Genomic DNA, 128,622 nt, shown 5'->3' with positions numbered 1-128,622 from the left:
AACTAATCAACAAGAAATACCATGAAAAATGTTTTGTAATTAGCACTTTTGAGTACATTTTTCTGCTTGTATTTATGTACTTTTAGAAGATCTAAAAAAAAATGTAAATGTACTTTTTTTAGATTATCTGAAAATTTGGCAAGAAATTAATATGATTTACTGTTTAGTCTTGACAATAATTACAAGGCATGTGTCGACTGATGTCAATACAAATCTGACTTTGAGAGAGTTTATTTTTCTTTCTTAATTTTTTCTTTTCCAGACTGTTGCCACATCCTTCAAAAACTTTCTCTCTCCACCTCTCCCATTTCCATTATGTTGTTTTGTGGGACAATAGTGTCCATCAACATCACATTTGAAAACTGAGCTATTAGTATGTATGCTAAAATTTTGAAATGTGCTTCATTTTTGGCATCTATCCAGAGTAAATGTACAACATACCCCAAACATGGACAAAAATTAGCATATAGCCCGTAATAGGGACACCGGATGCTTTTTTTGTCTGTTTTTGACTGCTTCTTTGTGGCAATGTAAATATAAGAGGCGTCATACACAACACATAAATAATGTTTTGGGCAGCGTATTGAATAAACTTTTCTGAGTTGCCCCAAATGTCCTTGGCTGAGAATACATGAAAAGGTGTCTTTCTTTTTTCTTGTTTTTTCCCCCTTTTGAGAGCATCTTGTGAAAGGAGCATTCAAGAATCACCAGTTTTTTTTCTCAAGTTTTTGGAGATGCCTGTCATGAATGAGCATGGCAGTGTGTTCCGGTGCCAGCTGGCAGAGGAAGCCTAACACGTCCCAGAGATGAGCGAAGGGCCAGCTGGATGCCCGCCGAGAGCTTTAACACACTCCTCACCATTGCTGCAAACTCCATCATCCCGTCCTGTTAACTGACACAACACAACACTAATTGTGCATTAATCAGTGGGTTTAGTTACCCGATCCCATGAGCCTGTGGTGCATTTCAGTAGTTGTGAAACAGAAGTCTGATATTTGTGTTTCACTGTTTCATGGCTCCTTGGAGTGCTGATTTTGACTTCCTGTGTGGCATGTGGGTAGTGGGTCGGTTAAACTTCTAGTGGGTTTTAGTAATTATATTTAAAGGTAAGATTTGGGGTTAGGTGAAATGTTGGCAAGCTTTAAAAGTAAATATTTTATTTATGACCATCAGCATGATGGATGTTATCCATTTATATCTCACTAACATGATTTGTTTAAGGCCATATATCTTTATTGCACAGTGCTCAGCAACTCCTTTTGTCTGCATTTTTTTTTTGTAGTTACTTCAAAAATATTATTGCCTCCCACTATTTATTAAGTGATTACAGGTGAAATTCTAATTCCTTCTGTGCAATGTCACAACTAAATGAGGTGCAAGGATCAGACATAATTCCTGTGACTGTTGAGTGTGTAGGAGAGAAGTTAAAATAAGACAGAAGGTACATGGTCTTTGTTTTTGCTTCAAGGTAAGGGTTTACTAGAATGAGCATAGAAAAAATATATGCAGCAGAAGAGTGGATATGAGGCTGTTGAAAAGACATTTAGCTTTTTTATGATCATTATAAGATCCTCCCGAAATATAGCAGCTAGCAACCCTAAATACCCAGTCATCACTGTGTGATATAGAGTAGGTGCTGTGAGAAAATGTTCATTACACAAACGTTACTGACTAGTTTTGTGCTTTGCTCATTTTTCTGCTTTAGGCGGCAATCAATCATCAAGTCATTTATCTCACACTGATGTTGAGTTCCTTTTATCAACTGCCCGAAGCTCTTTCAGCTGCACAGTATTACTGACTACAGGTTTGTTGGCTCACTTTGTAGAAATTACCACTAGATAAAAAGTCAGGTTCCCATGCTCATCTGCCGTATGTTGTTATTATGAACACGAACAATTTAGTTGTACTGAAAGGAAAATCGGCTAATTGAAATGTAATGTAGTGGTTATTATTTACTGTAAGTGTGATTACAGCCACTTGACAGATTTACTCTGTGGTTAAGACAGTGGTTTGTTACAGTGGCTTTTTAGAGCTTGTAAGTGTCGAATTTCCAAATCATAATGTAGGCCAATGACTCAGGGAAATTGCCAGTTTCTTCTACCAAGGAGAAGTAAATATCAAGAAACAGACAAATCCTGAATTTAATCTTTGGCAGAGATGGTTTTGCCATAAGTCACACTTTGCATTTTTTGCCTCTTGGGATGTTAGCCGTCGCAGATGCAGCATGTCTGGCCTCCCTCTTCTGTGGGTCAAAGCTGGCTGTGTCTGTGGTGGTAAAAGGAGTGTGTCTGTGTGTATGTGTGTGTGTGTGTGTGTGTGTGTGTGTGTTGAAGGAGGAGTTGGAGTGTGGGTGCATGCAGATGGTTCACAAGCCAACCTTTCAATTAGGCCTGGAGTATAAATATCCGTGGCTGATTGGAATGTGGCGGCTACTGGCACAAAAGGCTCAGCTTGGCCCAGCTCCAAGACCCCGTCGCTCACTCACTCTCTCAGTCATGCTGGAAGCCGCCCAAGGTTACTTCGTCAATGGACGCAATGATTTCTAACTCCCTGTGTCCGCCTCGACCACCCTCCCTTTTCCACCCCTGTTTTCATTCCCTCCTGCTCCGTCTCAGCTAACTTTACATTTGAAAGAGGCCTTCAGTTGAACCCAGTTGAAGGTTTGATGTCCCTTCTTTCCCCTCATACATTTTGTGCATCAACTGGATTTTGAAATTCCCATTGCAAAAGGTGTTAACTGTGTTCTCAGCTTAAATATTTCAAACAAATTTCCCCTATGTGATTTTGTATATACTCATATATATATTTCCACCCACAGCGAGTGTCTGGGTTCCAGTCCAGCTCCTAATCTTATTTAGCTAATGCTGCAGGTGAACAGTCCCTGAATTCCGCCGGGGGAGACCCTGTATATCCTTCACAGATTATAGGGATGAGCTCCCAGACAACTTATCCCGCCGTCCCAAAAGCTTGTCACCGTAAGCTGTCTGAGAAATTATCCACACACCCAGACACATGGTGGTGAGGGTATGAAATGACAAAGCAGAAATGTTTTGGTAGAAGGATATGTTATCGCTGTCACAGAACGATTTTGAATGTTGTGTAGTGCACAGCCTACAAATAGGATTGGACTTATTCTTGTTACAAGGTACTCCTAAGCCACTATCATTTTACTTTTGATTTTACTTTTGATTTTTTGACTTTGAGAACTTTTCTGGGTACTGTTTAGCACCTTCTGACTCAACAGTTCATGGAATTTTCAGTAACTTTTGCAAAATTTTTAGATTTCTCACCTTCTCCTCACAGTTTCTCAGGGCAATTGAGTGATGCCACACCAATAATATTATATGCCCTTTGTTAAGAACCCTCTTCTTTATCCAATCACCCATCACCCCACCCCCAGTCCTCCTTCTCTGTAACCCACCTACCCACGCTGTGTCAGGGAAGCCCCCCCAGTCTCTTATGCATCCCTCTGGAATCAGGAGAGATTAAAAATTAGGGGATTATGTTCCCCTCCTAACCCTGTAATCCAACAAAACAATGCTTTCTAACGTTGAGCGAGAGCTCCCGGGGCGTGGGTAAGTCCTCCATGTCAGTTATTCCTTATGGAAGGGTTCTCTCAGAAAAGACGCACACTCGCTTTCTGTCTCCGACCACCTCCTCCATCCCAACCCCCTTTCTTTATGATCCGGGGCTGTAATGAGGCAACATGGGAGATGGGGCCTAATATCTGCTAATAGGGTCAATGGAATACACTGTTTTATAGGGGTCACTGTTGGCACAAGGACGAAGGGGCTGCTAAATGCTTGTCTCCTCTGGTGCCAGTTGTAACTATGATTTTTTTACAACAACAATACAGTGTCAGGCAGTAATAATGATTCCAATAACACTGAGGAGCCCTGGTGATGTAAGACATGGGCAGGCTACTGAATTAAGGCCCTGTTTTAAATATGTCAGTGCTGAAGCTCAGGCTGGAGCTATAGCTGGCCATGGGATGCACTCCTTTAATTTCATCGCTCTGTCAGCTTTTATTAAAACCCATTTGTCACAAAGAGAGAGGGAGAAAATGAGGAGAGAGAAAAAGTAGTGAGGGGGGAAAGACACAGATGGAGGGGGAGAGAGGAGAAAGGAGGAAGGGGGAAGAGAGAGATATAAACAGAGAGAAAGAGATGTACAGACAAAGAGGGGTGACTTTCTGGAGATAGATAACAGAAATTGTTGTTTTCAGAGGGGGCAAGTGTTGCGGCTGGTGTTGATGGTTGCAGCGGGGCGGGAGGGGAGGGTTGCCATCACCTTGGGGAGTGGGTCTTATAGGTGGAAGACAGGGGTGGTAAGGAGGAGTTGGGAGGGTCTGAGGGGCTCAGCAGGAGTGATTAATGATGGATCTGGGGTATAGTGGACCAGTGGGACTCCCCATCCCCGTCTCCATCCTCATCCTGCTCATCCACCTTCCCCCCCACCCCATACCCTATCCCTAGCCCTCGCCACCCCACCTTCATGCCCATTTGTAACTGTCTTGGGATTTTTGTAGGGAAGGATGAGAAATCTGTCCAGAAATGTGTCATTTCCAAATGCAGCTCTTTACATGTCTTTTGGATGGCTACTGTTTATTAATGGCATTGACGCAAGCCATTATGCCGCAGTTCTGACAAGAGGAATTCCTTCAGATCTCTACAGTGTGTTCACACACACTCACACAGTGACTCACATACTATTCACTGTAAAATTAACATGTTTTGATGTTTCCTTATTGAAATCCTAACAGGATTACATACAAACTCCTGTCGTTCATTTTCAAGATTTGTGAAAATCATGGGCCGGGAGAAACTCGTGCAGCGAGTGCATTTATTTGTTTCCATTGGGGACCAGGCTAGGGCTCTGCCAGAGAGTTTATGTGCCTGTCTTAATATGTGTGTGTGTGTGTGTGTGCGCCACAGAGTGTGTGGCAGCCACACTTTCCTCACTCTGTCAAATAGCTTTGACTTGGAGCTGGGTTCTGAAATGGCATCAAAGTGGCCCGCTGCCACATCTCCACCCCATACTGTGGTCCCTTACTCCCTGTCATCTACCTCTAAGCCCACGCACCCCAGTACCTACAATCAAAAGGAAATTAAATGATTCATTATATCTTCCCGCCTTCTTCACAAAGTAAAAACATGAAAAATAAAAGACAAGAAAGGGCTTTCTTTCTTGTACAATGCGTTTTACGTTCCTCTCCCATTCCGCTCGTTTCTCTCTTTCTAACTGAATAGTACATGATGGCACTTGATGGAGAAGAGGAGGAGGAAGACTACGAAAAGGAGAAAGCAGAAGGAGAAAGAGTGAGAGAGAGAGAGAGAGAGAGAGAGAGAGAGGGGGAATAAAATGAAGTGTGACAACATATGAATTTCAAATTTCCGAGGAGACATCAAAGTGCGCCATCCGGGGTGTCTCTCCGACAAGGACACTTTCTGATTTTTAATTCCGTCCCCTGATTGTATCGCTGAGGCCCTAACGAAGAACGGAGGAGCAACGCCAGTGAGTGGCATCAGGCAGCGAGAGATAGAGCAGGAAGGGAGGGAGAGGGTGAAGGGAAAATGGGGGTGGAGGGCGGCGTAGAGGAAAGAGAGAGTAAGTGAGATCAGAGGGGGTTAGAAGAGATAGACAGAGGAGGAGGAGGAAGGAGAGAAGAAAGGAGAGCCTCATCCAAACACAGGCGGCTGGGCCCTTTGTTGTCGAAGCGATCATAGCTCCTCTTTCATCAGACAGAGATGGAGAGGAGAGAAAGGAAGAGAGACAGTGAGAGTGAGAGCGATCCACTCCTTTTTCCGTTGGGGTGACAGGGACATGGATAGAAGGAGGGCAACTTTTTTCACCCTTTGCACATATCAAATCAAGGCCCTTCTTCCAAGGACTTATCATGTTGTGTACACTTTGAGAACAAAATGCTTACAAGTATGACTGGGGGTGCATGTTAACAGTATGCTCACTTTAACCTGAAACAATGTGTTTACGCTCAGTCGATTAGCTAATGTTACCACAGTGTCACCACAAACTGTATATCGCTAATCGCCGGCCCTGTTCACTCTTCATCTGCTTTACAGCTCAGACGGCGGCTCAGTACCGCAGCAGTCTAATTGCCTGGGAGGTTCTCAGCAGGAGGGTGGCAGGCCTCTGGCATTCCCTTTCCTGGCAAAGCTCTGTGCCAGTAATGCTGCAGTGCCAGCCCTGCCCTGCCCAGCATCCACGCCAGGGGTCTTATCACCCAGAAGGATCCCCCATGATGGGCACTCCCTGTAAGACCCCTTTGGAAACGGATGGGAAACACCAGGGAAGCGGTAGAAAGGTTGGAAAGGTCATATTACTGGCATGTACTCACATGTAGTGCGGTCTCTCTTTTTCTCACTCACTCATTTACGCATGCACACACAGACAGACAGACACACACACACACACCCCATCATATAGCAACCATAATTCTATTTCAGGACTTAGTATTACACTTTTGATTAAAAAACATAAAAGAACAACTTTTGAGTTATGTCTTTATCTTTAAATATAATAAAATTAAATATGTCAATATAAAAACCAAGTCATATACTCTAAAACAAGAACACGGGGGGAAGATGATATACTTCCAATTAATGAGCAAGGTCATTAAACCATTTAAAAGTACTTTTCTTCTTTTAAATAAGGAACAAAACCTGTCCAACTGATGTCATTAATCACAATGGTTTATGGGGTTAAAGGCTTAAAACTTAAAGCTTTTTGAACTTTACAAGTATGGATCTAAGGTGCCCTCCGATCCATGCCAGAGTGGACGGAGAGCTGCGGGCAACTACAGCTAAACACCTGGATTTTATAACCATGTGTGCGTCCCCACAAATGTTACCTCAGTGGCTCATGTCACTGCACGGGGACCTGTCCCATTAAACTTACTAGTTGAAAGGAATGCAAAGTAGATGGTTCAGAAACATTTTCAAGCCAAGTGTGAACATGGCACAAATCTGTATAAAAATGGTGAGAATTGACAAGTGTTCATTTTAAAACTGGATTAACTGTGTGATAGCATGTTTAGTAATTTTTTAAAATTAACTATTTGCCGGTCCTCTTCAATATTAAAAAGGAATAGGTCAACAAAGCTGAAAGTTACTTTCAAATAATTACCATAACTTTAAAGGGAGTCTAAAATCTAAATTAACAAATTTTCCCTCAAATTGGACTTAGATCTTGAAAAAAGGGCTGACAGTATGGAACAGCAGGTTTAACAGCGTTTGTTTAGGGTGAAAATTGTTTTATATGATAAGATTTCCTCAGTGAAGTTAAACTTAGAAGTGATTTGGTCTGGCTAGATTTGAAAGATTTTTTTTCAAATTTTTTGATGAAAACTTCTAGACATTTTTCAGAAAAAAAACAAACAAACAAATGCTTAGCTTTGACTAAATGGCAACATCCTGCGATTTGAACAGATCTGAGAATTAAGACAGAAGGTCAAGAGCACCCATGCCATGCACCCGAATGCAGACGTACACACACACACACGCACACTCATAAGGGCCCCTCCTTGGTTGTAGAGAGGGGTGTATGGTGAAGCAGCTGGGAGACGTGGAGCTACAATGGCCCTTTAGGGCGAGACGGCCCTAATCCGTACCCCGTCCAACAGCGCCGGTGAAAGGAGGCCTGTCAATCATAGCATGGCACCCTCGGGTCTCTGAGATGGGCGTGCTCAGATTTAGGATTTACTGTACCCCCTCTTTTCTGTCTTATTAAAACCTCTTTACAGACAGACAGAGATACATGTACACATGTGTGTGGATGCAGACACACACACACCAACAAACACATACTGTGCATATAGTTTGCTTCTTCTTGTTTGTCACAGATGTGTAAGAAGACCCCGTGTGTCTGAGCTTATGTATGCGTTTGTTAGTGAGCGTGTGAGGTGAGAGAAGAAAAAGAGAGCGACAAATAGAAAAATATTTAGATGAAAGATGAATTAATGTGTTTTACCTTCACAGTTACACCAACACATCTTCATATTTCAAGAAACGTTACACCAAACATCTAAAAAACTCACATCATACAGAGATTCATTCACATTTTTTATTTAGATTATTTTGCTTAATCATTACACAGTGGAATTATACTTCACTTGCTTAAACATGATGAGGACATTGTCAATTCAAATGAGCAGTTGTATTTCAAGGAATTACATGCTGTCTATGGTAATGATAAAGACAACCATGTAGAGGCAGGGAATGGATAACAATAATTTTGGATACATTTCTTAGGCATGTTGTCGTGTGGCACACACACACACACACACACACGGTGTGGATGGATGGAGAGGCAACCATACAGACAAATAAGATGCAAAGGCAAATACACATGCACAGATACACACACTAACAGACACACACACAGAGTAAACACTTATTTAGAGGTGTCAGACACTGCATATCCTCTGGCACAGTAGCTGAGTGTGTGTGTGTGTGTGTGTGCCAATGGCTGAGCTTAGCCGTGCACTGTCCGTTGCAGCTGGGTGATGGTGATCAAATCTAACAGACAGTGACGACCGGAGCACGCTTTCTGCCTCAGAGACATGGAGGGAGAGAGAGAGAGAAAGAGAAAGAGAGAGCACTAAGACCGCCTCTGGCCACCATTATCTCTTCAGTGTGTGACTATGTCCATGTGAGTGTGACAGTGTGAAAAATAGAGTGTTTGTTTGTTTACTTACAGTGCGTGTGTGTGTGTGTGTGTGTGTGTGTGGGTGTGTCGGAGTGTTTGCTTGCTCATGTGTGTGCCTGTCAGTAGATCAGAGTGAGCGCATGTTCATATTTGCTGTTCAATATGCTGAAGCCCATATAACTGACTAGGAGATAACTGCTCAGCCAGATGACATGGCGTGAAGCTGCTTCTTCTCAGGCCCTAATTCAACCCCTCAAGCCGGGGTTAAAGCTCCTCAAACTTCTCCCTTTTCCCGTGTCTTGGGCGTCTTGTTCATTTATTATAATTACTAAACTGGGCAACATTCTCTCCAGCTAAACTCATCACCTGTAAAATTAATTTAACCTGCTGCCCTCTGACTGGAGGTTGCAGGTGGTAATTGACTAGAAAAACAAAATGACTCAGGGGTGTTTTGCTGATCTAGTGCCCCTGGTGGTAGGACAAAATGTATGTTTAGGCAAATAAAACTACTTGGTTATGGTCAGGTAAAGACTGTATTCATGGCTAGTTAAAAAACAAACAAACACTGACTGTCAGTAGAAGATAGGATAGTGCTGAAGAAAGACACATTGCAAAAATCCAACCTCACTTCCTTTTAAAGAGTTTTCATTGTGATTTAGAAGAAGGTAACTCTACTTCTTGCTTTTCTAATGAAGCATATTTTTTTTTTTAAACTGCTTAAAAAATACTATGTGCTCCAAACTAGATAGTAATTATTTGATGATTTAATCTCTTGCAAGGAAAACGTAACCTTGGCTTGTTTTTTTCGTTTCAAAAAATAATCAATGATACTCAGGTTTTCTCAGAAACAGTGATTTAGGTTTAACAGTAGTAGTACTCTAAGTAACTGTAATTACAATCAGGATATACTGTAGGTACATAAGATTAATATGTGATGATTGATCAGTGTCATCTATATCTATATATCTATCTAGTGTGTTTATTTTATTGTGTTTTTAGTTACCTTCATCTAAATATATCAAATGTAAACTTTTTTTCCTCACTGGAACAATAAACAAATAAACCTAAGTCGTCAAAGCGGTGAATAGTCCACTCCAGGATGTTACTAACATAAAACAACGCAGAGCTGGGCTGGCCTGGAGACCCACGTCATTTAACAAACTGCCAACACCACCCCGCCTCTGCAGCCCGAGCACCCCACACACTCCATCCAAACATCAGTCACTGCTCGCTCTGTGTGTGTGTGTGCGTGTGTGATCGAGAGAGAGAGAGAGGGTGAGAAAGAGTGTGTCTGTGTGTGCGAGAAAGAGGAACAGAGATGAATGACCGTCTAATCACTCACACAATACAGCTAAGCCCCATAATGAAAACCGTTGATAAGAAAAATTAACATAAAACCTAAATGGTACAGAACGAGACAGTGAATATAAATAAAAAGGTTCAGGCATCATAAATCTAAACCATAAACACAAATATATACAACTCACATACGTAACTCAGAGACTTCCTCATCCTAGGCTGAAAAAAAATGACCCTAAAGCATATGTACACATATCTGCTTCATCCTCAGTTTTGCTTTTTGCCAGTTCCCGCAGAGCCGGGCCCTTCGCTCATAGCACGGTGCAGTAAGTTTTAATGGTAAATCAACAAAGGGCCGACATGAAAGAAAGGCTAGCTTTCCAGTTTGCAGGGTGAAGAATTATTCATCAGTACTGTAGTGTTGCACTGCAGGCGAAAATCCTGCAGCAGCGCTCCATTTTAATTGCCAGAAAATGACTGTAAATGATACAGAGAGAGAAGGAGAAGGGGGCAAAAAAGGAGACAGAGGGAAAGAGAAAGGAAAAAGTGAGTTGGAATCGGAGGTATAAAGAACAAGGAAAAAAAGGACACCCCCACCACCAACAGCTGCCCCCCAAATTGAAGGCCATGGTGATAAAAAGCAATGTGGCAATCAGAGAAGTGGAGTGTCCCCCCAGCAGCCTAAAAGAAAGATAGTGAAGGGAGAAAAGAGGAGAGGAGGGCGAGGGGGAGCGCCATCAAAAAAGGAGTGGTGGGATTAGGTCTGAGAGAGAGTTTACTACGCTCTTTTTGTGCGCCGAACCTGCAGGATTAGAGATAACAAATGTTAGCCGAGGATGGGCACCTGCTGTGAGCCGAGAGGAGGAGGAGGAGGAGGAGGAGGAGGAGAGGAGGAGAAGAGGGGAGGAGAGGAGAGAAGAGCTAACCCGCTAAAACAGCAGAATGGGCTTTTGTGGCCCCGTGCAGAATTAGAGGAAAGAGGGCTGAGGGGGGTGGGGGGGTGGGGGGGGGGGGACAGAGAAGAGAGGATAAAGAGGGAGGGAGTGGAGGGGCAAAGAAGTGGATGGAACGGGTACAAAGTAAATCTGTAATTGTCAAACAGATGAAGGAGCTGAGATTTTGTGGAGGGGTAAACATTGAACTTGCTAATCTGTGGACCTCAAAGCCTGCTCTGCTCACAGCGACTGTAACGATGTCACCAATATGCGTTCCTGTTTGCTTGCTTGAATTGCACAGCCCTTGTAAAGCTTGTGATCAAACTTCATATATATAAAAAAAAAAAGTAGAATGAAGCACAACAAATTTTCAAACTTTCTAAAGTCTCTTAGCTCTTATCTATCCCCCCTTTGCCGTGTCCTAAGTACCTTTCTGCCATCCTCCTCTCCATCACTTTCCGCCCCTCTGTGGCACTTGGGTGTGTGTGGCTGAAATTGCCGCTGGGGCCTGGGGACCTCCCTGCCTGCTCTCGGCAATGACCCCAGCCCAGGAAGCACTCAGACTGGTCAATCAACAATTAAAAGCCTGTCTGTAGCCACTAACTCAATTCAGCCACTCAGCTTAGTGCTCCGTTAGAGCCAAGGCACCCAGACAGAACCGAGACAGACTCTACATTGACCCCTTTGCTCCTCCTCGCATACATGCACACACACAGGTCCGAGCTGGTGCGGTCAACTCCTATGCAGCCTTACCGATGTATGAACCTTAGGGGGGGGGGTGTCTCGAACAAATGCTCACCGAGGTAAACAGCAGCGTGGTGGATGCACCCATGACATGAAGCGGGGGCAATTTACCTTGACGCCTGGCCTGGACAGAAAGGTCATGACCTCTCTCTTGAAAAATGTCTCGGTACCTGCACTTCAACCTGAGGGTTTAACCCTGCTTAGTGTTCAATACTGAGTTTGACCTTTTCTTTGGTCTGACTTAAGGAATTTACTGTAGTGGCCTGTGCATTAAGAGAGAGAGACAGTGTGTGTGTGTGTGTGTGGAGTAATTTCACACATGCGCACATACATTCATGGACACAAGCACAGTTGATTAAACAAGTGCTACAATAAAAATGAAATATAAATAAAGGGGATATGAACACAAACATATGGATACTACTGTAGCATTCTCTCTCACTGTTACACACTCTTTTACACACAAACACACACACTCACATGCTTCACTCACCCCATATGTTTCCTGTTTTTACTGTTTCATCATTCACTCAGTGCTTGGAAAAAAAAAAGACTTGGAAATGTAATATAAAAACAAAAGCCAGAGAATAACTGCAGGGGCTGGTAAACGAAGCATAAAGACCCCAAGTGACCGAGGGGAATTATTTGGCTCCATTAAGCAGGCATTAACATGAATTACTATCTAATTAAAATTAAACAGCTCATTAATAACTTTGCGGTGGGGCCTTAGTGTGGAAGTTCTCTGGAGTGTGTGTGTGTGTGTGTGTGTGTGTGTGTGTGCGTGCGTGTGTGTGTGAGAGAGAGAAGCTGTGTTGTGTCGTGGCCAAGAGAGCAATCAAGTGGGATAAACCTAAGCAGTGCCCCAAAGGAAAGTCAGGGCCTGAGAGGACTTACCTGTGGAACAAAACAGCTACCCTACTCATAATTACCCAAATGCAAAGATGATGTTCTTCACCAAATAAAGTTAACTTTATTCAGAGTTTAATTCTGCAACAGCAGGAATACATAACTGAAATCCATTTTGACTGATGAAAAATTTCTTTAAAAGTCTTTAAACTGCGCAGCACGGTGCTATTTTTATCAGGTCAACCTCCAACATGTCAATTTTTCAGGACTTAAATAGTGTAATTTTTTGCTTGAAGAACATGCATTTTTGAGTTTAGTGAACTTGTTTTTAAAAACGTTAAATGGGAATCATAATCATATCAAACAAGACAATCACTGAAATGTTCTCTCAGCAGCCAGGACAAGTTGTCTACATAAGTGATTGTGCAAATGTGCGCAAATTGTAGTCTCCCTCTCTCTCTCTCTTTCTTTCTCACAAACACACACACACACACAAGCACACGCACACACACACAAAGCCATGCACGTTCATACTCAGCTGTAGTCGAGGAGTGTAAAATGAAAGGGTGAACATGCTGGAATGGAGTCAGGAACAACAGACTTTCCATACCAGGCAACATGTTTGCACACACATTCTGACAATATGTGTGAGACACGACGACTCACTCCTGCTGTGTCCTGTTAGGGTCATAAGCTTTCACGCTGGCAAGCTGCTCAGCCTTGCAGGATCTGTCAAGAGAAGAGAAGGTAGAAAAAGAAAAGGAAAAAAAAGAAAGGGTCAGAAGTGTTACCGGTCTCCTCATCGTCTTAACAAAAGGAAGAGAAGTTACAGTTGTCAAGATTGACAGTAATAACTGAGTCCACGTACACAAAAACAATGCATGCATTTATCCACCTGTAAACTATAACCTGCAACAATTTCACTGTCCTTAAAAATGCAGCATCAGCATTGAGAAACCAAAAACTTCTGAGCCTTAAAAAACAGGTTTGCGAGCACCCTCACACTTTGCGTATTGATAATGGAACCTCGTCGTCCAAATCCACAAGATTGTCCAAAAGCAAAAACTCGACAATATAACAACAAAATAGGGTGAGGGAATAATGATAGATAGTCCTCAGAGAGTGGATGACAGAGAGAGAGGGATATGGAGTTAGGCCTCAAATGTATGCCAGTACATCAACCGCCCCCACCACCCCCACCCTTCCTGTCTCCTTCTCCCTTCTCTTGGCCAGGAGCTGTTTACCTCTCTATCAGCGGTGTTCTCTAAAAGCAGGGACCCCATCCATATTCACTGGCCTCAAATTCCTCTGCTTATCTCCCCCCAACCCTTGAAAAACCTCCCCGTGTTCCCCTCTGCACATACATACATACATAAACACGTATTTATGGAGGCAAGAGGCAAACGCGCTGGGCCAGGAGGGGGTCGGGGATAAGAATCACCTTGAATTCAAAGCAGAGGATTGTAGGTCCTCGGTGGGCGGACAGACAGGCAGCCAGCCACACAGGCTAAGGCTCACACTGGTGTGACACACAAAACCACGAGACAGGTAGAGGGAAGCTTTAGGGGATGGGAGCAGATGTGTGCACCAAGGGCCATTGGCAATTCAGAGGATTTGGAATAGTGAAGTGTGATGCTTATGAAATTGTGTGTTGTTAGATGATATGTGTCATTAGGTGATGTGCGCATGTGTACTTGTGCACATGCAAGTTTCTCCTACAAATGTATATCTTCGATCTCATGGAGTGAATGTTAAATAAGTGGTCGTATCAGTTGTAAAAGTCTTAAAATTCATACTTTAAAATGTTGAAATTTTGAACGACATTAATTTATTTGTTATAAAAGTGACTGGAGAGAACTCTGAAACCTTATCTGACACAGAAATATCTGTTTTGTCCACTTCAGAAGTTATTGAGAAATCTAATTGGATTAGCCATATTCCCAACATGCTGATTTACATGAAGTGGACAAATCACTTATGTTGGGTGGCTGCTTTGAAAAGGGGAGCAGGAGACTGGCTGATAAGAATTGAGAGTAAAAGTGAGGGCTCAAAGAGTGCTTGAGCAGAAGCAGAGACGCATGGAGTAGGGGGGACCGGTACCCCGTTCCTCTGCAAGCAAGCGTTGTTTGGGGATTGAAGTTGGGAACTCTCTCCACTACTAATTGCGCTCCGGTGCCTTTCATGAATATTCATTCTGGCGTGTTCAGACCCCGCCTAATTAGCCGAGAGATAGAGGAAGAAACTCGCACCTTTTACCACAAGAGAAGCGTTTCCCCCCGTCGCATTCTCAGGGGGATGCTGGCAGAATAGCCCAAGTTCATTAGCCAAAAAAGAAAGGGAAAAAAGTTACCTGAAAAGCACGGGACGATTTGGTCTTCAAAATGGATGGGCAAACAGGGTTTTCTTTTTTTTGTGTTTCTTTTTTTTTTTTTTTTTTTTTTTTTTGCTATTGCATATTTAGTGCCTATTACGCATGTCTATCAAAAACTAACGTAGAAACGAAATACAATTATCTGATTGAGTGAGTTGGTGGATATTATTCTACTCGCTGTAGTTTGGAAGTACATCACATGAATTTTAAAATCCAAACATAGCTTGTGGCAGGTCGAAATGTTCCCCCTGGAATTGAGGAAGACTTGTATTTAACATCTAATAAGAGGCCGAGGCCCGTTTAAGAATGCGAGGGTGATATTATAGGTATACCTTTGGAAAATAAAAAGCCAATGACTACATTAAATTTCATTTCCAAATTAAATGTTTGCATATTTATGGCCTTAGAGGGAAGACCAGAATAACCCATTTTAAAAGTTTTACTATTATTGTGTTCTCAAATAGGGACTATACTCTGATGAATGACACAATTTATCTTTTTTTCTTTTCTGTATAATTTTGATGCATCTTATTGGAGAGTACGGAAAATGCTGTGACACAATTTTCATAATTCTCTACACGAATTTGTTATGGGCCATTTTTTTATACATAATTATTTATTCTTTCCTGTGTATCCTCACTGCACTGACACCCGCGCACAGAGAAACAGAGGGAAAGTTGATTAATTGAAGGGTCGATGGGGATCTATTGGTTGAGGTGCGTCGTGACAATAACTGCTGCATATTAAGTAGATTGGAAGGGGGGGGGGAGTGGGGAGGTGGGGGGGAATTAACACGTGCCTGACTGAAAAAAGAAAAGACCCCTCATTCTAATAAATGAACCCTTAAATTTACAATTTATTTAAACATTCTTTCCAAAAAATATATTGGCAGGAAATTAAGTTTGGTCAATAAAAGCATCATGTTTAGTTAGTATCCTGTCCGTGTTAAATTTTGTTTTCAGAATATTAGTTTTAATGTTTCACCATGTTCCCATAATGTCAAGACACCACACGAAACAAACTCGCGAGATACTAAAGAATAAATGAGAGAATTGTGGTTTCAGGGTGATACAAAGAAGAGACTTGTGCACACACTTAATTTCTGGTATAAAAAAAAAGGGTCAACCAAGTTCCACGACACTCATCTCTGCGGTTCATACTCAGTGCGACTCGTAATTTCCTCTCTTTTTTTTCATTCTACTTTTTAAAGCCATCATATCGTGTTCATTTCCAGCCGCTTTTCCTGTACGGCCTGTCATTCACCACCAAGTTCTGTGTGATCCCTTTCATCGAGCGCACCATGGAAACCTAGTGAGTCCTGGCAAAAATGCACCTCAGCGCACACAAGGCCATATTCTTTACAAAAGGGCCAAAGCATCTGGATCTTTCTTTTCCAGCAGCTCCTCGCTGGCATGGCAAAGCACAAGACTGGGTCTGTGTGGCAGAGACCACTGCTTTTTATAGACTGGGAGACAAGAATGACTGAATGGCTTACGCATCTTCATTAACTGAGAGCTGCATGGAGCTCCGGTCCCTTACAGCAGTGACACACATGCAGCCACTGAGGTCTCTCAGGAGTTTAGGGCGCAGAGAAAAGACACTGACAATAAGAAATGTCCTGGCTGGGATTTCCCATTAACGACTACGGTTAGAGGAGCGTTATGCATCATTGTCTTACATGTTATTTTTTTGCATTTTACTCGATTTCCCAGATATATTCTATTACCTTTTAATTACACAAAATATTGTTTAAATCAGTAAATATGTGTATTGGTATTGTAATGTTATTGTAGACAAATCTATTCCACGTTAGAATTAAAATAACGCAAATTATTGTTTCTCGGTAATTAAAGAAAAAAATGTTTGCGAAATCGTTTTTAATCATAAGAGGTGTTTCTTAAAATGACACAAATTAACTGACAGCATTGACAACAATACACGTTGCATCTTATAATATTTCATAATTTGACTGTCACTAATAAATGACCCTCAAATGACGCGCAGATAACTCGCGAAGATTGTCTTCCACTCATCCCAAATAAATATATAAAGGATGGGTGGACAAAAACCACGCCTTTCAAGAGATGATGACGAGCACCTGTGACCCCGACAACATTTTCCACACACACATACACACACACACACACACACGCATACACACACACACACACACACACACATACACACACACACGCACACACACACACTCGCTACATTGTTAAAGCTGGAGACAAGAGTACAGCAAGGACGCGGTCACGGCAGAAAGGAGACAACTTACCTTTTAGTCATGTAGTCCCGGATTAAAATGAATACTTGAGTTGAATCGTCCTGTAAATAGAAAGAGAATAGTCGCATGGGGAAGATGACAACAAACAAACACGCGGCAGAGATAAAAAAGGCAAAACATTGCTTTCAGGTAAATGATTAAAATGGGACTGTTGCGCCTGAAAAACCTTCCAAAAAGCTCCTGATTTAGAAGGAGTGGAACATGTGCCTGATTGCAGAGTTTTAGGCGAATGGAACGGGAGAGATGTAAGATTTGTTTAAAGCCCCGCATTTCCATTTAAGAACGTGATTGTGTTTGCAAAGATCCCTTTCAATCTTCGCATCTCCCCCCCTCTCTCTACCCCTCCGCGTCTCTGAGGCTGCTTTGCAATTCATAGAATTGGTAATTTGCTATTGGGACAAAACGTGAAGGGAAAAATAATCAGATCAACCGGGAGAGGTAGTGAGGAGGGAGCCAGGAGGAAGAAACACAAGGTTTCTCTCTCCAAGTTGCTGCTTAGTAAAATGCTTCAAGAGGTAAATTATAGAAGAATATATTTTCTGGAATCGGTTACATCTAAATTTCCAGGGTTAGAAAGGAATCCAGAGCAACTGCACACCATCCTGGCATCGAGGATAACAGTGTCATATAAAAATTAAATCAGATTGTTTTATGATAAATTAGCTATAAATGATTGTTATCAGGTATGGCACTAAGCCTTGATAACGTCCGATCAGGATTTCAAAGAAGATACTGAATGATGTGAATAAATTGTGTGTAATATCTGTCACCTCTGTCACCTGCAGCACTGTGTGTGTGAGGGGGTGGGTGGGGGGGAGAGAAAGAGAGAGAAACAGAGAGAGAGAGAGAGAGAGAGAGAGAGGGAGAGAGAGAGAGAGAGAGAGAGAGAGAGAGAGAGGGAGCGTATCTTGGCCTATCTTAACTAAGTGGGTGGTGATGATGAGATCATACAACATTGAAAATTACCGAGACAATACAAATAAATGACATACGCGGAGGCTTTGAAATAGAGCAAATGCTTTCAAATTTGTCACACATTTACAGCAGCACTCGCAGACACATCACAGCGCTTTATTTACACGCCTCTAGTTGTGTGGGTGGCTGCAGAGCTGGAGCATCGCGCCTTATAATCTATTTAAAATGAGGAGCGCTATAATCATCACTGACCTATTATAAAGGTGCACGAGTGTGTGTTTGTGTGTGTGTGTGTGTGTGTGTGTGTTTGTGTGTGTGTGTGTGTTGGAGGGGGGGCAACCCTTCAAAAAGATCTCCTTACTCCCCCACGTGGTTATTTGCAAAACAACCGATCCAAACTCAGGGAAACCTAATCAAACCCCGCTGCTGCAGCCCTGTTCACTTTCCATAGAGAGAGAATTGAAGAGGAAAAAAAAGAAAATCTTCTGTCTAATAGACAGAAAATAGGCTATCTGTGCGCGCGCGACCTATCAATGGGGAGCAGGTATGTGGAGTGAAGGTCCTGTTAAAATACTCAAATAGACATTTAATAAATAGAACATATGTTTTTCTATAACATATGTAAGATCGGAGCTCTTCCCATCCTGTGCGAAAAATGCGCTGTAGCATGCTCTGAAACCCTGCGCCTATTGAATATGTCCCTTGTGGGCTTGAATCGGAGAGGAGCCAATACAAGCGGAGGGGAGGCGTGTCTTCGCTCTTCCAGAAGACCTCCCAGAGCAGGTTGTTGCGTTTTGGCTCTAAAGCCTGGAGACCTCCGAAGTGCTCGTCAGTTTTCGAAGTAGGAGCCATGGCGACAACAGCTCAGTATATTCCGAGGAATAACTCCTTACCGTCCAACCCGCTCATGCATCCGGATTCGGATAGGATGCACCAGGGGACGACCTACAGAGAAGTGCAGAAAATGATGCACCACGAGTACTTGCAAGGGCTTGCGGCTACCAACACGGGGCACCCGATGAGCCTGACGCACCATCAGTGGCTGCCCACCTCCAACACCGACTGGTCCAGCGGCACCCACATCGGACAGCAGGAGCACAAAGCCACCGTGCAGGCGACCCGGGAGGACTTGAGCAGCGGCTTCCACCACAGATCTCACCTGGTGCACCAGCAGACGCAGAGTAGCCACCATGGTTCGTGGGCGCCCACCACAACACACCACTTATCCCCGCTGTCCCCAGCATCCAACGGCCACCAGTCACTGGTCTACTCCCAGCCTGGATACACAAATCTCAACGCAATGCTGAGTCCCCAGCCCGGTTCCCTGCACCACGGTATGCGGGACCCACTCCACGACGATTCGGGCAGCCACGACAACCAGATGGAGTCGCCCCAGCAGGCGTTCAGCCACCACCAGGACCACTCGGACGAGGACGCGCCCAGCTCCGACGACCTGGAGCAGTTCGCCAAGCAGTTCAAACAGCGGCGGATCAAACTGGGCTTTACGCAGGCGGACGTGGGCTTGGCCTTGGGCACCCTGTATGGAAACGTCTTTTCTCAGACCACTATCTGCAGGTTTGAGGCGCTGCAGCTCAGCTTCAAGAACATGTGCAAACTTAAGCCGCTCCTAAACAAGTGGCTGGAGGAGACAGACTCAAACACTGGCAGTCCCACCAATTTGGACAAGATTGCTGCGCAGGGCAGGAAACGAAAGAAGAGGACCTCTATTGAAGTAGGGGTGAAAGGGGCGCTGGAAAATCATTTCTTAAAATGCCCAAAGCCATCTGCTCATGAAATCAGCACTTTAGCCGGCACTCTGCAGTTGGAAAAAGAGGTTGTCCGTGTTTGGTTTTGCAACAGAAGACAAAAAGAGAAAAGAATGACACCAGTGGGGGTCCCTCACCCGAATATGGAGGACGTATATTCCCAAGCAGAAACCCCTCCTCTACACCGCACACTACAGAGTCCTGTGCAGTGACTGTTTTCATGAACAATCCGAGAATTTCCGCGGGGGATAGAAAAAGGGAAAGGGACTATGGAGTTTACAGTATTTAAGTTTGGCTTTTGTTTTCCTGAGAGAAAAGAGACATGGAAAAGTTGAACAGATGAGTTTTGCCCTTAGTATTCGGAGATCGTCATGTCCAACAAATAGATGGCAAGAGGGAAAATGTTAAGAAAAAAAAAATGCAGAAAAAAAAAGAAAAAAAATGCTATTACTGATTCCGTGCGCATTTAAAGTGAAACAAAGATCTTTATTTACCAAAATTATATGGAGGAGACATGCATATAAAGTAAATTTGATATCCCATGGCTTTTTCAAATGGGGAGTAATTAAATGTGGCAACTGAGGCCATCTCCTCCTGGTGTACCATGAACTGTTGGCGCTCACCAGAATGAGGTGGTTGCCTGAAAATGATCAACACTGGAGATGAATAGCCTACACTGAATGAACATTTTGCTTTTTCAGGCTTAAACTGATTAACCAGATTTCTGAATATTAGTGTATACTTTCTTTGTTATATTAAGTGTGATGTTTTGGTTGGAAATACTTTAACTTCAGTGTCTCTCTTACTGCAGACTGTCTATGATTTCTTCTTCATTATTTGCTATAGGTACTGTAACTCATCAGAGAAGCCTCTCATTTTTCTCTGTACTCAGTGGGAGTTGATGGTTGGAGGGGTGGGGGGTGGGGGGGGGGGGGGAAGTGATGGAAATTATGGCACCCGAAAAACACTCATAATCAACATTTCAGAAAATGTTCAATGCAACGGGACGTCTAAGTTCTGACTGCATGCCTTAAAAAAAAATATTTAAAGCTTTTCAAATGACCACGTCGAAAATTTGCAAACAGCACCAGACGCTAAAAGGGCAATGTGGATTTTAAACACACATTTTCTTCTTTTCTTTCGGGGGGTTGATTTGTTGTTTTCTTTGCATGGAGCACTTATTCTTTCGTTGATTATTATTATTATTATTATTATTATTGCAATTTGATATTTGTTAATAAAATTGTGAGTGGAGCTGATCTCAATATAGGCTTAAACACAATAAATCCCATGTTTACAGGTTCCTGGTTGTTACCACTGAGCGCTGTCAGCTCACATTGCTTACTGCCTGATATCCTGTTGTATTCCAAAACATTTCAAGAGAGATTGGTCAAAAATACGAAATGAAAAGTAATAATAACTCAGGTAACTTCAGTGCCCCATGTCGGAGTATCACGCCTGTACATGATTTCTGTTCCTCTGTGTTTTCATATGTTTTGATCTGGTTACAACAACACCGTTACCTTTGTCCAATAAATCCACTGTATTATATTAAAACGCTGGACAAAAAGAAAATAACTTCTAAAGGGAAAGCGAGGAAGGGATTTACTTTAGATATATTTATTTTTTTTCTGACCTGAAAGTACATCTGAAAATCTCATGCGTTGTGTGTCATTTCTCAATGTTGGACCAGTCCAAAAGCCTACAGCAGTGCTATTCAATACAGTTGAGGGAAACTTCTTTTTTTTTTTTCAAGAAAAAAAAATAATAATAATAAAAAAAAAAGATTTTAGAGAAAATGTTGCCAGGATTATTTCCGATGTGTAAATATGTCCAATATGTAAACTTGTATTTGTTCTGAGATATTGTTTTGTTTTTGTTTCTTTCCGGGCAGTTTTGTACACTTACTAATTCCAAGAAGATATTTTAATATGATTTCATTTATGAATCTGACCATTTATATATATATATTTATTTCTTAAACGTGTTTGGAGCTTTTTGTTTAGCTCTGTTAATGGTTATGTTGCAGTGGATTTCAGTATGTTTTTCTTTTCGTTTACTACATTGGTTGTATGTTGATTGCTAAATGTAGACTGCAAAGTCACATTTATATTTATGTTATAGTAATATTTTATTACTTACATAAAACATATATACAAGAAATGGTCTGTTGTCTTCATTAAGATCCAAACCACTCGTCCTTTGTTACTGTCTATTGTAGCATCATCAGGCAAACAAGATAAACATGATCATAAAGTTGAATGCTGTTCAGTGTGCTGAGCATCGGGAGGTGGTGAGCACATCATGTGTTCAGTTTAAATAACAGTGATTCGTTATGTAACAGGGGGTCGGTTAAAATCAGAAGCTGTGTATTTGTGCTGTTAAAGGGGATAGACAACAGTATTTTACCTCAGGCATTCCCTGCTAAGTTCACACAGTCTCTGACATTGTTCGCATCTTTGTGTAATCGCAGTATTAAATTGTGCAATATTAATAACGAATTATTGTCTTTTCATTGAGTGGTTATTATTATTATTATTATTATTATTATTATTATTATTATTATTATTATTATTATTATTATTATTATTATCCTCCATGTGACTGACTTATTTATTTAGAATAGCCTAAATAGGCCTTCTTCAATCATATTGAAATTTGAGCAGTTTTCCCTTAAATAAACCATCGATCATCACTTGTAATGTTTTAAGCATCTAAAAGGCGAATTGTGATGAATCTTTGATCTGTGCCTGCAGGCAAAAATCAGCCTCTTTTCCAAAGATAGAGAGAGGGAAAACACATATAGGATAAACAAAAACGGCAGGCCCTAAAGTTTCATGAGTAAATAGAGGCCTACATTCACAGTCAACATCTTTTATGTTATTTTGCACCTAAATAAATATTCCATTTCTCTATATCATCGTAGATTCAATAGTTTTAAAGTTAGGCCGGTGTGTCTTCACGCCACAGCGGTAGTGCGCCTTGTTTCTACGTTTACATCTGTAAATATCAGATCAGGATACACTAAGGTTACGTGGAGAAATTCATTACAGGTGCTGATAAATCTAAATTCTCTAAATCACCTTTACGCCTTCATTTATTAAGGGTGAAAATCTCCGTGAAAAGTTAGAAATGAAAAGACGTAGCGACAGTTAAAATTCAACAATTTTCACAAAGTTGAGGTTTGCTGAAGAAAAGTAAACTTGTCTTCATTTATTGCTGCTTCCCAAATTATGAAAGGCTATTTGAAATAGTTAACAGGTGCATATTTAAGTCTATAGTGGAAGAATTATTGAATTTCTTTCTCTACGAAAGTGGACTTTTATCAAACACGAAGAGGCAATACAAAGTTGGAAGAAGCATTCAGTTTCTAAAGAAAAACTGATGTCAGATTTTGGGAACAGACATGTCATCGTTACTCGGTTGTATAATTTCTATACCATTTACACAAACCAATATCCACGAATATTTTTCCTAACTGTGCGTAATGCGGTTTTATTAAAAGATGAATTTGTGTGCGTCATTCGTGTAGCCGTGTCGTGCGTCTACAAAGACTGTAAAAACAGCGCACAATGTAAGTGTGCTGAAATGTTTTGACGGGCCTTTTGTGCTGCTGTGATGCAAGTGAAAAAAAAAGTGTCTTTGCAGTGTGGCTGAGGTGGTCAAACTGTGGGAAGAGGAGGCCAACATAAGGAGCGAACGAGACCCAGAGAACAGTGAGTCTTAGGCGCCCCCTGCTGGCAAAACCAGGGTACTGTACGACTGAGCTCTACCTCAAAGATTTATAGAAATGAACAACAATAAAAACAACAGCTAATCTAATAATAATCTCATCGTCGTCGTCATCATTTCAACTTTGTGCGTGTTTATGTCCTTAAAACACAAACGGCCAAAACATGCACCATAAGTAGTTTTACATGCTCGGTCAGGTTACACCTACAGAAGTTTAGAACAGAGACTAAGGTGTGTTTTCCTTTTCATGTCAAATATTAGGCTGATAAATAAATTTCAATTGTTTTTGTGAAGTTTAAGTAGCTACACCCCTGTTGAACAATTATGTCTGCCTTGGTACCTCTTCACTCAATGAAATGAAATTTGTAGTCAGAAATCAAACATAAAATCTCCCAGCATCAGAACAGACACTCAAACCACCGAAGGCCTCTACAAGACCTGTAGAAATGGAGTGAAATGCAAGACACAGAAGCACACGATTGGACAAAAGATGGTGAAATTGAGTCCATAGTTGACTATATGAGAAATGACAATTAAGAAATCTTTATCTATAGGTGAGAAAGATTGGGTTGACTGGTACCAAATGTTATGTTTTGATGATATGCAATTTTGATTCTGTACTGTACGGAGGGACACAACCTCCATTATGCCGATTAACCAATAATACATGAGGAGAACTCATCACAAAACAGCGAAACCCAGCTATTTGACCCATAAAACATCACAGTTCAACCCTTTCCCCTTTCCTCCTCTTCCTCCCTCTCAGCAGTCTGCTCTCCTGCACTGAGTGGGCCCTCTGCAGCACTCGCAGAGGAGCTCCAGCCTCAGCAGTGCACAGGCGCTTGTGAGCACCAATGCCTCCTTCATCAGGGAAGTATCGTCACACACAGGAGATGTGGATTAGTGATGATTAGCAGGGATTATGGCTGGTTAATGGTGGGAAAATACATTAGGAACCATCGGCTCTGGGAGGGGGAGGGGATTTCACTCACGCTAGCGGATTTGCATTGATCCACAGCAAATGAATGAGGATTAGCAGCATCAAGCTATCTGCCAACAGATAAATAACATTAAGCGTATTATACGCCAACGCCTGTTATTAATGACATTACAAACACCACTACAATGCTGGCAATTATGGAAATAATGGGAGCGGCTGAATAATGTACTTGTTTGGGATTCTTTGGATTCCGAATCATTCTCATGTACAGAGACGTGGGGTGATGCTGGAGAGCCAAGCTGCAGGTAGGCTGAGAAGAGCATAGTTTTTGGGTACCTCCTTCTAAGAAAGCATACTTGAAGGGGTTTAATTAATGGCTTTATAAATGTTTACTAAATCATGTATTACTGCTTTAGATATCAGGAATAAGCCATTTGTAATAACATTTTTTGAATTGCCAGGCTGTGAAATTTCATCTTCCTCCAGCATAACTTGATGTAATTGATCAAAAACAGGCCTCCAATGAACAGTTTGACTACTTGTCACCTGGACAACAGGTGAAGACCACTTGGACCAAAAGCCATTCATCAACAACCCAGACATATTAGATTATTTTAGTGGAGGAAGCCGCTATTCATGATTTACTCACTTCCTAATGACCCAACAGGTGTGCAGCCTGCAAGTCCATAACCTGGCAACCCCAAATCTGTCATTAATTGGTTATTACTGATCTATATGTATTAATAAATTATTTATTAACCATTAAGAAAGACAAATATGTAAGCTTTGTTAGAGAGTGGTATGTTAACTTTAGCTTGATGCGACAGATGGCAAGTTCAGAAAAAGCACATGAAAAAACGTTGCGTTAAATAACACTCAAAATAAGGTTCACCCTTTTGTATTTTTTGGGCAGGCAATATAAACTTTGTTTGGGTCAATTTTGAAACATGATTGACATCAATCAAGGGCATCTACAGTAAACACTCTCTGTATAGCCACAACATATTACTTTGTAGGAATGTGGAAGAGAAAAATGCACTCATTCCTCCATCTAACATCCTTTTTTAACCTAACAGGTGAAAGAGCCTGTAGCTTTTTTTTCTCTCTATTACTACCTCTTCCTCCAGTCTGAGTTCTCCTCTCCTCTTTTTACCGTTTATGTAATAAATACTCCACTCCCACAGTGAGTGGCAGAGAAAGGGGGGATGGGGACTGGAAAAAGAACAGAATAATGCATTTTTTCATCAAAAATTCCTTCTCTTCCTCTACCTCAAGGTTTCCTCCTCTGAGCCACTTGAAAGATGGGCAACAATGTGGCCACACAGTGAACACCTAGTTACCATATGAAACACTCCAGCAGTGAACTGGAGGAGACGGAGAAGGGAGAGGAGAAGTCTTGTGTTATTTATGATACTGGGCCTTGTAGCTATATGGGTTCCCTCTTCATGTCTACTCCGTGGTATGGCCCCCATATGCGAAGGGGTATAAGTGCAGCTTTAGAAAGTTACTCTCCCCTCCCCTCTGCATCTCTTTGCTCCTCACTCTGAGGTTTTGAAGAAGAGAAGTAGCCCGTCTCCTCTTTCATGGCTTTGAGGGACATTTTATATCGCCTCAGGTGTCTGTCAGTGTGGCTAACAGTTCTGAGAGTGAAGAACTAATATTTCAAGAACTTGCCTCCAGGCAGCTGCACATAGATGTTCTTGTTGGTGGCATACAACGAGAAGAAAAGCATACTTTAGAGGCATTCAACAGCAGCAATTACTACTGATTCAGTGAGCTAGCTGGTATTAAACAATGGCTGTGACAATCTTAGCAAGTGATAAGAACAGAGTGGAAAAGGCGAGATAAATGCAATCATCTGTACTGCACAAGCTGCCTTCAATTAGTAGGATTTCTGTCACAAGGTTGCAAAGAGCCCAGGAAAATGTATAAGGGGTACACTAACCAAACAAAACAGTAATAATAATGGTTTTATTTATTTAAGTCAATGAAGTCATACAGCACAGCTGCTGAGGGGGGCTTTTAGACTACTGCACAAGGTTGCAAAGTTAATTGTTGTGTCTAAAAGGACATGGCAGTCCCATGTTAAAGGTTGTCCCCTCTCTTCACCTTCAAGCCTGGCTTTTGTCAACTGTAGCAAAGGCATTGCAATGCCTCCTTACTTTAATAACAAGGTTCACTGCAGAGAAGAGGAGAGGAACGGAAAAGACGAGGCCTTGCAGCAAAGAGACACATACCGGTAAACAATGGGAAGGTCATCTAACCATAGAGCACGCTGAGATGTTCAGGGCCTTCCTGCCAACAAGGATATTCAAAAAGAAAAAACATGGCTATTCAGAGATCACAAATGTATAGCACAGTAGCAGAAAGACAATCTTTTTGCATACCCTGAGCAGTTCTATTGTTTCTCGGAGACATATGGACAGTCTAGGAAATGCAAAGGATTCTCACACAGAGATCTTGGCAGTACAAAACTAACTGAGAAAGTCCCAACTCTGCTCTACACTGCTTGTGTGCCATCTCTATAATCCAAACCCAAACAATATTCTTTGCGGTTGTCCTTTACCCATGACTGATCCTTCGTGTTATGCATGCTGGAATGGATATTATATTGTGAACCCCTGCAAATTGGAGCCGGACAATAAACAGATCATCAAAGATGATCCCGCTACCCCTGACAGTTGGCTTTGCCCTGCAATGCTGAGTTCAAAGGACATAGATCGGTGGGCAAATGAGTGCTGTTGCTCAGCGCACAGTCAACCGAAACAACAACAAAGATAAGGCTGATGGAAATAAATAAATAAGGATGGAGGAGAGGAGAGGGGGAAAAATAAGGGAAGTAGGGGGGTAGACGCAGCACAGAGATGAAATGGAGACCTGCCACTGTGCTCAAGGACACCGCGTGCCACTATGTAATTAGAAATGTACACAGATGATTTGGATGCAGCGATATGATTAGGCAAAGCAGTCCCCAGTCTTAGGCCTAATCAGCTCACTTCTGAGAGATACTCCAAGACTGCTGGTGTGTATGTGTATGTGTGTGTAATAAAAATAGAGGGTGTGTTACACACTACGCGGCATCTCTCCCCTCACTACAACCTCTCGGAGGGTACACTAGAGAAACTGGCATACAGACACTTATGCACATAAAGTTAGACATACACACAGAGGGGAAAAAACAGAGAGGGAGACAGATAGACATTGAGATTTATTATGAACATGCAAATACATAGGCAAGATCTGTTTATGATGAGAACTGGGGCCACCAATTATAGAAGGAGAAGCTAGAATTGTGTGAACTGCATGTATGATGAACCCTTGGTGCTTAACCAGTGTCAAAGACATGCATTAATGAAAACACAGGGTGCAGTATTCAAGAAACATATTGATATAACAAAGGTAAAGATTAAAAAGGAGTATGAGTAGGAATTTGGCAGAAGCCCTAATCATACAGATTTTCTGAGAATCATGGAGAAGTATGGTTAGTGAGTAATAATATACTTGACTGGAAGTAGAATTCAAGAATATAATGAAAGAAAATTTCATTGCTCTAAGTCAGCTTTTGGGTCAAACTTCAAGCCAGTCTTTTGAAAGCATCACATTTTGAGGTCATCTCAAGAAGAACTGAACAACCACACCTAAAATCTCAACACATATGTGCCCTGGAGCTAGAGGCATGCACAAAAGAGGCGACGGTCTACAAAGACCCAAGTAATGAGCAGAGGCCAATTAAAAAGAGCTGCTCCCTCCTCCTCCTCCTCCTCCTCCTCCTCCTCCTCCTCCTCCTCATCTACCACCTCCCTTTCTCCTCCTCGCTCTATCTGTCCTTCTGTCGCTCCTCCTCCAGTGGCTTGTTATTGATCACCTTTAACCCTGTCTCTCAGTGGTGTCAAAACTACCATTTAGGCTCATCCCTAGGGCTGAGCGTGTGTCGATCGCACCCTGCCCTATAAATCATTACTCGGAGGAGTGGCTGGGGAGGCTCTGGCCTGCCTCGAGCGCAGAGGGAAGGCCTGACTTTCACAGACGCATTTTGGCAGAGCCCAACCTCATGCCCTGAAGGGTCAAGGGTCATCGACGGTCCCATGGATTAGCACCCAGTCACCCCCGCTAACCCTTGTCCTCCATCCAACCCACCTCTATTCCCTCACGGGCCTGGCAGTGACACCCCTTTGATTTTTAAATAAGACAAAAGGTCAATCGGCGTCCTGCCCTGTCTTCTCAGTGTTCTCCCTCCTAGTACGTGACAGTTCTTCTTTATTCATGATAGATCCTAATTTCTGTCCTGTTGCTGCAAACTGAATGAAAGATGAGCAAAGTTATACTGTAGGTAAGATGTAGAGGGAAGTTCACAGAATGATATGGCTGAGAGAGTTTGTCAGTGACTGGTGCTGTGGGTTTTAAGAAGCTATTGTCACTGTCTATCTCTTCGGCTATCTGTGTTGGTCTCATACAAACTCCCCTTTACCTCCTCCTGGGCTGGAGGCGCCTCATCGCCTCAGTACATGGCTGCATATCAGCCAGATGCTCCATCCACCCACAGTCCTCCTCCCCTTCTCTTCACCCCCACTCTCCCCCCAATGGTTTCCTCCCTATGCGGTGCTTGTAGAGAGGCAAATAAGCAATCGTCTCCAATCCTCTCTTTCTCTGTCTGTCTGTCCGCATGCTGCTCTCCCTGCAATAGTCAGACTAGGTTAGGTTACCCTCCTCAGTCACAGTCAAGGTTCCTGGGGATGAAGGGATGATGGGTAGAGGTGACAGGTCCTTTGTTGGGGTAAAGACTCATGACCCTTGGGTAAGCAGACAGAGGATGGGGCACAGGAATCTATAAATCTCCTTAAATCCAGACCCCTCACATCCCACTGGATGATAGCAAGCTGGTCCAAGTACATTTACTCAAATACTACTTAAGTACAATTCTGAGATATTTGTACTGTATTTCCATTTTATGTTCTTATATACATCTTATTCACAATATTTTAGAAGCAAATATTGTTTTTACTCAACTACATTTAGCAACTAAAGTTTCTATTTTTTTTTTAATACAAAATATGTAATGATTGTATAAAGTACTGTTGGGGTACAACCAAACATTATGTAAAATAGTTAAACTTAACTCCATCTTTACCAGTTACAACTGCTGCTTTCATGTTAATGTGTCAGTCATATTAATACAGTATTATAATACAACATACAATACTAAATTAACAGGAGCCATTATCCATAATGCATACTTTAACTTTTGATACTTTAACTACATGGTATTTCTGCACTTTCGCATAAGTAAAATTTTGTATGACTGACACAGACTTCATTTTTACCTTGTGATTAGGGCTGCAACTAATGATTATTTTCATTATCAATTAATCTGTCAATTACTTTCTCGATTAATAGATTAGTTGTTTGGTCTTTACAATGTCAAAGTACAAAGAAGATTGTGAAGATTTGTGAAAAATAATGATCACTGTTTCTCAAAGCATCCTAAAGTTTTCTCTTTTGTCCCCACCCACCATCCTTAACCCAAAGATATTCAGTTTACTATCATAGAGGACGAAAGAAACCAGAAAACATTCACATTGGAGAAGCTGGAACAAGAGAATTTTAATATTTTTTATTAAAAAATGACTCAAAACAATTAATCGATTATCAAAATAGTTAGCAGTTAATTTTCTAATTGACTAATTGTTGCAGCTCTACTTGTGATATTGTTACTTTTACTAAAGTAAAGGATCTGGATACTTCTTCCATATTGTTAGCAAAACATACAAATCCTCATTGGAAAGCTTCCATCTTCACCCAGTTCATAGTTTGATTCATGCAGCTATGTAATGTGTTTTTGTCAGAGTGAATTTGGCATCAAGCTCTCACGCCAATCAGCTTGCGTTGCAAGCTTGCATATGCACATGAAAGGTGATGCATTGATGTTGAGGGGGGATGGTGGTGAAGCAGAGGGTATGGATTTGGTACCCATTGTTGGTAGGGGGCTTCCATTTGCCTCTCCACCCACTCCACCACACCCACCTATCCCCTGTGGGATGGCCCTGCCAGGGGGTGCAGGCATGGGACAGGACACTTTGCCACCAAGGGGATTAACTGGTGTGGCACCTCTTTGGTGCACGTGACCAAAGCAATTAAATAGTGGCCTTAGGCCTTCAGTTTGCCATTACTAAACCATTGACAAAGCAGCAAATTGGGCTTCTCTCTCCATACGTGTGTTTTCTAAGGTGTGAATACAGGGGAAAAAGACTACAGGTATGGCAGCCTCAAAGACATAAGGAAGCTGAGTGATGGGGAGTGAAGTTTTTAACCATAAAATATATGTTATGTGCATGCGTTTGTATATGTGTGTCCATATTTTTCTGCATGGACATTTGTATTTGCTATGTGCAGAGTGTAAGCAGGGTCTCGTGGCTTTCTTATCTCTCCCACTGTCTCTCCCACTCCCTGCAGCCGTCAATTAGTGAGCCCGGGTGTGCGAAGGTCTTGTGCTCTTTCACATGAGCCTTTGTTGCTTCTCTCTCCCTCTCTCCCTCTCTCTATCTCCCCCGTGTTTGAAGATTGAGGAAAGACACAAGGCAGGTTGCTGTAGCTCCTCTCTGGGGTGTTGGTTGCTGTCTGCAACTCTGTAAGCCTGCCTGGGCCTGAAGCAGCAGACCACAGAGTCTTCAAACACAGGAGGGAAAACATAGGCCTGGCCATGGAAAGCCAACCTCTGTCGAGAAAGGATGACCATCACCTCTAACAGTGCAGAGGGCCAAAATGTTCATGAGATTTGTATGTATAGTATATGTATACATATACTGTTAGCCTCGACTAACAAAGAGAAGACGGCCTGCACAGGACAAGGACTATAATGTTTTCTCCTTTTACTTCTGAGACTGTTGGAGATTTACAGAACTCTTTCATAGCCCTTAGAAGACTCTGTCTCCAATGCAGATGGGAGCATTACAGGTCCACATCAGAGCTGATGAGTAATCATAACAGAATGACAAAACCGGATATAGAAACACTACAGGGAAACTAGTTCCAGCGGTACGATAACCTCAAAACATTGTTTTAAATAAGTAGCACAGGATATGGTATTAGTATAATATCATTAATAACTGACAGTAGTGTTAGTTCTTGCTTGCTGTACACTATATACAGTACACAGTATGTGGTGTGTATAGGATGAAGAGGGGAAGAAGGTGGAGGTAGAAGAGGAAGAGGAGGAGGAGAAAAAAGAGAAATCTAAGGACTAAGAGAAAGGTGGGGAGGCAGATGAGGGAGAGGATGGAGACAGGGGAGTGGAAAGAAAAGGATGAAGAGAAAGAGGAGATAGGATGATTAGGTTTAGAAAAAGAGGACAAATATAAGGAAATGGGTAGGTGGGGAAGGAGGAGAAGAAAAAGGAACAAAGGAAAGGAAAGAGAAACAGCAGTGGAGCCTTTTCTCTCTCCCATTTGAAAGGATGGAATTTTGAAGACAAATTATGGGAAGAAAATATAATACAGGGAGAAGGAGGAGTATGGGGTGTGAGAAAAGGAAAGTGAAGAGGGCAATGATAAATTAGACACGGAGAACAAAGAATCTGGATTAAAAGCTCCATCATGTTTTATATTTGCCTACTCTTACCTTCACCAAATTTCATAAGCTGCTCAAGCTAAACAGCCATTTTTCCTAAGCTTATATCAAACAATCTACACTGTAAACAACAAGGGTTCTGGATGGTTCAATAGTGCAATTTGTATCAACTGCAGGAATAATTAACAAAATGACAATTTCAAATGCTATTTTTCCTCCTTTCAATTACCAGTTTTTGTTTTACATACACACAGTATATATAATGCTAAAGATTTAGCAGTTCACAGATTCTAAGTAGAGGTAAAACCAAAATAGAGTCAGAAAAACAGCTAACCATACAAATTTGAAGCTATTTTTAACTGTTAGCTGTCAAGTGCAACTCCAGGTACTGCACTGAATAAATGACAGCTCTATTCAGAAATTCAAGTGGTTTAGCAAATAGCAATTGTTCTATTAAATACAATTTAGCCTAGAAAGAACCACTGAATAAGCTTTAAGAAAAAAAGAAAAAAAAAAGAGCGCAGACAACCTTTGTCTAATGAGGGCCAGACATGTTCACCCCCAACCACCCGGCATTTCAGCCCCTTCAGCCCTCCACCCCAGCCTCGATCTTCAGACACTGGGCTGGAGAGAGGCGTGAAGAAGGGGGCCAGACTGCTAACCATCCATCACATCCGTCTGACCCGCCCCACAGTGCTGAAAAGACCACGGTTATCACTCACCCCTGACACAGTCATCGACGTTTGCCCTTAGAAGCACAAACACACACACACAAACACACACACTCACACATACAGACACCGACGCACACATATAGACAATCTACAACATCTTTGCAGTCACTCCAAAATGTCCCGTCACCTCTTGTCCTTCCCTCCATTGAACTCTCATCACTATCCATCAACCCTCATCATTCACAAAAATGCCAGCCGATCAACAGATGGCTCCAGGACCAATAAGACCGTGACAAATGCCAGGTAACTCCCAACAGGGGCCAGTTGCGTTAATCTGCACTCTGAACTACGGAACGGTTATTTCCAGTCCAGGCCAACAGTTATGCAAAGCTAGAGTCAGCTTCGATCTAGACTGGTGGGGGCCTTTGTGCTGATCTGAGTTGGAGTTGGGTGCTACAATGGTTTGTATTGTCCCACTGCCTCTCAGCTTTATTACATATGTATGTGTTGATTGCTGCAAAACAACAATGCTGGTGCATGGCATTAAGCAGTAACAATAACAATGATGCTTGGAGCTCCTACTCAGCGTTGGATGTTTATCCAACAAACCTCCATGTTGACGCCCAGTGCCCGATGGTGTGAAATACCAGCAGAAGAGCCAGCTTGGGAATATCATGAATGAGAAGTATATCGAGTACCTTGTCTTTACTGAGGTATAATTCAGCAATTCTAACTCTGCATACTTAAAACATAACAGAGAATGGATGAATGATAATGGATTGACTGTATTTATTGTAATACATATTGTAAAATGATGCAGAACTCACGAGTCATCCAAGTAACTACTAGCTTTGACTAAATCTAGAATGCTTTGCACTAAGCTTTGTATAAGGACCCAGTGAGATCCATACTGTGTAGATGTGTGACATTGATACAGAGTCCATGGCACAATGGATACATATGAGAGTGCTCCATAGGATCAAAGGTCACCTGGCCCACCCACGTCACTGTGGTGTAACAAGCCTGCGTGGAATGCCAGGGGGTCGTTCTGGTTGAAAACCTTGGGTTTGTCACCCGCCCAACCCTTCTAGCATCGTGACACACCCGAGCGGGCCAAGCTATGTGCCACCCCCGCCGGGCACCCTGTGGTATCAAAGACTTCCCCACACTTGGGTCCCATTCACACAAAACCACACATGGGCGTACGCAGACAACGGCCATCTCTGATGCCCTTCTGATTCTCCGCGCTGGCATTTAGCTGGAGAAGTTTAGTCTGTGTGTATGCGTGTGTCAGTGTATGTGTGTGTGTGTTTGTTTGAGCGGAGCGGTGTGCAGTAGGGAGGGAGGGGGGAGTGGAGGGTCCAAAGTGACAAGTGTTGTGGTGCAGATGTCCCCACAGCCAGCAGAGCCTCATGAATGGAAACTGTTGTGATGGTGACGGGGAAACGCGTTGGAGGCCTGGCCTACGCACACCAGTCATCTGAATGGCTGGAATTCAACATGGTCGAAAAGACAAGCTCATGCGTGCAGACTGGAAACAATGTGCCCTCTTTACTACTTTTTCTCTAACTCTCTCTGTCACTCTCACTCTTTCTTCTTTGGTTTTTAATCATTCCCCCTCTGTAAATGTAGCTGCAGTTAATTGTGATGCAAATCTTTCATGCTACCTTTAAAATTGTTGTTCAGCATCAAAAATTACTGTACATATACAGTGCAGTATATATGACAAAAATAAAAGCAGACTGATTAATTCTTAATATCCTTAAAGGATAAAGCACAATCTATTGAAACAAAGGAACAAAGATGGATAGGAAGTCACAGCGTAATTGATTTGAAGTGGAAATGTTATGATTGATCTATTGATTAGCTGTCTGGTGCTCATGCCCTTTTTAACAACAGACATACGGCTTCGCTCAAGGGACCATGAAGCTAGAGCCTCAGAGGAACACACACATATACGCACACACACACACGGCATAGGTCCATCCATTTACCATGTGACCATCAAGACGATGAGACAGACAAAAGAGGGACAAGAAGAAGCTGCCTCTTCAATTTCTGTCCTATTAAACATCTGTTCAGCCGATGTAGAAAGTCGATGCTTTGCCAAACACATTTTGTGACTCAACGGCTGTTCACAATGTATTGTCACATGTGAGCATTTTTCAGAGGAAATGATATGACTGATGACAAAAGACAGAGGGGAGAATTGACTGCATGTGTACTAAAAGTACATTTTTCAGAGGAGAGAGATGATCTTTTGCTCACTACAAAGTTAACTGCAGAATTTACTGACAGTTCACTGTAAACAATAGATGTAAATACAAGCACACATTCAAATATTATTCTCTACATTCTTAGAGTTACAGTATTTCAGAGTGTGTGTCTGTCCTCACACTGTGTGGCTGTAGTATAAGCTAAAAGAAAGCAAACAACAAACAAGTTGAACAGCTTTGTGAGATGACACCCAGATTTAGAATATGATCACACACACTACTAAAAGATGTCATGCACATCAGATCATCATCATCACAAATACACTAGTGAAATCATGTGTGAATACCCACACACACCACACACATCCTCTAAATTAATGACCACATAGGTTGTTTGTCTGCACTCCAGAATGACTCACTGAAGTGTAATATGCCACTTTCCAAAACAGGAGCGTAATATGTCAGTTTCCAAAACCGTTACAAATAGGATGGGTTTAGGGAAAGATCATGGTTTGCGTTAAAATGTCCACTTGAAACATGGTTATTACTTCCTTAAAGTTAGGCAATCTTCATCGTAATGGTAACAGTAAACACCACATTACGGTTTTTAAAAAAATGTCCCGACTCATGGTTGTAAGCAGGAAGTGAACAGCGGTCTCCTGCAGCAAAGTCCACTTTTAGCAATCTAACTATCTAGCCATCCACCCAACCCACCTCCTCCAAATAAGAAAGTTACCTTATATAGATGTCATCTGAACAGTGTCACTTCTCTGGGTCATAATTACTGCGACTGCTAGATGGCGTCTGTCACTCAAACGTAACTATAGGTCGTATTTTGGTGACTGAATTTACAACCTATAGGATAGTTTTTCTTGGGAGGACAACGTCACACACACTTATGCATATACACCTTGGTTGCAACAGAGCTCTCATCTCCATGTTATATTAGTGACAGTGAAGTGGACAGTCAGACTACAGTGAAGTCCTTTATCCTGACTAACAAACAGATACATCTCTCAGCTCTGACCCACACACTCACGCACACACGGGAATTACAGACAGTAAAAGCCTGACATGTCCCAAGAGAGACCAAGAAAAGGATTTTTGTTTGAAGCAGGAAGGGGTTATTGTTCACTAGATGCCAGGGCGTGGGCATCCAGGCACAGATTAGCCACAGGGAAACATTATCTCTTTGGGCCAGTTTACAAGACCCAGTCTGGCCTGGTCTAGTTTGGTCATCAAGGTACTTTATGTTCTGAGTGGCTCTTGTCTCCCATATGAACAAAGTGAGGGCTTGTTGGAGAAACCGAGAGGGGTGAGTCCCTGCTTTCTTCCCACCTACTCTCCTCCCTGCTTCCCCTCCTCTCCTCCCCTCTGGCCCCCGGACCAACTGCGAGGCTGCTGGAGTTCAAGCCTGGCCACGTGTTGGCCATTACACTCCCACAATGACCTTGTTGAGCTCAACATTTAGAGTCCCATAAAAACATTATTGTCCGACTCCTGGGATCATTTGTCCACTACCACAAAGGCTCAGAGAAAACCAAAATGTTAACCCCCCAGGGTTTTGCGGAGGCACATTTTTCAAATTCTGCCCCTTCTCCTCTTCTCTACCCATCCGCCCTCCTGGTACCACATCCCGCACCCACACTGACGTACTTACCAGCGGTGCCCACAGGGCACTACTACAAGGCTGCCTAATCAAAACGCTGCACCATAAAACAGACTTTTTGTTTTGTACTCCCAAAGAGCAAAGCCAACAATAATATCCATTCTCTTCTGCATACAGCACCATTTCAGCTTTTTCCTCTCATTTTATTGACTTTTGCGCACAAATGCTCTTGTTTGTTATCTATCCATTTGTGCATCCATCTATGCTTCCCTTTTCAGATGCATAACTATAGACCCATAACAGCTAAAAGTTCCTAATGGTCATTTAGTCTCTAAATATGTCCATTTCACATGGGCTGGTTGAATGTAGCCTACCTGCTGAGTGAATGGGCAAGGTCGTGCCAGCCTATTAGCCATATTAAAAACCAACCCATTATGGTAATTGGGGAGGTCTAATGCATGTACAGGTTGCTTAGCGCCCATGTATTAGCTCTGATAGATGACTCTGTGATTAGCACTGAAAGGTACATTGTAGTACAGCGCTGCTGCTTGCCTCATGCTTGCTGTCCTCTGATCCCGTCTCTCAATGTGCTGACCTCTACTGTGGACACTTAGGTCAGTTATGCACGTCCCTGACCAAATGTTGGCTACTGGGAATCAGAGTGATTGCTATGGACAAGGACATTCGTTATTCCCTGACAATGATAAAGAATTTTTTTTTTTTTAATTCTTGGGGGGCTGAAAAATATATTTAATTTCCATTTGCCCAGCAAGATATGATTTAGAAAGAGGGGAAGGCACATGTTTGATCCTCATTACTGAACCTTACATAAATGTACCTAAGATGTGCATGTAGAAACTGTACACCCTGGACTAATACAACATTATAACGCACTCAACAGAACAGTACAAGTGATTTTTCAAAACCAATAATCACAGCTGTGTAATTATTAAGTAATTAGTACTGATCAACACAACTGTCAGATGTTTGGCCTTTTTTATAGTCTTATTTCATTATTAACAATACAAGTATTTCACAATTCAAAAAAAACATTTATGAAGCGAGTGAAAATGTTGAATGGAGAGTGTGTGAGGGGGGTACAGTAGCAGTCGTTCCAATGACAGTGTTAATACTCCACTACAAGTTTTTAATTTAGAAATCCATAAGGGAAATGCTTTGCCTTGAGTTTCCAAATCACATTTCATTAAATTTTACCATCTGTCCTGTACCACCGGCACCCACCCCTTTCCCCGTCTTACTCCCAATCCAGAGCTCCCATCCCCAGCTCTGTGAGCGGCCCTGACTGGGTCTCTCAGGGAAGGGAGCACATTCTCCTTTCATCCCCTCTTAGAGGACAAACATCAGTCCCATCTCGCCGCCCATCCATATTCATGAGCCGCTTATAAATATCTGATAGCAGCCTCGCTACAGCTGTTTAGCTGCGAGAGCAACGCACAGAGCCTCGCACATACATACACGCGCAAACACTTTTACCGGGGTGTGCATGCATTTGCACGTACATGCATTCTTGAACATACAGTGTATTGTTCTTTATTTCTTTTTCCTCACACATGCGTACACTGGACGGAGGTCAGATCTCAGCCCCTCATCCCCCAGTGGTTCTACCTGCCTGGCCCCCAGATAGCATCGGCTCATTGCAGGGCTATCGCTCTCTCTCGTTCTTTCTCCCTGGCTTTAATTAAAGCGTAAGTGTGACTACAAAATGAGAGAGGAATCCTTAAGTGCAGTATTTACCTTCCCCCTGACAGGGCTCATGCTTATCAGTGAGGCTAGAGAACTAGAGCTAAGAGTTAGCGACTTCTCAAAGGCCTGAGTAATCGCTTAGCCCCTCTTCTTCCCTCAACACACACACACACACACACACACACCCAGACTTCCTCAACCTGAGCATCACCCACCTTATGACACCTCTCTCCTTGTTTGATGCATATGGAATACAAGTGCTTCACATTTGTTCTTTTCAGTTTCAGGAATTTAAATTATCTAATGAAGCAAACAATAAGTACAAAGAGTTTAACTAAATCAACATTTGTAACACCTCATTAAGACAAAACAAAACAACATAACAGTGTGTGAAAGTGGGGAATTTCTTATGTTCAGTCATGTGGCTGTAGTGATTCATGCTAATTATTCTTCTATTAATTCCAAACAAACAAAGTCTTTTTACTGTTGCTTTCACTTCCTGTGTGCCAGAGGATTTTTTTTCCCTGGAAAGATGTAATTGACACACAGGTGTTAAGAACAGTGAGTGTAAAAGCTTATAAAACTCCTATCAGTTTTTGTTTTATTACTGATTTGTGACACAAGAAATGGGAAGAGAAAAGGCAATGCAAAAAAAAAATAATTAATGAAAATGCCCCAAAATATTAAATGGTAAATTTTGCGACTGAAACCGTAACTGTAGGCAGATTGGGGCAAAGTGTCAAGAAATGTTCTCAACCTTGGTAGTTCAGGCCTCAGATCGAATGTAGCAACTAGTGAGCCAGGTGGAAAAGTGGCAAATCCCTCATATGAACACAATGAGAAAATAGGCTGTGATGGAAGAGCAGAAGGCAAAGTTCAAGTAAATTGTGACCTCAAAAGATTGGAAAGTTGCAGCGCAATAACCATTCATACCTGACACTCATCATACTGTAAAAATGTCAATTGTAGGTTATAATTTCACTAAAATATACTTCTGTTTTAAATCAAAACTGTAACAATGTGTACTTTTCAGTGCACTATTTTATTTTTGTTATAATTGTTAAAATATTCCATGTTCACACTATTACCCATCAGTCTCATTTTCATTAAACCTTTCTGTTTAACCTTTCTGTTTGATGAAAAGCCTCTTCAGATTTTTTCATATATGAGGAAGAGCCTTCCAGCCATTTACAATGCAGAATCCTTGGCAGAGGAAAACAGAAGGGGCGTTTTTCCCGGGGCTACAGATTAGAACGGTGATATGAACACCTCCCTATCACTGTCTGCTAGTGGCTTCCTAATCACATCCCTGCAACTGATACTGAGGCAGCACAGAACGTGAAAAGGGAGGGTGAGCAAGAAGAAGAGAAAGGAGAGATAGAGGGAGGCAGCTAAAGGCACAATCTTGGAAATCAAATGCCACTATCCAATGCGTGTTTAGTATGGCACAGATACAGCGACAATATTCAAAGGTGACATTGTAATCAGTGGACAATACTGGCACAAGTTCCTGCACTTCCAGGAAGGTAGAAGACCAAACTCCACTTCTGAGGAACTTTTGCTGGTGTTTCTTTTCTTTTCTTTTGGTTCTTTTTTTATTTACTGATACCTAACCGCTTCCAGTTTCTCCTCTTCTCCTCTAACTCATTAGAAACATTAGAATTGCTGATGCTGGCAAGAAAACACATTTTGCTTCGGTCTGAAGAATATCTTTGTTCTGTTTCCAATACAAATAGAAGGAGATTTAAATATTGCTCCTCTAGAGTGTGCCTGTGTGGCTGTGTGAGAGCAGGAGGCAGAGAGAGTGTTTGAGTGTACTGTGTGCATCTGTGTGTCGAGTCGCAATTGGTTGTGCATACGAAAGGATGAGAAATTGTGTGAGCTTATATGTGTGTGTGACTGTATGAGTGTTCCCAGAGGGTATATCTGTTCCTTGTGGGGAGTACAGTTAAAGTGAACAATAGGCAGTGCTGTACTGCACCCTATGCAGCGCGGTACTACAGAACATCAACAAAAGGAGGAATACAGACTTTGTAAAAGGAGCTGGAAACCTGCTTTACTTTTTGAAATGGTCAAAAATGTTGTGAGCTTTTAGCCACAAAAGGTCTTATATATCAGTGATAAACCTAAATGAGGAAAAGGAGCTTCAACAGATTGGCCAGTGGCTCTGACCTTCTTGGAAAAGACAACAAAGTTAATTTTAACTGTACACAGCAACAGGTGCATTGGTAAATCCTTAACCCAAGTCAGTGTCATCAACACACAAGGGCAAAACAGGGGGAAAATAATGGTAATAACAAATGTAATGCACAGGAAACACAACAGAAGTTGGGAAAACGTAAATAATATAATGATATGAAATAACACCTAAGCAGAGAAGGAAGTAAAGCATTAGGAAGAGGTGAAATATAAAAAGTAGAAAAGAATAAAACAAAACAAAACGGATGTAAATAGAAGGTGGGGAATTGGAAAGAGAAAGGGGAGGGAAGGTTGAAGCTAGCTAGCTTTTCTCATTAGCCATGCAGAGCATCTTGGCTCCTCTCCCACAACTCCCTGCTCATCATCGCCTGGGCCCTGGCTGCCAGCGCACCCCCACCTCCATGAACCATCCCTCTTTGCCTCATCCCTCCATGCCTCCCCTCCTTCCCCTTCCAGCCCCTATAATCACACCCGCAATCACAGCCCCTAATTAGGTTAATTAATTTGTATCAGCCCTTATAGGGACTTGGCTGATGAGGCAGCCATAATAGCGTCAGTGCTTGCCCCCCCCCCTTGCAAAAAAAAAAAAAAAAAGAGAAAGAAGAAGGGGGTAAAAATTAAAGAGAAGGATCTGATGCGAGCCTGTCTGTGACAAGATAGGACTATAAACCATGGGGTCACATTTACCTCCCCACCCCCAACCTTTCTCTCTGCCACGTCTTTTCTAACCCTATAACCCCAACACATCCCTTCCCCCCTGCTTTTGTTGTTCAATGGGGTTGACACTGACACCTAAATAGTGATATACAACCCATCTTGTCACTGTGCTTCATTGTGTCCTCTGGAATGAAAACATCCTGTATAATAATAATTGAGTCTGCATCTTCCCAGTGACACACATACACGATGCATATAGAAGGGTGCTGTTTTGCTTGTTTGTTTACACTTTCACAGCCTGTCGTGGTGTTCCAAAAGTGGAGAAAAAAAAAAGTGTAAGCTATGATAATGATTCTCTTGGCAGTTTGTCTCTGTAGTCGTCAGAGAGACCGATCGAAGAATCACATTACAATCAGCGGCCCTCATCGCCCCTCATCAGGCCACTGACGAACAAACTCTGATTAACACCCCATCTGATTACTGCAATCACCCAGGCTAACCACGCACAAGCACTGTCCCCCACCCGCATGCGCGTGCACACACACACACACACACTCATTCTAACACCTCACTGCTGAGCAGATACGAGGCACACGTGCACGCACAAAGTTGTTCTGATCACGCATCGGCACGTAGTTGCCATAAGAGAGGTAACCATTAGAGAAGCAACGCACTCACAAATTTGAAAGACAAAAAAAGTGCATGCATGGGAGGAGCGGAGAGTGTTTGTGTGAAAGATACAACTAGAAATTAAGACACTGAGTATTATAATGAGAAAGGGAGCATGACAGGAGAGGAAACTAATATAATGAATAGTTTTCAAAAACTCTTACGCCTACAGTATCAAACCCAAGTATAGTGTCCGGTGTGTGTATTGTCAGATTATTGCACAATTTCAAAACACACAAGAACCCCACCATACACATGAACTGGGTGCATTCAATTGTGATGCAAGCAGACACATGCATAAATATACACACACACACGCAATCTCAGACAGACAATGACACGGGGAGGCTGCGAGACAAGGACAGATCCGGTAGTTAAAGCGTAATGAACACGTCCCCGAGGCGCGCGCCTGGCATTCCCCTGAATGATGGACTGACAGTAATACCGGGGCAGATGGGTGCGCTCCACGCCCTGTTCAACACCACACACACACACACACACACACACACACACACGTACATATCCTCCCCCTGCTGCCCCTCTCTCCTGCAGAGATACCCCCTGTAGGTCTGATGTGGAGCTGGGGGGCGGAGGGGGGTACCAGGGGTGCTGTGTGTGTGTGTGTGTGTGTGCACCTAGAGGTGGGGGGCACAAGTATGAGGCCCCCGTCATGATTTAGGCTCCCATGCAAATTTAATCAATTCGAGTACCTCTCGCCAGCCAGGGCTCATTAGCGGCAATTTAAAAAGGGGGCTCTGTGATCCCCACCTCATTGCATGAGCCAGACATTCAACTCAGGCATACACACACACACACAAACATGCTAAGATACACACACATATCCAAATACTCGCATATACACCAAAATGCATGCACGTCAGGGGCACTGTCAAGGCTGTAAAGATTTTCCTTCAGACATCTTCCCCCTGGCATGGAAAGAGACCCTGCCTGCACGCCAACCCACCACCCCACCCCCTCCAAGCCCCCACCCCTCCTCTGTCCCTCCTCACTCCCTCCTCTCTATCCACTACTTCAAAAGCCCCATGACACCCAGCTTCAAGTTAAAGGAGAGAGGGATCCGAAGATAAAGACTACCTCTCATCCCCCACCCCTCAGATTCTGAGACACCCTCCTAACACTCAAACCCCAGGCTACCTCTCTCTTCTCCGCACCTCTCGCTCTCCAGCTCTCCGTAATTGGGGGATCGATTAGTACTGTCCTTAACCATCCTTAACCTCGGCTCTATAAACTGGCTTTGGAGCATGGCAGAGCTGTGTTGGTGAACAAGTGGTGGAGGTGCAGTGCTCTTGCTTTGCAGGGATCAAGTGCTAGGTTAAAACCATGTGGGAAGGTTAAAGTGGTGTGTGACAAATTTCTAAAAGAAAATAATGAAAGAAATAAAGAAAATTGAACTACATTAAAGAGTTGGTTCAAACAAATTACAAAAAACACCTGTTTTGATTTTATTTGCCTATAATTGTAGATATCTGTCTGAACTGCCAGCCCGGTACAATGTTAAGGGACTTTTGATGGTAGATTTTAACCAGCTACACCACTTTCCAGGAAGAGTTTCCCCTTTACTTTGGATAATCCACAGAACACACTGTCAGCATTTTTATAGGATAGATAGAAACTAGTTCCAATAAAAACTGTTCACAGTGAGGTCTGTAGATTATCCAGAAAGCATTGTGTCTGGAAAAAGAAGTTGCTTTTGATTTTCTGAGTATTTTGCCTTTATTCAACAGTAGAGAAATGACAGGACATGAGAGGTGAGAGAAATGGGGAACCATATGCAAAAAAGGTCCCTGGCTGGACAGACTTTACAGTACATGATTAGGATCTTAAACCCTTTAGTCACCAGGACTCCCTTGCTTTTGAATTTTTTGAATTTATTTTTCAGACCCGGCAAAAACCACAATTTTAGTCACCTTTACTGTACTGAGATGTATCTTTCATAACCTGGGCAAAAGAAAAAACCCAAATGGTCTGCATGGCTAAATATCATTTAAGTTTACATTTTGGGGATTTGTTTTTTGTGATTTTGGTGAGCTGACACTATAAACTAAATATTGGTATCTGATACAAAACTTCTACATGTATGCACTGTATCTCAAGATTTGTTAAAAATGTTCTATATGGTATTAAATAGACACTTGGATCAATGAATTCCCTTTTCTGATTACAAAATATGCCTTTTTTCCAAAGGAATAGGTTTTTTTCAGGATACGCCTGATAACTAAACTTAGAGGACAAAGATCTATTGTATTGCACCCCTTTTTAACCAGGCTACACTTTCACTCTCAAACAGTTACTATATATTGGGGTCAATGTCATACCCTGCAGCTGTGTGACTACCACAGAGCACTCCACTTCTAACCCCCCTTTTCTAAAAATGACTATTCGTTAGCAACCCTCTAGGGTCATTAACTTTAGAGATGGGGTTGGGGGGTACAGGATGGCCTGTGCAAGTCGTCAAATGAGTTATGAGGCTTTTGACAATAGAGGAATGCCTGTCTATATCTTTAAAATCAGAAGGTCGCCCACTGCCCACCCTTGAGCCCTGCTGCTGCACCCCGGCGCAAGAGTCCCGTTGCTGGGGGGAATGAAAGGAGAGCTTGAGGACGAACAGTGGCTTGTCTGTGCTTGAGTTTCACAGTCTGATAGGGGTCCCGGAACTGCGCACACAGTGTTTTGACCCCTTGGCTCTCCTCGACGACCTCCACCCCCTCCGCTTATGGACGCTGGGCCCGAGGGTCCCAATGCACGCACGCTCTCTCAGTAGTGTGACGCAATAGCAGAGGGCAGGGAGGGTGAGAGGAAGGCGTAAGGAAGGAAGGAGGGAGAGTTGGCCGAGGATGTCAATCACTCTTTCACTGGGTAGAACGCAATTCTGACAGGAATGGTCAACACTGAAATGCCAGCACAGGACCTTGCCCTGCCTTGTGCTTGTATGGTCCACACATGTAAATACTGTATGTTTATTACACGTGTATCTACTTAGTCATACTTATTTTTATTGTAAAATCTCATACTCATCAGTATCGCTATGCTATTTAGGAAACTGATAGAATGATTTAAATTGCTAGACTTCAGGCTTTTACTACTCTTCACTCCGCATTAAGTTTTAAATGAGAGTAAACAGTCCATGTGGATACCCACCATCACTCTTTCCCTGTTTTGGCCCATTCTGAGCAGTTGGCTCACCTTTGCTCTGGTCAGCAGTGTTTGGGCCAAGGCCTCTAGTCCCTCTCCTCCAGCCTCTTCTCCTCTCTCTGCGCCTGGTGACATTTCCGCCTGGCTCCCTCTCTCCCCTCTTCCCCTCCAGTGGCTCCCAGGAGAGGCTGATGGATGGGCCCTGTTTATGAAGCTGCTGCCACCACAGTGATCAATCAAGCCTGGGTCACTGTGATCTGCTGCTGGGCGCCAGGCCTTCAGTCTATTTCACACCATAGGCTAGAGGAAGTAACCACACATACACATTGTTGGTACTCACTACATGCACATATTTAACACACTGAGGGTGGTAGAGAAAGACAACACTATAAAGAACCAGAAATCTTTAAAGGGATTTTTTTTTGTCCGTGCTTGCTTTACCTCAAAGATGGTGCTTATGGAAATTTCCTAAAAAGCCTAAAAGTCTCGAATCAACCAACTTCATTTGTGAAGACAGAGCTTTGTCAAGGGATGATGATGAGAGCGTAGTTGACACGCACACACACTTTCCTTGGGAGAAATCCAGTGTATGGTGTTTAATTAATTAAACATCATACACCTGTGTGAGCTTAATGTGGGGACAGGTTTTTTTTTTCCTGTCTTATAAACCACAGTCTCTGACTCTGTTGTTACTATGAACATACATTGGACCAAAACTATGTAACAAATTTAAATATCTTAAAAAACTAAAACAAATATCAACATTTGAATTGAACTGCACATCTTCGTAAGAGGTGGAAGATGTCAGAGTTTGAGTATGGGGTACTAATTAGGTGATACAAAAGTGTCCAGAACAACAGAGAACAAAAAATAGAAAAGTGCTTCAGTGCATATCAAACAGCCTAAAAATTCCTGATAACTAGCTCCGATTTTAAGATAAAGGGCAATGATACCTTGAGAAGTACCTAGAGGAAACCACAACTCTAATTAAGAGGGAACAAGAGAACATGATTGTAGCACGCTTAGAAGTGATTCATGTGAAGATACTGATTCAGTTTTAGTTAGAACATGTGCACTTCTGTTTGTAAATTGATGGTATTTCTCAAATCTAAGGGTCAGCCTCATGTGGGTGCCTGCTTCAGCAGGTAGTGAGCAAGCCCTTTTCACAGAAGACATTTTGACGTGTCACAGTAGGAAAAGCACAGGTGTAAATAATAAAATAAATGGTGATTGAATTCCATTTAGCAGCTTTAGTTTCAGGGTCCCGGTGTTGTGCATGCTGGCTCACTGTTGTAGTTTACAGGGACACTTGAATACAATGGAGCCATTGTTAATATTATTAGTAACACCTGTGCTTTTCCTACTGTTACAAGTAAAAAATGTCTGCTATGAAAAAGGTCTATTGCTATATGGTGATGGGTGAGTATGGGTACTGATTTGGTTAATATATAATGGGATACCTGATGACTTGGGACCAATTTTGAGCAGCATCACATCAACCATCAACCTCTTAAAAATGAGACTAAACTGGAAACTGATGTAGCTGTAACGAAAGTAAAATTTGCCTCTCAAGGGAGCCTTGCGACAGAGGTGTCATTGCATAAGCACAGCTGCCGCTAATAAAATTAATAATAGGTAATTTTGATTAAAGTAAGCTAATGAGCAAGCATTGACAATAGTATTATCAATGCTTGCTAACTGACACCTAAATCATACTTAATTTTATTAGCTGCAGCTGTGTCTACCCTGCTGTGACATGTGAAAATGGTTTGTTGGAGGTGTATGCTGCATCCTAAATCAAGGGCTGTATTTGGAGGATGCAGCCTACAAAGGTGTGCCCTTGGAAGGATCTGAAGGCTATGCTGAATCTGTGCCCTCACTCCACAAGATGGCCCAGTCTCAGACACCTACACTGATAGTGTGTTGTGCTCTCAAATCAAAATTTTCAGATTTATCACCAGGAAGTTACCCTCAAATCAGAAATTGAAAATAGCTGCATTACACTGTATTTTTCTATTGACAACAGATCATGGCTGCTAACAGGAACAGTTGGCTTTAATCATTTACACTTTATGTCCCAGTAATTGTTGACCCCATGGATGCAAATGCATGGCAAATCTGGCATGGGCATGTGGTATTTCCTGATTTTATGAACAGACTAGGACAACCTGAATTCAACTTACTTGCTCATATTGAGCTGTGGGACACTCAGGGCCACTTAAGTTGTGTCCTCCACATTATGCCAGAGGAAGAATGCAATTCTCAGTCATTTTTGGAGATGCCTTTGAAAAGGAACATCAGTCTTTTATGACAGGTTTAAAATGTGGATGAAGTGTTCAACTCCTCGGTTGACAATCTACTAAACTAGGCACCAGCTGTGACACACACAAAGAACTCAATGACATTTCCCCAGAATTTGACTCTAAAATCTAAATGTTGGGTCATTCTAGTGACTATCAGAACCCAGCTTTGTCTACTTAATCTATGTATGTTCCAGTGTCTTCTTCAGCCACCAAGACTTTTTTTTCTTCCATAGATAGTGTCATAAAGAACGCTAATGCCACCTACTGGTACATAAAGAAAATACAATCTACTACACACTAATGGCTCAGCTGACCGTATCACATACCACATAAATCCTTGGTTCAAATTCAGCCTGGGGCTTCTTTCACATATCATCCTCTTGTTTCTTTCTTCAATTTCTAAGTCTCTGTAATTGTAAAGTCCACAATCTACTGTCCCAAAACAAGGCCAACCATAAGTTAACTGTAAGTCAAGAAATCACATCAATTCATATTTGTCTGTTATTTATTTGAAAGAAACTAAAAGTCTTAGATAAATATGTACAAAACTGGACGCCTGCAACAATATTTTAAGGGGGAAAAAAAAAAATAGTATCCTGTGTATCTGCCATGAATATACAGAGCAGAAGTCCATTATTTCACCAGTATCACATGGCAAAAGTGGTGATTATTTTCCAGTCTGATGATTACTCCCCTCTCAGCGTTTCCTCTTGGCCTCAAACTTGTAGATAGCTGCAGCATTGGGTGTCTCCTTTTTTACCTTAACTTTCTTGTTCTTATCCTGTAGCACAGAGGAAACAGAAAATATTTATTTGACAGTTACTACTGTAATATACATGAACATTGAAGGCAATGAAGATAATCAAGTGGAATTGAAACCAAAAGCCTTTTTGTGATTAAGAGCATTTCTCCATGTCAGCCCATCTCATCCTCGTCCTCACCTGTATGTCCTTGCGGGTCTGGATCTTCTGGCTGATGACGTACATTTTCTTTTCCCTGTCAATTCTCTGGGAAAGAATTTTATACTGGTGCTTCCTTTGCCTGGCCAGCTTCTACAGGTAGAGTGAGAAAACATCAGTGTGATGAACTGCAGAGCCTTAAAACTCACTACAATATGAATGAATAATCCACTTCTGAAGAGTTCAACTTTGGAGTCAAGAATACAATTTCCAACGCAGAGTTTTCAATACAGTGAAGATTCTATCCAGTGAAGATTACAGAGGTTCAGGATGGTGACTGAATGAACAGTGCTAATCTGCATTCATGACGTACACAGACCTTGATACTGTGAGGCTCTACAGCTCCCTGGATGCTCTTAGTCTCCAGAGTTTTCAGAGTTGGTCTGTTAAACACTCTGTCCACCAGCTCGGGGACTGTGTTGAGGTGGTTCGCCAGCTCAAAAGACTCAACTGAAAGGGGACACAAAAAAATTTTCATTATAACTTTTCAACTTCTTAAATAACCTAATAACTGGAAGCCCCCAATGTCAAGGAGAGTTTCTATGAAGATCATTTTAACACTATTAGCTAGTGGAGAGTTATTATCTAGGATCTACAAAACATTTTTATTCACCTTCCTTCTTGGAATCCACAAAAAATGTGTGCTTGTTTTTTTGTTTGCTGTCTGCATCCAGAAGATGGAGTTCTCCTTTCAGTCTCTCAATTTTCTGAAAGCAAATGATAAGCAGAAATTACATGAGGCAAAAACAGAATCACTATTAGGGGATGGGAATAATTTACAGGTTAGATAATGATCAGAGTACATCTGTACTTAATTCCCTCCGACACTGATATGTCAAAAATCACTATAGACTGTATGCAACAGTTCCAGAGGAAGTTGCAGCCTCTGGTATCTCTTCTGAAATGCCACTACAAACAAACAGTACCCTCAGGTGAAACAAGTACTGTCTGAATTGCCGTCCTTGATTTTTTTTTTTGTTTACCTCTAGGAAAGGACTTTCACCGTATGTTAATGCGCACTCTGCACATTGATGCATCTGAAAGTGGTGTTGCCAAACTCAAGTTCAGAACCGACACCTTTGACAGGCCTTTTCGATGCTCTGAGCATACCAGCAACAATTTGAATATTATATATTTGGCACAATGACAGTGTGTAAATCAAGTACACTGTCTTCCAAAGTAAATCGCATCCAAGTGGGCTAAAAGGTATTTCAGTAGAAGTAGAATGCATAGAAACCATCAATAAATCTTGTCAGCAGAGGTTTTACAAAATTATTGATTCTGCTTATTGAATAAAAACTGGGTCCACTCAATCCCATTTGCATAGGCAGTGTGACAATGCAAATGTTCATGTGAAAGGAAGGTGATGAAAAGACTTGACTGGAGTCCAATTTTGCATGAATAAACTATTCCAAAGTATGAATTTTTTTTGTCAGCAATTATTCAGTTGTGGTGCAAAATCACATCCATTTTTACCAAATTTTAAAAAAATGTCTTGAATGAAGTCAGCTGGGCACAACAGGCTCAACAACATTATCAATTATAAAGACAACAGACTTACCTTTGCCTCTGCCACCCTCTTCATCTCCACATATTTGATATCCTGTGTCCTCATCACTTTCTTCTGCTCCTCTGTCACCTCCACTTCCTCCTTTGCTTTTTTTGGTACATGAACTCCATCCTGATAATGTGACACAAAACAAAAGCATACACACAAGTTGTGCATGACAGAACTGACATAGGCAACTGCATTTTCTCTCTTGAGTTAATATTGTTTGGATTAAGAGTCTCATCTTGTTGCTCTGGTGCCGCTGCTGCTGCTGATCTTACCTGCAGTTGAGAGCTGATCATTTTGAAGTAAAACTCATCTGGGTTCTTCTCCAGAGCTTTCTTTCGCAGAGCAGCAAGAGTGTTTTGTTTCTTGTGGTAGTCACTATAAAAAAGGCAAAGTAAGCTCATTACAGAACCTATTCCTGAACCATATTTAACATTAAATGATTTATGATTTTGAATCCACAGCCAGGAGGCATAAAAACACGTTTCTTAAACATGAATCAACTCACTCTGCACGGAGTTTGTAGTCTTTCTTCTTTTCCAGCAATCCCAAATTTTTCCTGAAACCAGGCTGTTCGAACAAAATGACAAAGTTACACCAGGTTGTACACATTTAATAGTAGTATATATGCGTGTATCACATCGTAACCTAACATTTATTAGCTTTTTAGTGTCTCTGTACTACAGTGGCATTTCATAACATAACAGCAAAACCTGGCTGGCTAGCAAGCTAACAAGCTAGCCAACAAAACACTGAAATGCTCACCTGAGATCTTTCATGGTGGTTTCTCTGTCGGGATTTCAGCGCTTTCCTGAACGAAGACATGTCTGAAAGATGTCTCCAAGCGTAATAAAGACAAAATAATAGAGTCAAAGCAGATAAATGTAGAAGTTTTCTAACATGTACAGGCACTCAAACCTCCCTCCTGGTACAGGTCTGGTGCTTCCCTAGTAGCTGGGACACGTGGGTTCCTGCCTGGTTCAGAGCTTTTTCATTTCTCTGCCGCAGATTCGCAACTCAAATCTCACTGAAAAAATCCCATACATTACGAATTATGACTTTGATTGACACTTAACTAACATAAAAAATCCTCAAAATAGCATTTGTCTCATGAAAAGAAACTGAAGTATAATGACGTATTTATTCGATAATATAAAGTGCTTTGAATTTCATGCTGCGTGCTGTAGACGCGTGTGAAAGCACGAGGTGGCGCTGTTGGTCACATTTTAAAAACGTTATATGTTATGCGCAATGGCCTGCTGCATATTCCTGCAATGAGAACCTTTGCCTGTGAATTCATAATAGTATTATAAGTAAGTGCATTTATTCAAGTAATATACTTGAGTTCAGTTTTGAGGTAGTTGTACTTATACTACTTATTCCATTTTTTATATTTCTAATCCACTACATTTCAGAGGGAAAATTGTACTTTACTCCACCACATTTAAGTATGTTACAGCTGTACTTAGATCACTAGTTGCTTTGCAAATTAAGATTTAAAAAAAACAAAACAAATAGTCTGTTTATAAAATATGAACCAATGTTTAAACTGATCAACAGTATATAAAGTACTGAACTGCGCAATTTTAAAATCTTTTTAATGACAGTATTTGCACCAACTCATACACCTTGATCTGTGCTCACTCTTAAAAACTTCACCTCAAGCCTTACTTCCTCAAGTTGACACTTAAAATTTCTTTTTCTTGTTTTTTTTCTATGTCCTTTTCTTCGTTTCATTTCACTTGGCTTTAAATAGTCTACAAAAGTTGTTGTGTAGAGCTTCCTGGCAATGGGTAGGGGGTTTAATCATATTCATCCAACTAGAAGAACAAGTCAACTACATTGTGTCAGACCCCAGCTTGGCACGAAAAAGACTTGAAACAAGTGAGGGTCATCACAGTGCTGCTGCCTTAATATGTTTTGGCTGCACAGTTCGTGCACTGAATGATTTTGATCACTATAATGAGGGTCTCAGTTTGCCAAAGCGACCGGTTAACACTAATTGGTGACAAGTTTATGTTTTTCCAACATGGATATTTACTACATGTTTCCGTGTGGGTTCCAGACCCCTGTTTAGATTTATATCCAGACCAATAGACCTAAAAGAGATTACATGGGAAGTTCATAATAATTCTTATAACCTCCACACCCTCAAACAGGAAATAAACTGCAGGCATCTCATTAAAAGTCAAACATTTTGTGTGTGTAACCTACAAGTAGAACTAACAAGCTATGAAAGTAAATATATACATATGAAAGGCTTTCTTCCCATTTTGAGACAGAAATGAGCTGTAGAAACTTGGAAGATGATGGGGTCACCACCCTTCTCTGGGGGAAAAGATTCACTTCCTGACTTCCTGATATTTTGGGAAGAGGAGAGACAAAGACAAAGCCACAACGGCACCAGTCCCCTAATCTCACCCAGACTCCTAACTCTGTGTGGATGTGAGAAGAAGCCAATAGGACAGAGAGTGATATTCCACTAAACAGCCATTTTTCCCATGGCATCTCACTATCCCCCCACCAACCGCAAGGAATTTGTTTTATATGTGTGAGATTTGCCCGGCATGCAGAATGTTTTGCGGGTGATGAGACCTATGAATGGGATCAGTGTTTCCACATTATGTCACAGGCTTGTTAATCAGTCTGATGGCTAATGACCCTGATTCCTGTGAAGGTTTCAGCCCAAGGCCCGACTGATCCACTCACCCACTAACATGTGTTTAACTGGGCAAACACAGACGGCAGCCGGGATTTACGGGTTAAATGTCTGCATTTTGACTTACAGGGCTCCTTGCTGTTTAATTCATGGGAGTATTTATCATTACAAGTGAAATGCCTGGTGAGCCACGGCAGGGGTAAATACTACTTTGGAAATCAGGGGCTTGTAACAAGCTGATGCAAGAGCAGTAGGACAAAAGCTTGTGGGTTTGTTCAGGGTCAGCAATGGAGGAATGCCCTTGTGGGGCAGATGCAGAGCCATTTGGTTTTCTAATATGACCCTGTAAAAATAACACTGCTGGCATATTGTAAGACTGCTACACTTGGGCTGAGCTCAGGGCTTTGGTATGTCTCCCCTGACCATGGTTGGTCCTCATCTGCAGCTAGCCGCCAGACCAGCCCAGTCAAAAATATGCCTGAGCCAGAAGTTCCTCCTATGTGATTATTTTGTTGCACTCTCAAAACAAAAAAGCATAATCAGACAGGTTCAAAAGTCATATTGTTAAGTAGATCTTTGTTGGCAGAGGCTGAACATATTTAAGTACATTTACTTAAAGGATAAGGCTGGCGATTTACATATGTTTCTTATTGTCAACAAATCTCATGTGCAGAGCCAAACCAAGAATTAATTGATTCTACTTACAAGTATTGTGTGTGTATCCAAAGTCTAAATATATATTTTATTCCTCTGTGCTGTAGACCTCCGTCGCTGTCCAAAAACTATTAAAAACACATCAGTGAGCCACACCGTTGCACTGGGTGACATGTTCCTTCACCACGAAGACTACAGTTGCGTTAGTTTGTTTAGAAACAGCTCCAAAGACTAATAATAGCGATCACATTTTCAGTTTCCAGAGAGTAGTTTCTTGTAAGTCAGATGCTACTGAGCATGCACTGGAATGTGGTTGCGTTTACAGAGGAGCTTTGCTAGCTTGCTGTGTTACATATCACAACCTCTTGACTTTGTGCTACATTATACATTGTAAATAACTTTAGTAAATGAACTGCGCAGTGGCATCTGCCTTACAAGGCACTGCTCTCCGGAGACAGAAAACTTTATCGCTCTTATTAGTCATTGGAGCCGTTTCTAAACAAACTAATGTGCCCAAACTCTTTGGGGCCGGGCAACATGTCACCCTGTGCAACAGTGTGGCTCACTGACGTGTTTTTAATAGTTTTTGCACTCCAACAGATGTCTGCGGCACAGAGGGATACAATATATCAGGCTTTGGATACACATACAATACTTAAGCAGGATCATAATTCGTTGTTGGTTTGGCTTTGCAATTTTGAGGTGCTTTACTCAAGTATTTCTATTTTCTGCTACTTATAGTCCACATTTCAGAGGGAAATATTGTGCTTTTTAGTCTACCACATTTATTTGACAGCTATAGCTACTCATTACTTGTAAGATAAAGGAACATATGATAAGCTTATGAAATACAACACATTTTCAAAGATTATGCCACTGATTATCAATTTTTTTTGGCTTGTGAGCCCACAAGCCAAAGAATCTAGTTGGGGTCCCTTGTCACGTATCAGTTGTGTGTGTGTTGTTAGCAGTTACATTAAAGAGTGTTTTCTCCTCTAAACTTCTCACATGTTTTCTTTTAAATAACTGATTGAGGCCAAAGGAAGTGAATGTATCCAATAATTTACAAAAAGCAGATTAGAGAAAAGTCCAAAAAACATTTGTCCAAAAATACAAATGTGTGCAGAACTTTGTTTTTTCCTCTTTTCTTTCCTCATTAATCATTTCATGACCCCCCAGATTTATTTTGTGACCCTTACTTTTGATACTTTAAGTGCATTTTGTTTATAATACTTGTGTGCTTTTGTACTTTATGTACTTGTAACAGAATATCTGATATTGGTACTTTTTACTTAGTAAAAAGACCTGAAAACTTCATACACCACAGCTTGTTAGACATCATCAGCTCTAAAAATTTCCCTCTGCTTTTCGATGCCTGGTCACCAGCCAGACAGTAGGTGCACTCCTGGGTGGGATTCTCACCATAGTCCCTTAACCACAAACTCTTGTAAAACCAAAACTGTCTACAATTAAGTACCAATACGGTGCTTATTTTCCCTGCTTGAGTTTTGGAGTGTATATTGTACCATGATCTTTTTTATACTCCGACAATATACTCAGACAATCACAGCAGTGAATTGGCGAGAAGTGGATGAGTTTCAGATGAGACACTATATACTTCAAGTGCTCTGTAAAAAAAGTAATTACCGGTAATATCGTCAAAAAGGGTCTTTCACTTTTGATAGATTTTTTTGAGCTTATCTTTAAAAGTCAACACGATTCCACATGTATGAAGCTAATTCTCTTTGGTTATGTGATTTTCTGCATATCACCCCACTTTATAAAATAATGTTTTGTTACATCATAGAAAACCGCAGATTCCACCCACCATCCTGTATGTGATGAAAACAGATGCATACTGTTACAAGTCATACCTACATATAACTTAAGAGGAGCTTTTAACAATTTAATTGTCTCATTAGTCTGCAGCTCAGGGTCATGATGCTCATTAGAGTTAATTTAACTCAGGTGTTCTAAAACCACACATCCAAGAACAGAGTTTAAGGTTTACTGTGTAGCACTAATTTAAGTTTTATTTAGCAGAGCATGACAGTCACCTGAGACTCACTGTTCACACACTGCATCAAAAGGTATAGTGTGATTTAAAGTGTATCCTACACCTACAGCTGCAAACATCTTCACTGAAGTGAAGTTTTTTATTGACTATCCCATAAAATTAATCTTTTACAGATTCCATTTTGACACTTGCTTTTCATTTTATGTGCTCTATGCAGTGTTGGACACTTTCATACTCTGAACTTATTACTCAGTTAACCCCTATTAACCTTTTAAGTTGTTTTTCAAAACTAAAACAGAGAGATGTTTTATGTAAAAGGTGAAAAAGTAGTAATATTAACCTTCTACTCAAAGAAAGAAACAGTGAGGGACTCATCAGACCATTTCTCCCATGATGAATTGACAGGCATCTGTCCTCTAATTTGTTGCACGCAGTCTTACAGGACCACGCCTCAGAGTGTAAAATTAGAATTTATAATTAGGGGGTTGTGGGGAATAGAGGGGTCAGACCAGTACAGCTCACACTCTTTCAGTTGTCACAGGACCATGACACACTAGAGTCACATGTTAGAGGCAGTTATGTATAAAGGTCCATGTTAATTGATCTAGTTCATGTGTAACATTTTGCGGCTGCTTTTGCAAGTCTAAAAATATCAAAAAAATCAGTCAGGCAGAAAAAATACCATTGTTGCCAAACATTATTTAAAATTACAGAATGTAATGTTGTGTTTGAATGCTTTTACTCATTTCAATGATGTAATTCAAAATTAGAGCACAAATGTTGACGTTGCAAGGGATGATCTAATGGTAATGTAGCATAACATATTGTGTTTTGGAAAAACTGTGTCGTTGTCTATGATGTTATTACACAAGGATTTGTTTAGTGACAAGCCAGTTTTGATATTCATGTTTTAAAGGTATTACATCTTTGTTTTAATTTACTGTATGTGTTTCTTAGATGTGTGCAGACAGCTGCTGTCAGAATCCTTAAGTCACCCAGTGTTCACTTTTTAAAACTACTTAAAGGAGACATATTATGCTTTATTTATATACTGTTATGATGTTAGATATCTATTCTAAACTTGATCATAGTTCCAAGACTTAACATATGTAGAAATGCTCCCTGAAAGTCAAAAGCCCAGGCTTCAACCTGCTCTGAACATTTCGTTTGTGACATTTATTTCTTGCGTATGCCCATAAAGTTCTGTAGCCTTTGTTGCTAAGGTCGTTGCTTGTCCATTTATATATCGGATCGGATTTCCACTCAAACAGAGAAGAAACAGAGAAGTTGCCATTTTAGTGAAATCCTACTATTATTACTACTATAGTTTGTTACATGGCTTGTTGACGTGGCCTCCGGACCCGGCGGAAGTCTGCCAAGGGGCAGCTTCCTGAAGCGGGCCAATCACAACAGAGTGGGCTCCTCGGGAGGGTTGAAAGTTAAGTCACTACAATAACATATTTGTAAGGAATAAAGAAAATTGTTCAAAGTTGAATTATACCGAATTAGTAATTGTGGCTTTATTAACAGATGTATCTTTGGAGATTGTACTGATCCCTTGATTATGTTTGCATGTTTAAAGGTGTTTTTTTTGCCAACTATTGGTTTTAACTGATTTATGAACAGTGAGAAACCTGAGGTCCACAGTGATAGCCATAGTTGTTTTGGAATGTATTTTGTGAATAATGCTAACTTTAAATATTGTTGTTTCAGTATGTCTAACTGGATGGTGGACGTACTTGGGATGAAATTATTTGGAATTACAAGTGGAATTCAGTGAAATTCTATGTGATGTGATGTGATGTGATGTGTTTCTATGTGGTTGTGAACTCCACAGTGATTAGTAATTATATATTAGGTCCACCTGGCAATCTATCTGCCCCCTTTAAATAAGGAACATATTCCTTCATTTGTACACACTGATGTAGGCCGGATGGCAAACAAAATGTGTGAATGATACATTTCTGAGTGCGACCCTCTTTTCACAAAATGGTTATATGCATCTAGGCAGTGTTGGGAATAACGCATTACAAAGTAGCGTTACTGTAATTCCACTACTTTTGGCCGTAACTAGTAATGTAACTAGTTACTTTTTCAAATTGAATAATGCAATTACAATTACTGAAATTTAAATGGGTACATCACTCGTTACTTTTGTCTTATGTAAAAATAGTGGACAGCTGCAGAGGATAGCAGACAAATGCACACACAACACAAACAAAACATCATCTGACTTTACCGTGTCTCAGAGCCACGTTGTAAAGTCCACATTATTGTAGCCAACTCGTGGTAAAACATAAGTCTTGTGTCCGGAGTTATAACATTATATTTATTTAAATAATACCTGTTACTGAACTGCAGCTGCTATTCCTGGTTTGAGTTTTGGATCTGCAGTAAAACCCGGAGCAAGCTTTTTAGTTGTCTGTCTTTTACACTTGTGAAACTGGATTGTACTGAACTGATCTGGGGTTGTGGGGAAAACAAAACAGACCCTTTACCGAGTGGATTGAACTCTGAGATTGTGGGAAGAGTTACACTTTTGTGTTAAACGTAATGCAAAAGTTATGTTCCCTTGTAACTAATTACTTTTTATATGCAGTAATTGGTAAAGTAATTCAATTACTTTTTGAGAGAAGTAACTGGTAACTGTAACTAATTACTAACTTTCAGTAACTTGCCCAACACTGCATCTAGGATAACACACCAGGTAGTCAGAGCGCAGGACACCCCTGCAAACACTCCTCGGGAGGGGCGCCTTAAAGAGACAGGAACTAAAACGGCCTGTTTCAGACAGAGGCTGAACTGAGCGGCTGCATAAAGGCCCTGTATAAGTTAAATAAGGAGTTTTTTGAATTGTAAATCATGCAAAGATATTCCTGTAGAGCCCCACATTAACAATGACCTGTAAATGTACATAATATGCCCCCCTTAAAAATGTTTTCTTTCCAGTTAGAGTCATCTTAATAATTGTGAGATGAAATCAAGAATGACAACAGTTTCTCTCCAATATGTTGAGAAAATACATATTGTGTTGGTGATTGTGTACTGTAAGTACATCGCAGGGATATTAATGTGGATTTGGGTGGGATGACAAAACAGTTACTGGGCAGATGTTGTCCTTTTGTTGAGTAGCAGAAATTAGCCGGTTCTGAAGTTCACTAATGAGAAGTTCCTCCTTCAGTTACATAAATAGACTCTCAACTCTCTATTGGGATTCAGTAGATAGTTTACAGACTTTAGTGTGCTCCAGCTGAAGTGCTCCTCTAATGCTTGAATGGTGTCTTGTTTAGGTTAAGGGAATGATCGTCATCATAGCTACAATTATAATCTTATGGTTATGAGTAGGTGACAAACGTGGTCATCGTTAAAAAAAACAACAATGTTGACTTGTGGTCAGAACCAGGAAGCCAGCAGCAGTCTCCCATGTTCAAGTTTGATGTTTTGTTGAACCATTCATCCACCCTACAATGACACTGACTCTCTACAATAATGTCACCAGATTTCCTCAGTTTCTCTTGTCATAATTACAACAGTTGCTAGGGGCTATGTCACTTGAATGTAAACATAATTTTGGGGCACATGGTGAAAAGACTGATTTTGTCATTTTTGGGAGAACAGTCTTGGGAGGACAGTCTCCTCCACCCACACCTTTACAACGTCAGAACTGGGAGGCTCCATCCGACAATGTCCATAACTTTCCGAAACCGAAAATTCAATCTCTTTTTAAATTCTTTTCATATATACAATTTAGTGCACCACTTTGATAGCCTTCCAGGAAAGACTGATGAAAGTGTGCACTGCTATCCCCAGCTGAAAGTTTTTATTGCGTTTCGCCTTTCTCTGTGATGGCAGGCTTTTGCTGTTTGGAGCGGCCATATACACTTTTGCCTTCTGACATCTTTGGACAACATGTTGTAAATGAACCAGTTAATTTGGAGCATGCCCCTGCCTTAAAAGAATAGTTTGAGATAGAGTTGGATGAGAAGATTGATACCAGTCTCATCCCGAGAGTGGTATCAATCTTCTCATTTAACTCTTTTTCGCTGTGCCATAAAGCAAAAAAGAGATTTTCCCAGAATACTGAGGTATTCCTTTAAGTGTTGCACAATAGTTGATTTTGTACTGTCAATGTTTTTACTCTCCTATGAACAGAATTACTCATTGAATTCTTGTAATTTCCTCATAATGAAAATAAAGCATTTCCTCTGGGTGACTACAGTCTTGGTATCAACCTACAAAATCTCATATCGGTCAAACTCCTGTGTTCGTTCTGTTTATTTTACAGATAAGGCTGAAAACACCAACCACAGAGTGAGCTGGAACTGGTATCATTAGAACAATGCTATCTATCATATGGGGTGGTGCTTCTGTCAACAATACTGTGTTTTAATGCGGGGGGCACACACTTATTATCAGTAATGACTCAAATGATCATGCAAGTTCTGTATGAGTCCTTCCATGTTTGACGAAATAGAAGCCAGCTGGATCCAGATTCACTCACACTTGTTAAGTCATGACAAAAACGAAACATGAGGACTGATGAAAGGACCCACACAGTAAAATAGGGAAGTGAAACTTAACTGCTGGGTTTGTCTTTACCCTGTTTGGTAATGTCGGGGCATAAGAACAACAAAGGTCACAAATACATAGAGAATATGCAAAGTGATGAGGCAGTTTGAAAGCTGATATGTCTTGTTTTATAATGAGGCTGCTTGCTGTCTTTGAATCTCACCAGATTTAATGCCAAAATATTTATATGTATTTAATGTTTTCCACTGACTTTTAATCTAGTCTGAAACAGCATTTATATCAAAGGACATTAAAACTATCAGGACCCAATAGCCATTGTAATAGCAACATATAAGCTGACAACAACTACAGTGTATTAAAAAGACACGCCTGTTTGTTGAATCTCTATAAAATGTTACGCTGACCCTGACCTTAATTTCAGGTAATCTTTCAACCTTATCTGATTGTCATTATAGTTTTACTTCATCCTGACCCAACCCCATATAAACCCTATACATCTAATTCTACTGTAAAGCTACGTTTAAGACCAATCCATGAAACCTATTTACTACTACTTTTTACACTACAGCATCACCTGAGGTTTTGTAGATATTTAACATTCAATAGTTACACACAGTTCAGACTGCCCAAGCAAAGATTGACCAAAACCCATTGTAATTACATTATTGTGGGAGGTTAGTCGCTCTTAGACCAAGATGATACCACCATCAATTCCCAGGTGAAATATACTGAGATAATGAAGAAAAAAATTCACATTTCTCTTGTTTTACATTGCTGTCCTCAGTAAATAACAAGCTCCACCACTGCAAAGAAATTGCCAACATCCGATATTTATCAAAAGACCAAAATCAGATTAGTATTAATGCAGCTACTGTAATGTCATTACCATAAAAAGACACTTTATTGAGAAATTAGATTGTTTGGCAATCATTTTGCAAAGAATCTGGAATCTGGGGAATTTTAGGTTTGTTATCAGTAAGAGTGCAAAACTTTTTAGTTTTTCACTTTGTATTTGTTTGCAACTTTTTAATTCACATGTGGACATTATTTACTGACTAAGCGGTTGGTTGATTCATTCATTCATTCATTGAAAATTTATTAAAAAGAAGCACAAAAGTAGCTAAAGGCACCATAGTGGCCAACACCCCTTTGTTCAGAAACCCTATGAAAAGCCGACTTTATCAGCACATATACTCACCAATAAAACATAATTCTATTAAAATACCTTGGATATAAACGGCACCAGAGCACAGAGATAGAGGGCCCTGCTGGGAGCTTCCATCCTACCCTCTATTGCACGGACTCCACCGCTCTCAGTTGAAGTCGTTGGAGAGAGGGAGGGAGGAATGTTTTTTGGGGGGGCGGGATCTTGTGACTCACCAGCAACTTCCTCAGTAGTAGGACAAAAGTAGCCGGCAAGCCGCATCACCCTTCGCCGCAGAGGTTTGACTACAGACAGAAGAAACACAAAAGTTTTACAGCTGGCGAGCGACGCTCCTGAGCCGCCGGAGTAGCGACCTGCAAACTGATCCCAGTCCGGGTCTGAGCGAGTGTCTGCTGACAGAGAGAGGGAGGCGGGTTACCACTGTCAAGTTGCAAAGGTGCCTCCAGCCTTCAGACATTAACTCCTGGTAGGACTCATCTTTCTTTTCTTTTTTTTTCACCCGTCTCGACTTTATTGTATGTTTTCAGTGTTCACTTTTTCTCCTCCAGTGGGGCTTGGCACTCTTGTGACGTCAAATGTTAGGAAATTACTGGAAAAGTGTTTTATGTGATGGGAAAACCAACTTGTTCATTCCAACTGTCATTTAAAGCATCATGGTGATTGTGGCTTAGGTTTTCAAATGAAAATGAATGGCATAAAGAATCAATTCAATTAATGAAGTTCACTTTGAACGTCATGATCAATGGGAGAGTATTGGAAACTATTGGAAATATCTTGTAGGAAAAAGTGGGTCTTTAAGGCCAAAGTTAACTAACATTAACACTCATACCAATACTTATAATACTTTATTATGACTACTTCTATGATTATGATGATAGTAGTATTACAGCAGACCTATAAACATATTAATTAACATGTTAAAATCATATTCATCTTCAAAGCTTTTGCTGTCTAGTAAAATCTATGACTGTGAAGATGAAAGCAGGCGTGGGCTTGACAATATGACAAGCCTAATGCTTCACACCTTAGTCAAACACGCTGCCTGGGGTGAAGCCTGCAAAATAAAACCCTGACAAAAGAGGAACCACTTCCTGTGACAAGTGAGGGGGTCTGGACGTTTTCTCTCTGCCTGTGTTTTTTCTGCTTTCTTTTTGTGTGCACTTTTCATTTTCTTCTTCCCTTTTCTCAGTCACTGTAATCACAGTCTTACACCTTCACTCTATGTACAGACACATGTTAAACAAGTAAATAACAACCCCTCAGAGGAAGAACACACTGTATTGGATTGTGTGACCCACTGAACTGTGTGTAGGAAGGATTAAGGAACAACTGTTGTGTCACAGAAGCTCCCAGAGCGGTGTGTGGAGGCCTCCGAGGGCAAAGTCCCTGAGGCTAAACTTGTCTTTTCTTCAGCAGCAGGAAGTGGGATATGGCAGTGTGTGTCTGGGATGGGTGTGTCTGCTTCGGCTTCTGGGTTTGTTTTGGGCATACATCATCACATAACTGCGCATAGTAATAGTGTCATCCCCGTGACGATTGTTTGCCGTTTCACTTGTTGCATCATCTGGGTGCAGTGGGCACGGTTGTAAAGTAACATATTAGGGCTTGCCAAAAGGGAAAACCAGATCAAAATTTCACATATTTTCTAGGGCTTTGTCACATGTTGGGTCAGAGAATATATTTTTTTGATACTTCATGAGAGAATGAAAGATAGCATAATAAATAAAATAAATAAAAGCATAATACTCATTTTCTTCTTGTGCTGAATTGTGTATTACTTAGAATTACTTACGTGTGTATTAATTTGAAGGTCTAAAACAAATATACAAACTTTATACAATACAAATTCTGTTAGTCAGGGATGACATTTAGTCATTTCAGTTATTTTAATGAATATTTAACTTACAGATTCATTCAGGTTTTTATCTAGAATTAAGGTTTTAACTGAAAACATCTCATAAAAAGCTTCGGTTCTTTAATCCTACAATAACAGATTTTTTGGCCACTATGCGCAGCGGGAAGATGCTGTGAACACAACACTGACATATTACCACCATATAAAGCTGCTAGCAAACAGTTGCCTATTTACACATCCAGCATATATTAAGCAACATTAGCATTCCCCTGGAGTTGTGTTTCTGGAGCCTGATGAATGTAAGTCCAGTATTCACTCTCCTTGTTGCTCCATTTTGGTCTCCACCAGCTCCTGAAGGCTCTTTAGCTGTCAAACGCTCTCCTATGTTCACCAGCTAGCTGCTAATTTTGTCACTCTGTTGTTTTGCACTGGGCAGGTAGTGTACAGTGGGAAACGGTGAAGTTGTAGGCAGTAAAACCAAAACAGTGAGCTGAAATATGCTAAGAAGAACTTCAGAGTCGTGGGACCCCTTTTATATTACATTTAGTCTATTGATTCATTGTTAATATAGAAATATATATTACTTTGGATTAAAACAGATCTTTTGAATACGAAGATTAAGGTAGATTTGTTTAGAATGAAGATTGTGATAGAAAGCCTTGATTCCCTAAACCCACTGTATGTCACAGCTGAATCATAACTTGAACACTTTAGATTTTAAGGTGCAGGTGACAGTTTCTGAACTCAGAACACCAGAGTTTGCACCAGCACCTCTCTTTTTTGTCTGTTATAGAAATTACACCTTGGAGGAATTTGGTCTCTGAGGCATCATGCAGTGCTTTTACTAGTGACAGGTTATTTTTACACAAATTGTTTGTCACAGTAACAAGCAGAAATAATCCCCAAGCAGCCAAAAGCCAGTCATTCTGTCCCATTTAGCATCTGGGATGTTTGCCTTGACAGAGCCCACTGGCTGTATAATGTATTTGTTTGCTTTTCTCCTCTTCCTCTCCTCCTCTCTGTTTCATTGACCACGGTCACATTCTTCAGAGGTCTCAGTGTTTTCCAAAGGTTAGCCCTGCATGGTGGTTGGACCAGAGCCAGCTCCAAACTGCAGCGGAACTGCAACTAAATGACTCGGACTGGTTGTGGCTGGTTTTATGGGTTGCCATCGTTTGAAACCAGGCCAACGATAATGATGGAGAATCAGCGGTCAAGTGGTTGCAGGTGGTTAGGGAGCAGAATTTAGATTTGTGTTGAAGCAGTTCTCCTCTGACTTTCTGCAGCAGTTGTTTTAAGAGGACACTGGACACTGTTTGTTTCCATTACTTTCTGTCACATTCTGTCTAAGGCTACAGTCAAGCAGCTGCTTTTCACGCTGAGTTCCAAACTGCTGCTCACATCTGATGATATTTACACCAGATTATAATTCATCCTCCGCTTGTCTCAAACAAATTTATTTAAGTCGTCAAATCTTAACCAATGTAGTGTCTCCTTAATCACTAATTCCTTTTTTCACATCCTTTTTTTAATTTTTGTGTCCTGTTGTCCTCCTTGTCTTAATTTTGACAATCTGGACATTCCAGTACAGCAATTAGGGTGCATACCCTTTTTTTCCAACCTCTTATTCATGTGGTTCCAACCAGAATTAAAAAATGCAACCCAATCCAGCTTTTAGCTGTTCAGACTGATTAGAAAACATCACATCTGTGTTACATGTGAGAGCAAAAAAATGGAATTTGGAAGCCTTTGAGCTTTGGTGTGAAGAAAACTTGTCTGGCACACAACTCTCTTGCACTTTGGTGAACTCGATCAGTAGAAGAAGTTTAGAAAATCATATGGGCTCAGTCATAATTCCTCATCAGATATTCTAAATATACATTAATTCCTCTTTTTTAGTTTGTTGTATCAGCTCCCTCTTCAATAGGCTGTGGAGGCACGTGGCTGGCAGCAGGAGTGTCTGCATTCCCTGAAAGGGGGGAAGTGACCTCAGGTTTCCTGCGTGGGGATGGCCAGGTGCTGTGGTGTTATTGTGAGGGGCGCAAGACTTCCTCCATGGATGCTTTGTTGGTAAATGTCAGAAACTTGATCCTTTGAGCCAGGGCCCCTGTGGGAGGTAATATTCCCCCTTCGCAAGCTAGTCATCTTGCCCCACTCTCTTTCCAACTCTTCTTTCCCACTCTTATGTACACTCTCTGCCACAGTGTTCACGTAATAATTTTATGTTAAGAGAACATAAACTTTATATAGGCAGCTAAGGAGTCTAAAAGGTAACTGATTCTATACTAATGGGGTAATTACATTTCTTTGGGGATACAATTACAGGCCTATACCTAGCACTTACCTGCTCCTCTCAAAGGAAATGCTGTTTTCAAAGGAAATACCAAATTGCAAGTATAGAATGTAGATGCCTTGTGTCTGCAGACTTACTAGTTTAATACAAACTTGTTATATGTTAGTGAAAGAATGAGTCTGTCCTTTGACTCACTTCACCTTTCACCTGGTCTCCTCCATTTTGCCTGGCCTGTCTGTTATATTTGTTACACATTGAATTAATGGCCCCCTTTGCACCTTATCAGCTTTTCCCATGCACTGTCTCACATGAAACAGATGTTGTTTGGGTGCAGGAATCCTGTCGATTCATTGCTGCATCATCACATTCTGTCAACATTGTGAACTTGTGATGAGGAAACCTGTGAGTCAGACATGACTGTTTCCCTGCACCCTCGCCTAAAGGGATGGGAGTAAGATCATGCTCCAACAGAAGTGTGCGGCACGTACAAATTTATGGAACCTGATAAAAGGAATGCTATGATGCAAAATTTGTGGCGGTTACCAACCTACCTGTATTTCCCAGGAAGTCCTTCACTTCCTGTTATAGCTTGACAGCCTTACCTTTGTGCAAATGTCTCCAGAATTGCTTAATGTTACTGTTTGCACAATACGTTGGCACTCATGTAAGATGTTATCCTGGGAAAACACTACATTTTTACACGGGGATAAATGCCGTAAAAGGACATAAATAAGCATGACAGCTGGGCATATTTTGTCGGCAAACTGGCCTTCAAAACCATTTAAGCAAGTCACATCAAGTAGCAGGGAGAAAGGAGGATGAGGAAGGAAGCACAAATTTAAAGTCTGTGGACAAATTGCAGTGGTTTTTATACAACTGGTAATGTGATGTGTATTATGAATTCATATAACTAATGGTCATGTTGGGCTATGGCTAATGGCTAAATCATAGGATAACCTATGGTTAATGGAGAAAAAGAATGTTGGGTGAGGAGAATTTCTTCAATACACACAGTAATAAGATGTAATTTCAACCACATCTCTGCAAAGAGAGATGATAAAGTAAAGAACCAAGGCTTACACTTCGTACTGTCACACCACATCTTCATATCTTGGATAAAAAAAAGTGATCTTCTGCATAACGTTGTTATTGAGGGAATCACTGGTCCTCTGACCTACAATTATCATGGCCTCTGTCAGAAATGGATCGCTATTGTAGACTCGGAGAAGAATTTAATACCACATTTTGAGGCTGATTGACACCCCTTCCCACACAGTATCCTGATTTGGGACTTGTAAGAAAGATTAGCTATATTATGAGTAAGTCTTCCATCGTTTAATAGCAACCATCCGCCTACATAGAACTGACAGAGCGGTTTTATTTCTATGGGAGTTGCAGTGTCGTCATCCTTCCCATTGGATGTTCTTGCACACTGGTTTAATTGGGCAATACTTTGAGACCATGTGGCATGCAGTCCTTAACCACGCAGTGATACACAGCAGGCCTCAAACAAGGCAACAATACTCAAGGCTCAAAATGTCACCTTTCAAAACATGTAAATCCCAGAGAGAGTGGGCTGTTAACAAAGTATTTCTCCACAACAGCATGCTAGCAGGACCCTGTTCTCATAACAGATGTTTTGGAGAGGTAATTTAGCCTTGGCAGTGTATACATGCGTTGTTTGTTCCACTGTGCCACTACTGTATCCCCACCTTCACCCCCTGCTGCTGGGCAGTTGTGTCTTTATATGGCTAGTAACTTTAGTTTGTCACAATGCCAACTGCGTTAGTGTTGATTGCTTCCCAAACACTTAATAGTGCTGGCTTCCACATCTGCAAAGAATGAACCCAGACTGTGACATCATGGCAGAGGAAGTGCAGTCATGAGAATGTGGGAGTATGGCAAGGTGGTAGTGTTTAGTACATGCACATTTTTAATGAATGTGCATTTGTGTTTTATTTTGTCTGTGATTTGTTCTGTGTTGCGCAACTGTCTTCCAGGGATGAACCAGAAGGACATGACCTGTTGGACTGCATGAAAAGCTGCTAGTTGTTCCGATTAGATTTGTATTATCTTGTCTCTGATAAATACAAGACTGTTTATTTGGAGTGTAGCTGTGAGTGAGAGCATTCCCGTCGCTGAAAGTAAACACCCCACTCTACATGATGAAACTAGCGAACGATCAAGAATGTGACTCCTTACCCAGAATGTCTCGCAGAGTCCTGCTTACAACATCTCTTCCCCTCTCATCATCGTTCTTTCCTTCAAGTATTTATAGGCATACATACTTAGTCTCACCCTCTCACTTTCGTCTCTATGGTTCTGTTTGAGAGACAATAGTCTCTACAAGAGGAGACAGGCTGAGACAAGCCAGGCTTGCTACATACAGTACACTGAGGTGTGGATTTATGTCAGTCACTGGTGCATAAATCGAACTGTATACAGCAATTGCCCCTTTTCAGAGTACATAGAGAACATAGAGTGCACTTGGCACTGGCACACTTTGGCACTAATTTGTAAAGCTGTCAAAGTTAACTTAAAGAGGAGGGAGGAGGAAGCGGAAAGGATGGTTCTTGGATTTCTTTACTTCCCTGTGTTCTCTCACCTTCATGGGATACTGCCCGGGTCTCATACAGTGCTGTGGCAGAGCCATAAATGGCTGAAAGTGTCCTTGGTGTGGCTATAAAAGGATGTCAGCACCTCAATCGGAACATGACAGTGATTTACAACAGGGACAAGTAATAGAGACCTAAGGAGGGATTTCTTGGCTTCATCAGTTGAAGTTAAGAAAGAGAATGTAAGGATGAGTTGGGGAGAGGAGTGGCCCAAGAACATCATTATTGCCCGCTGGCGCATCTGTCAACAGGCTGTCACAGAAAGGCTTAATCCAAGACAAATGCATGTCCATAGTGTGTATAGTTTATTTTGTGTGTACCACCTCTCCACCTTGGAAAGGTTTCTGTTAGTCTACAGAGGTTCCATCAACTTTTTATCACAACAAATGTTCACAAGAGAAAGAACATGTTGTGACTCCCCAACGCATCTGGCGTCAGCTCTCACTCACTCTATGCAATTACAGTTCTTGAAATTGGTGCATTACCGTGAATTACTGCTTTGTTTGACAGTGTGTTCACAACTAGCAGATCATATTGAGCTCAGGATGTTTGTAGTAATCGGACATAACTCAGTCCAGTGGGAGACCAGAGCATTTGCATTCAACACAGTTGCCAAATGACAGTTGTTTTGATTTGATTGTTATTTAGCATAATCATCTGATGTTAGAAGCCCCATTAGATACAAAAGTCATCAGGGCTGTAGCCAGACCCAACTGTTTTTTTTGTTTTTGATGTTTTTTTTCCTTAGCTCTAAAAGTCCAAGTTTTGAGGTCCTCCCCAAGAATATTCTAGCATTTCCAATTCTAGTTCCTGCTTTTTTTCTTTATATTTCTAGTTCTAGATACATGAAGCCATTGACAATCTTGTAATCCATGTAATCCCCTAAAATTATTTGAATAAACCTCTAAACTATGGAACTCACTAAGGCTATAAATGAGCTCATATTCAAACCAATTATGTGTGTACTTAACAACTTTAAATACATTTTAACATATATCTACTGTTATTAGCTACATATTCAAGAAATGCAGCCCCGTGATGCTACCATTCTCTCGTTAGCTGTCACCCCATTTCACTGAAGTTATAAAAAACACACATGCATAATTACTAATATATATTTTATTAGATGGGCTGGCTTATGAGCTGAATCCTACACAATTCCAAACAGCAGCCATATAGCTCTTCTGTCTCTGCCACAGCTGGAAAAGCATAGATGGGCACACATAAAGTCACTTGCTGCGGTGCATGTGGTACAGCATACATGTACAGATGGTATAGTGAAGTAGAAGAGCAGTGACTTGCTGTGCTTTTGTAGCAATTTAATTTCATTTGACTGGGAGAAATTGCAGATGTCTGTCCTCAATGGTAGCTACAGCTTTAGATAGATAATTTTGTGTCTGTGGAAAAGTCTTTCATCCTTCCACTTAAAACCTTTTTATCTTCTTGATCATCACTTAAGAAGCAAAAGAGATTCAGCAGTCTTCAGTCAGGTGTGGATTTCAATTCTTTAGGTTAATCATGCAGTTAACTATAATGTGGTGTTTTTGTCTTCTCTAGGCGCTATGAGTTCCTGTATAGTTCTCTGCCATTATGTGTACAAATGAAGCCGTCTCTGTAATGTTGGAGAAATTATGTGACAGCTACAGATCCCCAATTACAACTGGCAACTTGATGTAGTGTGTATGTCTTGGGCAGTCAGCCAAACCACCCACACAGATGGCGCTTGACCACATTAGCAGCAGCAAAGTGCGAATATAACACATCTCTGCCACCGATCTATACATAGGAGCTATACAAATGACATAGACTGTTTTATGTTGACACAGGAAACAGGAAACGGGGCACTAAAATAGCATCAAAAAAGAATTTCAGATAGGCCAAGTGAATGCTCAGTTTTAAATAATACAAGAAGAGGCACTACATGTGATCTCATGAGGGAAAGAGAATTTGCTTTTAATGCCAAATGTTAATTAAAACCAGCTCAGAGCTAGCTACTATCAGGATGGAAGAAGCTCGTTAATGCCAGGTGTAAATTGGGTCGTAGATTTTCTCACTGAACGCTGCTCAAAACTGTACATTCTGTTTACTTCATTCCTTTTGAAAGTCTGGCATACATCACTAAGTTGTTTTCTCCTTTACTTTTTCTAAGGTCCACCATACGTTAGCAATTCTGTTACTGCTTTAATGGGCCTAAACATCCAGCTTCAAACAGAACCACATCCAATGTTGGCAATGGAAATTAGATCAATGGGTAAAATGGGGGCCAGACGGTGAGCAAAGCACAGCAGAGGGCCAATGACACAAGCACCATGACTTCACTGTGGAAGTATTCAACCCCCCTTAAAAAACCCGTCCCTCATCCCATCGCACGCTTTCTCAACACTGGTGAGTGGAAACTGTTTAAGGTTTAATGATTGCTCAAGTAAGAACGGAAGAAAAAGCATCCCATAGTATGGAAGGTCATGCATAATGGTGGTCATTGGTCACACCACGTCATGCTTGTCATGATTGTTCAGAGGAGTATTACAGTGCATCTGCTCATCACTTTATTAAAGTCTTTGCCATGTAGCTTTTAAACTTCATTTACTAGTGCCAGTCGATCCTGCTAGTCCAGTAATCAAGGCAGAGCAATATATCCTATTGATTTACATGATGTGCGACATACATTTACACTTCACTTGATCGATGAGGAGGCTGTAGAGCCGTGACGAAAACCTTGTGCCTTCACCTAGCTTCTCGCTTTGTTTGTGTCTGTTTTTGTTCAGAGCTGTTGCTTCATCCCTCGAAGCCAGAAATTCTCCTATATAGGAAAGAGGAGCGGGATAAAAGCAGAATGAGGTCGGACAAGAGTCGGACTAGTCTTGTGGTTAATAGATTGAAAGAGATAGACAGGTCTGCTTGCAAAGCAACATAATTCAACCATGCTATCAGTGTTTACCAAAGCACCTGTTTTCACGTCGCCTCTCCATTTAACAACTGCAGCCGGGACTTTGCATTTTATCACTGATAATGAATTAGGTGGGGAAGATGAATGGTGTTTTGCATGGCTGCATGATAAAGAGATCCCAGTGTGTGACACTGGGAGATAAGGACCTGACGGATTGCAGTTCTCTTCTGGCAAAGTCGAGAAACTAGCTATAGGATTCCTGAACTTGCAGCTCTTCTTGAGACTTAAATGAACCTCAGATAAATCTACTGAGATCCATTGTCCAAAAAAAGTATCAAAAAGCAATACAGCACTAATCAGTTTTAGGCCAGTACATGTTTACAATCTCCACAACCACTCCACCACTCCCACATTCGTCTGTTATGACTGATTGAACTATCATGTCAATGTGGGTGGATGCAAAATCCCATAACACAAATAACAAGTAAGAACTAGTAAAGTCTGTGTGAATGCACAAAGGCACAAGGTCTGAACCTAGACTGGAGGACAACAGAGGAGAAGGAGAAAAGGGTAGGTGGGTGCACGGCTGGGGGACGTGGAGGCAGTCCTGGGATGCATGGCAGCATGATTTATGGACACCTTTGAAGTGAGCTCATTCCAGCCACACGGCCTGCCTGCTGCATTTCAGAGCTGGGACATTCTCCTGACGGTATGGCGGGGAGAATAAATGACCCAGAGGTCACTGACCTCCAATAGTGTACCACTCGCATATGCATGTCCTGATTTTGCCACAATTCATCAGTGTGTGTTTGGTTTCCAACAAGCAAAAATGAACTGCCAAGGCATCCAATGGACACGTGACTCACTCCTCAGTAACCCATTTGAAGGTCAAAGCAAACAGGGAGAATGACAAAGAGGAAAAGGAGGTGGTCTCTCTCTGGGATCATAAAAATTAGGTCAACAGGGATATGTTCCAGCTAGTTTTCCCTTTTCGCTTCAGTATGCAGAATTATCAGGGGTACTTTATAGTATCTCCAGTCATGTCTGAATGGAAACTGATTTTTATCATCTTTTTCAGTTTAAATCTTTCTCTACGGAAGTCTCACCAGTGATGACATCATTGTTTGAATACGTAAATCTTCCATCCTCTGTTCTGTTGGTGAAGATTGAAGACTAAAGAGGCTGGCTTGGCAGTAGTCAGTCCCGGTGTGTCAGTCCGGTTTGAATTCATCATCTACTCGATATGTTTGGATTGTTATTACCAAGATCTTCCCGCTTTGTTTGAAACTCATTTCCTAAATACATCAAATTGTTTGATCTTATCAGCTTCATTTGTGCAAGCAGAAAAGCCAGGGATTGTGAATATGAGCTGTAATTACACTCAACAGGAAGTCCCCACAAAGGGACTTAAACAAACTGCGGGTGTGTGTATGCAGCTGCTCACGATGTCTGCTCTTCCTGCACAAGTCACCCATTGTCCCCCAGTTTGGCTGCTGTGTTTATTTTTTTGTTTGATCTCTCTATCTACCCTCTGCTTTGTGTGTTCACATGTATGAATAATACTGAAGGTGTGTGACTACTCATGCACGTGGCCACAGGTGTCTGTCTCTGCGACTGTCCTTCTGCAGGACTGTCAGTGTGTTTAGACATAATACGCCTGTTTTTCATTGTGACTGTGACTTTGCAAATGTGTGTGACCATCTTTCTGAGAAGTCCCAGAGATGTCTCTGTTTGGGGTAACAGGAAGAAGCACAGTGTGTGTGCATACTGACTTGAACTCCTCATTGTTGTCAACCATACACCAGTCACAAGGGTCATTGGCCAGTAGGAAATGAACCCACATTTTGTTCTCACAGCAAATACCAGAGTAAAGGACGAAGACAATATGTTTTTATGACAGGAAAATAGTGTGCAGGGATGTTTCAGAGGTCAACCCACATTATCATGTCTATTTTTAGATTGTTGGTTTTATGCTGTTATATTTTACAGTGTGGTGATTTAAAATACACATATAATATATATTTAACTGTTTGTACTGGTGAACTGACACATTTATTTTAGTGGAGCTTGACCTAATTTTCTACATATGCATCACTGGCTCCACACTAGAAATAGTCAGAAAGTCTAAAATCATCCTGAATGACCTCAGTTTGGGATGTATTAATATGATATCTGGGTTCCCTGATGGGTTCAATATTTTTTATGGCACAACACATCAAATTGCACATTGCCACAGCATCCCATATAAAACGCTGGGTTGTGCCCTCACTCAGCGCTGCGCAGGATGAAACGAGAGCTAAACCTCACTGCCAAGAGGTTTATGGTCCTGCAGAATGAGGGCACTGTTTACACGTTGCCAGGGAGATGTGCCTGAGAAGGGAAAAAATGGCTGCATATACTGGAAATGACTTCTAAGATATTCATCCCAGTCGTTTCACATTTGGCAGGTCCCCCTCGGTTTTCATAGCCAACGTAATGCCTTTATTTTTCTTCATATGAACCCATCTTCTCAGGGTTACAGAGCCGGACAGGGGGAGAAGTGAGTATTTCGGTCTGTTGCAGTTGTGGAAGATAATTTGTGCAGCTGTTGTCAAGAATGTGGATTGTTCTAACTGCTTATAATGTATAATACCCATGAAAGTCCTCTGCACACAGAGATTAGAAACATCCACCTGCTTATAACAACATGCTGAATATTCATGTCTGGGGATGTTGGGATGTATGTTTAAAAAAAGAAAAAAAAAAACCTTCTTGTCTAGGCATTAACCTCAGGGTCAGGTGCCATCACTGCAGCCACGAGCCGCAAGTCTGAATGAGTTATAAATAATTGCTAGCAGTTGTGGGTGTGCACTGCGCAGTTGTGTGTGGCATGCTTAGATTGCTGAGTGTGCGGCCTGTGAAACCTAAGCCCAGCCTCTTGATGTCCTGGCTAGTTGTGCTGACTCAGCAACATTAGGAGACCACCTGGGAATGACCAGTCTGCAGGAGCCATTTTGTGTCTTTTGGTTCACAGTTAGCCTTGGTGTTCATTCCCTGTGGGTTACTAATAGCCACGGAGCTAGTGTGTAAACAGCAGCGGTCAAGAAACGTTTAAGTCAAAATGACGATGCAGTTATGTTATGTTTAACCAGTAGATTTAAAAATAAACATACGTACTCTACAACTACTGTATATAATTTGTTAACTTTGTAGCAATATGAAGCAGTGGTTCCACTGCTGTGAACCACTGAGATCCCACTGTAACCAGGATAGATTGAATTTGAGCAAAAGTTATCAGCTGGGTTAAAATAGAATAAGAGGTTAAATGTTTTTTTTCTTGATCTCTCTTCACAACTGGTTGATGGACTCATTTCTAGTTTTTGAGATAGATCTTACCATGAAATGTGAGTGTTAATTTCCCCATTTCCACCAAAGAAACTAAAGAAGAGTATAACATACACTTCTATCAAAGTTCAACAATAAAGACAGAGCCATAGCAGAAAGACAAGAAAAACAGAAAATGACCCATGAACAATATTCCATCACATCAAAATCTGTGATCAGATTTCATGGTCCAAATCTCCATAGCAACAGCTCAAAGGCAGGTGCCTCTAATCCATGTTAGGGCCTGCGTAAAATTAAAGAAGGCCAAGTTGGCCCCTAAACATCTTAGCCCTGACAGTTTAAAACAGTTTTTTTTATTTATAGGCGCAGTACTGAGATAATTTTCCATTGTGATGACTTTTGAGACATTTGCTTTGTCTGTTTGGTCTGTAGCAAAGTCACAGGGACACAGACAAAAGTGATATTTCAGTTTTGCTGCTGAAGATATTGCATCAGAAGAGCTCTCTCTGTTCCCCCTCTGTGGGCTGGTTTTGTGAAAACAACATCCTCTCCAGGGGCTTGCAAACCTGTAACTGAATCACCCAGTTTGCAAGTGAAAGTACCCTGACCTCACTAAGCATACTTCTCATTTTGCTCAGATTTGAATGGAGACTGGTACTGTAAGTATCTGTGCAACACTGGGTGCTTTAAAATTGAATATATTAATTTGAACAATGCGCAGGTTCACATTCTCAGCAAAACATAGCAGGTGTCAAATTTGAGATGAGTCTCCACTAACAGTAAAGGCTTCAGAGTTCAAAGGGATGCCATATCGCTTGGATCAGAGGGCGAGGGATGACAGGGAGGATGTGAAGATATCAGGACAGTGACTGAGATAGCCATGTTTGGGCACAAATCTGCCCTGGGAAACTTGGGAGTAAACGGGTTCCTTGGATTAATGGCCCTGTTTGTTCAAAGAGAAATAATATACTCTTCCTCTTAATGGCTATACAGAGGCCTTAGAACAACCCTGCTCAACTTATTTATTCTAAAACCAGCAGCCCCACCAAAGCATTGAGTGAGACCCCCAGAAAATGTAACTGTTACCCTGAGATCTTTCAGCACCTTTCTTGGTTTTCCTTTTACTATATACAATATACTTATCTTTGTGACAGTACGGTTTTGTTCAGCTGGCATCAGCTTTTAATCCTTTTTGTCGAATATTGGCTGTTTATCACACATTCTTTTTTTAACTCCATTGTTTCTGCATTCCTTACCTTCCTCTCCTCTCACCACACTGTTTACCACCTCAAAGTGTATCCAAAGATCAGCTAGCAGACTGTCAAGATTATTTTTTTTCTTGCTTGCTTTCAAGATTTGCTTTCTCTTTTCTCACTCTCGCTCCAGTTTTCCCTCTGCCATCTAAACATTTACCGGCAAATACCAGCACAGAGGAAGAAAAAAGACAACCTTTCTTGCATTCTCCAGGCAGAATGACTCTCCAAAACCTCCACTGGCACACAGGAGTTGACTGCATAGTTTCCCCAATGCAAACCAGATGTGAAACACTAATGTATGGCAGCATTTTTTTTTTCTTCAAAGGAAGACAAATGTAGGCCAAAAATGTAGTCTTTTGGCCATCCGCACACAGAGATATAAAAATAAATTCAGATTCATTCCAGAGTTCCAAACTTTCCCTCATGGCGGTTAGGACAGTACTGTATGATTTAGAGTAATTGCGATGTTATTGTTTGGTGTTGGTAGAGTATTGTTGAACACTGGGATTGAGACAGGCTTGTGGAAGGAGGGAAGATGAGATGTGACAATAGCATTTTCAGCTGTGCTCCTCTTCAGAAAGTCGTCATTCATATGCACATGCAGTCCCCCTTGCTAGCACGTCGTCGGGTCTCAGTGTGCCAAGTAAGTGTCAGATTTTGACAAATTTATGTTTTAAGTCTGACTAAACATGCATCAGTGCAAGCTTGTGCTGTGATTTTGTTTTTCTTTTGTACACTTTATCAAATCCTTTTAATAATTGAGTCCAGAAGGTTTGATGCACAGTTCTTTCAAGCCAGCTGCTATTCACCCAGAGCTTTCCTCGATCGCTGCAGTGTGTACCACACAACAGAATCAAGACTAATATTAAAAGACATCAAGTCATAATCCTACGCATGCATGATCATTAAAAGTTGCCAAGAAGGGACAAATTACAAAGGCCGTAGTGACATTTTCCGCTGCAGGTAGTCATTTTCCTCTTTTATGTTTATGATGTTGGCTTTCATTTGAGCCCTCTGTTGCCTCCCACTCCACACCAGGCGGTGTTTAAACGCTCAGGGACAATAACAGGTTAGGGTTCCAGTGTCTGGTCCTGCAGCCTGTACTCTGTCGTCAAGTCTGACCCAGGCTCCCACAGGGGAGCAGTCTCAGGTGCCCCCGCACCAACCCCCGCCCCTACTCCCCTCCACCCTGCCACAACTAGTACTCTGATGTTGCGTAGTGACACTCAGTAACTTAAATTGTTCGCTGTATCTTTCTGCTCATACACTCATGATGCCTTGTGTCCTGAGAATATGGGTGGCCCAGGTTTTTTTTTTTTTTTTTTTTTTGTTCTAATGCAAGACAAAAGCAGCACTAGAGCCACTGGTTGTTTACCAATACCATCTTAGCAGTGACTGAGTGCCGACCCCATGGTATAAACTCTGATGACCGCAGATTGCTCAGAAGCTTAAATGCCATGAAGATGATTGCAGTTCTGGTTTTCTGGCTTAGAATCAGTGTCACAATGAAGATACTTTACTAAACTGGAATTGTGTTGTAGCAGATCTTTATTACCAGCAAGCAAAATCTTTTCTTAAAATTACAATTAAAATGTTTTTGTATTTCCATAACCAGGACTTGTAGGCTTGTTCAAATAAGCACATCTGTTTATGAATGGGGCTGCAGCATTATCTCTCCTTCATGAGCAATTTCCTCTTCTTCCTGTGATAAGATTCATTGCCTCAGCGGGTCCTTTCGATTACTGGACTTCATTTATCTGATGCAGGGAAAGCCAGCAGCAACAGCACAACAAACATTTGACTAAAATATAAAAAAATATATTTCAGTGTCTAACTCATGTTGTTTTATTGTGACCTGAATAGTTTGAGCCATTTTAGTTAATGTTCACGAAAACAATTAGTCATGTTGATGTAATTTAGCTTGTGGAATGACTAGTCTCAAAGAATATGCGGATCTGGAAGCCTCTCCCACAGGACCTGAACTTGGTTGCCAGTATCTTGAATAATATAAATGTAATCCCTCTGACATTGTGTCATAAACATAAGATCTGAGCCATTAAAAAACTCTTGTGCAATTCATGCCTTTGCTTTTTCGCATTAGTCACCAAATGGAAAATCTTCCACTGTCATGAGGCGCTGGAATAAATAAGATCAGACGGCATCTCCATCAGGCTCCTTTCAAACGGCCACTGGACTGAAACACAAATGAACTTTTCTGAAGTGTGTTTTTGACATTTGTGCTTTATTTTTGATATGCTCGACCAGGCCTTCAAATGATATACTTAAGTGTCCAGTGCTGTACTTTTTCCCTCTTCTCAAAGTCAGCCAAGAAGCTTTACTGTGTCTGGAAGATGTCCAGGCACCAGACAGAGCGCAATGTGATGGTATGTGTTTATCCAAATGCAGCCGTTTCACTTTTCATCTAATTTGATTTAAGACTTCATATAGACTTCTTTTTCTTTTTCCTTGTCCCACTATTGTGTTTGATTTCTCCTCTGTTCCTTCATCACTCTCTCTGTGACTGGTGTGAAAGGAAACAGAATCATGTGTACTTTAAGGGGACCTGCTCAACAACACACTCCTTGGTCTGGTTTGTGAGCCCGTTTGCTGCCAAAAGATACAGACAGTTAAAGGTGATTGAGAAGCTTTTGAAGCAGCTACTTTTTAGGTAAATCAAACTGTTATACGAACAGTAAAATCCACACTTGTGAATGTATCCACTTGGACATAAAAGCACACTAGTCACAATAGACCTATAAACACTGACCTAACAAATAAAGCATGTGCTCTGGTATTAAAATGTTTTTTTCTCAAGAGTGTTATAGGCCAGATAGATACTACAGCGTAGCCAAACTTTTGTACCATTTCCCATGTTGTCTTATCAGGGTAGATACAGTTGCACCACTTCCGCACTGTGACTTTTTTTAATGTTGGAGATATGGAGTTCCCACAAAATGTGGTTTTTGTTTTGAAAAAAAAAAAAGAAGAAGAAACAACAACCAAAAAAAATTGTTTTTGTTATGATCATTATTTATTTTTTGTCTTTTTGTCTCTTTTTTGTGTCAGCTGCATCAATGACAGTAACTGAGAGTGAATGTATGGACTTATAGAAAAGCCTAAACTTTCAAATTTTCTTTCAGTTAATATTTTCAGTTTCAAATCGCTATATAATTTGACGCTGAAAATGTTCACTGTGGCACTCTCTGTCTCTGTCTCCTGGAAATAGTATGTGTGTATTCATGAGTGTTAGCTTTGGTGTTTTTCTGTGTTTCTTTTGTGAACAAAATAATTCACTTTGTGGAGCTAAAGCTAGATGAAATATAACAATACAATAATGTAGTAAATACACATTTCACATATTAGTAAGTAGTAAGTAGAATTGAAGTTTTATTTATTGTAAAACTTAAAATGGAAATAATCATCTAAGGTTGTAAGAAAACACTCTATTCCTCTTTAAGCTGATCAGCATGATGAGTTCATTTGTTTTTTGAATGTATCATGAATGAGACTGTGTGTTTATAATATACATAATGATCGATGAGCTCTTGCCTCAAATTCACATTTACGATGTTATTCTGCCTTCCTCAGCTCTGACTCACACAGTAGGTGTCATCTGACCTTTCACCAGATATTTAGAGATGAACCAGTTTCTAACGCTGAAGTCAGTCTGTTTTTTTGTGGCATTTACAATGAGATCATAATTCTCCAGAGCATTTTAAATACAATCGTTTAACAGCATTTCACAATACATCTTACCTGTGATTAACCAATAAACTTTTTAAACTAATCACACATAAGATGTTTAGAGCACTACAGAGTAATGTAATCTTTTTCTCCTCTAGCATAAGTTAGAACTGTATGGCACAGATAAACAATAGAGAAGATAGTAAGTGTGTAGTCATTTGCTGGTGCAGGACACAGTCATCTGCTTTCTGCGGTCAGGATGATCTTGCTCCTCTGTTGATGTAACATGATGTCAAGTGCTTTGTCTAGTCTCCGTAAAACATATTTTACAAGCAGATTCTTTTAATAGACAGCAGGGAAGGGGGGAAGAGCAGCCAGGCTTGTTCCCAGCAGGGCATACGGACTGTTCATTTGGAATCAACCAGAGCGTAAGCAGAGTTTGGGCTGGGGATTAACAAGCCTGCCTGTGGGACCGGACTGGACAGGGTATCTGCTAGCCCTTCAGTAACCAACCATGACTATGTTGCTCAGCAACAGCATACAGTCTGCTTGCTTGCATTGGTCTGTTGTTCTGTGGTGTCTCACAATTGGCCCTGAACTTCCCTCAGTATGCCAATCAGGAGGGGTTGTGATGACTAGTAGAATGTAGCCTTGGCATTCCTCACCTATCTTATAGCCGGATGTGTGAAAACAAATGAATAGTTTAAAGGCTTGTTTGGAGCCCCAGGAAGATGGGTTTGTCATACCCCACAATATTAAAGAGTTGTAAGGAATGAATAACACACTAAGGTTTTGGTTTTCATTGAGCCTTTGTGGTAGGACTAAAAATGTAACATTTGTCCTTAATAAAAGACCATGGTGTCATAACTTGAAAGGGGTTATCCCCTTTTGAGCATGGTTGAGCCTGGCAAATTTTGTGGCAAACTTGACTTGTGTAGAATTTTTGGGGAGTTATATTCAGGGGAGTATCAGTGTTCTTTTCTTGCAACATGCCTATTAGGTTTTCATGCTTTTTTTAAAGTAAAAGTGGAAATTTTATCCTGATGGTGGTGATAGACATCAAGGTCAAAGGGGCCGGCAAAACATTAAGGTACATCCTCTGGGGACCATGAATACTCACAGTAAATGTCATGTAAATTCTGTCATCCGTTTTGGCAATACCTTGCTTTGGACAGACAGACTGACCAATACACCAACACTGTCCTTTTATCCAACAGACTATAAAGTGTTAAGAAAACCAGCTCAGCATTCAGCAGAGTCAATCACACTGACCCATATAGCTCAGCCTCTCAGATGAACTCCCCCTGGATCATTATGGAGAATGGAATGCACTGTTGCCTATATTACACAGAGATCCCTACTTTGTGCTGCAATACTATGATTAAACTGAGAGCAATATTTCTGGACCATTGTCCCGTGTGGAGTCAGTGGTGATTTCCTTAAAGCCCACACTTTTCCCAGCGGGCTGAATTCAGTCACAGCTCTGGTATTTGGGAATGTTATTAACCCGGAGTGGGGTTCTTAGTCATTGGGTTCTGGACATGAAGGAGATGGATTCTTGCCGGGAAGCTAGCATATACAGTAGTAGATACAAAGCCCTGTGAGAACTGGCATCTGGATGAGTTCACTGTGACCCAGATCCAATGCCTTCTCTTCTCTTCTCCACTCATCTCTTCTCTTTTCTTCTCTTCTCTTCTCTTCTCTTCTCTTCTCTTCTCTTCTCTTCTCTTCTCTTCTCTTCTCTTCTCTCCTCTCCTCTCCTCTCCTCTCCTCTCCTCTCCTCTCCTCTCCTCTCCTCTCCTCTCCTCTCCTCTCCTCTCCTCTCCTCTCCTCTCCTCTCCACTCCTCTTCTCTTCTCTTCAATTGTGGACTGAGGGTTTTTGGTTCAGCAGTTTTTGCATGCAGTCACGTCTTAGTCCATTGCCCCAGGGGTCAATACACTGACGTCATGCCGCTCTCTGTGAGATCATGTGCCGTCAGGAGTTCATTTCAGGCTCTGAATTGGCCACTCAAACACTGATACTCTAAGATGGAAACACTACAAGACCTGTAAGTCAAAACAAGCCTTTTAATTTCGAAAGTAATACATGTTTATGCATCAGTTTTTGAATCTGAGTGTAACATTTCCATCTATGCTCTAGTGAGTTCTCTGTTACTTAATTTTACCTGATTGCTGGCAAACCGGTTATTTTTTGCTCAAACCCACACATCCCTGAAGACCGTGAAAACACTTCCTCACTAGTCATGAGTGCAACCTTAATGATCCACTCCAGGTACAGGGATGTTGGCTAGTTCCTGGTTCAAACTTTCACAGGAGATATATATTTCTGCCTATTTAAAAAGGTTCTTTGACCTACTTTCTGCAGCCTTTTCGTATGTGGATATGCGGATGATACGTATGAATTGGGGGAGGGCAATAAACAGCTGCCTGATTTGCTTTGGAAATTGAAGCTGACATCAGACGTCATAGCACTTGCTTCCCAGTTTTGTGAGTCATGCCTCGTCTCGTTCTCTTACCTGGCAAGCAAAGGCAGCACATACCTACCTGGCACTGCAGATAACATTAAGGTCATAGTGCTCATTTTCAGCTCTATACTTTGTTGATCTAATCTCGATGTTGTGGTTATGTGGGCTGATGGTAACGTGGCTGGAATTTTCTGACAGATGGTGTGTCAAATTGATGTTAAAATGCAGACTTGAAAGTTCAGCACCTTACCATAGGTTATGCAGGCCAACCACAGCTGCTTATTCTGATATTTTGCCATAACCTTCAGATGGATACTATAATGTGAGACATAAGATACTTAACATGTATCCATTCCATCATTAGACAGAGAAATATAGCAGTCTACTATAGTGATGCGAGCCAGTGTATACACATTGCCGCAGGGCTGTCGAGCATTTACACTTTCTAATTTATGTCTTAAGGTCATTGAAGGTGGCTGAGAGTGCCTCTCCAGTTTGGGGAAGTGGTGTTGTATTAACAAAAAGCCTGTCACTGGGTTAAATATGAGGACTGCAAGCAGGTGAGGTCTGTTGGATCTTGACTTTCTCACCCCAGCTCATTAAGAGCTTTTGTCTCGCAAAGGGCTGAGACAGATGAAACATGAGAGTCTGGGACTAATGTTTTCTTTGATGATGGATCCTGTGTGATTTGGCTTTTAGTCTGTCTTCCTTTTTCTGTGTCACCCTATGTCTTTTTGTGTGTATGTGTGTGTGTGTGTGTGTGTGTTCGTATGTCTCCTATGTGCATATTCTTTGTGTGCATGCTGCTTGTGCGCTAGCATAGGTGCATATGTGTGTGTGTGTGGGTGTAAGACAGGCAGCACAGGCCCAGTTTGAAGTTTAATTGATTATTATATCAGAGGTGATTATTATTACTGGGTGGTGGGAATGAATAGCCAGCAGTGCACCCTGCCAGAGGGCTGTATCACTTATCACTGGGCTTTCCTCCAGCCATGCTGTAATGTTTTGGCAACCTGATATTGTTGCCATAATGCTCTCACAATATTATTCTGTCACTTTGTTGTGTGCTCAGTCATGATCAAGGGGCCTATCACACAGTACAAACCATGTTTTTGATGGTATACCTCCTGTATCTGTATATGCATGTACTGCAGTTGCATCTTCATGCTGAAAGGAAGCCACTTGCTCGGGAGTCATGTTCAAACAGCTTCAACTGTCTGCTCATTTGTCACACACAAACACTCACAAATGTGCACGCTTCATGGGGGTTTCTGTATCTGTTGGTGGTCCACGCTTTGCTCACAAATATATTCTTGCTTCATAAATATTTACAGGTGTGTAAGCCGTCTGGGGGCTTCACATGTAAGGATTCACTACTTTATTACAGCTTAATCTTAAAAAGACAGCTCGCTCAATTTGTAATAGCGCTTTAATCTTCCAGTTGCAGGTTTTGAGCAGTTGACAGCAACAGGAAGGAGTCTGGTAGTTACTGAGAGAACGCAAAGTGACAGCTTCCTTTCTTGTCCCCTCCTTCTGCATACACCACACTATCATCGCACAGCAGTAAAAGTTAATAGGCGTTTTGTACTGCCTCTCATGTCACTCTCACTCGTTCTTTTTCACTGTCTCTCGTTCGTTTTTCCACTTGCTACCACTTGCACTGTGTGTTTTGTTTGAGCGCAGCTCCATTGCTGGTACAAGCATAAGTATTTACAGCATAAATATTGGCAGTGAAAGTCTATACTGATGTCCAAATGCCATGCTGGAGAAGGTGACTCAAGATTACCCCCTTTTCCTCTCTTCCCCTGTTAGTTATCTCAGCCCTTTCTTCTTGTCCTCGTCTCTTGCCCTCATTTTGATTTCTTGGCATTTGTTTTTTAAATTGTTGCTAACAAGAGTGTCTCCTTTCTGTGTTTCAGGCTTACAGAAAATTACAATGGCTGACCGTTTTGACTGTGACAACTGCAAAGAGTCCCTGTATGGCCGCAAATACATCCAGTCAGATGACAGTCCCTACTGCATCCCCTGCTATGACAGCCTGTTCTCTAACACGTGTGATGAGTGCAAGGAGCTGATCGGCCATGATGCAAGGGTAAGGCATCCATTTTGACATGATCAGACATGCGATCAGCTATCTGTTGCACAGCAACAGTGACAATGGGAGTCAACAGAACATTGCAACATCAAGGCCTATACCTAAATGTTTCTGGTAACATTTATTTTCTGTAATACATACACTGGAATTAACCCCACATATGATCTCAGGGTTTCCACACTGTGAGCCACATATTAACAGTTTAAACAGTGATAAAGCACATCAAAGATCTCCCCTAATTAGCTTTAAGCCATTTTTTACCATGTTTTGACATGGGCTTGGATAGCTAAAACAGAAGTTATGTCATGTTAATGACGCATAATTCATGCTAAATGAGGCGTGTTCTATATGTTTTGTGTGGCCAGACACAGTAAAGGCTAATTTAACATCTAGTTATACAGGCAATTTCCACTAAGTCCACACAAGCCAATGAGCTAATTTTGTCTATGATTGTGAAAATGCAGCATGAGGGAAGATCTCCCTCTTCCCCACAATCAAGTTAAAATTTAATCATCCCTTAATGGAAAACACTAACATGAAGTGGATCATTTGAGACCAACATATGCTACTTAGTTGAGTTTACAGAATATGGCATGCTACATTGCTGGGTAGTTTGATTAGCTAAGGATCAACACCCTCATAATAAATAAAGCCAGCATTTTCTTGGCTTTGTGCCTGGTAGACATTCAATTCACTCCCATCTTTGTAAGACCTTTTTTAAACAGAGGCATGCACATAAGTACAGTATGTGTGCGCACACCGACTAATCACATACTTGTTACTGCCTATGCAGACATGACATGTCACTTTGACCCAGAACAATCCCATACTCCTGTGCTCCTGTTGTAACCAGAAGCCTTTGTTGGTGTTTGGTCTTGCAGTCTTTACCATCTTTGCCTCTTCTTGACCATTCTGAAACTGTAAAACATAAAAAAATTCTTTAGATTTAACTCGTTATCATTTTTAGTGATGTATTTACACCAGTATGAAATGACCACAAGTATCCTTGTCTCCTCTTGCCCTACTTCCAGGAGCTCTTTTACGAGGACCGGCATTACCATGAGCACTGCTTCCGCTGTTTCCGTTGTGATCGCTCTTTGGCAGATGAGCCTTTCACCAGCCAGGATGACGCCTTGCTCTGCAATGACTGCTACTGTAATGAGTTCTCATCCAAGTGTGTCGCCTGCGACAAGATAGTCATGCCAGGTAAGGATGGAAACAGGGCCTTGGCAAGGTATTTATTCACAGGAACTTGGGTGTTGAGATTTGTAGCTCTCTCTGAATTACTCATTTTACTATTTTATGCGTATAGAATATTCTCTCGGTAGAAAAGTAGGGTTCTAGCTAGACAGTTTTTTGAATTTTGAAATAACAAGCTAAAATCCAGGAGGAGAGAGCTGATTAAAAATGAAATAAAAGACTTGTGAAATATCTTGAGGGCTCTGATGCCACTGTGAATGCAACTCTCACGAGACGGTGTGAGACCCAAGATGGCAGCCCACCACTGCTAGACCACTGATCCAAACAAACATCTCTCCTCGGACAGAAAACCCTTTTTTTTCCATTTTTCCATTTCTTTTTCTTTACCTTAATCCACTCAAAAATCAGACTATAATATCAAGCGACCTGGACCATCTGGAAGAGTACATACACAAGTGTTTCAACAGACTCTGCATCATGAGCAAAGATAAAACAGATAATGCAGAAAAGAGGAAAGCAAAACTCCACTCCAAACCCCAAAAGACATTGGTTGGAGGATTCACTCTCCAGCCCAGGTACAACACCATCCACATCTCCAAAGCCAACATACTACACATAGGTGAGCGACATACACATCTCCATCGAAAATAAACTGGACGCCAGAATCGCACTCATCAAAGTACTACACAGGGAATTTCAGGTACTGTGTCACAGCCTGGAATTCAGTCAGGACCAAAGAGAGACACTCACCAAAGAAAACAAATCACTACAACAATCTGTCAACGCTATTACCATCCAGCTCACCTCTGTTATCGCTGAAAACAAAACCATGAAAGGAACTATTTTGGACATACAAGCATGCAGCATCACAGACAATTTAGTTTTCACCGGCATTCCTGAACAACCCACAGACGATCCTGAAAAATCAGTCAAGGATTTCATGACCAAACAGCTTAAACTACCCGCAGAAACCGTCAACAACATCACATTCCACCGCGTACAACGTATGGGATCAAAGAATGCTGAAAACTGACCGCAGCCAATCGTCGCGAAATTTGAGCTCTACAAACAAAAGAACTAGTGCAACAACAAGGCAGAGAGCTAAAAGGACTATGGACTCAATGACCAGTATCCAAGAGAAATCCTACAGAGACGGAAACAACTATTTCCAATCTGAAAACAGATGATGAAGGGAGAAAAAAAAAAGCAATAATCTCAGTGGACAAATTATACATCGACGGACAGTTGCACAGGGATAAGGACATAACGCCCCTGGCTCCTCTAGATACCTCTGTGACCCCCTCACCCCCCTAAATGCTGAAGACACAAGTATCAATTATATTATACCCAAGATTATACATATATTATTGCACCTAGGTCTCAATGCACTCTACAGTATGTGCCTATGAGCACCACACTCTCCTTTGTGTTCTGTTCTTTTTTTTTGTAGCCTACTTTGTTGCTTATGTTTTTGTGTCTCCATTTGTTTGTATTTCTTAGTTTTGTGTTTTGTGTCTGCAAGTCCTGCTGTGCCAAACACAATAGTTCCTAAAATAAATTATCTATTTTCAATTATTCCAACCCAACCCACCCTCACCTGGTTTAAATCTCTAGATTTAATCATCTCCAAATTCTACTGGAAAAACAAGATACTGAGAATTAAACTGGCCACTCTGCAAAAACCAAACACACAAGGAGGGTTGGAAAGTCCACATTTTTACCATTATTCTCTGGAAAATCAGGCTTCAATATATATACAAATGGATCCACCCCAATCAATCAGATAACACATGGTTAGATATAGAACAAACAGTTTGTAAAGACAATCAGATCTCAGATATACCATTTCTCAGCCAGGCTGTCAAACACCATTCTTGTTTCAAAACAGTAACAATAGCTACAACTCTGACAGCCTGGTGGAAATTCCGCAAAATCACAAACACCACCTTTGCACCATCTAATTTTACTCCCATCTGGAACAATCCTGACTTTCTTAGTAACAAGAAACCACTAAATTTCCGCACATGGACTGAAAAAGGCATCACACATCTTACACATATCTTCCATAATAATACCCTGGTTTCATTCTCCCACTTGGTCCTGAGGTATGGCATCCTTGTAAACAATCCTTGGAATAGCTGCAACTTAAATCATCCGTTCAATCGAAATTTAACATTATGGCCACCAACCTAGATCATCCTCCATCAGCTTCAGATTGAATTAACATCCCTTCCTCGAAAAAACTTCCTTCCAAAAACTATAGAATAATATCACAGTCTGACGAAATGCTATCCATCACTCCTGATGCCAGTTTCTGGAAACAAATTTGCAAAAACATCTACTTCATGTCCAAAAATGCTAATCTACAAATCATACAGTATAAGATACTCCACATAATTCATTTCACTGGGCAAAATATGTTAAAATGGGATTCTCATCAGAAATCTGTTCATATTGCAAACAAAACAGCCAGGATAGCTATGTTCACGGCACCTGGCACTGCGCACCCATTAAACACTTTTGGAAAGAAATCACTGAGTCACTATTGCCTTCAAAAGTATCCTCATGAACTGGAAATCAAGGAACACCACACATATTGCACGCTGGAAAAACTTACTCATAGATTAAATCTCTATGGAAAATTTATCCTCCCCCGTCAAAAACACTGCAACAGAACCCCACTCCATCTGGTCACCTCTCATTAATTTCCTACAAACCTGACTCCATCCAACTTGTTGTTTTTCTTGCCTGTCTACCAATCATAATTTGAACACACTCACATTGGTATCAGTATCTACACCTGCACTTCCGTTGAAATCTATATACATACGCACACACACACACATACATACATACATACATACATGAAATGAAAGGGGGGGGGGGGGGTACTAAGTTATTTAATTATTGTTGTTTCAATGTCTTTTTGTTAATTATTATTACTGTTGTTATTTTCAACCATATTAACAGTATTATTACTATTGATATTATTACTGTTATTATTATTATTATTATAAAAACTTGTAAATATATACCCACAACTTCCCCAACACTGACATCCTCTTATCTGCTCATCAACCAATGTATTTATTAATTTTTGTTATTTGTTTATTATTTATTTATTTTTTGCATACTGGTATTTTCCATTAATATTATATTATCTTATATATTATCTGTCTTGTTTTCTTTTTTTAATGTAGTCACCCCCTCACACACACACACACCCTTTTTTCTTTTCTTTTTTCTTTTCCTCTCTCTCTCTATATATATATGTTCATTCTCCCCTGCTGCCATAACATTATTAAACTACATGGGACCTGTCAAGGCCGTGCCCCGCCTTGTCCCTGGCAGCTGGAGCTTCATCCAGGGCACTCTGATGGTTTTCTCTAGGACGGATGGCATGGGGAAGGAACACTTGGTCACCTTAGTCCTCCTCTCAACCAATACCATATATATTGAAAACATGGTAGTAATGGCAAAAAAAAGTTTAAATTCATACCAATAATTACAAAAGGAAACAATAATCCTGTTGACCCTGCCGGCCTTAGTCCGCTGACCCGCTGTGGGGCTCCCTGATCCTGCTTCACTGCCAGTGGCCGGGGCGGATGTACTGCCAGCACTCCCCCTGACTTGGTTATTATTATTGTTTTTATTAGTAGTAGTAGTAGTAGCAGTGGTAAGAATGATGGCGACAGAGTTAGGAGTAGTATTAGTATTAGCATTAGTATGCATTTATTTTGTTTTTTTCCTTCTCTCCTATGATTTCCCTTAGTACGCCCCCCCACCCGTCTCTAACATTTATCATACACACTTCATCCCCAACTGACAGTGTGGAAAACACATGCACACACACATATGTTTTTGCCTTCTTTGTGGTGGTCTGTCAGTCTTTTGTCTTTTGTCTTGCAATTAAAATAGAAAAAAAATAAATATCTTGCGCATAATGCATTTGACAGTGCCATATATTAAAGGTGCAGTGTGTAGAATTTAGCAGCATCTAGTGGAACACACTTGGCAGAAATGCAATATAATATTCATAAGTATGTTTTAATTAGTGTATAATCACCTGAAAATAAGAATCGCTTTTTCGTCATGTTTTCGTTACCTTAGAATGAACCCTTTATATCTACACAGGGAGCAGGTCCTCTTCCACAGAGCCTGCCATGTTGCACAGTCGTGTTTCTACAGTAGCCCAGAACAGACAAATCAAACACTGGCTTTAGAGAGGGCCTTTCAGATTTTTCACAAGTTTCACAGCCACCAGGTTCTCCTACACGCTTTGAGGCGTGTAGGAGAGGGGGAGGGGGAGGGTTATTCAGTTGTTGCACCACAAGCAACCTCACTGCTAGATGTCACTAAATCCTACACACTGGTCCTTTAAGGCACTTAAATTGCCCACTAAGCATTAGCCTCTCTGTCCCACATTTTATTTTCCATGTAGTATACAAATTCAAGTTTCAAGACAGATAGGCAAATAACTTTGGAAAATGATGACATGGCAAACTCCAGGAAGCAGGAACAATTGAAAAGTTTGGAGTAAGAGATCAAGCAGATACAAAAAGAAAATAGAGGGAGGCGAGAAAGAGAGAGAGAGACAGAGGGACTGAGATGATGAAGGCGAGGGTCTGCGAGTGAGCAGCAGCCAGGGCTGAATGTGACAGAGTAATTGCCAGTCTGCTTGACTTGTTGTCTGTAAGCCAGATCCCCACGGCTGGCGGGCTGCCAGCAGACTGATGATAACAGGAGATAAGCAAGTCAGTTATTCCAGCAACCCTGTAGCAGCTTACACAGATCTCATGGAGCAGCAAATCATTCCAGGAAGAGTACAACATTCCCCTTTTTTTCACCTGTAGGTCATCACATTTATTTTTGTGAAGATCACACATTTTGCAATGCAGTGTTTAGTGTAAGTTATACACAAAGGAGTCACCTTAAGAAGTAAAAATTGTTGTAGGGAGTGATCAGATCAAAGATATCTTGTCATTAGGCCAGATAGTAATTATGACAGCCCATGGGATTTTATAGTTACACAGTACTGCACACTCCTGAACATGACTGTGTTGTTGTTTCCTCTAATAATAGAGTTAACAGTTTTATCCTTTGCTTACATACAAAAATATGTACACCCTCAAAAACACACACTTATCCTTGTTTAATAACTGGATGCTAAGCTGAAGTGGTGTATGTTGGTGACAGAAGGAGAGAAGAAACTAGAGATGCACTGATACTGATATTGGATATCCGCCCAATACTGACTCAAAAAGTTGGATTTGGTATGGGTGACAATGGGCTGATCTGGTATCAGATACCATTATTTTAGTAAATAACAATTCAGTAAATGTATATTTATGTGTTTATTTGTTACATCTTGTTTTACAAAGTTAGGAAAGCAATGTTTAAGTCGAGCCTGATTTTGCCTTACACATAAAAGAATGATCCCAGTCTCTTCCATACAGTGAGGCATACAGCTTATTAATTAAACACTGGTATCGGATCGGTACTTGGAACCAGCTGATACCCAAAGCCCAGGTATCGCTATTGGTATCAATACTGAAAAAGTCAGATCGGTGCATCCCTAGAAGAAACTTTATATCAAAGCCATGCAAATGGATTCCTCATAAGCCTTTTTTGTTTCCAAGATTAATCTGATAAAACTGCTGAAATGCTCACACTGCCAGAGATGGTCACGCAGATGTTGTAGTGTTGTGCTCTCCCAGACAATGGTCTTCTTTTGTTCTCGCTCAGTTTATCCACAGACACAGACAGTTCTGTTGCTCATACTGCAGCAGCAGAATACATGAGAGTACATGCTACAAGAACAAGAGGACATGTAGGGTTAAGAGAGTGAAAAGCATATAGACTGTCGGAGAAGCAGGCTTAGTTTCCAGCTGTAGTAAAGATACGTATGATGTCAGTATTGAAGTAGAGTAAATGAATTGAATACAAATACTTAGTGAGCATTGTAGGACTTCAATTGTGTGCAAAGGTTGTTTTCTGCACAGAGGTTTTGTGATTTGTTTACATTCCATTCTATGTTACACATATTTAATAATTTCAAATGACTTTCAGAGCTCTTTTAACTTTTTGGAATGCTTGTAAATTAATTATAAGTAGTGTATTTTGCATTTCAGCCTGTTCATGTTTCTGTATTAGCCAAATACTTATAACTAAATGCTAATATTGTCCTCCAGGAGCCACTATAATTCCTGTGAGCTTATAACCTGAAATGTTTTGGAGGGGGATTTTTGCAGTTTTTGATTAGAGAACACCACAGCACACAGCCTGAAGCAGTGAAATGTTAGCAAACTGCAGACAGCAGTTGTACGAAATGCCGGCCCCGCACCAACCACTGCGTCACCATAGAATAAACCAACAAGTATAATAAAAATTTCAACAGCCAAGGGGTAGAAGATGGATTGGTTGGGGACACAGAAAGGAAAATGACATTATCCCTTTCCGTAAGGCCTGTCGCCAGTTTCCAGTAGTGGGAAAGAAGTGTGGGGCCTGTGGTATTATGATTTAAAGTAAAATAAATCTCAGTGAAACAAAATGAGTTTTATATGCCTTCATGAAATTCAAGTGTATTATTTCATTAGTTCAATAAAATTACCCCCCAAAAATACCAAAATGGTCTTTACAATCCTATGAAGGAGGGTAAAAGATGTCTAACAAAAAACTGAACTGCTTTCCATCATTCTTTCCATCCTTTCTTCTCTCTTTCTATCTCTGCCTCCTGCCATCTCTGTTTCCGTCTGTTAGGTACGAGGAAGTTGGAGTACGCAGGTTCTACATGGCACGAGGGGTGCTTCATCTGTCACAGCTGCGAGCAGCCGATTGGCTCAAAGTCCTTCATCCCTGACAAGGATGAACACTACTGTGTGCCCTGCTACGAGGACAAGTTCGCTCCACGCTGCACGCGCTGTAAAAAGGTCAGTAAAACAATCAAAAAAATCGTTGATTTAAAAAGAAACTCACATAGTACTTACACGTATTACACTAAATGGGATTAAATCCCGTGTTTGCATGAAGGTGCATGGGATTAGATTGTAATTGTAGATTGTAGTGAATTAAAAGGATCTTTTCATGCTTCTTTTTCAGACCCTGGCTAAAGGTGGTGTGACCTACCGGGATGAGCCGTGGCATAAGGAGTGTTTTGTGTGCACCAGCTGTAAGACGCAGCTGGCCGGTGAACACTTCACCTCCCGAGACGATAGCCCTTACTGCCTCAAGTGCTTTGGCAGCCTGTACGCCAAGAAGTGCGAAGCCTGCAGCAAACCAATCACAGGCAAGATTATGTCACTGTGTTCAACTCTTAAATGTTGATTCATAAATTTGTGCTACAGTTTTTGATATTGGAGTAAGACTAAGCACTAATAATTAGAAAAAATACTGTAAACAAGATTGTTGATAAGATTGGCAGCCATGACTGATTTCTCAAACTCTTCTAGTAGAGTTTAGTACAGCACACAACATATTAAAGGACGATACACATTTTTATTCCAATTCCATTCCAGGAAGCAAAAGGTTAATGGGAAAAGTCTTTTTTTTTAAAGTCTTTTCATTTTTAAAGACAATTAATATTTTAAAGACATCTTTTGAGTTGTAATGTTTTGAATTATGCCTGATTTGCAACTCAGTCAGCCCTCTAAAGCTCAACATAGTTTCATCTCTGCCTCTCTGCTCTCCTGTTCCAGGTTTCGGAGGAGGAAAGTACATCTCATTTGAGGATCGCCAGTGGCATCAGCCATGCTTCACCTGCTCTCAGTGCTCTGTATCACTGGTGGGCGCTGGTTTCTTCCCTGACGGTGAAAGGATCCTGTGCCGCGAGTGCCACACCAACCTATAGAGTAGCAACTCACCCCCCCCCGCAACCTTCCCTTGACTTACCGTTCACCCTCCATCACAGCATTTCAAGAACCCCAAGTCATTACCGAGGAAGGTAACAAAGGCTAACAAATGCTGCCTCTCAGGTCATTTTTCGAGATCAGTTCCTCGTTGTCCCTGTCTGGATTAACTTTTTCATCCAGGAGAGCGCAAAATGCTGTTTTGATGCTGCATTGTTTTAATCAACCACCGCAAAGATTTCCTCTTAACCAAAATGATTTTGTGAAACAAAGTTTATGGAGTGCCTTTGAAATAACATATCTTACATGTTATGTACAATTAATCCAAAGAAATGCAAAATGCTAGTCACTTTGCCAAAAAAAACCCTTCATATTTTATATAAATAAGTTGCCACTCCAGATAGAGGTCAGGCTCTGACGAAGAGACAGAACACTGACAGTTTAGTATGTAAACCAGTCTGTATTTTCAAAATATGGTGGTGTAACTGTTGTAATGCTCTTATAACTGCAGTTTTATGCATTTTGAATGTTGCTTTTTCCTCACGTGTCAGTTATCTTTCTATAATGTATGTCTTGATTTAGATTTATGCATCTTGAACAAGTTACTGTATGTAATGACATAGAAGGAGGTGCGACACTGTTGTAAAAAAGTGGCAAAAATTAGAAATGTTTTACTAAATTAAAACACATCAAAGTTAAAACAAGAAGAAAATTCAGATTTTTTTTTTTTTTTACTGATTACACTTCCATAAGTTTATTATAATAATGATCAATACAGTCATTTGCACTTTGGATAAGATATTTTCTTGCTACCATGTAATGTGCACATAAAAACACAACTCAAAGACATGGAACAAGACACAAAGACCACTTTTTAGTCATTTATCTGCTTGTCAAACTTTGCAATGACACTTATTTTTTACATTAAGTTTAATCTTGTCTCTGTCTTTTTCATTTGTTGTAATAAATCTTTTTTATCACCATTGCTTAAAGAGCCAGCATTTATAACCCAAAAGAAGCTGAAATGCATTACCTTTGTGTAATGCAGGATAATGCATGTCTTTCTCTGTCTTGATTTGCCTTGTTTTTATTTTGTTGCTGTTAATGCTGTTCCAGTTTTGTTTTTTTGTTAATTTTTAGTTTGTAACAGGTATGTAATGACAAATTATAAAAAAATACCTATATGTCATTATTTCAGCTTTGATGCTGGCGAGTCAGAGTTGGCAACTATGCATTTTAAGAGGTCATCGAAATGTTAACAGTATGAATTTACTGTAAATCAGATGATAATTGATATGGCAAAACGCTACAATGGTTAGTTTTATTTGTCATATGAAATAAATTGACTGATCTTTGCTGGACAGTTTTTTTTATATTCCTTCTGTCTTTGTGGTTATAGTGGAATATCCATTACTGGTTTATGAGGTCATAGCTTTCTGTGGGCTTGTGTTTACTGTCTAAGCCAGAGAAAACCCTTCTGGTGTGTTTGAAAAGTCTTTCTAGGAAAGATTGCTGTGTGTGCGTGTTAAGTCCTGAATGCACTGGGGGAAGGGCAAGATGGTGTGTGAGTGTGAGAAAGTGTTAAGAGAGACAAACCATACATGTGTAATAAAGAAGGAGTGTAAAAAAATGTGTGTGTGTGTGTGTGTCTGTGGTTATAAGATATTTTGTGTGTGAGAGAGAGAGAGTGAAAAGGACAGCAAGCTCACATCTGAGTGTGTGTGGCTGAATGTGTATACATACACTATTGTTTATGCTGAGTCGACTGTTTCATCGCCTTGATGAAGCACTCATATACAGACCGCCAGATACACTCTCCTGTCGGCATTGGTGAAATATCCTCCTCCCTGCCTCCGTTTCAGATTTTTTCACCAAAAAAGGAAATGGAAAACTCGTAGCTGCATGAGGGAATGGAGGGGGGGTGACTGGTGGTGGAAGTGAGAGAGAAAAGAGTGTGGGAGAGAGAGAGAGAGAGAGAGAGGAGAGAGAAAGACAGGGAGGATGTTCACATCTGGAGTTGCTCCATGGCACTTTCACTGGGGGGTCAGCTCCACACAAGGCCCCTTTGGATTTATGGGAAGAAGGAGACAGGCTGGGAGGTGACGGCTAGCAGGAAGGGTCAGTGGGAGAGCTGCAGAGATGTTAACTGTATCATTCAGCACATGTACTCTGTGAGCAGGTTGTATTACAGCTATTACTAGTAAGAGGGGAAATATGTGCTTATTGATTTCAAAAACTGACTGATTATATGCACTTTAAAACTGGCCCCTGATCTCTTTCTGATTTCCAGCAACAGTACATTTTCACTCTGAAAAGTTTCTGGAAAACAGAACAGAGAGAAAGCATGGCCTTTCATTCGGTGCTGAGAGTGTATGATGCCAATTTGAAAACAGCACCGTAAGTTCTCACACTCTCTCACAAGAGGTTGCTCACTTCACACAAAAATATTAAGCATGCAATCATGCTGCCAGGCCTAACATTTCACTAACACATCAACCTCAACTGAAAAACTGTCTGATTTTTTATTGAGGATTTGAACAGGACAAAACCAACACAAGTAGACATTAGACTCCATCACCCATCTGTTGATATAATATGCTCAGCCAATGTTTTCATTTACAGTTTTACTAAGAGGGCACTCAGATGAAGTTCACACACTCAATGTGGTTTATATTTATGTTCATTAAAACTGCATGTCGACGTTTACACTGCATGTAAAATAAAACCATATCAGCCTATAAATCACAATGTGGAAAATCGCAGCTGAAGAGCATGTCGTCCATCCTAATTGAGACATTTCATGCATAGATTTACTCGATGACCGCATAAATATTCTTTGTAAAACACACATTGAATCATAAATAGCAACTCAGTGCTGAACTCACCATGTACTTCTTTGCATCACTTTGTGTCCTTGTTTTTTAAGAGATCAGAGATTAGCTCAGTTCATACTGACACCATGTTACAGGATCTCATGATTTAAGGTCAGGTCAAACATTCAGTTTGCTCTTGTGGTCATTTGTGGCCCCCGTATGTAGGGTTACCTTGTGCAGCTTTTTGATAAACAGCATTAACATGTGCTTAGAGAAGACAATGACATTCAAGAGCGCCAGTGCAACATCTATTGGGTATAGTGGTTTAAATAATACCAATCACTATGAAAACTGCATTATAGACAAACATTTCTCTTATCTTTACCCAACAATGCATCACAAGGCAGTTAAAGAACACACAGTTTTGACCGAATCATTGCTCCTGAATAGAAAAGGTTAGGGCTACTCGTAATGTCCATAAAAAGTATCAGTACAGGAGTGAAGGCTGAGGTTTAAAGAAAGTTGGGTCCATGAAACCAGCAGTGAGGGATGATTAGCACATACCCCATCCATATCGTTGCCAGATGTCTATTCTGCCCTGGTCTCACCCCGCTGGATCACTTTTCAGTCTAAAATCAGAAGCACTTATCACTGTTTCAGAGTAAAGTTAATTCTCAGAATCCAAGGTAAATGTGATGGGTTGAAATTATTTTTGTGTGCAGTCAGTTTAATAGTCTTGGCCCTCTCTAAGATTTGTATAATTTAGGAGTATGTAAATATTGTATGTACTGTATGTACAGTAGATATATATGGATATCTGGTATATTCATGGTCACTTTGACTATTCAGCATCTATTTAGAGATTCCAAGTCACATAAGGAATCATATTAGTGTTTCATTTCAAAGGCTTCAAAGGCTTTCATGTTTACATATTTAGAATAAATTAAATCGAACTGATTTGTGAGTATTTTAGTGACAGCTGGTTTATATTATTATCTTTTATACCGTCACAAGGCAGAGAAAACACTTCTGAAAAAAGCTGCTGTCTGAAAACAAAAACTAATCAAATTTCACTGTAAAGAGCCTAATTGAACTGATGCCTGATATGATATGAGGAAATAGTTTGCTTAATCCATGTCATGCATTTTCTTGATTATGTGATTTAATCAATAATAAAAGTGAATACATGTGTATCTGCACAGATTTGGGGTGGCTGTTGTGGAGTGGCCAGCGCTTGTGTGTGTGTGTATGTGAATGGGTGAATGAGAGCCATCCACACAGAAACACTTTTGTTTCAGTCTGTCATTGCTGAAAGATATTTGTGTGGAGTGACTGATTTTTTTTTTAAAATGTATTAGCATCTTGTGTTTCTAACTGAATGCTCAGACACATGGCATGATCTGGCATTAAGGCGCCATGTGTTATTTAAATGTTTTGTATCTAAAACGGGTGACAAACTAAAGGAAAAACCAACATAAAGTGTATTAGTAAGGAGTTTGGCAACCACGTGCTGCCAGAACAGCTTCAGTGCGCCTTTGCGTTCGTTCAACTGGAACTCTACTGGAGGGATGAACACCATTCTTCCAAAAGATATTGCCTCATTTGGTGTTTTGATGATGGTGGTGGAGAGCGCTGTCTAACAGGTTGGTCAAAAATCTCCCATAGGTGTACAACTGGGTTGAGATCTGGTGAGTGTGAAGGCCATAGCATATGATTCACATCATTTTTATACTCATCAAACCATTCAGTGACCCCTCGTGCCCTATGGATGGAGGCATTGTCATCCTGGAAGAGACCACTCCCATCAGGATAGAAATGTTTCATCATAGGATAAAGGTGATCACTCAGAGCAACTTTGTATTCATTTGCAGTGACCCTTCCCTCTAAGGGGACAAATGGACCCAAACCATGCCAGCAAAATTCCCCCCACAGCATAACGGAGCCACCGGATCCCTTCACTGTAGGGGTCAAGAAGAGTTGCTCTTCTGTTTCCTTACATATCGCACCAATGCCCAAGCACCACGGTCATCAAATGTGCGCTTTCGACCACAATTTCTGATCCTATTTACTGATGTCTTTCCCATAGATCTAAATGCAGATGTCACTTTAGTCACTGTTCCTATTGAAACATGAGCCAATTGAGCAGTCTTTGTAACTGAAGCTCCTGCCATCCGTGCCCCAACAATGAACCCTCTTTCAAAGTCACTTAGAGTTTTTCGTAGCCATCTTGATACAAAATCAGGGCCTGCTCAGCATTTTTATACATACCATTAATTGCTTAATTGTACCATGCAGAAACATCTGCATTTGTTATGTTTCTCCACTCATTTATTCAGGTTTTTCCTTTAATATGTCACATATCTGTTTGTTCCTTCATCAGAAACAATTTTGCCAATACCGAATGTTTACCATTTAGCTCAGCTGCATCATATATCTTAAAAACATTTTATCTATCTTCACTCAATAACTATTAATAATTGTAATCAAAATCATTTGTTATCCCAATTCAGTCCTTCATTAAAGCACCTACATGCCCATTGTACACCCATGCAGGTGTTTTAAATTATTTTGTTTGATTAGACCTTTTCAGAACTATATGTCCCTAGACTGACATCTCCTTGACTTTCCTGTTAGTTTTGTTGACTTGTTATGACAGGACAACTTATTCATTTCTCACAGCAGCATGTTGCTGATAACATTAATGATGGCTCTGCTCTGTTAGATTGTCACAATAAGACATGAAAGTGGGACAGTGATACCAGGATCCTGAACCCAAAGCAGCTAAATGGAATCAGCCATCATTAATTGTATCATTTACACTTGTGCTTTTACTGACATGTCAAAATGTCTTCAATGAAGAGGCCTATTCTTATGAGTTTATGAAGTTTTTGAGACCTCAGTATCAACCTGAGCAGAGGCCTAATCTAAGCTAGAATAAGTGAGTACACCTGTGTGGGTATGCAGAGCAAAATCAAAAAGTATCAAACTGAATAGGAACTGGGATTTTAGTTCCTAGCAAATTTAACATTTGCATGTTAAATTACCATAAACTACATTTTTAGTTTTATACACATTTACTGTATCATGTTGTATGTGAATTTCAGCTTGACTTGAATAATACTCCTCTGACAAGATATTCCATTGATTATTAATGGAAACTTCATATACTGTTGTATATTAAATAATCCTTTTCAGCCTTTATTCAGGCACTTATTCCAGAGTTCATCACTGCAAACTTTGACCTGAATTTTAATTTGCCACTGGTCAAAATGTGATTGTAATTGTCTGTCTATGTTGGCCAGTCTGTGAGTTTGGCAACTTGCTCAGCTTGTGTCCAGCCTCCTTTGACCCTGAATGGAGAGTAAATGCTTCTAATGAGTAAATGAATGAAATAATGAATGAATTCACTGACTCCTGTTTTTTCATTTGTAAAAGATCAAGGCAAATAGAATTAAGAGAAACTAGATCAAGTCTGAGCCAGCAGTGGTGAGTGTTGCAGCAACCCCGAGCTCAGATCCTGTTTGATGTCTAGACAGCATGAGTCAGTTGTACAGTTGTACCGATAATGTACAGTAAAGTGTTACAGGTAATACATGTCAAACATCTTAACAGGTTTTCTTATTAGGCTGAGGACATAGACTAAGAAGTGGTCCCTTGTATTCTTTGTGCGTCAAAATAATGCTTGTTTGACAAATAATTTATCCACAGAATTTTTTTAGTGCACTGATTGCCCTCAGGCTTGAGAGCAACCGACACACCTAGAAGGAGCAATCCTTGTTGTCTCACCTGTTGATTACTGATTGGGAAACACACCTGTGCTGAGTGATATGGTGTGCATAAATAGCGAGGCGTGTCATTTTGTCTTCTCGCAGCCTGAAAATGTCAACAGGTTCAAAATGTTGCAATGAATTAATGATTCTTTGAACAAACAACTGACTGAGGAATTTTAGGGTTTGGGGGATTAACTATGGGAAACACCCTCAATTCTGATTCTTCATACTGTTAAATTAGTTCTAAAAACACAGCAACATCCAAATATCAACGTATAATTTCACTCAAATCATACATGTCAGTTCAAGATTTGACACTGACAGCCTCTGACATTTTTTTTTACTTTCCATCCTTGAGTTGAGTTTAAGATTTGATCTATGACTCAACATTTTATGATATATAAATACCTCTTTAATGACAGGCTAGCAAAAACTATGAAAGGTTACGTAAGCATTTCTTAGAATATGTTGAATCACTGACTACGACTGCAAAAATTCCTAGTAGATTGCTTGTCATTTATAAATTAGGGGTTCATTGGGTGCACCATCTGCCAGGGTTTCATATTGCTTCACTATCTCATGTAAGGCATAATCCAACCACAAAGGGTGTAACTGGAAGTGTGTGAGTCACATCCCTGTTATCAGCAATGACATGGCAGAAAATTGAAAAATAGCTGGTCAGGGGGGCAAGGTCTATACTTTTACCCCAGACTCATCACTCGGCTTCTGTTTTATGTTTGCGCAAGTGAGAAGTTTCAGTCACGTGGGAATTCAAAATCAAATCATCCAGCTAGGACTTTGAAAAAAATATGTGGCAACCACAGCTGTCAAAATGGAGAAATGTAACCCTCAGCTATACATTTCCATGGTTTCTTCATGCTCTCCCCTGGCCTGTGTCATTACTCAGTTTAGCTTTAGGTGTCCACTTGACAAAGTGCACTGGTCCACCACAGTCATGTCTGTAGTATGTAACCTCAGCAGACATGGGTTAACCCCAACGTCTGAGAGATTATACTCTCATTGGTAATTCAGCATACCTCAATGACTACTTAACTGCATGTTTGCTACCGGAGAAGCTGGAGAATGGGGTGATGCAGAATTGAAATGAAATTAAGTTACAAAGCATGACAGTTTACAGTTTAAAAGTACACTCAAATCTGGAAATATTTTCATTCAATGTGGTAAAAATGAGCAGTGAACACATTTAAGGAAATGTATTGGCATGTATGTTTCTGTTTCATTGATAAACAAAGCACTGCAGCTCATTTTTCACTCAGCTAAACCATTTTCACAGGTAACACACTTTATTCAAATCTAATCTATATGGGTGACCATGAGTGAAGAAGACTGTCACGGTTTTTGGTTGAATAACTTTTTGTGTTTTTCATCATTTTTGAGGGGGAGTTAGAGAGACATGATAAAGTACAAGTAATTAAATTACATTTTCCAGTGGGTAATTCCCAGAGCAGCGATGAATAAACAACAGAGACTCTTATTCATCTACTAGTTATATGTTTGCTGTGACAGACTCCACAGCAGAGCAGCTGTAGTGGCTCACATTGTACTAAAGCCTGTGTGCAGTGGATGGAGAAGGAGGAAAAAATAAAAACATACATCTGTGTCCCAAGCTGACACTCACGGGGCTGGTGCTTGTTGGCGAGGTTTGGAGTCTGCCTCTGTGGCTTGGCCCGAGCTCTCGTCCTCTCCATTCACTCCCATCTGAGGTCAAGGAGTTGTGCTTGGTTGTGGGAAGCTCTTATACTGTCTTGTAATGAGCCCTCTCAGCAGGAAAACAAGGCCTTGTTTTTCCAGAGTTCAGGGTCAGATGCGTCCACCGCTCTTACCCGAACTCCGTTAAAATCCCTCCTGTCCTGAGGGTGACTGGTGACAATTGCAACTCTGGACAGGATGCCAGTCGGTGTACTGTTAAAACTGTAGAAGATGAAGCATACCTGACATCTCAGCTGTGATACCTGCCCACATACATATTCTTCAATGTAAAAACAAAACACCACCGCTGGTTGAAGAATTGTTTGTGTGCAAAGACTTCCACATCCTGATGAAGTGTTAAATAATTGTTTGTATGCATTGTACTTGCTCTTCACACCCACAACTCCATTTTGATACGTTCTAGTGCAAAATGTCTTAGGACACACTGTTTGTTTGTTTCGCTGCCCTTTACTCCCTCCCCATATATTTTTACACTTTTAAGAGTTCTTAAAGCTTCATGTGGTTTTGAAACTAAAACAGTCTATTAAAATGCGGGAACGTAGGAATGTGATAAATTCTTATAAAGAAATTTAGACTTGAACATCCTCGGGACACATGGATAATACTCGCATCTTTTGTCTTACTGTGGTTTTGAGCATTGCCCTTCTTGGTATTTGTTCTGGTGAAAACCATAAAAAATATGATGCTTGAAATGTACAGTATGCAGTAAAAGCTTCTTTTTTGTGCTTGAAGAGAGAGCATTTTGTGTCAGCATGATGTTATCTTAGCTTATATCGTTTTTTTCTTGCTCTCTTTCAGCTTAGTTTGACTTCTAGAGTGGTTGGTGTTTGTTTACTTATGATGCGATTTTGCACAAATTCTGATTATCTGGGATCTCTTTTTTTAATACTTTGGTACCAGTAAAATATATGTATCCTTATTTCTGCTTTTGATGTTTTTCAGAGTTTATTTTTTTGCCTTTTTCTTGATTTTGAGGTTGAGTGGTGCAGGTGTCTGAAGAGAAGTCAACTTGTCAGAAGGTGAAGAGAAGCTGATGGAGATTCTTGAACTGCAGTAAGCAGGGTGGAAAAACAAGTGAGTGCGGTGTTGACGATGAAAGACAGATCAAATGAGCCAAAGCTGTTGACAGGAAATGAAGAACCTCTTGATTACTTTTCTGCTTCAGTGAGATTGCAGGTTGTCAAGGAAAGCATTTCTACTGTTGGATGTGTTTGAGTCTGCATGGGTTTATGAAACAGAGGAGAATTTTAAATGGTAAGATAAATGTCTGCTGTACATGTATGCTCTTTGTTAAGTCTCAGATTAATATTCATACAGTTGCTTTCCATCTCAGGGCAGACCAGTATGACTACAGTCCTCTGCTGTTGGCAGCCGGGCAGCTCAACTGACAGTTGTTTGGAGATGAGATGTTTGGAATGCAAAAAGTTTGAGGAGTGGAGTGACCATTATTGACTGTAATTCAAACCGTCGAGAAGATTTAGCATTGAAGAAAAGTAGGGAAGCTCTCCAGCTCTTTGCAAAAGTGTGATCTGATTCCTGTCTTGGTGTAGGCTAAAAAAGGAAACTTCTATGAGAGTCAGAGTGTTGACGAAATAAAAGAGAAATTGGATATCTTGTGATTATCCGTTTGAAATTATTAATCTTAAAGGATTTACTGAGACAGGCAAGTTGAAATGATGTATGAGATGTCTAGAAGGCAATTTGTCAAAGTTGTAAATACTGTGAAATGAATAGAAAGGTATAGATTCATAGATTTTATTCTTATCATTTTACCTTGACCTCACAAGCTCAGGTTGCCATAAAAGATCACAGGACTTGTAAAGAATGATGGTCAGCACAGAAAATTAAAGTCACACATCTGTCATCAGAAGTTGAGCAAGGACACCAGTTAAAGCCAACTGTTTTTGGGCACATATAAGAAAAGAGTAAACACAGCTTTTTGAGACACATTTTTGTTTGCGACTATTTTTGTCTATTGCCGCAAAAGAAGGAAAATTGTTTCCTTGAAAAAGTTTAATCATAAAATAGACACACATCATCAAAACTTTTCTTCTTAAAGGTTACATCCTCAGTGCATGTGCATGGCATGGTTGTCAACTTGTTTGAAAAAACCCCAAAAAACCAGGCTGCAGCTCTGTGACTCCTAATGAACAATGCAAAATGTTCACCCCACCCCAGGGTCCAAAGAATTAGATCACATATCATAACCTTATGTTTTAGATCAGATGTCTGACTGTCCATCATCATGGCCAGACATGTTGGAGAGTTTTGTCAAGACAGCTGCTCCAAAGAACTCATCATTAACCATTAAAGCACACATTAATTACCTCAGAAAATTAGACCAGTGCTCACTGACCTGCAGAAGAGAGAGTTAGTAAGCTGTGTGCAGCATGTCTCTTACACTTACAATATCTATCTGCTGTTTTATCCACAGCTGAGTTAGCTTTTATGCATGAACAGTTATTACCACTGTAGGTGAAGAAGTGAAATAGGCACAGGCGCCAATTCTGAGGCTGCTGAGGGACTGTCTTGAGATTTTTGGCTGCTGCATCCTGGATTCTAAATAAGACCAAAGTCCAAAGACAAATTGGCAGCCGTGCGGCCTTTGAATGAGATCAACATCACTGTCCATTATAACTAAACCGGTTACACATGCCTGATTCATGTCTCCAGGCTGCTGGAGACCCAGAAATGACAGTTTCTTCAAAACAGGTGGGCCAAACAGCGCATCCTTAAACAAGTTTATCACCTTTGGTAACAGTCCGCTGCTCACCGCACAGCACTCTCAAGGTACCAGAAAACCCTGATTTTGTGCACAGCTGATATGGTTTTAGACATAAGGTGAGGTGTGTGTATATAATCAAAGCTCTAAGTGGCTTGGTAACAGTGTGGAAGAACAGACAATCAGATCACCCGTGGACTGAGGAAAACATGCATTCATTAATGTTACTCATTGCATGTTCCAAACTGTAAACCACAAAAGTCAACATGTTTCATTTAATTTCACTCATCACAGACCAACTTGGCAACATGTGATGCTAAACTTATAATTATATTATAGGATAACTTTATTTTTATTTTCTGTTATGATACAGAATAATTTGAAGATGGAAGCAGCTGTATTCGCGTGAACAATGATGTGCTCTGTGAAGAGATCAAGTTAATTAACTAAGTGCAGCAATCAATGTCTGATCTGTCTCTGAAATCTGACATATTGGTCCTACAATCTGACTTTGATGGGAAAAATAAAACTTGCTACAGAGGCAGGATTCCTCTGTTTGGTGCACAAAAAGCTATCGTTTTGACATAGTCTAACTATTTGATATTATTTTTATTATAATAAATCTCATATGGGAAGAACTGAATAAAACGTCAATTTGGGGGGAAAAAGAGTCCACTCCTGCTCACCCAAAAAAGTCACACTACCTTCCCTTCAGGGAAAAGAAAATATACATCACACACCCCCCTTTCCAACTCCCCAATAACATTCAGAGTGTCCCTAAAACCATACTTTCCACATATTGGTGACCTCAAGGCTGATTTCTGGGATGGCAAATGGTTTATGTATTTATAGCACCCCCTTGTGGTTGATCATTTCACTTGCAAATATATTTTTGAGGCATCATATCTTCAACACACCATCTGATTTATGATCTGATTTTATTGTGTAGATAAAATTTAATTCATAAAGTTTGATCTATCTGGACCTAGAACACCAGTCCATACCTCTACAGCTGATTTGCTCTGCAGATTTTCATTTAAAAAATCTAATAAAGGAAATATAAAAACAAGGCTAGTTTGATATTATATCATTGATTTCTCTAAAGTCTGCACTGACAGAGCAAAAGGTTCATCATACAAAAGCTGTGCCTAAAATCTTCATGCCACATGCTAATAGTTTGGAAATGTCCTATTCAAGTGGACAAATTTTATAAAGTAAAAGATGTGAGTCTGCTTAAACTAAAAAAACATGAAACAATGGAATAAATTATTTAATTCAAATGATCTTTTCCACAACATCCATACCTACCTGTTTTTTTTCTTATTGTCTCTTGGGTTTGATGTTCTAACAACACAGTGCAATTACAATGCACTTTTTGGCAGTCAACTCTCTTTAGCTTTGTCCTTGCATGCACCAGTCAGGAAAATTTTCAAAACAGTCGCAATGAAACTATCATTGTCTTGTTAACTTTGGTTTTTTATAATCATCATGCTGATTTTTTATTATTATTATTATTTTTGGTGTTGTAACAGCTTAAGTATTAAATCTTTGTAATTTGATTTTCATACTTTACCCAAACAGCCCGAAAGGTAGGAAATCAACGTATAGTGAACTTTGGAAAACAGGCGACAATTATGTCAAGAGAACAAATTAAGCTCATTATGGACTAAAACATGATGACACATGATGTCCTTTGAATGGATGCTTCTTTTTTGCTTGGACTAAAAGTGAGGTGCAAGACTGAAATCTTGCACCTCAGTTTATAACTCTTTCATTATGGATGTTATATCTGACTGCTCTGTGAGGACTAGTTGTTTAAAATAATCATATGGAGAAAAAACATAATTATATAAATATGTTTAAAACAGTAAAAATGTACAGCACACATGTACAGTACAGCACTCCGTCTCCCTTATATTTTAGCTGTCTGACAATGTAGTGCTGATTTTTATCCAAAAGGGGGCAGTACATATCAAGTATCATAACGACCATTCCACAAGGCTCTTCTTAGATTTCCCTCTCTTGTCTCAGGAGTTTGGCACCTTTTTTTTTGTTAGCCTAAGACATATTTCATTTACATCAGGCTTTATAAATAGCAATGCATTAAATATGCTGCTTGTCATATGCATACTCTGGGTTTTCACTTGCTAATTATAAAAATAACAGCTTGACACTTCATTTAGTCTCAACGGGAAATAGGCCCTTTTTTGTATTTTTTCTGACAGTCAGAGGATACAGCCGTGCAGATGATACTGCAAAAATCCAGTGGCTTTCTGAAGGACACTTCAGCATCTGGGACTGGCAATGAATACTGAATCCAAGTTTGTCAATTAAGGGAAATGTCCTTGTACTCTGTGCCACTACAGTATAATGCCTAGTGGGTTCTGATTTCAATTTCAAGTGACTGTAAGTCTTTTAACTATCATCAGATGTAGATTTGTCTTTCTCACAAAGAGTGTTGGCTTCCCCAAAACATAAAATAGTTTTGTTATTTTGATTTAGCAGCCCTACTTTTAAAGATATCTGTTGCTGATCAAACATGCCAGGCTGTCAGTGTTGATGTACAATTCTGTGGAATATTATTGAATCGAAGAGGACATTTTCTCTTTGTAGATTTCCAGACTCGACCTCTCAGATCTTGAGCCATAGGGAGAGGACGGTTGTAGAGCTCTAGAGATGGAAATTATAATGGATGAGTGGGGTTGCTGACAGGACATCTCCAAAGACTGATCTTTAAAAAGCTGGAAGCCACTATACCGGGAGGGAAGAGTCCAGTAGATGCTGCTGGCAGTCACTGGTGACTCGCTGAGACTCCAGTGGCCTCATGTACCCCAGACCTCTTATTCACCCAGCTGATGATAGAACATCTTCGGGAGTTTCTGCTAGGATTATGTCATTTACACTGTGCATTAGGATGGAACTAAAAAACACAAAACACGCATTCTGACAGGGCTTTAACAGTAATTTTGAGCAAGACATAGCAGAAAAATCAAGATAAATGAGAGTAAATGTTTTGACATTCACCTGTAACCCAATACAGTTCAACAGAGGTTAACGGATTTTTTTCTTTTTTTGTTGTCCTCATGGCCATTTGAAAATCTCAAAAGCATCATGTCTTTCCAAAAACCTGTCCCAGTTTCTTTAGATAATTCACAGATCTCACTGTGGACTTTTTCCAGGATTTCCTATCTTTGAAATGAAAAACTAGTTCCTGACAATTTTAAAATTAGGTTGCAGGTGAAAGTGTACTTTTGCTGAGTAAAATCAGCATGTTTTTAAAATTAGGTCTGTTTTCCTCCAATATTTATGAGAATTACTGGTATAATCAAAACATAAAAATCATGAGCATAGAAGTTCATATTTGACCTTGGGAAAACAGTGTGACAAAATAATTTCCATTCAAGGTTCACTTACTACCTTTTTCAGATCTTTCAATCACATATCATATTTTATGTTCCATACGTACCATAGGTCAGGTGATGACACCTGGGCCAGCATTTGCTGACGAAGACTATGAGATGCATATGAGAGCTCTGAAAAAACCTGTAAGTGAGCCTTTGAGTTGAGATTATGTTGTTATACAAACCATATGCAGCATAAAAACATTAATAAATTAGGTTTAGTTGTAGTCAAGTGGTAATGTGTTCAAAGGATTGTAAGTCAGTGTAAGAGTTATAGCAGGTTCTGGTTTTGAGTTTTGGTGTAGTGGTGATGCCCTTTTGTTTACAGTTGGATCAGGGATATTGCATTTAGGTCAAGCAGACATGGACTGGGTGTTCCCTATTGACGTGATGCACTCCCTGGGGCCTGGCATAAAGGCCAAACTAAAGTAATGAAATCATTCAGTGTTAAGGATCTTGGCAAATAAAGGGCGCCCATATACTCCAAAGATTTACCATTCATTTCTCTTGGAAAACATGGGAGTGGGGAACAAGAGAGTGAAAAAAGAGAGAGTGGGAGGTGAGGGAGAGCTCCGTCCGATGGAGCCAGGGTAAGAATTTATGGTCAGGAAGAGAGATGAATGTGTAATTTACGGTGCATACTCTACCATTCCCCCTGCCCTCCCCTTTGGTAATGAGAAACGGCTGTTTTGTTGTAGGGCCAAGGCATGGTATACCCCCTCCCTTCTGGCTATGACACACCATTAGTTTTTATTTCTGTCTCTGCTTTTACGACCCCTGCCCAGGCGCCAGCATTTGGCCTGAGATCGGAACCATCACACCATCTAAGCTCTTCCACCTCCCAAGATGGCCTCCTGTAGCCTGCGGAAGACCATGCCATAACTACAGAGGGCACACAGCTGGAGATGGATAGCATCACACTCCCAGCAGAGTATTTTTTTTTTTCCGGATGTTTTTAAGTTTTGATTGGGTTCAGGTCAGGGAGTAAGAGATGGATACTTATGGAACAAATTTTCCCCATAAAATTATGAAGGCAGCTCTACTGTGAAAAACACTGACACAAATTGTCATGACATTCCTAATTTACCAAGACGGACCTCCCTTAATTTGTATTTGCTTAGTCTGTAATATGAATTAATGACTGCTGTCACTGTTTTATCCAAAACAGATTGATGATTGCGTTATCCTCTTAAAGAATTATTCTGGTTTGTTGCAAATTGGGTCTTATTTTGAAAGTTTTGCCATTATTTCTATTGGTTATATAATTCTATCTCTTAAAGTAATTACTGATATTTGAAAACATAGCAACGTCACAACAGTGATGACTGTCTGGGCAGAAACACAAACAGTCAGACAATAAGAGAGATTGAAAACAAGCCACCAGTTTAGCCTGATTATCAAAAGTTTCTTAACCAATTTATTTGGAAATAAAACCAAAAGTGTCCACCCAAAATGTCACTAATAATTTCTCCTTTCACAGGAAAATTGTGCACACACAGGTCAAAGCTAGACCAAGAAATGTGTAAAGTGTGATAGATTTTAGCGACAGTTTAGGTCATAATTCTACAATTTATCTTTCTTTTCCAATGAAGTTTGGCAAACCTGGAGGTTTGTTTAAAACAGGTTGTGTTTCTTACCTGTCTGACTCACTAGCTTTCCAGATCTCAACAATTAACTTAAGTGCAATGTGACCATAACCAACAGAAAAAAATGCCAAAACTACGAAAAAGTTTTGACATTTTTCAAGTCATCATAAGAATTAGTCCTTCTGTGTAAAACATGTCATCATTAGAGAAGATATACAGTATCCATGTAGTACAGACTTTCAACACCATAAAAGAATGGAACCTCAGAAAAGTAAATTGTAGATCACTTGCAGACAAAATAAAACAGACTAGTTGCAAAATCAGTGTATGACTGAAGTTTTATCAGCTTCATCTGAACTTTTATTTAGGCTTTCACAGAATAAGCTATACATGATGATATTAATACTTATTTTCTTTGCTGATAAACACAATTTGACATATTCAGCATTACAATCCATAGTATGAATGAATAATGTAGCGTGTAACTTCTCCTGAAACTAATATCTTGTGTAAAGCAAACAGACCCCATGGAAAACATTTCTCTGTAATCTGCAATGCCATGAAGCCAGAGTATAAATGTGTAAAATGCAACAATTGTTTTGAAACTTGAGCAGTAGGAAACATTATGGTTGTGCAAAATCTTCAGACCCTGTTGCAAACATACATGATTACTGAGCAGCTCATGATTTGATGGCTTATATAATAATCAGTGGCTTGTAGTTACTGCATATTCGATATATCACTGTGCATTTACATTTTGTTCCTCTTGTTTTCCAGACCCCATTCCTTCAATCTATGAGACCAATATTAACACACATGTGCAAACGTAAACACACATGTACAAACAACTAACCTCCATCGACAAACAACTTGGTTTCGTGCAGAAATGCATACAAAGTACACAAACAAGCAGACTTTAAGTAGAGACAAACACACACACGCATACGCTTGCATGCACAAAGGCACGCACATGCAACCTTGTACCCATGCAAATAATCATGTGTTATTATTCCTCATTTTCTGTGCAGAGTTATTTCTGATACAAACACCAACATTTGATTTGAAACAAACAACTAAGCTATCAAATAGCAAATGTTTGTGTCAGGACACTGGAGAAGGATATGAGCTGAGCTCCCAGTAATCCCCCTCTACATCTTCTCTTAGGCTTGTTTTGTAACAGATTCCCTCCTCAAAATATATAGAAGACCTTCTGTCCTCAGCAACCACAAATGAGTTCCAGTGCCTTTCTTTTTGTTTCATCTAACAATAGGAAATAAAGGTACAAAGACTTAATACTATTCATTGTCTTTACATCACGTACAGCGGCTGTTGAGAAAATCCATGTGCCACCTCTCACAAACACGAAACCAAATGAAGAACAGATTGTGATTAAAATCAGGCTGGAACAAAATACATCATAGACCAGAGAAGAGACCCTTCATTCATTATCAGGCTTCCAGCTTGAATGCTGCATTTGAAACACAGGATCTGTTCTTAGTTCAAGAGTGACATAGGTCGGTTCATGACACGAACCAAGCTGAACCACAGTCTTCGACGTGGCTTTGCTGTCCAACAGTGATCCCTCATAGTGGAATGAAAGTCAACAAGTCGTTCTGAGTACCACTAAGACACCAGTCTCTTCCAGATATGGTCATCTATTCAAAAAGCTTTGGGAAGCCTTTTGTGTTGCAGCAATCCTCCAGTTCTCTTTGCGCATTGTCTACAATGCATAGCAGCATTAATCCATTCCTTCATCACTTTGATTTTTGTCAAGTTCTTTATGTATGGCTGGTGCTGCTGGGTGAGGCAGTGTCTCTGTTTTTCTCTCAGCCTCATCCAGCAGGCATTCGAGTTTAGGTGACAGAGCTGGTTGTAATGCTGGCAGCAGTGGTGGTCCTGCTCTGGCCTTTTCTCTTCTTCCCCCCTCCTCCTCCTCCTCCTCCTCCTGCTCCTCCTCCTCCTCCTCCTGCTCCCCCTCCTCCTCCTCCTGCTCCCCCTCCTCCTTTACCACCGTCTTTGCCCTCTCGTCCTCGTCCACGCACATTCTCCCTCTCTCTCCTGTTTGTATCATCTTGTCGGTCTCCCTTATTCTTCCTCTCTGAAATGAGAAAAATGTAGAGAACGTGATTAATAGGTTGTATAATTATTCAAATAAACTCTTGTAAGACATCTGTCATCATCGGATGTATATGTGGAAGTGCCTCCGCTTGGCTAAACAAAATTACAAACATGGATTCCTGAGAGATGAGAGTGGATGATAAGAAATGCGTGTTGAATCAGGACTTGTGGTTGTGTGGTTTTTAATGCAGGTAAGATAAGTGTAAACAATGCACATTCAATCCAGGATTATTCATAAATGCCAGCATGATCTACAGCAGCGTCCAGTGTGATACAAGGGGCAGACAAAAAATAATGAAACTTAACAGGACAAAATAATGCATCTAAACATTTGGTTTTTAGCCATGTTAGGAGCGTGGCTTTATGGATGCGAATGTCAGGCTTTTGGTCGGTCCACCACTTTGGTCTAGAGTGAAATATCTCAACAACTGTTGGATGAGTTACCACAATATTTATGGTCCCCAGAAAGAAACAAAGACTTTGGTGATCATCTGACTTTTCCCTCTAGCGCCATCATGAAGTTCACATTTGTGGTTTTGAGTGAAATAGCTCAACAACTATTGGTTGGATTGCCTGGAATTTTGGTACAACTATTCATATTCCCCTCAGGATGATTTGTAATAACACTGATGATGCCTTGACTTTTCATCTAGCGCCATCATTAGGTCAAAGTTATAATTTGTACAATACTGCTGTGCCTGAATACAGCCTTACAGAGCTGCTAGTGAGGCTGTGGGCTGTTAAGTCTTGCTACTCACACCCTTGGTTCACTAAACACGCAGATAAATGTCCGCCCACCCTCTCTCCACTGGTATTCTTGTATTAGGATTCACACCTATCGTATGTATGTCTCTTGGGAGAACTCTCTTCAGTTGAACCGCCACTCAGCAACGAACAGCCAACTTGGATCACCTTAATCACCAAGAAAATCATTCTGCTCAATTGGAAAAATAGACACAACCTCCCAGCATTCCAGTGACTTCACCTACTATCTGAACACATCACAATGGAAAGACTCAAAGCAATAACAAACTAGAAATACTGCCCTGCAGTTGTATGCCTCCGCCAACCAGTCAAGTTGCAGTTTACATGTCTGTCCAGACTCATAATATTTGTAGTTAAGACTTTGGAGGAATTCAATAAAAGGTATTAAGTGTATTTTCTGGTGAAATGGAAGTTATCACTATACTGACGTGTATGATTCCAGTGAATAATTTCCAATGAGAAACATGTTGTCTTCTCTTAGAGACTATTTTGATATAAAATGTTTTGTCCATTTTGTCCTATTAGACATGTGTGTGAAACTTTGTCATAATTAGCATATGAAAACAAAACACGTTTTTGAGGTCACGTTGACCTTGACCTTTGACCTTTGACCACCAAAGTCTAATTTAATGAAATTCCCTTCAGGCATTCCTGAAATACGGCGTTAACGCGAATGGGAGAATACGGACATATGGACAACCTGAAAACATAATGCCTCTGGCCATGGCTGTCACTGGCATGGAGGTGTAAAAACCAAGTTGACCAGTTTAATTGTCATTAGATGCCATTGACCCCACTCATCAGTTCTATAGACTTACCAGTGTAAGTACAAACACATACAGTGCACTCACTCACTCACTCACTCACTCACTCACTCACAGTCATATGCAATGCCTCAAATAACAACCTCCCCCATTTGCTGGTGAAACCACTAACTCTGCCCACACCAACCATACATCAAGTCTACTGCCCTACCAGACAGACTTAATTCTGATTTAAAAAAAAAAAAAAAGATACCATCCACATCCTTGCGAGATGAACCTCCACTACATACAATTACCACTGACATGTAAACCTTAACCCATTACACTCTCATTGTTTCCTCCTGTATACACACACATGCATGTATATGTATATATATATATCTTTTCAACCAACAAGCTTAGCAACTATTATTTAAAGCTACTATTGCTATTTAATTACATTGTTTTGTTTTGTTTGCTTAGTTTTAACTAAGTACTTGCTTGCTTTTTGTTATTTTTATTATTACTATTACCCATTGTTGTTGTTGTTGCTGTTATTGTATGTTATTAGCAACATAATTACATGAATTATTATCGTTATTACTATTGTTCTTGATTTGTCCACATATAGAGATATATTTCTCTCTCTTTCCTCCTCCTCTTTCTTTTTATTTTTATTTATGTATTGAATTTATTAATTAACTCATGTATTTATTTATTTTGTAATAATTATTCTATTTATTTACTATTTATTTACAGTCTCCACAATGTGCTACAATAGCCTAAGGAGGGAGCAGGGTGAGTGCCTCCAGCTGGGAGAAAAACAAACAAACAAACAAATAAAAAAACAAAAAAAAGCAAACCACTAAACACTTACCACTCTGTTCTGACAGAGCTGGCTCACACTGAGAGGTTTGGGAGCTGGTTCTGAAAGGGACCATATGATCTGCAAACAGACCAGCACCCTCCTAAAGGTTGTGGTGCGGCCCTAAGCAGACCAGTGTGTGGTGTGTGACCAGCAGGTTCAACCTAGCTGACCTCTACACCTGAGCCCTTGCAGCCCCTCTGATTCCAATGATGGTGCCCAACACTGCTACAATCCTGATTTATTTTTGTTTCTCCTCTCTCCTCTTTTATTTTTGTTTACAGTTATTTTTACTTCCCTCTTATTTCCATTTCTTAATTGATTTTTAATTTAATAACATCATTCCTTAATCTTCCTTCTTGCCTCTTCCATTTTTTTTCCGTTGTTGTAGATACATACACACACTTGCCCCGAACAAGCGACCCCAGCGATAACTGGCTGACATTATTATAATATTTTTTGTTATTAGTATGGTGATTTTTGTACTATAATTTGTTTAGTTTTTGTTTGTTTTGTTGGGTATTGTCTAGTTCTTGTTATATTTTCTCACTTCACATCCCTACCTCTGTTGTGTGTTTATGCACTATTCATCATCATAAAAAAGGATTCACACCTGTCACACATTTCAAGAGTATAATTGCGCTCTAAATACAAACATCCATCAAGTCACTGTTAATGTGCACACATGACCTGTTCAGAAAAGGAAAAAGTTTAGTTCTGCGGCTGATTTGAAAACGCAGCAGATGTACACACTGTAAGAGCTCTCAGGACAGTCATGTGACACAAATTTCTGTCACATAAGTCACGTTAAAAATCACTTTAGGCATAATGAGTTAAACATTGTCAAGGGCCCAATAATGTCCCATAAGGACATGAAGCGCTGCCACAAAGTGGAAATAGGCATTATGTCTAATATCAGATGACCATTGTTTAGGCTGCACTCAAAACTATTCGGTTTTGTATATTGGAGGCAGGGTAGTTACAATGGAGGATGTTTGTTATGAACTTGCGCGTTGAGAGTTTCTGCACATCCTGGAAACTGAGTGAACACGTGCCAAGGGCTGGACAGTGTTCACTACTACAGTTGACAACAGCAAGGCTTATGGCGCCACCATGTTTGTCTACTGCTGTGCAGTAATAACTGTAGGTCTGTGTTTATTTCCCTACCAGCATTTTTAAACTTGTTGTACAAACAGTTATGATTCTTTGGTTTAAGCGCAAAGTAGAAAAGAAAAAGCCCAAAGGTATAGTATTTCTCAACACAACCAGTGAAAATCATTATATGGTGATGAAGTACATTCATAGAAGTCAAATGTGGACAGACCTAACACAAAAACATTTATTCTCCGCAGTCCCATCCCCCTCAACTGAAAACTGGAAGGCTCCGTCCCACACAGTAATGCATAAACAGGAATAACTCTGAATCATTTTTGAGCCATTAGTACCAAAATGATAAAAACATCACTGCTGAGGTCATTGGTTAGTTGGTTCCATGGTTGGCTCGTGTCATATGAAGGTTTTATGTCCAGCATGCTCAGTGTTTATGTGTTGTCTTGAATCAATAAACACATTTCTGACCATTTTTGGCCACTATTCAAACAAGCACTTAATACTGAGCAGTAATAGTTTCAAAATCAATGAGGCACGATGAAGGAGAGAGGAGCCTGAGTGAAGTAAAGGGTCCTTACACACACTCTGTAACATCTGAGCTGATGTGCTTACTGTGTAAGGACTTAATTACTTCTCTAACAAATCACTAATGGAGCCAGGAGAGGGGGACTCCATCAGTTTATGACAGCCCTGATTGCACCTCCTCTCCATCCAAGCTAAACAATTTTGCCTGACAAATGCAATAACACATCCAAAAAATTCTGTTTTCGCGTGAGACCCTTTTGTGGAACTTCAGGAAAAGGGGAAAAAATTTGCAGCCAAATCAACACAAAGCGTGAGCTCTGCAGACCACTAAATCACTAATGTTATACAAGGTCTGCCCCCTGTGTTTTATATAGCCAGCCTGCCAGCCAACTCCCACAGATGAATCCAAAGCTGAGCTCTTTTTGCACGGAGCGAGTTTACCCACATGAACTGGTTCACCAGAGTCATGGTACCATCACCCATGAATTACCTCACAGAGGAAAATTTATTTCCGTGCATTTTGGCAGGAAAGTGTGTCTTATTTTTATACAAACTTATTTAGCCGTGTTAGCAGCGTAAGAGAAAAAAGTAGTTTTTTAAAATTCCTGCTTTATCTTGAATGGTAGACCATTTCCGTACCACAAATTTTCTATTCACGTCAGGTGACACCTCACACATTTCTGACATGACCTATCTTTGTTCCAAGTGCAGAAATTTGGCAGTCAACTTAGCAGTTTTTAGAGGGCAGTTTATAATATTTCAATGCTAATTATTCTTCTGATCCCAAGGCTGAAATTCTTTCCAGGAAGCAGGCGTCAGACAGAGTAAATTCACTTCTCATTTCTCAAATTGTGCTGTCACAGCCTGTTCACCAAAGAGCCTGCTCCTTACTGAGAAAGTACAAGCCGTGTCAGCCTCCTTCCCACTAGACATGACCACAGATCTATATGGGACAATGTCAGATCATGTTCTGTTCTTTAAACTCAGAGCCCTAAAGAAATTGTAGTAGAGGATGCTGGAATACGCAAGCCTCCTCCATGTTTACTCACATATATCCAGACATATCATCTGTTACATGTACATGTTGCAACATCTGTACAGTTGCCAACACTGTGAAATATTGTTACGCAATGCTCCTGCTGTGCCCCAAAATCCCCTAAGCGTGCCACTGTCCAATAAAGTTCTTAAATACTGCTTGTTTAGAGTTCTCTTAGTCCTTGTAAATAAGTGTAAGTTTCCAGCTTTGATTGAACTTGGCACATTATACAAAACAGGTTAGTATCTGGTGACATTTGGAGAGAAAGAAATTTGCTCACAACTCTTCATTAGTAATAATTCCTTTGCGGTTCAAGAGAACAAACCCAATAACTTCAATTAATAGTGATTAACAACAGCTCCACTCGTATTTCTGTGTTTCGTAAGGTTTATGATTCCAGCACCACTGCTGGTAAATATTTGATTTCTTTGCTTCAATAAGGACAAAACATATAAAAGCAAATAACCAGGATCATTGCTGTTTTTGTTACACTTTTCATCCAATAAACTCTGGACCAACAGGCCAGATCCGTCATTTATAAGCCTTAGCTGCGAATGAGGCCAAGAGCGACTAATAAGCTGTTATGAAAGTTGATAATGGCCATTGACTGGTGAGAATGACTGTTAACCTGCTGGAGAGCAAGCTGCTGTGTGGATGATAAGAGCCCAAGCAAACATGTCATGGTCGTGTAAACCTCACGCTTCAACGGTCTTCAGAACAAATAGCTCTCTCTAGCTCTGATCCCTGTCCAGCTTCGCAGTGCGTAATGTCCGCCCTTCATCTGCTTGGCTCGTAGATGGAGTTTATTGTTTACACGCTGAGAAGTCAAGAGATTCTGTATCCTTCTGTGAGCTCAGCCAAACCAAACCCAATCAACACGCTGCGGGTCACAGACACACTGGCGGGAATGCGGGCCTTTGGATGTTGAGTAATAGTTCCATCAGTCATCATATTAACTGATGGAGGCATTTCATGAGGCACATAAAGCTTAATGCTTGTTCATCTGTTATCTGAATACTGTCATCGGAGTACATTAAATACTTGGCAGTTATTAACTGCACTTTATAATTAGTTGTCCCTAGTATCTGTTATTTCCTACTCAATGTACATATCTGTGTATTTCTGTTTACCTTTCGCACAGGGTGTCTTGGGCACGACGCACTTTTTTCTCTCTGTCTGTGGAGTGCAGGTCTGTGAGGGTACAAAGGCCGGGGAGGTGTCCGGGCTGTGGACCGGTGGAAGGGGTACACGAACCCTAGACTGTGAGCCTTTCTTAAATCCACATGTTTTATTCTTCTTCATACAGGAACCCCATTGGCTCCACTCGCCCAGTTCGCACTCTGCAGCACGCTGACCTAGAAAAAAAAGGGGACAAAGAGTAAAGTAGTGAGTGAGTCGTCCACAGCTCCAACATCTCACATTTGTTTTGCAGCCTTGCTGTCTGCTTTTTACAGCTCAGCAGTTTTAGCTGAGGCTAATGAGTTTAAGTAATTTCTAAATCTGCAAACAATTTTAGCTCTGTCCTTCTCTAGAGAGAATGGACAGAGGCAGTTGCTATAAATCTGAAAATATACAAAAACTTAGGGCTATCAAGTATTCTGTGCTCAAGACAAAGGCTACTTTTTAGGGCCACATGTATATTCTCTGGGGACCAGCAGGGTCAGTTTAGAGGAACAGCGAGTGAAGCCAAAAATTCATTTCAGGGCTCCAGGTTTTTGCAGATCTGAGCCAAGACGCCTGGGTTAATGCTGTCGTTTCTAACTTATGACAGAATTATTTTCAACAGAAAGAAAAAGAACAGAAAAGGAAGCTCCAGAGATCTTGTTATTTTTCTGAAGAGTTCACTTCCAGACAGCTGAACATAGCTGGCTCCTCAGATGAGGTGATGAATATAATAAAGGCTCATTCAACATGTGGCTCAAACCTATGAGCTGCTACATTATAGCAGGTAGCTTAAAAGATGCTGCAGTTTCTAAATGCTGGAAGGTTAAAGGTCACTTACCGACGCACTCCATGGTCTCATTGATGGTGCGGTGGCCAGGAGGGCAGCTGACATAACATCGCCCACTGTGTGAATACAAGCCCTCCTTACATTTTGTGCAAAAATTGCGATTGAAACACGCTTCACAATTGTCTATTTTACATTCTGTAAAACACAGGGGAGAAAAAAAGAGAGGATAAAATCATTTCAAAGTCACATTGATTCCGGTGAAGTATTGCTTTTGTTCATTTCATTGGCTTTAAAGTCTCATTCTTGTTCAGGAAATTTTCTGGTTAATACACAGAATCTGGAATATTCACTGTGATTTGGCTGAAAAATAGCAAATGGCTCTCCAGAGAAAGGACAAGAGGAACTTGAATTTTATTTCCTCTGAGAGATTTATTACTGATTAAACAACACGGGATCTATTTAGGGGAATATTTCACGAGCAACACTCTTCTCTTAAAAACATATGCACCACAGGCCTTGTTTTTTTGGAAAGTGGGTGTTAATGAGTCCAGCCAGTGTATCGCTTCAGTGGGTTTCTCAAGAGTGGGTCTCTCCACACTTCAGACTCATTAAAATCTCTGACTCCCCAGTCTAACAAACAACTTCTTGAAATATGGATAATTACAAACATAGGGGGATAAAAACCAGACATCTTAAAAGACTCCCAAAAGCTTTGGTCTCATCTTGAAAGGCACTTCCTTATTCTGACCATTCACTACATCTGAATCAACTCTCCCTGGACAAAAAAAGTGGAGAAAGATGGAAATCTATAAATTTGTGTCAATATTCTATATGGGAAACATATTCAGATCTAGACTCATTTTGCTCATGTGGGCTGAACTTAAGAATGTCTTTGCAGCTGGTTGAATGCCAAGGTCAGAAATGATCTAACACTGAATCCTCACTGGGACCTTAATGTTCTTGCCTCCTGCTCCCAATTACTATTTTTAAGCCCTTGACAGCTAAATTGACAGTACTGACGTTTGCAGCGCTATAATGTAAGACAAATGTTACTAACAAGACATTCTAGGATGACATGTATAAAGTCAGATGATTGTATAATAACCCAGGTTAGCCACTGAGGGCCTCTGAAAAGAATTTGCAGAGAATATTCAGCCCTCTCTGCAGCAAATGAGAGAGCACTGTATTGAAATAATGTAAAAGCAAATTGCAAATTGCAACTTTTAAATAAATTTATTGTTTAAGATATGTTTCAATTCATTTTTGAGTGCCTAAATTTTCCTTGTGAAAATGCAAAACTTCAAATTCCAAGAAACAATACTGTCATTTCTGGTACACCAAACTTCACAGAGAAAATAAAATCAGTGACTCGAATTGTGTTGTATGCAGAAATTCCCAAATAAAACTATGTCAATCTGAAAGCAATCTACCTCGCAGTATGAGGGATTGTAAAAGTACACCATCATTATAATCATAAAATCACAGTTCCACTTTTCTAAATCTGAAATGTCAAAATCTGAAAATATTACATCATCATCAGAGTTAAGAGTTTTCTCTGCATTGGGAATGTAACCATTGGATAAAACATTATTTGGTGCATCTGACAGATATTATGTGATGTAGACAGTCAAGCAAAAATCTTGAGAGAAGAGAATAGCCTGCATTTTTCTTCCCATAGCAGAATAATCACTACAGGCTGCTGGACATTGTAGGTGCCCACCAAATATCTACACCTGCAACTATCTTGAAGCAATGAATAACATTAAACAATCAGAGAGAGAGCTTGGGGCAATAACATACAGTATAAGTCCAAAATTCTGTGGTATGAATGGTAGTAACAGTCAGCTAACAAAGTACTTACTGCATAATTTCTTAACACATGTTGTTTTTCAAAGACTGATAAGCAAATAAGCAAAAACCTTTTACTTGGTTACTCACTTACAAACTTCAGAGGCTACATATAGCCTGTATATGGTACAGTAAGGGTGTATCAGAATAAAAAGTGTGTAAAAGTGAAAGCATAACAAACATGGATTGTGGCCTGGCATGAACCCTGCACATGAGGGCCAAATAAAAAACACAGACATCCTCTCAAAAACAGACAAACAACAATGCATTAGAAATGTTTTTGTTGGGATTTTGTTCCAATCCTGTTTTCTGCCCACGCATAAGGAGAAACAGACAACAGACTGAGGTGCTGGCACTCCTCTGCTAAAAGTATGGGCCTGGTGCCACCAGAACCAACTAAGTAAGTTTTGTAAGTGCTGTGAGTGTGGCCACCTTTCACCCACCTTCCAAATGAGCCTAACCTGCTTATAACCATAATGAAGACCAATTCAATTAAAAATTGGACTGACTTTCTACTAGTTCAGCAAATAATTTTCTGTATCATCTGTGCCCATTTGCACAGGGAGAAGTAGCAGAAACTGAAGGATTTCATTAATTGGTCACTTATATCTATTGATTATTGGCCACTTGCCTCTTATTAGCATGTATTACTAATAAAGGAGTGCATCTTATGCACTCACAAACATGAAAAATAGCAGCACAGATTGATTTAAAGAAGATAAATCAGCACATGGGTGGGTGTTAAAGGGTGTGCCAAAAGTAGATGAATACTTTGGTCCTTGTTATACATGAAAGGTAGTGTAGCTATGTGGAAATATACAGATGAGATACACAAGACAAAAAACTAGTAGGGTATCCCTGCATTCCTCTAAATACTCACGTATTGTACATAAACACGAGCTGATGAACCAAAAATAAACAGATTGTTTACACTTTCAGTCGAGTGGATTTTTACAGAGTAGACTGTTACCAGAGTTATCTTGAGCCTGCATGTGTTTGGAAGATTCCAGATGTTATCTACAAATTCAATATGCCCACTGCAACATCTTGTTGATGTTCCAGGGACACTTGCAATATCCCATGGTCTAGAGTCTTCTATAACACAAAGCAAAACTCACGGGTGCATCTGTTGTTGCCTTCTGGGTTCCTCATGCCAAAGTATCCCATGGGGCAGGAGGCGAGGCACACGCCTATCTGACGGATGTCATTGCGCTCCAGGAAGATGAAGAGCTTGGGCTTACATTTAATGCAGCCATTATACTCAGAGCATCTCTCACAGCCTTTGGGGCAAGATGGTGGCCCCTCAGTACTAACTGTTGGAAAAATTAGGTAAACAGAAAGAAGGGAACAGTCAGGTTGAGGTAGACAACAGAACAGCATGTTGTACCATCACATAAAAAGATAGATTGTTTCCAGCCAGATATGAATTTTAATGAGGAAATTAAAAAGGGAATGTGTCAACATTCTGCCCATGAGAACAACATCAGGCAACTTTAATATTTTGCTGGCATCTCCACAAATCCAGCCGTAAACCTGCCAGCACTTTATCACTCCAACAAGCAGGGGTTAATGCTTGCAGCTCTAACCGGGGGCCAGGCCAAACATCTTTGTTTGAACAGTTACTCACTGTTTACTTCAAACTGCTTGCCGGAGATCCTTAACAGATTTTCATTTGGAGAAACCCGGGTAATTGAGGTTGACATCCGAGCAAGAGCCAGTCAAAATCAAGCGACTAACATCACAAAGGGTCTCCACCGGGGTCAGTCAGAAATTATCTGGGCATCAGAAAACTGCAATAGGATGGATGTGGGCAAGAATCGAATACTGTAAGTGCAAAGCCAGTGTTGTTCGATAGTGATATGAACCAGCAAGTAACCCCTGTCAGAAAATGCACTACAGATGAATTTACACTTCACTTCCTTGTAATCCCAGGCTCCGACATTAATCCAATTCCCTCATCTTCCAAAAAGGCAAAGAAATTGTGCACCCAGCCAGTAATCTAAATAATTTCTAGGAAAAGTGTGTCAAAGTGCACATCTCTTTTCTAGGAGCCATTCAGAGACAAAACCACAGTCGTCAGAATTGATTTACAGTCCTGTACTGTATCAGCTCTAAATATAAATACTCTCACACAGCCATCCATCTGCCGTTCTGCCTCCCAGAGATAAGTCAGATGGTAAAAGCGTTAAAAGGGTTCGCCCATGAACAGATTATACCATGCATGAGTCACGGTAACCTAAAATGCAGCAATTACAGCCAGGTCTTATTACTCACTAATAATGATAAAGGTAATAGATTCTGGGGAGTAAAATTGAACCACAGTATAGGGGAGGGTATAAAATCATAGAACCTGGTTTAAACTGTTTGAAAAAGAGACAGTTTTTGCTGTGTAGAGCATGAGGAGCAATACCAGCTTCTCTCCTCTCTGATTGTTTCAGTTTGATCTCTGCATGACACTGAATTCATTCAGAGAGAGAACACAAAAAGCCCGCAGGGAGGAAAACAAGTCGCTCTGTCGTCAGCTATTTGCCTACCAGGATGGGCGGTTGAAGAAAACACTGAATCTGATGACATTTAAGATGCAAAAGCTGTAAATCAAGAGGTGTTAACCGCAAAACCATTCCATAGCTGGAGGGGGAAAGCTTCAAATGACTGTGACGCAGTAGAGGGCGCTCATGTATATGGTGAGTGACCCAAATCCCTCTGCCCTCATCACAATGGCACAAGACAAACTGTATCAGCATTTACTGTCATTTCACATATACATGTATATGTGACTGCATATACTGTAAAAATATTCCATTTTTATGACACAAACAACACTTCTTCTTCCCACTATGTGTGACTTTAATAACACCACATCTGTTACTGTGGCCAGTCTTGGTATTATATGAATTCTGGTTCGCAGAGGTTGGGCTGAGGCTGGCATAGACTGAAAGCTCCTCGTGTGTAAAGGAAGAATTATTTCAAAGCTGACAGTAACACCAGCACTGAGGCTCTGAGGCTGGAGATATACTACAAGTAGGCCTGAGCACCATCTTTGTGGTTGCGTGAGGTCAGAAAAATGCTTACAACAACACAGGCAGCACGGTCCAATTGAGAGCTTAGAACTGTCAGGTACTCATTCCATTATGTGCCCACAGAGCCAGACACAAAAAGAGCAATGGCTTTGAGGGCGAATCCATCAAACCCCCCTCTATAAACAATCCTAATACCCATAAAAGTTTTACATAAACTGAGAGAGGCATAATCTTAAAAAGTGGAAGAAAGACGAGCCATTCAGGGGAAACACTGAACCTAACATAACCTGCCTAGGAAAAACAAATACAAATGATGAGAAAATAAACAAAATAAAATGTTATCTTTACTTTGCTTGTTAAATGTTTATAAGACATCCACCACTGTGACTCAGACCACAGAAACGAAAGACAGCAGGCTGAAGAGGAAGAAAAAAAAAAAGAGATCAAAACACACTGAGAAAGAGAAAAATCTGGGGAACTCACCCCGTCTCTGCCTTCTCGCCTTAGAGAGCTTCAGAGCATCGCTGTGACCCATGGAGCTGAGAAAGACCATTGCCAGCGCCACCAGTCCCAGCTGCATAGTCCCTGTTGCCTTCCCGGCCACGCAGGGTCCCCCCCTGCAACCAGATGGATCAGGTGGGGGGGCCCCCTTCCTCTGTGGGACAGGTGGATCCCTCTGCTTCTGGGACTGATGATCCCTCCTCTCTGCTCTGGCACTGCTCTCTTTCTCTGCCTGTCTCTCCCTTCTCCCCCCCCCCCCCTCTGTCTTTCTGTATCTTTCACTCTAGTGGCTGCTACGTTCGTAAGTCTGTGTAGTGGAGGGTGATTCTGCGGTTGTAAGTCCAAACAAGCCCGAGGCACAACAAGCCATCATGCTGGTGGTAGTACTGGCAAAGGGAGTAGACAGAGCGGGATTGGAGGATGGTGAAGGAGGGTGTTGGGGCTGTGCAGAGGATGAAGAGGAGGAGAAAATGGAGAGGAGATTGTCGAACTTCTGGTGGTTCAACCCATGAAGCTTGGGGTGGGCTGGCAGGGAAGCAGGAAACCCGCTCTCCAAGGAGGTTTTGTTGTCAGCGAGTGCCTGAGCTCACACGCATGTGTCTTATTAAAGATGCTTTGAGGAGGCACTAAAATATGGATGCAGGTTCTTGACTACAGTATGTGTGACAACACATATGCTTGTGCCAGGACCTGCTGAGGGGAAAAAAAGGAGCCAGAGAAGACAGAAAGATGGGGAACAGGTTTGGGAGAAGGGTTGTTGCAGGTTGAGAGGGTGAAAATTTTACCATGTACCATCAACAGTTATAACTTAATTTACACCTTCACCTTAGTAGTATTCAATTTTGCAACTTGGCAACATTTTTTTGGCCTGAACAACATTAATTCAAGTATGATACATAGTTTTAACATCGCAAATCTCTGCATTCCAAAGTACTAAACTCATGACTTGTTCATTCAAACGATCAGTCCTGGAACAAGGAAACATAAAAACCACAAACACTTTGGGGTCACGGCACTCCAAGCTGTATTTGGGCTTGGATGATAAATTGAGCATGTTTATCCTTTTGAAAATTCATTGTAGTCAACCCTCTCTGAGAAATGCAATGCACACATGGACTAAAGGACTTTGTAATATTTGGTGCTGAGATCTTTTTTAGATAGTGTCATGCGCTGCCTGTATTTACAGCTCTTGTGTGAACAGGACACATAGAACATGTTAGGATCTGAGCAATGGGAGGTCCTCCCTCGCAGCTTAATAAAGAAAAATAGGACCATATTTGGCTGCTGAGTTGGTTGTGGCTCTGAATCACACAAAGGACAATGCCATTTGGTGCATCTAAACATTCTAGCAGGAAGCATTACATTCCTTGTTAAAGTATAAATCAAAAGGGATGAAAAAAAATCAGATTTCACCATATTCTTGCAACATGGACTGACCCAAAACATTTTTAAATTAAGAGTTATGCTTGATACCCTTAATAACCTACAAACTTTAAAATGAGAATTGCATACATTTTTCATTTTGTTTCTATTGGTATGATTGATGACAAATTCTGATTTTTTTTTCACACCCAAATAATAATGACTAAAAATCTTCTATTGTGAGGAATGACAGTTGTGTTGCATTTCAGGGTTGAAATGAAGGAAAATGGGGTCCTTAAATAAAAAAGTGTTTTTATGAAATGAGTAACTATTTAATATGAGCTAAATGGAGTTTAGTAGAACTGCTGGTGACTAACGGAATCTGCCGTAACCTGTTGATGCAGAATGAGAAGAGGATGACAGACATATATGCATGCAAGATTTATCAATCAAGACTCAAATTCAATAAAACGAAGCTCTTTATTGCAGTCCAATAGCATGGCTTTACACTTCGGTTACTGTGGTCACCTAACAGAGGACAAGGATACTTGTAACTTCTCCTAATTGGGAAACATTTCAGACTCACCAGTAAGTTTATTTATGTCGTAAAACTTAATGACTCAAAATGTCACTGACACCTTTCAGATAAAGTCATATTTACAGGAAAGAGCCAAAAGGTTGGCGCAGCCGGTCTTTTGCACCACCTGTTTGTTACTTGAGAGATTGATGACGGAGAATGAGACATGCTAAGTCTCTGGATCGGACAGAACACAATCTTTCCAGCACTGAGTAACTCAAGACATGTGCCAGAGTCTCTGTCATATCCCAGTGATCCCACGACTCTGCACAACCTGCCAAAAGCTCACCTCAGCCCATCCGTATCTGCTCTCACACGCCATGGCGATAAGAGACAGGACTGGGCTGTTAACTTACTAAGAGATGAGGACTGAGAAAGTGATTGCTGTACTCTTAGTCCATCTGCCCTTTTGTTAACATGCCATATGACAAACAGTCGTCTCACCAGGCAACTGTGGTGCTACTGTGGCACCTGTGTATGTTTTAAAAATTCTTCCTCTGCTCCCTCATCCATTTAACTGGCACATGCAGTGTATGCCTTTCCTCACCATCAGCCACATTCAGCTGAGCCCAATGAAACTAAGCCCCGCTCATCAAATAGTCAGGAGATAAAATTGCCTCCTTTGTAAGTTCTAAGTTTGATCTATCAATTATTCAAGCACTGAAAGGGAGCTCCCACACTGGGAATTTATTGAACTCAAGAAGGTGCCACGACTCTGAGCTCAGAGTTACAAATGCAACCTGTCAATGAACTTTCTGCCCATGAATGAACCTACTGGCTTTTTGACACATATGTAAGAGCTGAGCAAAGATGATCATCATGCACATAACATGACAAAATGCCTCAATCACGCACAAACGTACTGAGAAGATTATAGAGAGCAGTAATGTCCTTTGTAATGCGCAACATGTCTGAGACACAGAGGGCAAAGAAAGTTTAAAACAGGCACAAACGTCCCAGATGTCGTTGTCATTACAGTAAATGTTTCTTTTTCCTCACATGGCAATAACCCCAATGATGTAGCCAACATTTCCCTGTTCCGCTGCAACATGTGGCCCCACACTAACCTCAAAACCCTCTTGTTTTCAAAATGAAATTATTTTTAAGTGGCATCTGTCACACAGACACCAAAAATGGAATTAGTGGTAAATTTTGGCTTTTAAATGTGCACATTTTGCTTCCCAGATTTGGCTGTTCGTGTGTGCATGGAACAAAATAATAGGAATTTGTGGGTGATTTCACCCAGTCATAGTGAGCATTCATGTTCAATTTATTTTGATATTTGTAAAATCCCTGATTTGCTAGCCAACCTAGACCACAATGAAAAACAGAAAGAGGATAGAGAAGAACATAAAGAGATGATGCAAAAGAAAAAAAGGGGGGAAAGGGGGATGAGGTGTTGACTGAGGCTATCACAAGAAAAACAGAGCAGGAGTCATCATCATCCTTATGCGTGCACCCATTCTCTCAACACCTTTTTAATCTAAATCTGCAGATGATAAGTAGCTTGTCCACCTCAGCTATCTGCACAGATGAGTGCGGAGCAATACCTGGCTGCACCACCAGAAGCCACAGAAGCCTCAGCCACTTTTGTAATCACTTCCTCTGCTCTGCGGCTTAATGGGAGCAGGGAGTGAGAGGTCAAATATGCAACAGTTGAAACAGCACTCAGAGCATAGAAGAGCATCACTGGTCTCTTCCTACAATCAAACCACTACCAGACTTTCTCTTTTTAAGTTTTCATTGTAGGACTGAAGCCTGCACAGCTCCAGAAGTCAGAGAGTTGGTCTTGTACAGCTCAGTGGAGTGCAGTTCAGCTTTGCCTTGGAAGCTGGCACACCGTGCTGGATTACAGCTGTTTGCACTGGACTGTTCTTAAGGGAGAAGGAAAATCAAGTGCAGATCTCCACTTGTCCCCAGTCAAGCATCTCTGCTGCCATGTCACTGTCCTGCTGTTTTTTTTTCTAAATCCCTACCTCCCCATCAAGCTGGGGAGACTAATATCAATATAGCTTCAGCAAGTGTGGCTTGTGCGTATGAAGATAGATAGTGAGAAGAAAAAGTAAACTCTATCACACACTAAAGTAGTTTATACATTATAAAGAAATCTTATAAAATAGAACCAATAATATTTATTCTGAGAATGAACACTCACTTGTGTTAAATAGTGTTAAATATTGTATTTTAAATGTGTTTAAGGAAAAATTACATAAATAGCATGACACTAAAAATGGGGCACTTAGAAAGTATATATCTTCAAACAGAGAAAATATGAATTATTATACTATATAATATTATCAATTTGCAAGATAAAATGAAAAATAGAAAATTAATAAAAGGATAGTGAGGCATAAAATATAATAATAATAATGATAATAAGATGAGGAGGAAGAAGAATAATTAATATTAACATATTACAATGAGAAAGTGTAATATTTTTTGAAGGCACAATGAAGTAGCCTAACTTTTACATAAACATATTTCGATATTCGTTGTAACAGAGTTTAATCTCAAATTAGGAAATCAGAATACAGGCTCAGTTATTTAAAAATAAATGTAAAAGGATCAACCCACCTGTGCATCGGAGTCCACGGATAATGCTTTTCATTGAGCGGTCGGGACTCAATTTCCTTTTTTATATGGGAAAATCCGTAACTTGTTTGGTCACAAAGAACTCCTCCTACAGGATACCCCCATGGAACTTTTCTCTGTCATTATTTAGAGAGACATATGATATTATATCTTTCACATCTGTCACAATTTCGAGGAAAGTCCTGGTAGGCTGTGTAGAGGAGGATGCAGAAGACAGAGAATGTGCAATGGATTAAAAATAAATTCCTCCAATAAAAGATTATATGCATAAAAATATAAATTCCGATGGAAACAGTCAGTCTGGCTCGTTTTTTTTTTTTTTTTTTCGTCTTCTTAAGTTAGGATGCGTGTTTGCACTGACGTTCCTGCGACTTTTAAAATCCACTTTGGAGCGTCGAACTGCATCCAACTCAGGCAAGTAGAGTCACACAGCCGTGATATTTGCATCAAAGCCCCAGCACTGCCAGCGGGCATTACAGGCCCCACCCCTCAAATTCTCACTGAGAGATGAAAAACCAGCGGTGGACTTGTGCAAGTGTAGCTGGTTAACAATTGTATGCAAATTCCCATTAATTACCTCATTTAAAAGGGCCTTCGTCCAGGAGAGAATACAAATAGATTCTACAGTGAGAAAGGAAAGTAAAGCCACCGAAAGAGCCAAAGAGTTACAAAGAAATTTCATTATTCCATCCCATTATACAAGAAAATATCTTTTTGAAATGCGTGAAAATAAACAGATTAACTTTTCATCATCAGTCTGATCCTATTTTAATTGCATAATGCAGTTAGACATTTGTCACATCTGGTTTAACAAACAACAATAAGCAGCAAAAGCAGATTAGGGTTATAAATATAACAGAATAAAACAATGTCATTCAACACACACCATGTCATTAGATCATTAGAGCAGTGGTCAGTGCATGAAATCCTGGAATATCAGGTACATAAAAATTATTTTTAAACCTACTTCAATTTTTATAAAGTGATTTTGGAACCCATATGATAATTCAATGCATACACATTATCACCTAAAATGCTATACCTATATTTCAAGTTTTAGATAACTGTAGATTTCTGTCAAGGTTAGCTTTGAAATGGAAAACTCTTAAACAAAGGAAAGTTTTTATTCACACATGATAAGATGATATGGAGATCTTGAGATCAATAACAATGCTGCTATACAAATTGTGTATCTCAAAAAATATGATTAAAGAACAAAAAATAAAATTACAATCCTTTAGCACTGTTGTTCATAATAACACATAATCAGTATACATCTGCA

General features: G+C 40.6%; 4 protein-coding genes and 1 long non-coding RNA gene across 5 annotated transcripts; 2 read left to right on the top strand and 3 right to left on the bottom strand.

Moving 5' to 3' along the window:
* Positions 1-12,158: 12,158 nt before the first annotated feature.
* LOC122987976 lies at positions 12,159-45,770 on the bottom strand. The gene is made up of 3 exons (XR_006404674.1): positions 44,995-45,770; positions 17,138-17,187; positions 12,159-13,217 (listed from the first exon to the last, which is right to left on the bottom strand). It is a non-coding gene; the product is annotated as an uncharacterized LOC122987976 (long non-coding RNA).
* pou3f1 (POU class 3 homeobox 1) lies at positions 18,041-20,732 on the top strand. Its single transcript, XM_044360032.1, has one exon. It carries the CDS (start codon positions 18,912-18,914, stop codon positions 20,037-20,039), a length of 1,128 nt encoding a protein of 375 aa, XP_044215967.1. The 5' UTR covers positions 18,041-18,911; the 3' UTR covers positions 20,040-20,732.
* Positions 45,771-47,733: 1,963 nt separating the features above from the next.
* On the bottom strand, positions 47,734-50,759 carry utp11 (UTP11 small subunit processome component). The gene is made up of 8 exons (XM_044360421.1): positions 50,526-50,759; positions 50,269-50,330; positions 50,036-50,138; positions 49,767-49,886; positions 48,819-48,912; positions 48,525-48,655; positions 48,188-48,298; positions 47,734-48,027 (listed from the first exon to the last, which is right to left on the bottom strand). Exons 1-8 carry the CDS (start codon positions 50,583-50,585, stop codon positions 47,944-47,946), a joined length of 765 nt encoding a protein of 254 aa, XP_044216356.1. The 5' UTR covers positions 50,586-50,759; the 3' UTR covers positions 47,734-47,943.
* A 10,245-nt stretch (positions 50,760-61,004) lies between these two features.
* Positions 61,005-93,679, top strand: fhl3a (four and a half LIM domains 3a). Its single transcript, XM_044359915.1, has 6 exons — positions 61,005-61,251; positions 83,085-83,257; positions 84,292-84,466; positions 91,220-91,389; positions 91,559-91,745; positions 92,155-93,679. Exons 2-6 carry the CDS (start codon positions 83,102-83,104, stop codon positions 92,304-92,306), a joined length of 840 nt encoding a protein of 279 aa, XP_044215850.1. The 5' UTR covers positions 61,005-61,251; positions 83,085-83,101; the 3' UTR covers positions 92,307-93,679.
* Positions 93,680-108,651: 14,972 nt separating this feature from the next.
* Positions 108,652-127,799, bottom strand: rspo1 (R-spondin 1). The gene is made up of 6 exons (XM_044360451.1): positions 127,323-127,799; positions 122,792-123,499; positions 120,407-120,601; positions 117,492-117,635; positions 116,620-116,844; positions 108,652-110,425 (listed from the first exon to the last, which is right to left on the bottom strand). Exons 2-6 carry the CDS (start codon positions 122,886-122,888, stop codon positions 110,181-110,183), a joined length of 906 nt encoding a protein of 301 aa, XP_044216386.1. The 5' UTR covers positions 122,889-123,499; positions 127,323-127,799; the 3' UTR covers positions 108,652-110,180.
* Positions 127,800-128,622: the final 823 nt, after the last annotated feature.

This window comes from Thunnus albacares, chromosome 8, assembly GCF_914725855.1.
Source record: "Thunnus albacares chromosome 8, fThuAlb1.1, whole genome shotgun sequence".
Lineage (NCBI taxonomy): Eukaryota > Metazoa > Chordata > Actinopteri > Scombriformes > Scombridae > Thunnus > Thunnus albacares.
The sequence above is the reverse complement of the archived record's forward strand: the minus strand, read 5'-3'. Positions and strand labels throughout refer to the sequence as shown.

What these genes read in the sequence shown, in the direction of transcription:
- pou3f1 (XM_044360032.1), top strand. Translation starts at nt 18,912, where the DNA reads ATGGCGACAACAGCTCAGTATATTCCGAGGAATAACTCCTTACCGTCC.
- utp11 (XM_044360421.1), bottom strand. Translation starts at nt 50,585, where the DNA reads ATGTCTTCGTTCAGGAAAGCGCTGAAATCCCGACAGAGAAACCACCAT. An exon ending in ACCACCATGAAAGATCTCAG is followed by an intron (nt 50,331 to 50,525) that starts GTGAGCATTTCA and finishes TTGTTCGAACAG; the next exon opens with CCTGGTTTCAGGAAAAATTT. An exon ending in TGTGGATTCCAAGAAGGAAG is followed by an intron (nt 48,656 to 48,818) that starts GTGAATAAAAAT and finishes GTCCCCTTTCAG; the next exon opens with TTGAGTCTTTTGAGCTGGCG.
- fhl3a (XM_044359915.1), top strand. Translation starts at nt 83,102, where the DNA reads ATGGCTGACCGTTTTGACTGTGACAACTGCAAAGAGTCCCTGTATGGC. An exon ending in CGACAAGATAGTCATGCCAG is followed by an intron (nt 84,467 to 91,219) that starts GTAAGGATGGAA and finishes TCCGTCTGTTAG; the next exon opens with GTACGAGGAAGTTGGAGTAC. An exon ending in GCTGCACGCGCTGTAAAAAG is followed by an intron (nt 91,390 to 91,558) that starts GTCAGTAAAACA and finishes CTTCTTTTTCAG; the next exon opens with ACCCTGGCTAAAGGTGGTGT.
- rspo1 (XM_044360451.1), bottom strand. Translation starts at nt 122,888, where the DNA reads ATGCAGCTGGGACTGGTGGCGCTGGCAATGGTCTTTCTCAGCTCCATG. An exon ending in AGGCAACAACAGATGCACCC is followed by an intron (nt 117,636 to 120,406) that starts GTGAGTTTTGCT and finishes TGTGTTTTACAG; the next exon opens with AATGTAAAATAGACAATTGT. An exon ending in CAAGACACCCTGTGCGAAAG is followed by an intron (nt 110,426 to 116,619) that starts GTAAACAGAAAT and finishes TTCTCATTTCAG; the next exon opens with AGAGGAAGAATAAGGGAGAC.